The sequence below is a fragment of the Cupressus sempervirens genome, chromosome 5 (genome assembly GCF_028749045.1).
Source record: "Cupressus sempervirens isolate cs-2001-9-10 chromosome 5, ASM2874904v1, whole genome shotgun sequence".
Lineage (NCBI taxonomy): Eukaryota > Viridiplantae > Streptophyta > Pinopsida > Cupressales > Cupressaceae > Cupressus > Cupressus sempervirens.
In genome coordinates, this window is record NC_143122.1 from 828,000,403 (window position 1) to 828,144,581 (window position 144,179).

Consider the following 144,179-nt stretch of genomic DNA (forward strand, 5'->3'; position numbering starts at 1 on the left):
CCTAAATCTAACTTTACAATAAATGGACTTTAACCCTAACTCTAACCCTAACTTTAATCCTGACTCAAACCCTAACCCTGACTTTAACCTTAACCCTAACTCAAACCCTAACTCTGGCCTTACTGTAACACTAACCCTAACCATAACCATAACTCTAACCCTAACGTTAACCATGCCCATAACTCTAACCCTAACCTTAACCATAAACATAACTCTAATCCAAACCTTAACCATAACTCTAACAATAACCATAACCATAACTCTAGCCCTAAAAATAACCACAACTCAAACCCTAACCCTAACTCCAACCCTAACCCTAAGGCTAACTGTAACCCTTATTCTATCACTAAGGTTAACATTAACTGTAATGGTAACTTTGTCCCTAGCCATATATCTATGTTTGACTATAACATTTTACATTACAATATGCCAAAAATAAAATTACTTTTTTTAAATCTAAATTAAACTTCATAAATTAAATTTAAAAAAATGTTTTCAACCAGAATTTTATAGTAACTTTACACAACTCTAATTAAAATTAATTAAGAATTTTATAATAACCTTATCAAAATATAAATAAAAAGTAAATGTTTTTCGTATTCCACCGCGACTGCCACTAGCTTATATATATATAATGTCGAGAGTAATCGTTCTCGAGGCACCTATTTTTATTTTCATCAATCCCAATTGTGATTAAAATAACTTTGGAATTAAATAAAAATAGGCGCCTCAAGAACTATTTCTCTCGGCGTAATATATATATAGGTATATATAAGCTAGTCATATTCTATTGAAAAAAATCAAATAAAAACTTTTTAAAAAAATCATACCAATAAAATAAAGAATGGTAATAAAAAATGAAAAATGAAAAATGTTTACATTGAAGATTGCTACCATTGTAAAAAGCCTCTCAGCTTAATTAGGACATAATTATAAATACATGACAACTGATTTAAAGTATCTACTATCTTAGCATATTTCGAAATTGTTTCAATTCATGGAAAAAAAACTAATAGCTAAGAAAAAACAGTTTTATTTATTTTAAACATAAATTTGAAATATAATAAATTGTATATTAATTTTATAAGTACAATAATATATTACAATAGTTTGATAAATAGAATAATGCTCCAATTTGACATTACATAAACCTACTTTGGTATAACTTTATAGTATTTATTTATATTGATAATATTTTATATAAATTTATATTATTTATTTATATTTCTTTATTTTTATTTTAAGGAATCAGCGTTTTTAACAGAGCCAGCTGACAGAGCCACTCTGCAGTCTACAACTGTGTTCCTCCACCCCGTAAATAGAAATATAACTCTCTCAGAATTAGGGTGGGAACGACAAAAGGAAATTTAGTAGTGTCACGTGTCCGCAGACTTGAAAGTATGGTAATTTGCATGTTCGACACGAGTGAGCCGAGACTTGGTGTCTGCTCTGAAACCATTTTGCATGTACATTTACTAATACTCAATGTATTGAAAACAACAGTTTTCACCATTGTGTAAGTTTAGATACTGATTTAGAACAACCAGTCTGCTTTTGTAATAAGGTACCCACTGATAGGAGATGCAGGAAAAATCTTCCATGGACAAGTATTTTGTTTATTGGAGTAATATAGATGAAGTAGAAAAACATGTAGAACGTATTGAACGTCTACATTCCTCTCTCAAATCTGCATTTGATGATTTTCAGAAGCAGTATCAGAATACAGAAATCGATCTGGTTATTAAAAAGGCAGAAAATAAAGAATTGTCTCTAAGAAACACGAAGTTAGAAGAGGAGTTGATTAGGGTAAAAGCAGAAAATGAAGATTTGTCTCAAAAAAGCAAGAAGCTCGAAGGTGAAATCGTTACAGAAAAAGCAGAAAATGGAAGATTCTCTCAAAGAAACAAGAAGCTAGAAGGGGAACTCATTACAGCAAAAGCCAAAAATGAAGAATTGTCTCAAAGAAACAAGAAGTTAGAAGAGGCAACAGCAGTAAATGAAGAATTGTCTGAAAGAAATAACAAGCTAGAATTCAGGAATCATAAATTAAAAGAGGAGCTTCAGAAGGCTGAAGTGCAGATACAATCCAGTAAAAGTAATGTTGAAAAAACAAGAAACAAGCTGAAAGAGTCACGTACAACATTGGCTGCAGCCAAGGAAGAGTGCGATCAAGTATGCGAGGAAGAAGAGGAGATGGGAGGAGCCGCACCAAAACCATCTAAAAAGAGGAAATATGTTCTTAAGTTTTATGAGGTCAATGACTGTGAATTGTCCAATTTGCCTAGAAGTCTGTACGCAATCTGGAGAACATTGTGTCTGGTATGTTATACGCGCAAATGAGTCTCAAATTGGTATGTTACACATGCAAGTTTGTCCGAAAATGAATTTTGATATTAATGTATTCGCAACTGTGCAACTGCAGTTCTCTTTCTTGTGGCCACTTTTTTGGCCGGTCATGCATTACACAATGGATTAAGAAAGGTGGACGTCTTCGTTCCTCTAAGGTAAGTTAAATTTCATTCATAATTTCTTGAATCTTGTAATGTAATTTTACAGATTGTAAAGCTTTTTCAATCAAATTTAACTTTTATTTGATTGGCCACAGGCCCCCCAATGCCCCCTATGTTCCACTAAGACAACATTGAAAGAAATAAGAAGTCATTATGTGTCTCAATTGTATAGTGGGAAGGATCAAAATTAAAAGGTACATTACTCATCCTAGTAATCTTATGCTGGGGAGGAGCAAATTTAAAAGATCTATTGAAATAGTAAATATGATTACGATATATGATTGGATTAAATGCTTACTGACGCCCTTCTTGACTTACTGACGCCCTTCTTGATTTGCTAACAGTGGGACGAAGATGGTGAAGGGAGGTTTATGCTCTACATTTGAATACATTTTGTTCCAATTTTTTAACTACCTGAAGCTTCAATCGTATGCTCCACTACTGGAGGATAAAATGTGAATTATTAAGGAAAGTTGTTTTTGTTTCAATTTTTAAACTTCAATTATTAAGGAAACTTCAGTCATATGCGAGATGGTGTTTCAAGTGGGTAATCGAGGACCTTTGGACTTTGGAGGATAGATTTTGAAATATTAAGGAAAATTGTTTTTGCTTCAATTTTTAAACTACCAAAAACTTCAATCATATGCGAGATTGACCTTTAAGTGGGCAATCGGGGACTTCTGGACAATGGAATTTGAGTTATTTAAGGAGAGTTGTTTTAATTTACACAGTAAGATTGACACATTTTATCTGTTCTAAAATCTGATTTACACATGACAAAACTGTGCATATGACTGCTTGTCAAATTCGCAGCTATAGCTGCATAGATTAAAAGGAAAAAGAAGACAATCGTTGCAGAAGATACAGAAAAAAACAGAGCATTCATAAAATCAAGAAATTAACAGTCATAAATTAGTATTACAATATTTTGCACCGTCTGAAGACATCAATTATGGTGAAGACTGAACTTACAACCTTAGTTTAGGCAAAAGAAAATGGATCCTAATACGGTGATATGCTATGCAAACTCGAATAAACTACAGATCTTTAGATGGGCTTAGTGCATGAAGGCATTCATCCTCCGTTAATGAAAATAACCGGCCCAATCATCCATAGATTACGGAGAGGATTGAAACTAACGCTAACACCTCTCTAAGTAAGAAAAAAAAATAAGGAAAGAAAAAAATCCAGTGGGAAGAGAACCCCCTCAAAAAATAAATGCTAAAACGATAAGAAAACTTATGTCTTACTAAAAGGATAAGAAAACTTATGTGTTACACTGTTTTCACCCCAAGAACCAAGAACAACCAAGAAGATTTAGGAGAAAGTGAAACTTATGATTGGCGAATGTGTTCCTGAAGATATCAGCAACCTAGTGAGATGAGGGACAATTCTGCAAATCAATGACAACATCATGGATCAAAAGAAATGAAATGCATGTGGATCTTTATGAGCTGTGCTTTCTCCGTTGGATCTCCAAAACTTTAATGTACTTTGATTGTCACACTAAATGATGGTTGGGTGATAAAAATGGATACCCAACTCGGTGAGGAAATTTTGCAACCAAATAGCTTGAATGGTAGCACTGATGACACCTCTATATTCAGGCCCTGCATGACAGAGAATGAAAGATTGCATCTTACTTGATCAAGAGAATGTATGATTGCATGTTACTTGATCAACAAATGGGACCAAATCCAAAATTGAGAACATATTCTAAAGTGGCCTTGCAATTAAGCTTATCACCAGCTCAATCAGAACAAGTATAGCCAATGAAATCCAAAGTGCATCTAGCTGAATAAAGAATCACATAGCTAATAGCTCCCTAAAGTGAAATATACACTTGGAAGCTTTCCAATGTAGCTCTTGAGGCTCCTACATGTATTTACATGTATCTGAAAACAACACCCACTGCATAGTGATAGATTTCGACAAGCGTGAGTGAGAACAACACCCACTATATAATGATAGATCTGGATGGACAAGCGTGAGTGAGAACAACACCCACTATATAATGATAGATCTGGACAAGAGTGAGACAAAGATGACTTCCCACAAGCTGAGGACTTCCCACAAGTTGATGACTTCCCACAAGTTGACGGCTGACGGCTGTATAATGAGAGGACTTCTCACAAGTTGATGGCTCTATAATGTGGACAAGAGTGAGACAAAGATGACTTCCCACAAGCTGAGGATTTCCCACAAGTTGACAGTAGAGTGTCCAAATCAACCAGTGGTATATCCTTTTCCATCCTCAAGATTTACCCCTAATAGGAAAGATTTACCCCTAATAGGAAAGGGGAGACTATTGTCTTAGTCACATGTGTGAAATCAAACCAAGAGATCAAATCAAACCAAGAGATCTCTTGCATACTTGGATTGAGCAACTTTGATACCTGCATTCTAGCTTATTTCAAGACTCAGATAAAAGGTTGAGGAGACCCACGTCTGTCATGACAAATCTATCATGCTAAGTTTCTTTGGTTGCAACAATGGTTATGGCTGATTATCAATAGATCCTCTATATAGAGTACTATGAGAAAGGAGGAGTCGGATGTTCTCAATAAATATCTGGATCCGATTTGCATCTCATGAAATTTTGAGACAGAAGATAAGAATCCATTTTAGCATACCAATGTTCGCTTGAAGCCATAGAATGACTTCTTGAGTTTGCATACCAATGAGAAATTTTGAACATACCCTGGTGGCTGCCCCATGTAGATCTCTTCAAGATCAGTGCGAAGAAATGCATTCTTCACATCTATGTGATGAATCTCCCACCTTCTTGCTGCTGCAATTGTAAGAACCAATAGAATAGAGTCCATTTCTGCCACATGAGCAAAAGGCTCATCATAATCAATGCCATGTACTGCTGAAAACCTTTGGCTACCAATCTTGTTTTGTATGTGCTGACTTGAACATCTACTGATTTTTTTGTTTTATAGATCATGCACCTTACAAGCTTGTGATTGGATGGAAGTGGAACCAAGTCCCAAGTTTGATTTGCAATGAGAGAATTGTACTCATTCATGGTTGCTTCCTGATGAGGATTCCTTGTAGCTTCTAGATAAGTTTGAGAATCAAATGCTTGAATCGCAAAGGCATGCATAAGCATAATGATGGGATTGATAGCTGAAACCTGTGGGGCATATAAATATCAACCAAGCTCCTTTCTCATAGGGGATACTGAATTATTACTAGAAGCCCAATTAGGATTTGGATTTGAATCTGCACATGCATGTTCATGGTCATCTGGTTTGGATTCAAATGAATCTAAAATCAGATCTATGTTATATGCATCATCCTTGACATGTGCAAGAGAAGTGAAAAAGTGATGGCATGTTGCACTTGAGATGCTTGTATGGGACTTTCATCAAAATAGACAATGAAGAGTGTCTTTGTATAAAGATCTGGCAATCTTTAGCCCTTCAAACCATTTGGATATCCATGAAATATGCATCCTTCCTTTGAGGCTCCAAAGCCTTTCTTTTATTCGTAAGAATGTGAGCCCATACACGGGACTAAAAAATACAAAATTGTGTGACTTTTGGTTGCATTCCAGTCCATGCTTCAAAAGGAATGTTCCTATAACAAATTTGTGACGAGAACTTTTGTGTGAATGAGGCACAATAAATTGCTTCAGCTCACAAAATTTGAGGCAATGGACCTAGCATGCAACATGCAATTATCCATCTCTTTCAAAGATCGGTTGTTCCTCTCAGGTACCCCAATTTGTTGTTGAGTGTAAGGAACTATTTTCTGCAACTCTGTTCCCACTTCATGACAAAGATGTTAGACATCATTGTTGACACACTCCCCCTATCCCACATTATCTGTATGGAGAATCCTGATAATTTTCCCATATTGCTTTTCTATATGAGCTTTGAGAACCTTGAGATTTTCAAACACTTCAGATTTGAATTTTAGAAAATTGAATTTTAGAAAATATACCCATGTGTATCTTGTATAATCATACATGACATGAATGTTAGAAAATATCTAGCTTTGCTCATAGAAGGTTCGAGACATGGACCCATTAGATCACTATGAACAAGCTCTAGAGGAGAGGAGGCTCTCCCTAGCATGCCCTTTGGAAACTTTTCTTGTGGATGCTTTCCAAGAGCACAACCTTCACAAACTCCACCAAGAAATTACATGGTAGCAAATCATTTCACCATCCCCTTTTTTGCCAAGTTGATGCATGCATCTAGAATTAAGATGTCCAAATTTTCATGCCAAATTCTACTTTCATCATTTGCATGTGTTAGTGGTAACGCTTAATCTAATTTGGCAGAAGTCAAAGAAAGTGTACAAATGAGATTGATGATTCACCTACCAATAGCAGATATGGAGTTGTCTCGCAAGTCATAGATGCTCATTGATTCTACTGTAGATTCAATTCTCTTACTAGTTTTGGTGTGTATCATTTGATACACAAAGAAAATTAATAGAAAGCTTTAGAAGATGTAAGAAATTCTCAAAACTTTCTATTCCAAACTTGATGGAGGCCCACACCACCCTTAGCAACTCATAACCAAGAATGCAACAATATGGAGACAAAGAGACACAAAATGCTTCCCAAGCAATTTTATTATGCTTGAAAATCCTTACAACATCCACAAGATGATATCATAGATATGACTTCTTCAAAAAGAAGTTTACGAATTCTTCAACATAAGAGAACTCCCAAATAAGAATTTCCACAAGAAGAGTCTTCACACCAAGAGCTTCACCAAGAAGAACTTCCCAACTAAGAGCCTTCACCTCCAAAGCTACCACCCAAGAACTTCTACTTGAAGAGCTACACCTTAAGAGCTTTCACATCTTGAAGCTTGACCTTCCAAAGCTTTCACTCCTTGAAGCTTCCAAAGCTTTCACTCCTTGAAGCTTCCAAAGCTTTACCTTCCCAAGCTTGATTAGAAATGCTCATATGCCTTGCTTAAATAGGCACTTACCACCCAATGCATGATTTATCCACAACCTTCTAGAATTCCACCTACACAATATCCACAACCTTCTAGAATTCCACCTACACACCTCGATAAATGGAATGACAACCATTTTAATTTTATTTTTCTATTATGCCACCTATGCACCTCAAAAATAGAAATTCTTTTTTTAATTCTTCTTTTCTCCTTTTTCCCTTATTTTATTTTTAAAATATTTTTCCTTCTATTTTTGTCACTTTCTCTCTCTTCCACAATTTTTTTTTTTTTTTAAATTTTAAATTTCCTATGCAAGATGCTCCTGCATTAGACTTCCCCGGTAGATAGAAAAGTGTGTCCCACACTTTGACACCAAAAAAAAGATATACAACCATCTTCATCTTCACCAAAGGTTTCCACCTCAATAGAGACATCACGCTATTAAACACCGGAATCTCAACCATCCAATCAACATGCTCACTCCCAGAAACAAACTGAACATAATGCTTCATCACTAAACCCTCATCTACATCAGCAACTAGTGCCAATACAAGATGCTTCTGCATCAAAACTGTACCCTCCCTATTCTAGATGCCTCAACAAGGGAACCATTTTCCATGAGAATAGGAGAAATAGAATATGGTTTCAAATAAGAAAGAGCATCTCTTGTGGCCATCATGTGGTTTGAAGCTCCAAAGTCTATGATCCATGCATCTGAAGAAGAATGAATAGCAATCAATGCATGAGCATTGTTTCTAGCTTTTGGTGTTTTTTTCTTCTTGCTTCTTGGCACTCTATGGGATAAGGCTACAAAGATTATGATGTTGAAATGTTCGCGCCATGAGACCAATGGTCTTGTCATGCAAAATGTTTCCGGATGGTACCCATAATTGCAATAGGTACGCTTTGATTTGCCTTTTCTTTTGAGCCTGTAGATCTATCTGAAGGTTTTGGATTACTTTTCTTTCTTGGATCCGAATCCCTCTTCCCTTTGCCTTTGGATTGGTGATTGGATTTAGAACGACTCTTCTCGCTTGCATGCACAACAAATGTATGAGCTTTGGAATTCTTCAATGTACCCTATCTTAATGAGTTTATCCTTCTCATACATCACAGACTCAATGGAAGTATTCAATGTGGGCATCTTCCAAGATGATCTAGTTGTAAGTCTAACTGTGTGAAAACCAGAGATAAATATTACATATTCTGGACCCAAATTTAATAGAATAGCAAGGATCAATTTACTTTCTTCTATGGATTTGTAATACTACAAGCTTTCAGCTGAAGCAATAAAGCCTTGGACCTTCTGAAGAAATCTCAAATACTATCAAAATACCTTGGATCGAATGAATTGAGCTCATTTTCAAGAATATGGCCCCTTGTCTCATCTTGCTTTCCAAAAAGAGTCTCAAGTGCATTCTAAAGTTGGTTTGGAGTTTAACATGGCTCAACATTAAACGACAATAAGCATAAGTGACGGTTGAAATGTTTAGACTTTTCAACAGCTGAATTGCATTCAACTTCTGAATTCATAACTATCTAATCGAGACCTCTGCTTCTGAGCATGGTATGAGAATAATAGAAATTAGAAATTCCATTTTCAGCTCTGATTTTCTGTACTTCAACAGAAAAATTGAACATTGAACTTCTCCTTTCTGACACCTATACTCTGATACCATGTAAAATTTGCTGCTATAACTGAAAGAAGAAGAAGACAAATCTTTGCAGATGATACAGCAAGAAAAATAAAACAGCTAATAACGAATACAGAACATTCAAAAGCACATGATATTAACAGTCAAAAATTAATATTACAATATTTTCCTTATTAAAACAGAGCACCGTCTGAAGACATCAACGCCGATGAAGACTGAAAGCACAGCCTTAATTTGGGAGAAGAAAATGGATCCTAACACGGTGATATGCTACGGAAACTGGAATAAACTATTGATTTCTAGTTAGGCTTTTAGTGCATAAAGGCATTTATCCTCTCGTCAATAAAATAAACAGCCCAATCATCCATAGATGACGGAGATGACTGAAATTAACGCCAACACTGTTTGAGTTTCTATATTTTGAGGCTGCCAATGCAGAGTTTTACTTCTTGTTTTTGCTTGTAGTTTGTTGATTCTTGTAATGGGCATCCCTGGATGTCCCAAAAAACTAAACCAAATTGCTGAAAGGAATTATGTCAAACAGTTTGCATGCAACCTCTTAAAACCCCTTATAACTCTGGAAATCAAACGTTTATTTGTTTGTTGTGTTTCGTGCATGGAATTGGTATCATACAACATAAACAAGAGAGAAACTACAACAATATGCAAAGCGGAAATGAACTGCTGCTAATAAAATATTATTTTCAGAATTCATAAAACCATATACATGACAGATTTATCAACTCACTAATTACTTCAGCAATATTGTCATAATACTCCAGCCCATGCTTACGAACTTGCTGCTACAATACTTTGTCCTCCAATCAGTCCACTACCTTCATAATACCATTCCCTCCAAGCGGCATAAGCGTCGGACAAGTAGTGAAGAAGATATGAGCAAAATATCAAATCTGCCTGTAGCCGGAAATGCAACTAAACTGCCTGATACTAAAGCCAATAAGAAAGAATTCCAAAGGCCAAACCCCAAAGGAATGACGTCTAGAATGTTACAAGAGAGGATAGACGTCCTCAAATGCCAAGAACAAAGCTGCAACTGACACACCAATTTCTTCTCATATTCAACCTGTCTAATGAAGCCACAAATGCTTCCTTTTATTCTATTCCCACGGGTCCCCTCAACTCATATGGGCAATGTGGGATAAAAGATGTGTAATATAAAACATATATTAAAATACCCCTTATGTCTCCCTTGGGTACACATCACCATAAAATATATATTAAAGTAACACTTTAATATTTTACAATTAAATTAGACGTTACTTTAATAAAACTTCAGGCATTAAAATGTATTAGCAATCGGACTCCGAATAATGCGAGTGATAGCTCATCGGAAAGCTCTCACCGAGGAGTATCGAGTCCAATCACCAAAATTGACCTGCACTGTGTCCTGCCGACTTACTAAAAATAGTAAGTATGCCTGAAACTAAGTAAATCAACTTCGTTTTGGCCCAAACTGGAAATGACTAGGCCAAAACACTCCAAGATCCCATTAAACCCTTCGTTAGCCCTCGGGACCATGTAGAACAAGGCTAACGCGCACACACTTGGTCAACTGCTAAAATGGGGACATTACAGTCCGCCCCCTTTGAAATTGCTTGTCCTCAAGCAACCTCAGTCCAGCCTGCTGAATAACCTGCTCACTCTCCCATGTAGAATCTTCCTCCGGCAGGTCTTTCCATTTGACCAAATACTCCTTCACTATCCTGTTTCTAAGCTTCCTCTCTCTAGTATCCACAATAGCCTCAGGTACTAACACAAGCTTCCCCTCCTCATCCAAAGGGGGTAAATCTGCAGAAGGCACTACACTCTGACCAATGGCTTTCTTAAGCCTAGACACATGAAACACATTGTGCACTCGATTGCCCTCTGGAAGCTCAAGCTCATAGGCGACTTTGCCCACTTTGCGAATCACCCTGTAGGGACCATAAAATCTAGGTTTCAACTTTTCAGCTCCGCTCTTCTTGAGCGATGACTGTCTATATGGTTGTAGCCTCAAGTAAACCATATCCCCTACCTCGAAGCTACGCTCTATTCGGTGCTGATCAGCATACAATTTCTGTTGATTCTGGACCTGTTGTATATTCTCTTTGAGCACTTTCAGGATGTCCTGACTATCCTGCAATAAGTTTTTGGCTTTGGGCACTCTACTGTCCCCCAAAACTAAATCCATGAAGCTAGGTGCTTCATAACCATAGAGTGCCATGAAAGGAGTCATCTTGATGGACATATGATAAGTGGTGTTATAACAATACTCTCCCATATGCAACCATCTGATCCAAGCCTTTTGTTGTGTAGTTACATAGTTCCTCAAATATCCTTCCGCCCATTTATTCACAATCTCTGTTTGCCCATCTATTTGCAGATGATAACTAGTGCTAGGTGTAAGATCTGTACCACACAACCTAAACAACTCTTGCCAAAAAACACTCATAAACTTACTATCCCGGTCGCTGACAATGAATCTGGGCAGCCCATGTAACCTGAATATCTCTTTAAAGAAAAGATCTGCCACCTGTGCTGCTGTGTAAGTGGACGGAATAGCAAAGAAGTGAGCAAACTTCGTCAAGCGGTCCACCACCACATAGATGCAATCCCTTCCCTGCACTCTTGGTAAACCAGTGATGAAGTCCATCGAAATACTTTCCCATTTCCTATCAGGAATGGGCAAGGGCTGTAATAAACCTGCAGGAAATGTGTGTTCTCCCTTATTCTGTTGACAAACCATACACTCCCTGACATACCTCTGAACATCATCCTTGAGCCCTTTCTATGAAAACTGCTCTCGGATCTGCCTGTAGGTCTTGAAGACCCCCGGATGTCCTGCTGTGGGTGCATCATGAAATGCCTTCAATATCGCCTCTCTCAAATGTGATGACAGAATCAAATAAACCCTGTCCTGAACTCTGATCAATCCATCTATCACCTCATAGCGATCATCCTGTATGGTACCTGAAATCAATCCAGAAGCCCAAGCATCTCCGACATACTCTGCTATAATCCGATCTCTCCAATCTCCTGAAATCTCTGCCAGAGCACATAAGTGAGGTCTCCGAGATAAGGCATCAGCCACCACATTTTTCTTACCTTTGACAAACTCTATGTCAAAGTCATAAGCCTGCAATTTAGTCACCCATTTTTGTTGCCGATCATTAAGATCACGCTGGCTCATGAAGTATTTAATACTGTTGTGATCAGTCTTGATCACAAAACGTCCACCTACCAAATATGATCGAAATTTGGCCAATGCATGCATTATGGCCAACATCTCCCGATCATAGACAGAATAACTTTTCTCAACTCCTCGGAGCTTCCTACTTTCGAATGCAATGGGATGCTTCTCTTGCATCAATACTGCTCCAATCCCATAACCTGATGCATCACAATGAAGCACAAAAGGCTTTGTGAAATCCGGTAGAGCTAGAACTGGACATGAAGACATTACCTGCTTGAAATGCTCAAAACACCTCTGTGCTGCCCCTGTCCACACGAAGGCTCCTTTCCTGGTAAGATCTGTCAAGGGTGTAGCAATCTGTGAGAATCCCTTAACAAACCTTCTATAAAAACCACATAAACCAAAGAATCCCTTAAGCTGTGTAAGGTTTGTGGGAGTAGGCCACTCTACAATAGCTCTAATCTTTTCGGGATCAACCCGAACACCATCTGCACTAATGATATGCCCCAGGTAAAGGAGCTCAGTCATGCCAAACTCACATTTAGATTCCTTGGCATACAATGACTCTCTCTCCAGAATAGATAACACCTCCTCCAGATGATGTAAGTGCTCCTCCCAGGTCTTACTGAAGACCAAGATGTCATCAAAGAAGATCAAGACAAATCTCCTCAGCTGCTTCCTGAATACCTGGTTCATACAACTTTGAAATGTAGCAGGTGCATTGGTTAGACCAAATGGCATAACCATGAACTCAAAGTGGCCATAGTGACATCGGAAGGCTGTTTTCTCAATGTCCTTTGCTCTCATCCTGATCTGATGGTATCCGGATCGCAAATCAATTTTGGTGAAGAAGCATGCCCCATGCAACTCATCAATCAGCTCATCAATCCTAGGAATGGGATACCTGTTTTTAATTGTTTTCTTATTCAGTGCCCTGTAATCAATGCACATGCGCATTGTCCCATCCTTCTTCTTTACCAATACTACTGCTGAAGCAAAAGGGCTCTTACTGGGCCTGATATGCCCCATCTCCAACAAATCCTTAATCGCCTTCTCTATCTCATCCTTGTGTTTCTTAGGATGACGATAGGGAGTAATCATAACTGGTTTGGCTCCCTCCTCGAGCTCAATAACATGTTCCATCCCTCTGTCAGGAGGAACCCCATGAGGAATATCGCTAAATACTTTAGCGTGTCTATCAAGTATCTTCTGGACATCTAGTGGATGACTCTTTTCTTGTGGCTCTGGTGAAGTTGGCATAATGTGGCACTCTGCCGCCCACTCTATGTCATCATGACGAAAAAGTCTCTGCATTCTCCTCAAGGACACTATTCTGCAACCTCCATCTGAAAGCCCTCTAAGTACCACAGTTCTCCCCTCATGCTGGAATCTCATCTCCAATTTCGCTAGATTGAGTGTGAACTCAACTAGTGAAGCCATCCATGTCATGCCGAGGATGACATCATAATCTCCCATGTCCACAACATAGAACTCATCTTCCAACTCGTAGCCATCTCCAAACCTGATGCGAAGATTAGATATCTTCCGAGTGCATAATAACTTATCACCGTTAGCCACCATGACTCTAAACCCATCATGCTCCTCTGTCTGTAACCCTCTCCTGGCTACCAACTGTGCATCTATGAAGTTATGTGTAGCCCCAGTGTCAATAAGAGATATCACTTTCTGCCCTTGGATAGTACCCCTGACCTTAAATGTGATTGCCTTTTGGGCCCCTGTCAAGCGTGCCAACGATCTATCATCCTTAGGAATGTTGCTCTCCTCTATAGTGTTACCCTCATCTGAATCGGAGTGCTGATCCTCCCCTTCTGACTCTGACTCTTCTGCTGAAAAATACTCCATTTGATTTGCCTTAGCCTTGAGAGAACATTTATGAGATAAGTCCCAAGGCTCTCTACAATGGAAGCACGGCTTCTTCTTTCGAAGTTCATTCAAGGTTTCATTGTCTAGTCCTTTTGATCCTTCTTTGGGTTTGCTATACTCTTTCTGAAATGATTTTTTGTCTTTGTCCTTGCGGTAGGAAGAATCTGTTGAATGGTTTTATCCTTTGTATACCGAAGGGGCTAAATCTCGTGCCTTTTTAGTTGCTTCAGCTAACGTGAGTGGATCATGTCCCTTCACCCAACCTCGTAATGGATCAGCAAGACCATCACAAAATAACACCACCAATCTCCTAGGAGAGATATCAGTAACAAGTACAGACAAGCGCTGAAACTCGGCAATGTAAGCATCCACAGAACCTGACTGTTTTAACTGTGCTAGCTCCTTGAAATGTAACTCGGGATCCTTAGTGTCAAATCTCCCAATCAATGTTTTGGTGAATTCCTCATAAGATGTAATCTGATTATGCCCCAAAGTCACCATGCCATGATGCCACCATTCATGTGCAACGCCATCCAAGTGCATAGCCGCATACTTGATAGCCTCCTCCTCAGGCATGTGTCTCATCCTCAAGTCCATATAATCTCTAAGAGAAATATCCGCCTGAAACTCTGGTCCACTAACCTCCCAGTCCCTCCTGAACTGATCCTGTAACTCGGTAATCTGCGGTTCGTTTACTGGATGAACTGGATCTCTGGGTGGAAAAGTGGGTAGAAGAGGTCTCGAGCTCACAGTCCGTGTTGGGCGTGCAACGTGTCTAAAGTTATCAGCCTCATTCCCATTGTTGCCGTGTCCATTATTACCATTAATGTTATTCTCAGGACCATTGTTGTTGCCTTGGCCTTCATGGTTATTGTTTCCCCCGTTGTTATTGTTTCCCTCGTTGTTATTGTTTCTGTTGTTGGCATCACCTGGATTAATATTGACACCCATCTGTCTAGCCATGAGCTGCAACATCATGTCCATTCGCCTATTCTGCTCCTGCTGCATACGCTGCCCCTGCTCTAATGTATCCAGTAACTGTCGGAACAGTACCTCCCCTTGATCTGGACCAGCATTTTTGCCTCCGCCTAATCCTGTATTCCTATCATCTCGATCACCCATATTATTGTCCTGATCACAGAATATCTCCTCTGTGTCTGTATGGTTGAATTCAATGTCCCCCTGCACGGATGTACTAGACTGTTTGCTTTGCAAGTCTGAAATCCTATTTTGTCTTGCTCTGGTATCGCGGAAATTATAAGACCCCTGTCGCATGCTCAAACATAAATGCTTAGCCTGTGTTTTTTTTACTTACTTTTTCCCTCTATCCAGCTGTTCCAAATTCCCTATAAGACCTCCACAGGATGGCAGGACTTATAGCTCTGATACCACTGTAATGGGCACCCCTGGATGTCCCAAAAAACTAAACCAAATTGCTGAAAGGAATTATGTCAAACAATTTGCATGCAACCTCTTAAAACCCCTTATAACTCTGGAAATCAAACGTTTATTTGTTTGTTGTGTTTCGTGCATGGAATTGGTATCATACAACATAAACAAGAGAGAAACTACAACAATATGCAAAGTGGAAATGAACTGCTGCTAATAAAATGTTATTTTCAGAATTCATAAAACCAAATACATGGCAGATTTATCAACTCACTAATTACTTCAGCAATATTGTCATAATACTCCAGCCCATGCTTACGAACTTGCTGCTACAATACTTTGTCCTCCAATCAGTCCACTACCTTCATAATACCATTCCCTCCAAGCGGCATAAGCGTCGGACAAGTAGTGAAGAAGATATGAGCAAAATATCAAATCTGCCTGTAGCCGGAAATGCAACTAAACTGCCTGATACTAAAGCCAATAAGAAAGAATTCCAAAGGCCAAACCCCAAGGGAATGACGTCTAGAATGTTACAAGAGAGGATAGACGTCCTCAAATGCCAAGAACAAAGCTGCAACTGACACACCAATTTCTTCTCATATTCAACCTGTCTAATGAAGCCACAAATGCTTCCTTTTATTCTATTCCCACGGGTCCCCTCAACTCATATGGGCAATGTGGGATAAAAGATGTGTAATATAAAACATATATTAAAATACCCCTTATGTCTCCCTTGGGTACACATCACCATAAAATATATATTAAAGTAACACTTTAATATTTTACAATTAAATTAGACATTACTTTAATAAAACTTCAGGCATTAAAATGTATTAGCAATCGGACTCTGAATAATGCGAGTGATAGCTCATCGGAAAGCTCTCCCCGAGGAGTATCGAGTCCAATCACCAAAATTGACCTGCACTGTGTCCTGCCGACTTACTAAAAATAGTAAATATGCCTGAAACTAAGTAAATCAACTTCCTTTTGGCCCAAACTGGAAATGACTAGGCCAAAACACTCCAAGATCCCATTAAACCCTTCGTTAGCCCTCGGGACCATGTAGAACAAGGCTAACGCGCACACACTTGGTCAACTGCTAAAATGGGGACATTACAATTCTTTTCTCCCTTCTTTGATTTTTAACAGCCATATCATCGTCTGGGTAAACAAATCATTCTTTCAATGTTAACTGTTACATATGTCTGGGATTCAAAGATTTGAACTTGGCAGTTATTAATATACAAGGAAATACTCAATTAAAAAGAGGATAAATACGTTTATTTCTTAAAAAAATATTTCTTCTTTGTATTACAATATTCTAATATATTTTTGATGAATAGTCCCTTCTTTATTAATTAAATATTAATGTTACATATTCATAAAAGAAGGGTAAAGATGCAAGATCATCCCGTGAGAGTACACATAGTAGTAGTGCCAATGGAGGGAGGAGGATCCTGGCAATCATCAGAACCCCATCTATCAGTGGGGTTAACGGGTTGGTCAGGCAAATACCACCCATCAATATTATCATCTTTTTATTTTTATTTTTCCTCCTCATTCTTGAAGGCAAAATAGCCAAGGCCAGGCAGGGAGAGGACCGTTTAGAAGAAGCGGCCTCTGGCCCCACATAACCACCACCTAGGGTGGGCCTACTAGTAGCAACAAAAGCAGGGCCTGGTGTAGTCAGAGCCATGCCTTGACAGGGAAGCCGAGCGGCTACACCAGTCATCATTCCCACTGCTAGGAAAGCAGCGAGAAGCCTGTGACCGAGGTGTCTAGCCAAGGTATCTGGCAGTGGGGGGTGGACGAACTACAACCCCGACAGCAGCAATGGAGCAGAGTGCGATCAACAAAACTAGAATCTGGCTCTAGCCACCATACAAGAGACATTCCCCCAATGGTTGAGCAGCTCCTACTGGTGGGCCACCTTATTTGTTTGTACTTGTATCTACATCATTACATTGTTACATATACAAGCTTTAGTATATATAGAAACATTTATATCTAGAAAGTTGTGAGTGAAAAACAACATTCCTATCCTTCCAAAGAGTGAACAAAATCTCTATTCTAAAAGCATGCCAAATCTGGGTATACTTGAAGGGAATTCTGAGCGAATCTCCTAGCAAGATAATATGCCAAGAAAATGGCTCCGGCTTAAAAGGCTTGAAAAAATCATGAATCTAGAGCCAATATTGTTGGGCTTTGAGATAGAACCCAAAAAATATGTAGGAAGGACTTAGGTTGCCCACAAAAGGGACACTGAGGTCAAGAACTCCCAAATGCTTGAATTGAGGACCCAGAGGCAATCTCTAAAACAAAATGCACCAAGCAAAGTGCACAATCTTCAACTTAGTGATGGCATTCTAAATAGTGTTAAACCTATAAATCCAAGTATGCTGCAAAGACTGGAGGTGCCACTATTGGTTGAGAGTATCAACCAAAGGCAAGTGTGCCACTAGCCAAAGGTATCCCATTTTAGGCTTGTACTTAACAAGAGTACACAGATACCAATTCCAATCCTTCCACCATGAATTGCCTAGCTAAATACCAAACTTGTGGAGGATTTTGAGGAGGTAAAGCAAAGACCAGTAGGTCAAAAGTTTGGTGATCTAGACGGGTCAGACGAAATTGAACCTACATGTCTTCCCATGTTTTGAGGCTCGTAGTAGCTCTAGAATAGAGATCTTTAGATGTCTTGATGCCATGTTTGAAAAAATGCAATGCACTAGTACCTTGCACTTTAGCAAGTGGAACCCCTTGCACTACAAAAAGGGGAGACCGCCAAATATTATGCTAGTTCATAGAGAAACCATCCCTGAAACCATCACCAGCTCAATGAAGCCATAGCTTGATGGCTTCCCAAGCTCTCCAAATGCTTTTGACAACAAAAGTGCCCTAGATTGGCACTAGTTTAGGCATGATGAGAAGGGTTTGAAAACCAATCCCCTTCCAAGAAGGTCTATTCATTGGGAATCCAAAAGAAATGCAATGCTTGAGAAGAATTTTTTAGGCTTCATCTCTAGTGAGAGCATGAATGACCCATTTGGCACATAGTGCAATGCCCTACTTTTGAGTCGAAATAAGGTCAAGGCCGCCAGACTCCTTGGGCAAGAAACAATAATCCTAGGCCACTCTGTGAAATCCATGGTGATTTGACCCCGAAGCCCAAACAAAATCCTTAAGGAGCTTCTCTAGTTTCAAATAAGAGGCCTTGGAAGGAGCCCAACAAGAGGAATAATAGATATGGGTAGCAGCCAAAACCTTAGAGCAAATCTAGAATTTGTCAGCTAAAGAAAGAGGAATGGTGAGCCAATAATTAAGCCTCTTCACAATCTTGGCAAGAACAACATTCCAAAGATCCACAACTGAAGCTTGGAAGGCAAAGGGTATACCCATAAAATAGAAGATCTCTCTATGTTGAATCCATTTCCAATTGTACTAAGCAAACCGAGGTGGAGTAGGAAGGAAGGACTGCTTGTAGCGCAAGGTTTTGGGCTGTTGTATATTGGACCCAGAAGCCAAACAAAAAGTGTCAAGGCATTGCAAAACATTGGAAACACTTTCCTTGTCCTCAATGAGAGTGAGGAAGGAGTCATCAATAAAGTGCCCATTAACAAGTTGGGTAGGTGACTTAGGCAGGGAAATGCCTCTAATACGGCTAGAAGAAATGGTATTGGCAAGTAGATACCAAAACCCTTCAGCAACAAGAACATTCAAAGCCAAGGCAAGAGGACATCCCTGGCAGATGGACTTGAAGAGACCAAAGGCATCAAATTGCTTGCCATTTATGGTGATGCAAGCAAAAGCATCCCCCCAAGAGCATTTGGACTGATTGGATAAACACTAAACCAAATCCAATAGCATGAAGCATGGCAAGAATGAAAGGCCATTCGATGTGGTCATAAGCCTTGGCAAAATCAATTTTGAGAAGAAAAGCTTGCTGCTTAGACTTGGGAGCCCATTCCATGCCTTCCCAAAGAGCAATGATATTTTCAAGAATGTATCTAAATTTGATGAAACCAGTCTGCTTTGGGCGCATAATAAGAGGCAAAATATGGTGAGTTTTGAGAGCCAAGGCCTTAGCTATGGTTTTATAGGAGACATTCAACAAAGTAATAGGTCCCTAATTATAGATATCCTTGGGGTCTCCAGCTTTAGGTTTGAATTTAATGTTTCCTTTGTTGATAATGTTGCCTAAGGGTTTAATATTTTAATATGTTTTCAAAAAAAAGTAAAAGGAATTTTAATTTAGATGGGATTGAAAAGCAGATGCACTTATATTTAATCAAAAGGTTCATTAGATGAATAAAACATATGTGAAACGAATTATACAACATAGCAGATTTTATTTTAGAATCTTAAATTCATGTTGAATAGCTATTTTTTATAAAGGAAAAATAAAAACATGAGAAAATTTTCAGAACATTTTAATTCAAGATTCTTTTTGGTTTATGTTATCTGGGTATAAATTTCAAGACTACATTTTAATGAAGTTAGAGGTCTTTTAAAATTAGTCCTCATTTTCAATTAGCAAACAAAATTTATAATGTCAAAGAGCAATCATTTTTACAAGACCTTGAAGGGCAAACAGATTTCATAGATACTGTAGGAAGTTGAGGCTTGATCAATTGGAATTGAAAATGAAAATGTCTTTGGAAATCAAGATAGTACAGGTAGGAAGCAAAAGCTAGGTCAAACTTTTGATACTAAAGAAGAGAAGTTCAAGTTTACTTGTAGTGTGGTTTGTCAATGGTGAAGATTTCAAAGTTCAAGTTTAACAAATATTCTTAAGATTGGACATAAATAGGCCTATAGAGTGTATTTTAATCTCTTGAAAGTTCAAAATTAAACTTTATTCTCAAGATTGCTTCATTTCTGACAATTGATCCCATTACTGTAGTGAATAGATAGTAGTAATAATATATAAATTTCACTTTGTGTATCTTTATAATTGAACACCCTCACATGACAAATATATTTAAAAACTAGCCAGCTTTAACCTTACATTTTTTCTCTGTTCAGCTAATTGATTTCAAAATTGGTAATAGACCATGAGGATTTATATTGTTACTTTATTTTCATGAAATTGAGAGAAAAAGTTCCATGTAAACCTTATTCATTTTATAAATAAAAATATTTTATGATCAAATTGATAATATTATCCCTGTTTGTCTGATGGCAGAAAGAATGTGCAAACAAATTTGGATGTTTGAAGTAAGAAAATTTTGTATTTGTATTATTAATGATAGAAACTGCATCGCAAGATGGACATCAGCTTCGTTCAATTCTTGTTATGTTACTCTTTGCTAGGATTCGTATTTCATAAGATCTTGAAGGCTTTGTTTTTATATGGCTTAGGCTATCGATCCAATCCTTTCAGGCACTACCATCTTGGTTGTATTAAAGGTAGAAATTGCAATGTAAGATGGATAGCAGCTTCGTTAAATTCTTGCCATACTACTCTTCGGTTAAGGTTTCTATTTCATAATATCCTATAGGCTTTGTTTCTTATGGTTCAGGTTGTCAATCCAATTCCTTGAGGCGCTAACATCTTGGTTCTGATGTGGGATCTCCAATTTTTGTACCCCTTAGTACACCATTGGTGTATATTGCAGATTTCCTATTGTTATTTGTGGCCATAGCTAGAGTGGGTATTGTTTTGGGCTTGGGTTGCAGTTCTCTTCATGAAAGAACCATGCTAATCTCCCCTTGTGATTTGTAAATGTGATAGGTAAAAATGAAGATTTTAGCTTTCCCATGGTGTGGTCTACGAAGTCAACTCTATGTAGCCTTCTATTATACAATTGTATTTTGACATCTTGGAAGCCTCTAATTGATGATAAGATCAAGCTATTTCCCTGTGTTAGGGGCTTCTTCATATCAACTATCTCTTATTCATAGGAAGAGACTTGGTGCCTGACAAGAAATTATGACTGGGGAAGGCAATCCCTTGATCAAGACTTAGTGTACACCTCTAAACCTCTCTCCATATCAGACAAGCTTGTGTTAGACTACTAAATCTTCTTCCTCCTAGAAGGAAGACACTATTAGCAATGGGATCCATCACTTCTTGAAGATTGACTCTAGTACTTCATGGGTCACACTATGTATGCTCATATTCTGGTGAAGAAAGATATCTCCAAGGTTTTTCATGGGGATATTGATTTATCGGTGGGGGATAGGCTTTGTACTGAACCGCTTGACTAAAACGGTCTGACAATGTTTTTCCATTGGTCACCAAGCTTTAGATTGCCTAATCTCTGGTTGAAAGGATGTGGCTACTCGTAGAGGAATGCTCACAATGACCACTTAATTGTTAATGCATTTGACGCTCTAGTTGATGGTTCTTCTCAAGAAAACAAGTCTTTCGAGGTATTGGATCTTCTTCAATTGCTTCTTCTGCGCCGAGTCTCACCTTTGAGGGATTTCTCATGTAGCTGTTGTGGCTCAAGAGAGTCCTACTTCTGTAAATCTATTGGCGAGTGTCACCTTACTCTTTGCAGAGATTCACTCTTGAGGTGTCTCTCATGTGGCAGGTGCACTGTTAAAGAAAGTCCTACTTATATAATACCTATTAGCGAGTACCACCTGGCTCTTATTTTGATTTCTGAACTTCCCGTGTCCATAATTTAGCCTACGCTTGGTTCTGATGTAGCACTCATTTTCTCTTGAGATGGAGGACTGTTAGTTGGCATCTCTTGTTATGTTCATTAGAATAAAATTCACAAAGACATACATCATCAGAATGTTGCATAAATTAAAACAGCATATTAAGTAGTGCGAAATGCTTTATTTCATTGGCAATAGTATACTTCAACAGTTACCTGAAAATGCTTCTGCTTCTAAATCATCGTAAAAACAAAGAAACACCTGGTGTTCTCAGTCTGAAACTGAGTTTGAGTTACAAAGTTAGCTCGTTACTTGAAAGACCTGAGCTATTTCAGTTACAATCAGGAGTCTTCAGCAACAAGAGCTGAAAAAAGAGAGCCTCCGTAGCCATACTATCTCTTCAATTTCAACAAATATGAGAGAAAGAAGAGCATTTTTAGGGTCAGTAATGACTTCAATCTGACCTAGTTGTCTTCCATCTTGGTGCCGAAAGAAATCTCCTTTGTATTTCTTGGAATATTCTTAGGTGCCGTTTGATGAGGGCAGTGTTGACTTATTCTCAGCTTGTAAATTCTTTGGAATCCCAAGATGCCTAGCATATATGCCTCCTAGCTGTTTTCGTTGTTCAAATTGCTCGAACTGCCTCGTAATTGTCTTTCAACTCCTTCAACCTGCTGTGAGCCTCAGTTGCATCTTTTACTGGCATGTTATTAGTAATGTTGAAAGAAAGGAAAACCCTTGGTGAGCGTACGAGACCACCTGTAGTAAGGATTCTGCCACATGTCATAAACACTATACCGTCCTTGCTATTTCCTTGGCTTAGATATTCTTCATGAACCATCTTCTATAATGTGAGATCTGTCCCTTGTCAGCTTTATTATTGTATTATCTTCTTTCATGGCATGAATGCACTTTTGACTAATAGCAGTCATGTCTGGCTGCTGTCATGAAGATTTCCCAACGCTATTGTCTTTTATCTTTCATGACTTCTCAGCAGACCTTAGTGGGAATGAATTAACTATCTTTTTACTTCACTAGCTGCTTTTTTCTTGTCTAAAACTGTCATTTCTTACAATCTTTAAGAAAGCAAATTACCATTTTGACTGTCATAACTTTTAGTGTTAACATGCTATTCATACCTAATAACAAACCCTTTTTGTATTGGTACACCCTCCTTGTTTCTTCTCCTGAACAGTCTTTCATCCACTTATCAGATTTTGTTATCTAGTATTCTCTAGAATTAGTGGCTCATATTTATTGTCGACTGCTAAAAGGTATTTCGATTGTCATTTCACGTTTTCATTACTCACATGAGGACTGTTGCTTTGAAAAACTATCACTTGTATTGACTGCCCTACAACCTTGCCCATTCTACTTTTGTTCCTATCATACATGATTATGTGCTACATCTAGTCCATTATTATGCTTTTAGTACATGACTGTCCTTTTTCTCTTTGCTTTTCATTGTGTATTTTACCAACAAGCACAATGCTCCGTCTTGCCTACCCTTTACACCTGACAGAGCATTATGTCAATCTTGTCAAAACAATGAAACTGCCTCTGTATGATGTTCTTATTGTCACATAAGAGTCGACACTCTTCTTGACTGGTTTGCTACTACACACTCTATTATTTTCAGAAAGTATTTAGCATTCATACTTGTGAACTGTTATAGTGACCATGCCTCCCTGATGACTGTCACTTACATTCATGACAACTGTAGTTGTGTTAGTGTTCTCTATGACGAATTATCTTCTCACAAACACCATCATACTTACATTTCTCTCATCTAAGCATTGCAAGTTGTATAACTCCACTTTCTTTGTATAACATCTTTTTAATCCATGCTTAAGTACCACTATCCTTTGTACTCAACCATCACTTACCTCATTTAGCATCCGTCATTAGCCCTTTGTGCACTAATTTGTCTTAACATACTACAATTCAACACCTATCCTTCTTGAATTGTATTAATTCATTTCAAAATCATAATTTAAAGCATGTACAGTTCTCCCTTGTATTTTGGGGTCCTTCAAAAATAATTTCCTGTCTGTCTGACCCACATATCATCCTCCTTCCTCTCATGCTATCATCGTCTCCAATTCTCCTAATCCACCTAGTTGTCAGCTTTGATTGCCTTCTTTTCTTAAAACCACTGTGGCCTTTTTTTTTTACCAATTGATCAGCCACTAGGTCGACCTCCTTATAAATGTGTCAGATGACGAAGCTTTCAAATTTCCCGCCAAATCTCAAATTGGTTGTAACCATTTAATTTGGGGTTGACTTTGAGTCCAATTAGAAATCCATGGATATATGCCTCAATGAGTGTTTACATTAAAGGAATCACCATGATTTTAGACTTTTTCGAGAAGGAACAAGATTTTTATTACTTTATCCTTACGCAAAAGATAAAATTCTTTTATCAAACTAGGATGTTGAAACCTTATTATTCTTATGAATTCTAAATTCAAAAATAAAATTTATAAATTTGGGATTTTCTTTAAATATTGAAAATGGTATCTTTATATACCATTTCATAAAGCTATTACTACTTCTTTCTACATTTATTTATGTGGCATACTTTAAAATATAGATCATTAAATTGTCATCCTCTTTAATGATATTGTAGGTTTCAAACTATTTGATTGACTATTCTAGACATGAGGCTAACTCATTTTTTCTAATGTATTGTGTTTCGAGAGCTACTAATAGATTTTAGAATAACTTAAATTAAGGTAAAGGAATTACAATGCTCTCTTGTGATTGAACAAAAAAAGCTTAGGTTATGTGTGTCTCTCTATTGCCATATGGTTTTTACTAGGGTTTTGGCTTGAAATTCCCTTTAAATATAATAAGAGTTGACATCCATTAAGAGTATCATTTTTTTAATATATAGATGGATAAGAATTATTTCCTTTTTTTTTTGTTCGAATCTACTTATACATATCTATGTGCAAGCTTACAAAGTTGCACTTGAGGTAGCACATCTTCAATTTATTTTCAATCATAGAGGTAATGCATTGTTAAATGTTACTAAACTCTCTTTAAATGTTGTCTTTATTCAAGGTTGTCCTTAGCCTTATAATCATGATTGATGACACAATCATACTACTCATGGGAACCATGATTCACATTCTCATACTTCACAATGTCTTGCATGAAGATTCAAGGGTTGTATGCATTTAAGATGTTATCAACCCCCAGTGACACTTTGCCTCTTACCAAGCTCATACCCATGAGTTTAGTTGTTGGCCTAATACTAACAAATTATCTCAATCTTATTTGACTACTATCTTATCTATCAAGGACAAACAACCTTTTGATGAAAGCAAATTAATGAAAATATTCTTAGCTCATATTCAGAGGCTTCCATTATCACTTTGCATCCACGATGTATGAGATATAAGTCCCTCTTCCTTTGACCAATGCATATCTATTGCCTCGCCTATTTTTAATTATTTATTTTAATTTTCTGCTTATTTAAACCATAAAAATATGTTTGTTTTCCTCTCATCTTTTTTTAAAAAAACATTTCTAATAATATTCTATAAATAATAGACACTAATATGATTTATTTTATCTGAATTACAAATAAGACCTTAATATAAAAATAGAAAACTCAAAATACTACATTTATATATAAAATATATATATCTTCTCTTTTAGAAATAACATTTTTTCATCCTTTTTATACTCCATTAATTACTATTATATTATAATATATTATAGTTTATTTCTTACCATTAGAAAATCTATTTGTTTCATATGTTATCTTCTGCCTCCTCTTATTTATTTGTGTATGTTTTCTATCACCTCCTCTTATTTATTTGTGCAACAGCATACACAATTTTTCGCATGTTTTGGCCAAAAAGGCTGAATATTTCGGAACAACAGATGAAATAATTACAAATCTGAAAGACACTAGTTCAACATGTCAGCATGCACTAACAAGCAAAAGTAATGAAAATGACAAATTTTCACTTGGAGATGGTCCGGTTTTAAGTCGATGTCATATTCCTCTACTTAAAAGCTATAGAGAAAATGATTTGAATCAAATTCTACAAGGCGCATTTCATGAGCGGAGGAAAACATTGATGCCTTCCGAAATACCCAGCCCAAAAGAAATCTTGTTAAACTGATGTTTACACTAAAGGAAATTTGAACTAAACATCATCACAAACAAGTTTCGAATGAATTTCAAAAGCTCTTCCAGTGCCTATACCGTGGAATCCTCGAAATTATATCAACCTCAACAACAAACGAACGAATTGACTCCATTCTTAAAAATAGAAATAATAGATATATCCAAAACTCTGTTCCTCCATACCATAAGTAGAAATATAAACTATAATCAATGGAAAGAGTACACAATGTGTGCACGTTCAAGCGACTAGGAGAAAACGGATACTTGCATAGGTTAAAAAACATTCATCACCTTGACCTAATTAGTACCTTACCAATGCCAATATTGCGAGAAGAATGATCATTGAATGTCATTATTGTTAATGAAATTCAAATGCGAAGCACCCTTTATAGTAATCAGTGCAACAGACAATAATGTTTAGAGCTTACATTTTTATTTTGCACAACCTCAAAAAGTAAAGTTAAGTTGTGTCACTTGTCTGCAAGACTTCGAAGTTCGATAATTGGCATGTTCGACACGATCAAACTGGTTCTAATGTCTAGAAGCCCACATATGTTGTCTGGGATAAAACCACTTTACAACTATATTATTCAATACTCAATCCACTGTGCCCAGAATTGCAAACAGCATATCGTTTTTTTCTTTTATAAGCATGAAGTATAGTTCTGAGTGATAAGAAACGAAAGAGAAATCTTCGATGGATGAGTATTTTGTTTATTGGAATGATCTAGATGAAGAGGGCATTGTGAAAAATCAAACTATTGCAGTCACTGATTATTAATCTCCTATCACAAATGATTATTAAACTGCTGAAAAAAAATTCTCAGCTAATATCGAAAAATAACACAACTGCAACTTCACTTAAAATACGGAAAGAAATGCGCAACAGAATCAACACAATATTTTCGGACAAATTGTCCCTGGAAAAACCCCTAACGGAAAACCAGTTCTACAGATGAGAAATTATATTAAACTTCAGCAAATCAAGAGATACAAAATTCCTTGCCTCACACTGGCAGAACTCCGACAACCTCCTAATTTTTCCCGCTGATATTTCTCACTGCTATCCCTGCGCTAACACTGCGCCCTTGTTAACACTGCAAGACTGTTTGCTAACACTGCAAACTGCTTCACAAAAGCTTCTCTCTTGTGCCCTTGCTAACACTGCAAGACTGTTTGCTAACACTGCAAACTGCTTCACGAAAGCTTCTCCCTTGCTAACACTGCAAGACTGTTTGCTAACACTGCAAACTGCTTCTCCAAAAGCTTCCTGCCTTCTCTCCAAATGCCCCCTAGACCCCTTTTTATACTACTCTCGTTGGTAAACCAACGATCGAGATTAAATCAAACCAACGGCTAAGATTAAGACAACTCAACAGCCAATAATAGAATTGGTTGCAAGGTGTCCAAAAGGGAATCTCTAAAATTAGTAAATAATAACCATTTACTAATTTTTGGCAAGTGGACAAACAGCTATCCAAACCACCCATAAATACAACCGCTATTCATAGATAAGGACGAACAACTGTCCAAGCTACCCATAAATAGTGCTGCTATTTTCGGGTCAGAAATAACAGCTGTCCAACTAACAATAATTAACACTCCCTCTTAGTGAGGAAGCTGTTCTGCATGACACCCATCTTATCTCTGAAGAAGATAAATTTGGCCTTTCCCAAAGCCTTCGTCAGAATGTCTGCTACCTGCTCATCTGTAGGTATGTATTGTAGTCGAACAACTCCCCTTTGTACACAATCTCTGATGAAGTGATATCTGATATCTATATGTTTAGACCTATCATGAAACACTGGATTTTCAGACAACTTGATGCAACTCTGATTGTCACAATGTATCACAGTAGTCTCAACCTTCTGACCAAACAAGGCTACTAACAACTTCCGAAGCCATATAGCTTCACATGTCGCCATGCTAGCTGCTATGTATTCTGCTTCTGCTGAACTTAGAGCCACAGACTTCTGCTTCCTGCTGAACCAAGATACAACTCCTGATCCCAAGCTGAAACAACACCCTGAAGTGCTCCTTTTGTCTGTTGTACTTCCTGCCCAATCTGCGTCAGTATAGCCTATCAACCTGATACCTTCACCTCGAACATATCTGATCCCATACTCGACTGTACCACACAAGTAACGTAGCACATGCTTAGCCGCTATCCAATGCATTCTCTTTGGTTCAACCACGAACTGACTAAGAGAGTTTATTACAAATGCTATATCTGGTCTAGTGTTGACCAAATACATAAGCGAACCAATCAACTGTCTATATAAAGTGGGATCTACATCTTTCTCCTTAGATGTATCGTCATGCTCTGTGCTCACATCCGGAACACCTGTCACTGTCTCACGAAGCAATCTAAGTGCTCCATGATGAATATGGCCCAACCTCCTATGCCATAGCTCTCCAAGATCTCTACGATTATTGTTGCTCATAAGTGCCTTAGGAGTATCAAACTGCAATCTATAAAGGCGACCACTCCTAACTCCAATAGTTATGGGTGATTTCCAATCCTTGTGCTTAATCAACACATGTGTCCCTCTAAAGAGTACATTATACCCCCTATCCTGAAGAACAGATATAGAAATCAAATTCATACCTAAGCCCGGCACATATAACACATCATGAAGAGGAATTATCTTTCCATTCTCCCTCTGAAACTGAACAGTCCCTTTCCCAACAGGGTTGAGTTTGGACAAGTTTCCCATAGAAATCTGGATGTTGGTGTCCTCCTCCTTGTAACTGGAGAAGTACTCTCTAACTCCTGTCATATGAAATGACGCCCCACTATCTATATACCAAACACACTGTGAGGTTGAGCTAACCATACAAGCTATGAGTGCAAACTCATCTTCCATTCTGCTGGAGAGTTCTTCTGCACTTGCTGAAGCTGCCACCTGCTTCTTACCCTTTTTCCTCTCTGGAAAATCACTGACATAGTGGCCAAACTCGTGACATCCAAAGCACTTAACCTTAGAAAGGTCCTTCTTCTTCTTTTCACTTTGTGAATTTGATCCTTTGCTAGATCCCTTCTTTGCTTTCCCTTTACCCGCTAGGGCAGCGTTCTCTTGTTCCACCTCATTTTTCTGACTCTTGTTGGCCCCATTGACAAGACTTAGTCTAAACTCCTCCTGAGTGAAATCAGTCCATAGTCGATCCCAACTCGGTAAAGTATCTCGTCCACTAACAACTTGAACAAAGACACTCCATTGTTTAGTAAACCCATTTAGGGCTATTCTCACTAGCTCATCATCACTAGGGCTATCTCCAACAGCTGCTAACTCATCCTTGACAAGTTTGAGCCTGGTGAGGTAACTTGTGACGTCTTCTCCCTGATTCATCCGGGTATTCTTTAGCTTCTCTTTGAGAATCAACTTCCTGTTAGTGGTAGCATTCTAGTACAGATTTAGAATGGCGTCCCACATCTTCTTTGCTGTATCTAGCTCCGAGATATGTGGAACAATATGATCCTTCACACCATCAAGGATAATCCTCCTCGCTTTGGCATCGTCCTTCCTATATGCTGCAAGCTGTGTTGCATCCGTTGGTATAGGTACACCACTGGTAGCATAATCCTTGATACCATTCTCTTCCAACAATAAAGAAATTCTGGCCTTCCAGACACCAAAATTTGAGGCACCATCCAATCTATCCTGATCTCTCAAACCAGCTGAAGCCATCTCAAGGGTTTAAAGCAATAATAAATCTAAAGAGATCAAAATTTCTTTCCTAGGGCAAAACTCTTCTACCCTTAACAATGCTCTGATACCATGTGAAAAATCAAACTATTGCAGTCACTGATTATTAATCTCCTATCACAAATGATTATTAAACTGCTGAAAAAAAATTCTCAGCTAATATCGAAAAATAACACAACTGCAACTTCACTTAAAATACGGAAAGAAATGCGCAACAGAATCAACACAATATTTTCGGACAAATTGTCCCTGGAAAAACCCCTAAGGGAAAACCAGTTCTACAGATGAGAAATTATATTAAACTTCAGCAAATCAAGAGATACAAAATTCCTTGCCTCACACTGGCAGAACTCCGACAACCTCCGAATTTCTCCCGCTGATATTTCTCACTGCTATCCCTGCGCTAACACTGCGCCCTTGTTAACACTGCAAGACTGTTTGCTAACACTGCAAACTGCTTCACAAAAGCTTCTCTCTTGTGCCCTTGCTAACACTGCAAGACTGTTTGCTAACACTGCAAACTGCTTCACGAAAGCTTCTCCCTTGCTAACACTGCAAGACTGTTTGCTAACACTGCAAACTGCTTCTCCAAAAGCTTCCTGCCTTCTCTCCAAATGCCCCCTAGACCCCTTTTTATACTACTCTCGTTGGTAAACCAACGACCGAGATTAAATCAAACCAATGGCTAAGATTAAGACAACTCAACAGCCAATAATAGAATTGGTTGCAAGGTGTCCAAAAGGGAATCTCTAAAATTAGTAAATAATAACCATTTACTAATTTTTGGCAAGTGGACAAACAGCTATCCAAACCACCCATAAATACAACCGCTATTCATAGATAAGGACGAACAGCTGTCCAAGCTACCCATAAATAGTGCTGCTATTTTCGGGTCAGAAATAACAGCTGTCCAACTAACAATAATTAACAGGCATGCCTGTAGAACGGGTGGAAATTCCTATTTCTCTAGACGATGAAGACGATGTACGTTTTATTGGTAGTAGAAATTCAGCTGAAAAAGATCCCAAAGAACGAATTCAAACTCTACAATCCTCTCTCAAATCTGCCGTTGATGATTATTGCAAGCAGTATCAAGATATGGAAACCAATCTGGTTACAGTAAAAACAGAAAATGAAGAATTGGCTGTAAGAAACAAGAAGCTAGAAGATGAGCTGGCTAGAGCAAAAGCAGAAAATGAGGAATTGTCTGATAGAAACAACAAGCTAGAAGCAAAGCTTCACAAGGCTAAAGCGCAACTAGAAGCTAAGAACAACAAATTAGAAGAGGAGCTTCAGAAGGCTGAAGTGCAGTTAGAATCCAGTAAAAGAAATCTGGAAAGAACAAGAAACAAGCTGGAAGAGCTGTATACAACATTTACTGAAGTCAAGGAAGAATGTGATCAAGTATGCCAAGAACAAGAGGAGATAGGAGGAGCCGCTCCAGAGCCTTCTAAAAAGAGGAAATATGTTCAGATTTATGAGGTCAATGAATGTGTGAATTGTCCAATTTGCTTTGAAGCCTGGACACCTGGAGAACATAATGTCTGGTGTGTTATACATGATCTCAAACTGGTATGTTATAGATGCAAGTGGGGTCTGAAAAAGAATTTTTATATTGCTTATGTGGAAAATTTTGAAATTGCAGTTCCCTTTCTTGTGGCCATTTTTTCGGCCGATCATGCATCACACAATGGATTAAAAAAGGTGGAACTCGTGGTGCCTCTAAGGTTAGTTGAACTTAATTCAGAATATTTTTTAATCTTGTTATGTGAGTTGTTAACAGTTGATGATAATCAAAATTAACTTTAATATGACTGTTACAGTGCCCCCTATGTTTGACTAAGGCCACATTGAAAGAAATAAGAAATCATTATGTGTCACAATCGTATGCAGGGGAAGAGCAACTATAAAAGGTAAGATTACTGCAAATTTAAAAGGTTTTTTGAGATTGTGAAAATAATTACATGGTGTTTATTGAGGTATCAGCTCACGGACATCGTTCTTGGTTGACAGCGAGGAAGAAGATTGTGAAGGGAGGCTCATGCTGCGTATCTGACTACATTTTGTTAAACTACCTGAAACTTACTACATTTTGTTATTAGGGACTTTACGAGAACAGAATTTGAATTGTGAAACAAATTTGCGTAGTTCGCATGATAAGTTTTATCTGTTTTTTGAACTCTGACTTACACTTGCCAAAATGGTGCATATGGCGGTATATTGAAACTGTAATGGTGCTAATCAGGGTATATTGCTGTTTCTTTGGCTTTTTCTTCATGAAACTGTCGTCTATAATGTGAGATGTGACCCTTGTCATCTTTTTTATTCTGTTATCTTCTTTCATGCCATGAATGCACTTTTGACTAATTAAAGTCATGTCTAGCTAATGTCATGAGGATTTCTCAATGCTTTTGTTTTTGAACATTCATGACCTCATAAGACACAGCTAAGTGGGAATGAATAAACTATCGTTTCACCTCACTATATTGTCAACTTATAGCTGTTCTTTTTATCAAAAACTAGCATTTCTTACACTCTTTCTGACAGCAGATTACCATTTTGACTGTCATCGCTTTCTTTGTCTAACATGCTCTTGATGCCTAGTGAAAAACCCCTTTTCTATTGGCACGTCCTTTATTGTTCATTCTCATGAACAATCTTTATCCATTTATCTAACTCTGTTAGCTAGTATCCTTTAGATTTATTATATTTTTTTGTTAATTTTCCTTCTCATTCTCCACAGTGACTGTCTTCTTGATTCGGTCCCATAGACATTCTCCATCAAACTCACAATCATTTGACTGCTGCTCCATTTAACAGTCCCACTTCCTCCTCTCAGTCTTGGAACTGTTATCTTATCTAATGAAGCACTTGAAGAATTTGGCTCTCTGACTGTATAATCACTGCTCGTTAGATTCACTGCCTTGTCTTCCTTTAATACCTCTGTAGACTGCTCTTTCGGTGCTTTCTAGTGATATTCGTGAAGTGCAAATTCTTGAACAACTTTTACCGTTTATCTTCATTGCTTGACTATCCCAAATGATTGTTCTCTCTTTATTGAGACTATTCTCAACTTCATTCCTCAAATCCTAACTGTATATCTAGATCTCTAAATGACTCCTATTTCATTGCCTCGGCATGCTATCCTCATCTTTGGACTGGTAGTTTAATACTCACAAATAAAATATAATATTGAAGTGGAAGTCATTAAGACTCAAGTAAAGCTAAGAATATGCATAGCACAAACAATAATACAGCTCACTTTCAAAGGAAAACGTTTCTTTTTGGTTGATCCTTGAATTAAGACTCTGCCCTGTGCCACAATCCTGGTATAGCTCTTAGTAAGGAAGATTCCACCACAATCTGAAAGGCCAATAGTCAGCATTAATTCTCTTTGGGAGAGTGAGAAACTCAAATCCCTGATAAGTAAAGTGTTCCTTTAAGTTGGGAATTGTCAGATATAGTCCCTTGGAAATAAAATCACATCACACATCACTAGTGGGAACCCTCACAATTAGAGTTTTACTCAGCCTTGTGAAATATTAAATCACAACTTTAATAAATTTTCACTCACCACTAACTATTGCCCCTTGGAAATAAAATCACATCACACATCACTAGTGGGAACCCTCACAATTAGAGTTTTACTCACCTTGTGAAATATTAAATCACAACTTTAATAATTTTTCACTCACCACTAACTATTGCCCCTTGGAAATAAAATCACATCACACATCACTAGTGGGACTTTACTCAGCCTTGTGAAATATTAAATCACAACTTTAATAATTTTTCACTCACCACTAACTATTGCCCCTTGGAAATAAAATCACATCACACATCACTAGTGGGAACCCTCACAATTAGTCACAATTAGAGTTTTACTCAGCCTTGTGAAATATTAAATCACAACTTCAATAATTTTTCACTCACCACTAACTATTGCCGAGTGTCAGTCTTGCTTGGCACCTTAAGGAGCCGAGTGACAGGAGTGTGTCGAGTGAGCTCGGCAGGTGAAGGTCAACTCGGCACCAATAGATGCCGAGTGAGCTCGGTCATCACTAAAGGGTGGTGCTCAGAAAAAGTAGATGCCGAGTGAGCTCGGCAATAACTTTAGAGTCAGAACACAAACAAAGACTAAACCAAGTGACAGACTTCCAACGTGAATGTTACCACCACTAAAATCAAAGATCTATAACTTGAAACATTCAACAATAATCTTCTTAAATGCAACAAATAAGATAAGAGCAATGGATTAAAGTATTCTTGCTTGCTTTCTATTCAACTTTGATTAAAAACCTTTCAAAATCTGGGAGCATTCGGCTACAACCAAAAAACCCTAAAATAACCCTAAAAACTTCAAACTTGTAACTTGTAAGTCTAATGGCTGCATACAATAACACCTGGAGCAATCACTACTTCACAGGTTGAATCCAATAAACCACGAACTTACAGAATGACACGAAGAAGCACGTGGAATTGCAGGCATGGAATGAACTTCTTTTTGTCTCTGCACTCGACTTGATCTACTGATCAACTTTATTTCCTTCTTCCTTCTCTGCTCTGTAAAATCTCTACTCTCTTTAATCGGCTGAACTCAACAAATGAGACTATTTTATTCCTTTTGTCTCTTGCCACAAAAAAATTTCCCCTCTTTTCCAAAATTTGAAAACTTACCTACCGCATTAAATTTTCTAACTGTCGTGTAGGTTGTCAGAGGTGGTAGGTGGGCATTTGGCTCCAGGGACAAACGACTATAGCATTTAATATTCCAACACTCCCCCTTTGTCCCAAGCCAAACAAACAAGGACCATTGCTGATCCAAATCAACTACACCAAGACTCTCTTTTAGGTGTACAAATGTTCCCATCCCTAATGGCTTGGTAAAAATGTCTGCTAGTTGTTGCTCAGACTTACAAAATTCTATTTTGATATCTCCATTTTTCACCAACTCTCTGATTAAGTGATATCTGATCTCTATACGCTTGCTTCTCCCATGGCAAACTGGATTCTTGGACAGTGCAATTGAGAAAATGTTGTCACAATAAATTGTGGTTCCATCCTCTTGCCTTTCATTCAAATCTATCAAGATCTTTCTTAACCAAATAGCTTGACATGCTGCTACATTTACTGCTATTTATTCAGCCTCTGCTTTAGATTGAGCAACAATAGGTTGCTTCTTGGATGCCCATGAAATTGCACCCAATCCCATATGAAATACATATCTAGAAGTGCTATTCCTATCATCTATACTTCTAGCCCAATCACTATCTGTATAACCTACCAACTTGAAATCACTATTTGTAGTATACAATATTCCAAATCCCTTGGTACCATTCACATACCTTAGGATCCTCTTTCCCACTTGCCAATGAAAATCTTTTGGTGTTTTCATAAATCTGAAAATCAAAATTACTACATGCATCAAGTCTGGCCGAGTTGTAGTCAAATACATTAAACGTCCAACCATACTCTTGTATAGTGTTGGATCCACTCTCTTACTAGAGTCTTCCTTGCTCAACTTCAGACCTATTGCTATTGGTATGGGGGCTGGCTTACTGTTCTGCATTTTGAATCTCTCCAAGATCTGCCCTACATATTTTTCTTGAGAGATGAAGATGCCATCGTACATTTGTTTTATTTCTATGCTTAGAAAGTACTTTAAGAGACCAAGGTCTATCATCTCAAATTTATTTTTCATGGCCTCTTTGAACTCACCAATTAGAGCCTTTTCATTACCAGTAAAAATTAAATCATCTACATATAAGACAACAATCAACTCATTTTCATTTTCTACCTTGATGTAGAGAGTAGGCTCACCATTGCTTTTGCTAAAGCCATTTCTTATCAAATATGAGTCAATCCTACTATACCATGCCCTTGAAGCTTGCTTGGGTCCATAAAGAGCTCTTTTCAATCTATATACTTTGTATTCTTCACCTGCAACTTCATAACCAGGTGACTGCTCCACATAGACTTCTTCCTTCAATACACCATTCGAGAAAGCGGATTTCACATCCATTTGAAATACCTTCCATTTGTGCTGAGCTGCAATTGCTATGACAGCAAACACGGTTTCCATTATTGCAATCGAGGCATATGTCTCATCATAATCTTTGCCATATTGTTGTTTGTAGCCTTTGACTACCAACCTAGCCTTATGCCTATCAATCTTTCCTTCAGCATTGCATTTGGTCTTGTAGACCCATTTCACTCCAATCACTTGCTTTTTGGGAGGCAATTCAATCAGCCCCTATGTGTCATTCCTTTCTATAGCATCTATCTCGTCATCCATGGCCTTACACCATTTCTTCTCCTTAATAGCTTCTTCAAAATATATTGAATCACTATGAGGAAATAATACAAAATTAACACTCTCATCATAATCTTCATACCTTTCATCTTGGTATATCTCCTTAAGACTCTTAGTCTTTCTTGGTAACAAGGAGGAGAGTGGGGGATTAGAATTTTCACTGTTGCTGCTTTGCTGACTAGCTCAATCTTCATTGTTACTTGGCACTAACACTCGGTCATGCCTAAAGGAGCTTGGCAATGACTAAGGTTGCTTACCTTTTCTTCTGTCTGCTCCTTGTTGTTCATCAACATCCTCTTTACTCATAATTGGCACTTTACTTGAGGTGCTTCATGATTCATTATTCAATCCATGCCACATGACTAATTTTTAAGAAATTTCACATCTCTTGAGAGAATCATCTTATTGTTCAATGGGTCATACAATCTGTATGCCTTTGATTCTAAGCCGTACCCTATGAAGATGCACTTCACACCTTTGTCATCCAATTTCTACATTTTCTCCTTAGGCATATGTGCATATGCAACACATCCAAACACCCTTAGGTGTTCAACTATCCATCTTCCTCGTGACCATGCTTCCATTGGAATTCTATCACAGACTGCCTTTGTAGGAATCCTATTAATTAGGTAAACTGTTATTTCCATAGTCTCTCCCCAAAATTCAATTGGGAGACCTTTCTCTTTCATCATGCTCTTTGCCATTTCAACAATGGTCCTATTTTTTCTTTCAACCACTCCATTCTGCTGTGGTGTATAGTTGGCTATGAGCTCTTTCTTTATGCCATATTTCCTACAAAAATTTACAAAAAAATTGGAGGTATACTCTCCTCCTCTATTTAATTTTAGGACCTTGATATAGTGTCCACATTCTCTTTCAGCCTGGGCTTTGAACTTAAAAAACTTATCAAATGCTTCAGATTTAGATTTCAAAAAATAAACCCATGTCCTACAACTGAAATCATCAATAAATGTCATGAAACAAGTACTCCCCCCAATGGAAGGAACATGCATAGGACCAACTAGGTCAGTATGCACTAACTCTAATGGATATCTAGCCCTCTTAAAATTTTCAGAATTAAAGGGAAGCCTATGTTGCTTACCCAAAATACAAGCCTCACACTTGTCACATGAATTTCCTATTCGTGGCAAACCTTCTACCATTCTTTTATTTAACAACAAATTTAAGCCAACATAGCAAAGATGACCATACCTGAGGTGCAACAGCCGTGAGGGGTCTTCAATCACACTCCTTAGAGCTGATTGTGTGGGAGGTGCATCATGAACTTGAGATGAGAAACATGTCTCTATCCTCAAGGGAAACCATCTGTTCTTTTTCATTTGAACTACTACAAGTAAGTTCTTGCTCCCATTCTTTTTACGAATGACACACCTATCATTCTCTATCAGCACTTTGTATCCATTTTGAAAGAGCCAACCAATGCTCATTAGATTGTGCTTCATACCACGGGAAAAATGCACATTTTGTATTTTCTTCTTCTCACCTTGCTAGGTGCGGACCATAATAGATCCTTTTCCCACTAGTGGTAGGGTTCCATTATTACCCATTTTAATCTTAGATTTGAAACTCTTGTCAATAAATGAAAACAAGGTTTCATTACCACTCATGTGGTTACTACATCCACTATCGAGCTACCAAACTTCAGGGCTTCCTTCTTCTCCAACATTACACATGATGAAGGCAGTGGCATTGTTTCCACTTCCCATGTTCACATCAGCCACATTTGCTTGTCCTGACTAATCATTTTGCTTCTTCTAGTATTCACTTACATAATGCCCATATTTATGATAGTAGTAGCATTCTACATTATTCTTATTTGAGTTGTAATTTTTCTTACCTCCTCTTGAAGTGTTTTGAGAAGTTCTTGCTCCCTCTGCTCTTCCTAAGCTTTCTATTGCAGTATTTCTTTATCCTCCATTACATCGGCCTCTACCTCTGTAGTTTCTGCCTAATCCATTTCTTCCTCTCCCCCTTCCTCTTGGATTTGATTGAGCCTTGAATGCTTGCTCTTGGGAAGAAGAAGATGCAGATCTGTTGATCTTATGCTCATGGGTTTGAAGAATACACATCAACTCATCCATTGTCAAAATAGTGAGGTCTTTTGCCTCTTCTATGGTCATGACCAAATTGTCATATTTATGAGGTGAAATCCTCAATATCTTTTCCACTATCCTCTACTTTTGATGGTCTTCTCCATTTGACTTTAGTTGGTTAATTACATTGGAGGTCCTTGAACTGAATTCTGCATCTGATTCATTTTCTTTTATCTGAAGGTTCTCAAACTCCCTCCTTATATTTTATAGCTTTACTGTACGAACTTTGTCAGTCTCCTTGAAGTTTTTCTCAAGGATATCCCATGCTTCCTTTGCATAATTTGCTGCTACAATTTTTGAAAAAATTGTCTCTGTCAGTGCTGCCTCAATCAAACTTAATGCCTTAGCATCCTTTCTCCTTGACTCTTTCAGTTAAGTCTTCTATGCATTTATGAGAATAACATACTGAGTTGGGTCTTTCATATCATTGAACCCATTAATCACAAACTCTCATAAATCATTTGCAACCATTATGGTCTTCATCTTCTTTGCCCATGCATCATAATTTTGTCCATTGAAGGGTGGTGGCTACTGCCATATCTTTCTTGCATCTCCTGCAATGTTAAATATCCCAGAAGAATTTTCCTAACTCACTGTGGATGTGGGGCCTCATAGCTCTGATACCATGTGAAATATTAAATCACAACTTTATTATTTTTTCACTTGACACTAACTATTGCCGAGTGCCAGTCTTGCTCGACACCTTAAGGAGCTGAGTGGCAGGAGTGGCACATGAAGGGCAATTCAGTACCAATAGATGTCAAGTGAGCTCAGTCACCACTAAAGGGTGGTGCTCGGCAAAAGTAGATGTTGAGTGAGCTCGGCAATAACTGTAGAGTTAAAACACAAAAAAAGACCAAATCGAGTGACAGACTTCCAACATGAATGTTACCACCACTAAACCAAAGATCCAAAACTTGAAACATTCAACAATAATCTTCTTAAATGCAACAAATAAGAGAAGAGAAATGGATTCAAGTATACTTGCTTGCTTTCTATTCAACTTTGATTAAAAATATTTCAAAACCTGGAAGCATTCAGCTACAACTAGAAAACTCTAAAATAACCCTAAAAACTTCAAACTTGTAACTTGTAACTCCAATGGCTGCATACAATAACACCTGGAGCAATCACTACTTCACAGGTCGAATCTAATAAACCACGAACTTACAGAATGATATGAAGAAGCACGTGCAACTACATGCATGAAATGAACTTCCTTCTGTATCTACACTTGACTAGATCTGCTGATCAACTTTCTTTCCTTCTTCCTTCTATGATCTCCAAAATCTCTGCTCTCTCTAATCTGTTGAAATCAACAAATGAGATTATTTTATTCCTTTTGTCTCTTTCCACAAAAAATTTCCCCCTCTTTTCCAATTTTTGAAAACTTACCTATCGCATTCAATTTTCTAACTATTGTGCAGGTCGTCAGAGGTGGTAGGTGGGCATTTGGCTCTAGGAACAAATGACTATAGCATTTAATATTCCAACAAGCCTTGCCTTAATCTAGAAGACTCCAATAGTATCTATGTTTCTTTTAGTAGTATTATGTTTATGTTTCTTTCTTCAGTAGTATTATGTTTATCAAGGTGATTATCTAGACCTTTATGAAATGCATCTAATCACTCTACTTGTGCTGCAAGACTACTCAAACTTAATCTCTCCTCTATAGAAACTCGGGGAAATTATTAAGCATGGATGACTAATCACTAAAATTATAAACATTTCTCAAGAGGGCATGTTGCCTCTTGCAAACTATAAGCTCTCTTGCATTTTAGAAAGGAAGAAATATGTTTACCATATGAACTAACAAAAGAATATCTTAAATCATAATGCTAATAAATTTCTATGTTCACGATTATCTTTATTGAATAGAGCTATGGACAAAATGACATACATAGCTGGCGCTGGGAACAACAAACCCACACAATACCTGCAATGTGGAAAGTGCATCATCTTTCTTCCTATTTCAATGTGCCCTATCTTTCTCATTTGATGTGAACGGGTGTGAACGTGTGTTAAACCACTGAGTCTGTGTCTTCCACACATCGTGGCATATTTTTTTTCTATTTAGTAATGTGTGTTTGTTGAAATGTATCTTTTTTTCTATTTAGTAACATGTGTTTGTTAAAATGTATCTTTTTTTTTCTATTTAGTAACGTGTGTTGGTGAAAAGTTGAATGATTCACAAATAGTCCACTGGGGATCAAGTCTTGCTAAGTGCAAGGCTCGAAGACATCATAAGGGATGGGGTCGGGATCATGCCCCAAGCGAATTTGGCAGGGTGGATGCTCCTTAGTCCTTGGCTCTTAGACAAAGATGTTTCAGGCACACATGGGCTCATATTGGGTACTTAAAACTTGTTTGTGAATGACCTCCATCAAAATAAAATAAAAAGATGCCCCCATGTCATGTGATGGCTCCATAGTTTGTGTAGAGGTGTGATGTTGTTTATGATAGTGACAAGTTTTTAAAATTTTGAACTTATCAAAAATGCTTTCTTTATTAGCCGATAGGCTTTATCCTTGAGGTTGCTCGCAACCGGAAATTGTCTCACATCTTAAAACAACTATCTGAATACCATTTACCAACTCAAAACAACAGTCAGAAAACCATTTGCTGATTATATATCAACATTAGCTCTTCTTTCCAATGACGTGCCACCAATCAAATTAAACAATTTTCTATTGTCCCAGCAACATCTCAAATTATGTCCATTATTTACTGCAGTCAACATGCATACTTCCACAAAGTTGGGGAATGCATTTAATACAAAAAAAGCATCCGCTTCAATTGGTACCAGCTCTTAGTGCAGGGCTGCCCAATCTCAATTTTGATTGTCCCTCCCACCTGACCCGATGTCATCCGCTGCCTTGTGAGAAGGGGGAGATGGTCATGATGTTATATCAAACCACCTATTTGTTTGTTCATGAAATCATGTATAAGCTATACCAATGTTTGCCAAGGATTTGGTACCACATGTCCTCCATTCTTAGTGGCGTAATGAACCAAGAGCTGGCGGATCGGGAGGCATCCAATAAAGAAATATCTTCCCTACTATTGCGTGGGTTGTTACATGCCAATTTACCCTCTTTTGACAATGTCAAGTCTTTTAACCACCTTCCCGAATAGTTGGACCCAAGAAAATTGACGTATTTATGCAGCGGCCTACATTTAAGTCATTTGCAATTATGATAACTATGTAATTTCTGCCTTACATTTCCCACCGTCAGAGATGTTTTTGTTGACTTCTCCCTTTTCATTATCAATTGCTCTTGCATAATTAAACTTGTCTTCTTTAATGCAGTGCGGTTGGGTTCAACTTTAACTCTGTTATCTGAGGTGTACATTTACACTACAGATGTAATGACAATAGTAGTTTGCATTCAAATATCAAGGGATGTATGACATGTTGACAGTGGAAGTCTGCAGAGCTGCAGAATAAAAAACCCTATCTTACTATGATATAGACGCAACATTTTGTTGATCACACTATCTAGATCAGAAGCTATTCATTGTATTTTCCCAAGTCATTTACATCCCCAAGTTCAATTAATTCTATTTTAACTTATTTTTCTTGTAACTTCTACTTTCAGATTAATATTTTCCATTGGCTTCACACTTTATTTCTTTCAGACTTTATGTATGTCTTACGAATGTTTTTACTATGCAATATGTATCAAACTCATGGAGAGGAGATACGTGTGAGAAAGTTGCAATTTCTGAAGTAAACAAAGGGAGATTTCAGTGGTTGAGCGAAGCAGAAAGGTATGTTGCCCCTATATGCATCTTTTTTTTAACTTATTGTTTTATATTTTACTGTGAAGGTAACTTTTACTACATGTTTTACACTTTTACTTGTTACAAATAAAAAATGAGATTAATTAGAAGTCTACCATGTTAAATGAAAGTCTCAGCATTAAACAGTAGAGTTCCATACACTTTGCTTTGCACCCTGTTCAATTGCTTCATTCCCTTAAATGCACTATGGAGTGCTATGATCAAACTATCACTCGTCTTGCACATTAAGATCCATTGGCAGATAATGCTACTCATGGCCAGTAGTTACTGAAATAATAAAGAAAGTTCTATGTATTAATTACGAAGGGACAAGGCTAAGCATTGAACTATTTTTCTAGCGGACAACTGTACGGAATTCCATGCCATTTCAAGTCTGGCCATAAGTTCTGAGTGATTGATAATTTGATACAACTAATTATGGTCTTGAACACGAGTCATCCTACAAGGATTCTGTAGCATTTTAGCTATAGAGTAGGGTATCAAATGGTTCTTTAAAATGGTTGTTACAATCTCTACTAGAATACAATCATCTTTAGGCGCTCATACTATTCGAATCCTTTCTGATAGAGGGTTAACTTTGCATAAGTTTGATGCATAGATGCATATATAAAACTTGTCATGAAGAATGTCTAATTTCACAAGAAACCAACATATGTTAAGATCTCTATTTAGGACAGCCAAGGATATGACAAGGTAATTGATCATTGGATGTGAAGTCTCTAACATAAAGCTTACCTGTTGTGACCTTGGTTGCGTCTACCCAGTCCACACGATTGACCTCTTAATGATTTTATAATTAATTAAAGATTTCATTTAACACGTTTTCCTCTTGTTTCATTTAAGTTTAAAAAATGAAATATAATCATCCATGTGGCTATTTCCTACTAACTTAGAAGACTTGTCAATCAGTTCAATATTACTTTACATAGAAATCAGTTTTCTTGGTGGTAAATTGAAGAACTAGTCTTGATTTTAATGGAGAATAAGTGAGTTATTTAGGAAGGCACATTATGATATGCAATTATGGAGGATTCTATTCTCTGGTGAGGACTGTGTTCTCTCAAACCTAGAGTTCATTGATGTTGTGGTATGGAAAAGTTAGGAGTGTTTTCCATACTTCAGTGTATTTGATATAATGAACTGAGGCTATTGGACCTATCTGTTAGATGACTAGATAAAGGTTTGCTTCCACAAAGATTATCACTCTAAGAATGTGCCATATGATAATTGATAGCATTTGAAACAGTTAATGATATTTAGGCTTTATGGTGGATTCCAGTTGCAAGAGACGAGCGATGTTTGCATGTTCCTTGTTACAAAGGCTTTGTGCTTGAAGCTTCACACTGATAATCAGAGTCTAGATATATTATTTGAGTTCTACAAAGGCCCTTTTCAGTTCTGATGTGCTTGACGAATCTATTTTTGTTGTAACCATGCAGTGCTTTAATTTTATTTTAAATGGACTCTTGCATCAACATCTTCTTGCAAGCTCAAGGAAGAAATCAATGTTGGATCTGCATCAATATTAGGTGTCAAATCTGTCAAATCCATTTACTAATGCTTGATCATGAAATTATTTAGATGTATGGTGGATGGTCGTCTATTTACCTTGAGACAAGAAGCCAACTTACCTTATTCTGCACTCTGCTTGCCACGTTAATGTCAGAGCATCAAGGTTAATAGGGTTCCATCTCAGGATAGATTCCTACAGGAATTATCTTTCCACATTGGCCATCCCAATTGGAGCATAGTGTATCTGCTCTGACTTGATATTGAAACTAGGAAGTAAACAATCTGATCACTTTACGTGGCTACAACACTATGGTTTGGAGCTCTAATTAAAATCATTGCTTAGTTGTTTTATCTACCATTGACATACATTAGTTCATCAAAATATTGTGAATAAAATATTATATCAATATATTTACATACAACCTTCTTTTCTACTTATCATAATTGGAAAGCCAACACTTTATTTGATACATTTCATAAACATATTTCTTCGTACTAACTTTGCAAAACATAGATATTAATGAAATAATACTATTTTGTTCATTTAATTTTTTATTATCTTAATTCAGTTTTGACTTACAACTTTAAATTTTCAATAGTTATATCATTTTTATTTTACTCAATAATCATTATTTAGTCCTTTCGATTTCTATATATATATATATATATATATATATATATATATATATATATATCATAATACTTGTAATCAATTTTCTTAATCTTTCTTGTTTTTAAGTGCACCTTTTATTTTTTAAATAAAGTTTATTATCTTGATGCTCTTATTTAATTTTCCTAATCCTTCTTGTCTCTTAAGTTCACATGACTACTAAAATTAAAAATGATCCTTAAGAGAACAAATTATATAATAATAAAACTTATATTAGAATATTGGCATATATTTTAAATAAAAATCTATATACTAGTATATTACTATTTAACTGCAAATATAACTATGATAAAAATTTAGATATTATTAATTCTTCAATTTAATATTTTTCAAAATTCCTTTTTCAATATTGTTAAATTTATAATTATAATAATAATAATTGCATTTACTAAAAAAGTTAACTATATTTATTTATGATCATTCAATAAAAAAAAAATTTCATCTTTTTTTTCTTTATAACTTTATTTTGTGTAACTATAAGAAATTTTTTCCTTTATAACTTTAATTTTGTAAGTATAAGAAAGATTAGGGTCTATATGATGGTTAGTATCATGATAGAGTTATGGTTTTGATTGGGGTTACATTTTGGGTTAGGACTAGGAGGATGATTAATTGTACGAGTACAGTTGTGATGAAGTTTCCCTATTTGTTGTCATGGTTAGAGTTCAGTTTATTTGAGAGTTTTGGAATATGATATTGTTTAGAATTTTCAGATTTAGGCTTTTTATCATTATTATCATTATGGTTATGGTTATGTTTGTGATTAATATTAATATTTAGGGTTAATGTTTGGAAAGTATCAACATTTTTTGTGACTTATTTATTCAAATCATATCACCTAATTATGTTATTTTATCAACTTACATGTGTTTTCTACTTATTCAAATGATATTACCCACTTATGTGTACATTTGTTTTAATTTGCAAAGTTTGAGCTTCAATTTACATTCACTTTTATTGACAAACACAAATGAAAATAATATCTAAACAAATATGACAATATCATTATGTTACTTTCTATATTTTTTTATGCTTCTTGAATTACACAAACTCTAACTTTTAAACTATCCAATTATGAATACTACTTCTTATATATTATCATCATTTACATTTTATGTATAAGTGTTTGTTGGCTAGGTGCACCACAAATAGCATTCGAATTTTTATTTTAGTAATTATACATCTCAATCCAACATTTCATTTTACTGTGCATTCATGCATTTAAACTTATATTTCTTTATAAAAAAAAAAATCATGCAATTTAGTTATAATGTATGGATCAAATTATTGACCATTTAATAATTTAATCAAGTTGCTATTGATTATCTTTTTCAGCTATACCATTTGTTTCAGTTTTCACGATCATGGCAAATCGTCTCCAACCTCATCATGTAATAGACATATCGAGCAACACATCAGATGTCAATAGTCCACAATCATCTATGGGATCTAATGCATCTGTCAATTGGAATGGATATCCCCAAACTGAAATACAAAATCTTGCAAATTGTGCTTCTCTAAATTGTGCTGAACTATATGCACAAATGAAAGTGGAAAGCATGCATACATGTGATGTTCAAGATTATGAGATCATTAGAGTTGAGGATTTTACAAGAAATCTATCGACAACAAGTCAACTTTTATAGTTATAGCACTTATCTGAGGGAGATTTATGCGGACAAGTATTACCAACAAGGGAATGTACCCATTATTCGTCATGCATTTCAATGCTATCTTAATCGTCCATAGAAAAAACTTCACTTGTGTTGTCATCTATTTCTATTTATTTGTGTTCCTCTAACATAACTCTTTTAAAATGAGGGTTTTGAAATTTATTCTATTACTGGTTTTTATGTTTCCATCTTATCTTCCTCCTCTATTATATCATATGTTGATTGAAGTTTAAGTTGTACAAACTTGGATATACTTTGAATACAACTATACCTTTCATATATCTCCAACCGTTATTCACTTTTCTTCTTTCTTTACCTTTTCATATTTTAGATTTATCAAAGAGATCCCAACTTGTTCAATTACATTAAGTAAGCTATAATGTCTAATAGACAACTCATATACATTTAACTACAATGATTTTTTTCCATCGTACAATGTTATATACCAAATTATGTTTACCATATCTTTCTCCATCTTTCCTATTTTTATGTTTGTCGTTATTATTTTTTGCAAAAACATCAATTTTTACCCTAACTCTGAAAGGATATTATTTGTTGTTGCATTCAACACATAGATGACACCTCCCTTAATACAATGATGTATATATATCTAAGTTTCTCTAACTATGCTTCCTTTCACTATGAAGTCATACTAATGTTACCTTCTATTTTTTTGGTCTTATCTTTGTAGTAAGACACCACTATAGGTACAATTTACTTTCCCTCCGACACTTCACCATAGATGTGTTTATAACCATGTCAAACAGATGTACAACTACTCTTTTTCTTCTTTGACACTACGTACCTCTGCAAAGTGATACCATTGTGTATTACTTAGATCCACCCCTAATAATGCAATGTGGGCTATTAAGATATTGACAAACACATATTCTTGTAAATTTACCTTCTTATTATTTTGCTACGATGCATGTAATTCTAGACAAGATAGTGATATCCCTGTCTCAATTTATAGGGAAAATACGGTCACTCCAAGTTATGTCTCAAACACTAACGGAAGATGCAATCAGACTTATCAACAATGACAACCTACAAATGCAACCACATCTCCAAATATTTGGCATTGCAACATTTGGACAAGGAACTCAAGCAAAAAATAGGTACAATTTAGAACTCTTCGATGGACTTCATCTACAAAAAGCAACCTTGCCAAGGAAGTTTAATGACTTGATAACTTTAGATAAGATCCAAAGAGGTTCTATAATACATGTTACGCACTATTAAATTCCAACCATTTGTGAGTCAAAGTAAGTGAACTTCTACTATGATTTTTTAAGTGAAACCCTACCAGTTTTATGATGCAATTATGTAACTTTATTAATATTATTTCTTTACCTACTTTTTTAGGTGGATTGTAATCTCCAACTTAGAGGTTCTATGCACAGAACATGATATCATTGGTGTTCCCACCTTCTTATTCAAGGAACTAGAGAAAATAGTAAAATAGTTTTATGTTAGTTCATTGGATTTCCTTGCTTTTTATTTGGATAGTGGTAATAGAAATACATTGTTCTCATTATTGTACAATTCAAGAAATGGCTCCTACTGCTCCTGATTCAGAAGAACAACCTATCCATACTAACAGTGTTGCCATGCAATCACGAAAGAGAAGTTGCACGACATAGAGAAGAAATTAGAGCACGTCGTTGCATTCAATGCTACCAACTTTTATAGTCAACACCAACCCAATCATTCCCCCACTACCGCCAAAGTTCACCAACTTCACTTACTCCACAACCTTTTATTAATATAGCACTTAATCTTGTTGAGCATAATGCTCATTGTCAACAAACAACAACCCACATGGATTTCCACTTATCATCTACATATATAGATGCATCACACAAATTTAGAACTAGGATAGATGCCCTCTCAAAACTGCAAACATGCACTATCTGTAAGGAGTGCTACCCTAGTATGAATGTATGTACATTGAATGGACTTGTAACTTGTAAGAGATGTTTTTCTGAGAGGGGTATACATCACTTCTCAGAAGCCAACAACATGGACCCCTCTGAACAACCAATTGTGTTGAAGGTTCTGACCCAAGTAGAAGAGGTGCTTATTGCATGTGTTACTCCCATCTTGCAAGTAACACATGCTCATGGTGGGAAATACAAATATAGTGACCACACAATTACTTTCCCCTAGGATATACAAACAATTACAAAATATTTACCACGTACAATTGACCAACTAGATGTGTTAGTTGTTCGAAGACTTAATTCAATTAGCAAGCATTATAATTGCTATGTTAGTAGAAGTCATGTTCACAATGCACTCTTGTATAAGATAAAATTTGACCCTTATTACAAAGATGTACAAATTGACAATTTGGCATTATCAATGCTCCCTTATTGCAACACAGATATTTCACCAATGCTACATATGATTGATGATTGTAGTGAACCTTTATATTCTGTAGATGCACCAATAGAAAATGTACAATGTGATACAGAAGGTGACTCCCAATATTCAACATCATTTACGATGAGCCTACCAAACAAACGTCGTCAACTCAAAATCATTAAAGATTCTTTACAAATAGAAAAAGATACAGATGACATGGCAGTTTGGCCACCCATAAATTCAACCCCTATTAATGAGTACAATACAGAGGGGTTTTTTGACATGGCCTTTCCCACACTTTTCCCAAATGGTACTGCACTACCCATGCAACCTCAAGCTAGAGAATTGGAAATGCATGAATATGCAGTGCATCTTATCCATTACCATGATAATATGTTTGGCCAACATCCACGCTTTACATACTTCCTATTGAATCTTATGATGCGTCATCATAGTCAATCTACTACATCTATTTTTATTAAACTTAAAGTTGAAGACAATACACCAACCACAATTGAAGACCTTTGCTCTCACTTGACTAATTTTCCTAACAATCAATTGGCAGAAGAACTGATGCACTTTGGTTCTACCTTATGAGGGACAAGAGCATTTTGGAATGCACGTTGCATAGAGTTTTCAAGTTTAATTACCCAAATAGGTTCCCCAACATTTTTCTTTATGTTGAGTGTAGCAGACACTAAATAGCCTGATTTGCATAGTGTTATTTCCCCAAATATTCCATCTTCATTTCTTACCAACAAACAACGCATTGATAATGTGATTAATAACCCTCATACAACATCATTATATCTACACCAACACTTCACAATTTTTCGTGAAGAGATAATCAAGAAGCTCATGGACGCAACTAATTATTGGTATCGCTCAGAATGGCAGGGTAGAGGGTCTGCGCACGTACACGGTGTCATTTGGGTAAAAAATGCTCCAAATATGGACACACTTGATTGGGAAGATCCCGATGCAGTAGAACAAGCCAAAAAAAAATTCGAAAAATATGTAACTGCTATGAACCCTCGCTCAAAATATGAAATAGACAACATGCAAAATAGAGCTCCAACAGATGATCCATGCCTTTTAATTACAACTCAATTAACTTCTGTTGATCCATTCATTGGTTACGAAGAACTGGTTAATCGTGTTCAAAGGCACACTCGATGTGCTGAGAGAACGTGTTTACGTAAGAAAGGTAAAGACATGCAATGTAGATATAAAGCTCCATGGAAAGAATGTGAACAATCATCATTACAACTTAATGAATCAGGACACGTATGCTTTGAACCAACTAGAAATGATGAGAGGTTGAACATTCATAGCCCAAAAATGTTATCAATATGGAGAGGGAATATAGATTGTCAACCTATTACATCCTGAGCATTAGTTCTAAGATACATTGCAAAGTATGCATCAAAAGCTGAAAAAAAATCTAAAAACTGTGTTTAGATGTTGGACAGAATTTGTTCAGATTCAAATCTTACCGACAATGCTGGCAAAGCATATCAGAAGTTTTTGGTTGAAATTGTTGCTAAAAGAGACATTAGTGCACAAGAAACATGTCACATGCTTCAAAAATTACCTCTTGTAAATTGCAATCGCAAATTTATGACTTTGAATGTGGGGAGAAAAGTGTTGCACCATCTAAAACAAACAAATGATGGTAGCAAAATAGAATCTAGCTACATACAAGCCTACATGAAATGTCCAATTGACCTTGAACAACTTACACTAATTGAATCAGCCAGATCATATTCATATGCACCTTCTCGAAAAGGAAGCAAATGGAGAATAAGAAAGGAAAAAGCAATAGTGCAAGTTTTTCCTAATTTTTTTTCTATTCCAATTGAAGACTCTGAACATTTTGAAACATTTTGTTGGAGTGAATTTATTTTGTACAAACACTTTCATGAGATACATGTAGATATAGGTTTGGACAAAGATGACATTATTGGAAATTGGAATCTATTACACACAAAAACGTATAAAGTTTGGCATGTCGATCGTACTAGTCTGGTTGAAGATGTCATGAAAGAGGATAATGAATCAGATTGCGATGTAGATATACATGCTTCATTACAAATGAATGCGTGGGAATTTTTGTCCCAATTGGGCCTTGCCAATAGTTCTAACTGAAATGACCTGGACATGTTGGGAAAACGTGACTTTGACAACAACCATCCATGGGAAAACCATAATGTTCCCTTGAATTTTCATGATCATGCCATTCAATTTATACATAGAAACAAGATGGCTGGTTTACTTCCCAACTCATCCACCTCTACCACTACCAATAGTTGCAATTTATCACGTCAACAACAACTTGCACTTTCAATCATTATAGACCACTCCACATCGAATCTCTCCATGCAACCTTTATACATGGTCATACAAGGAACTGTTGGAACTAGAAAATCATACCTTATTAGTTGCATAAGAAATGCACTACACAATTCAATGTTCAATGCAATAAACCCACTTCTTGTTCTTGCACCAACAGGTATTGCAGCTTTCAATATCCATGCATCAACCATACACACAGCCCTCAAAATTCCAATTCGAGAAATGAAATCACTGCAAGGACAAGCATTGAAAAAATACCAAGAAGAGATGAAAAATATTTGTTACATTTTAATAGATGAGATGAGCTTCATAGGCCCCAAACTACTACTAAAAATTGATTCCAGACTACGTGAAGCTATACCCCAAAAACAACACCTTTGCTTCAGTGGCATGTCCATGATTCTTGTAGGAGACCTAGCCCAACTTCCACCTGTTATGGACAAACCAATCTATGCATCTCACACTAATGCAAAAAACTTGTGGCACAATTTTAATATAGTTGTAACATTTAAAACAATATTTAGACAACAAGGTGATGATCCACTTCAAATATGATTTCATCAAGCACTACAAAATATGCGCAATGCAGAACCAAATTTACATGATTGGGAGTTGTTAATGACTCGCACAAATAAAATCCTCACTCTAACTGAATGTATTGACTTTGGCCAAGCAACACATTTGTTTGCTACCAATGAACAAGTTTTGCTCCACAAAAAAAAGATGTTAAAAGAACTAAATGTCCCTATTGCACTTTGCACTGCAATAAATGCACATCGTAGGCTTGAGGAATTTGCAGATGATGACCAACTACCTAGAGAAGTTTTACTATGTAAATTTCAATGTGTTATGCTTACAAGCAATCTTTGGATCGATGCTAGTCTTGTTAATGGATCTCTTGGAGAGGTCAAGGATATAGTGTATCCAATAGGCTCTAAAGCCCCTCTGTTGCCTTCATATGTTACTGTAGAGTTCAGTAGCTATACTGGTCCACCTTGGGATCCTAAAAACCCAAAAATTATTTCAATACAACCAATTTACCGAGGCAGTCGCACCCAAATACCCCTCACCACAGGTTGGTCTATAACTATACATAAATCACAAGGTCTTACCATAGGTATGACTACAATTGACATAGGTAAAACTGAAAGACAAGGCCTCACCTTCACAGCAATCTCTAGAGTCAAATCCATCCATGGCCTTCATGTAGAGCCTTCCTTCTCTTTTGAGCACTTTTTTAAGATGCAAAAAAATGCATACAATATCATTAGAAAGAAAGAAGAAGCGTGTTTGCACACAATGTCGCATATAAACCACTTCTATGAAGCAACTTCTACATTGAATGGTAATGTTTGGCATTCTAAATCTTTTTGTTTTAATTTTATTAGTTTCTTTTTCTAACTTCCTAAGAAATCCATTACACTTTGTATAGGTTAACATTTGTTGGATTCTAACAAGGAGTTCACACATGTCAAATACTCAAGAAAATTTCAAGTTTGTCATGTAATGCCTGCCCTTGGTTCGCATTTTTTTATCGTTGCTGAACTCTTTTAGAGCTAGTTTTATGTTGATGGTTAGCAACATTGTTTTGAGATTATCAGATATTGTGCTATGGATTCAGTTTATTATGTGATGAGATTACTTAGATTTTACATTTCATGTATGTATGATGATTATTTTTAGTATTCGCAATTATTGATGATGATTATTACATTGCTTTCAGTTATTAATGATGATTAGTAAGATGATTTATTATCATATGTGTTTTCTTATGGATACTTACCCCATACTTGCATGTGTATGGTGTGTGTGTTTGCTTTTGTATGGTGTGTCTGATGTGGTTAAGAGAGGGAGTCGTAGTCACCTGCTAGTTTGGATCTACACGATGCACCACTTCCTGCCATTGCTTGTTTAGTTTAGTATATAATGTGCTTGTACATGCATGGTTTTTATGCAGGTTGCAGGTACCGAGTATCGACTTCTCTGAATTGCCAGCATGAGCCTACCCTATCACACTATCTCAATGATAAGAGAGGGGAGATAAATTCTCAAATCCAAATCCCAACCCTTTAAGCCATTTGTTCTAATTGGAAAATTGGGACAAGTATCTGAGTTGAGTATCCTCCGAATATGTCGGATGACATAATTCGTGATATTAACCTTTGGTTTGATTTTTTATGTATTTTGGCTATGATGGATTTTCATATTTTACCTTTGTGAGTCTTTGGAGTATTTTCTATTAATTAAGCCTAATTAAAAGATTTAATTAATGGTTTAATTAAATGGAAAATTAATATGGTATTTTAATATTTATTTTATTTAATTAATTGGAAAATTAATTAAATAAAATAATTAAATTTGAAAATAAAAGTTAAAAGTTTAAATTTGGAATGTCACAATATTTATTTTAATAATAATATATTTGGAGCTCATTTTTAAATAAATGACTAAATAATATTATTATTAAAGCTAATAAATATTTTAGCAATAAAGTTTTGGAAAATGAAATTTAAAAGTGGAAAATATATTTTAAATTATTAAAAGATTCTAAATTTCATGTGATTAAAATATAAATATATTAAGATTGAAAAGTGGAATTATAAAAGTTAGTGCATGAGATTTAATAAATAAATAAATAAAATTAGAAAGAGTAAATTAAATATTATATTAATATTTGCTCACATAGGAGTTGGCAAATTCTCAGGAGTTGTCATGTAGACAACACTAGAGTTTGCACTCTAAGAATGCACAAGTTCTCTACACTTAGAAGTTAGCATTTTATTTGAGCACATGGTGTCTACAACCTTAAGACTTATCTAGAAGGTTGGTGTAGACTCATACTTAGTTGTTATGCTTATCTCCTAGTTGTTTCTAGAGACACTCTAGATGCATCTTAGAGGCTTTTAAATAGAGGCTCTCCTAGTGTGTTTGGGCAAGCTTAAAATGAAAGCTTAATGGAAGCTACAAACCTCAAGCTAAAATGGAAGCTTCAAAGCTTACTTGCATTGGAGAAGATTCATATGCTCATATATCTTCTACTTGCTTCTAAGCTCCTTCTAGCACTTCTAGTCACTTGGAGGATTCGGTTGGTTTGGATCTTGGAGGAATTGTGAATGATGGAGAAGGAAGAGATTTTCTATGGACTTCTGAGGCATGACGGATTAGCATGAATGTCCAGGTGCACTCGTGATATTCGCATATTCTCTTTGCACTATTTTTCTTCTTGTCTTCATCATGTCTATGTGTCTGAATACTCTTGTGATTGAATCTATAATTGAAATTGGTATCTAGATATTTTATTTGGTTTAGAAGAAAACATTAGAAAACCCTAGATCCAATTAAGGAGAAATTAGATCTAAACGGGTTTGGGTTCGAATTAGAATCAAATTGAGAATGATGATTTAAAATTTATAGTTAAACCTATTGGATAGATTAATGGATATGTTTAGAAAAACAATGACTTAAAAGGAAAAAATAAATTCTTGTTTAGAAAAAGTCTTTAAATCTAAGTATATATTCTCTTTTGAAAATCTACATTTATATATATAAATGTATATTTTAATATAGTCATAAATGATAACAAATTTTGTATATATATACATATATATATATATATATACATATATTATATATATATACATATATAAATACATACATATACATATACATATACATATATATATATATATATATATGTATATATATATATATAAATACATACATATACATATATACATATATGTATATATTTGTGTATATTAAAGTGAGAAATTATTTAGTAAATTCGAAATCGCATTTAAAATGCGAATCACGGAAAATTATTTAAAAAAAAAGTTATTTGAACCATTTTATGGATAAAATTATGTATATATTATTGGGGAGGGCGGATTACCCCCCCCCCCCCCCCGACCCATTCTCTCAGCGGCGAAGTACCTGCGCAGGTCGTAGAGTACCCGCGAGTATGCAGGGTACTTGCGACCTGCGGGCTGCACGGCTCGTATATTTGATGCAGCGATTAAATCGCTTAGCCTCCCATGTGTTTTTTTCCCCCTTTTAATATGATTCGTTTGTGTGTTGAAAGATGGAATTGTTAAAAGATTTTATACTTATGGGTTTATATAATGATTGGTTATAATGATATTTCGAATTTGAAATAATCATTATATTGAAACATTTTTATATTGAAAGTTTATCAATATAAATACACACACACACACACACACACACACACACACACACACACACACACACACACACATATATATATAAAAGTGTTAAATATATTGAATATATGATTTAATTTTATATAAATATATATATATATATATATCTCCAGAGTTAAACTCTAACATTGTTATTTTATAAGTGTATATGTTGATAATTGTTATATATGAGATGTCGATTTGATTAACTTGTTAATCAGCAAGAGATATTGAACTATTAATTTGAATATTCAGGGATTAGAAATGGTTGACTTTTAATTTAATGTATTATTAAATAATTAAGAAAGGATAATCTATATTATGTTGATTTGAATTAAGAGGCTTTAATGATATTGGATTAGAGTGTACTTGACAAGGAGTCATTGTTACATTATAACACTATTATAACATTGCTATGTTTTGAATTGTTATGTTATTGTTAATACTTTTGAATTATTAGATAACTTATTGTTACACTTTAATCATGCTAAGAATCAGTTAAATATTAACTAATGAAGTTTGTAAGGTTTCTTTAAGATCAATTAATAATAGTTTTGATGAGTTTATTATTTATTAATGTTTGTTCCAGGTCTAACAAACTATTAATAAATAATGGTGTAAATAGTTCGATTGGATTTAATCCAGTGAAGATTATTTAATGATTAAAGTTTTGTAAAGATATTAGTGTGATGATTGTGGTCATTATGGATAAGATTTCATTATTACTATTAGTATTATTGAAATATTAATGTTTTTATTGAAGTTGACTCTTTACGTACAAACTATTGTAGGTCAACTGATATTCTTTAGGTTGATGGTATGGTTGTGCAACTATTAATTAAATCAATTAACTAGAGTTGATTGGATTTAATTAATAATCATGTAATAGAGATTTAGTTGATATAATTCTTTTAATGAGATTGTAAAAATCTTGATATCAAAGTTGATAGGTCTTATTCTGATGACTTGAATAACGAACTTAGATGTTTTAATGGTGAGACTTAGTACTATTGAATTGGAAACTATTAGATGTTAATAGTTCATGGATGGTGTACCTATGTTAATTGATTGATTTAATTGATCATTTTAATAAAGTTATAATCTTCTTATTCGAAGATTGATAATTGGTTCTTTTATAAATGAATAATGATCATTTGATTATCTCGAAAAGTTGTAGTAACATTAAAGGAGAGTTAATTAATTAGAATATAGATCTTAGTTAAATAAAGAGAAGAATTTAATTAAAGGCCAATGATGATCAGTTTAGTGAATATTTATCTTTAAGTTATTCTTAGAATGTAATTCTTAATAATGGAAGGATAATGCTATCGGGGAACAATTGGGTTGACTTGTAGGTCAAATGATGAAACTTAGACATTTGAAGTATACTTGAAACTAAAACTGGAAAAACCCCTACACATTATTCAACTATGTGAATTTAATAAATCAAAACATGTGTTTGCATTGTGTATTCTATATGCTTCTTGTTTTGGGTTTTGGGTTAACTAGTGATGACCGGTCCTAAGTTGTTACCAGAGGCTCAGGGGTTATGAGATATGATGACATGTTGATCTTATTTGGTTTCGATCTTTATAAGCCCAACCATGGTAATGTGATCGTATGCTCTATAAAATGTTTGTATTTACTGATTATTATTGTTCATCAGTCTTCATGTGTGAAGTTGAGATGTATATGTATGAGACACTTAAGCTAATCATTTTTGAGTCATCGATCAATTATCCTTGAATTAGTTTCTAGTTGCCATGATGGGACTAAAATGTTGATTTATTTTTTGATGATGTCATGTTGTGACATGTTTGACTCAACCATTTTGGAGTCTTCGATCAGTATGATTTTGAGATATTTTTTGTTTCTTGTTGAGAACCAATGGATATTGTGATTTATTTTGAGATATATTTTGGTTATTGAGAACCAATGACTATTATGATTATCAGTGATGCCTTCAGTTGCCAATAGAGAACTGTTGTGGTCATGATTTTTTATGGATACTTTTTCAGATGCTCATGGAGGTTTGATGATTCTTATCTTGGTGATTTGATGATTCTTATTATGGATATTTGATGCTTATATTGTGGATATTTGATGATTCTTTTTATGGATTATCTTTTGGATTTTCTTTATAGTTGCTTGTACAGGACTATGGTGATTTATGATTCCATGAGCTTAGGGTAGGTAATCTACTTGCAGTGTCAGGAAGTGGCTTGCAATGGGGGTCGGGGCCCTAAGTGGCTACCAAGGTAACTCATTGTAAGTTTGGTTAATAAGTGATAACATTTACACACTAAATGGGGATTAAATGAACTTAAAAAGATAATTGTTTTGGTTCTCGCCAATGCCTTGAGTGCTTGTATAGGCTAGGATGGGAGTAGCGAGAACGCATGGTTGCGACCTTGCATTCCGTAGTATGCCTCATCAGTATGAGAGGATACTAGTGGACGCATGAGATCAGTATGGACCCGTGGAGTTTAGCTAACTGCCAGGGTAACTTGTACGTAATAAATGCGATGACACTTTGCTGCTTGCAGAGTAGGTTTCCTACATGTCATTGTGTGCCTCTGGGAAGTAGATGTCAATTTTGTGTGATGAAACCTTTGAGTTAGTATACTTTTAGGATTCCTGGACTATAGAGATTTATGCTTTCTGATTTGGATGGCCTATTTGAGACTTGAGATTATCTCCTCAGCACGGTGGGAGTGGACCAGTTAGGTTCCACATAGTCAGGTGGTAGTGTTTTTCCACTCTTATCATTTGAGATCAGTCAGAGACACCATGGCTGGAGTATTCTTGGTTGGTATTTATCTTCATTTTGTTCTTGGAGCATTATGATAGATGGCATACTTTATGATGGATGTATTTACTGGTATGTTTCTTATATGGGTGTTTTGCATATGTTAGTTGATGATATATTATGCTTTCCTTTGCATGTTAGTAGGATGTTTTTAGGAGTGACATTCCTACTATGATAATACTGATGATCTCTTCGGTGCTTTGGAATGTTACGCATGGAGGGATGGCTAGGATGATCCACAATGTTCTAATGATGCTATTTACGGTTTGGAGGAACCGTGCACTTAGTTAGTTATGTTGTGATATATGATTATATTTTATTTAGTTAGTTAGTTTAAGAACATTGGATGTGTCATGGTTATTTCATAAGGATGTGATGTTAGATGAATGGTTAAGATTAGATGTGATTCAACGTTAAGGGATCTTTAAAGAATGTAACTTGTTATGTATGTTATGTTTATTTGAATTGTTTCTATTGCTTCCGCGAATGTTATGAATGGTTTATATTTCATGATTTAAAAAAAAAAAAATTGTTTGGCAAACTTAGTGAAATTATTTGGATTCTTTGTACTCATATGTACTTTTCTTATTTATTAATTCCATTTTCCTTTTATGTACAAGTCTTTCCCGCCTTGTCAAAAATAGAACTCCATTTTCTTCTATATTTAGAATTGAAAAGATATTTCAACAAATGTACATTACAATGGTATATTCTATGTGAACCCTCTAAAGATGTTACTCATGTATATATGCCTATGTTCTATATAAATTTACTCATATGTACTTTTCTTATTTATTAATTCCATTTTCCTTTTATGTATAGGTCTTTCCTGCCCCGTCACAAATAGGACTCCAATTTCTTCTATATTTAGAATTGAAAAGATATTTCAACAAATGTACATTACAATTTTATATTCTATGTGAACCATCTAAAGATGTTACTCATGTATATATGCCTCTATTTTATATAAAATATCAATACTTTGCCTTCAGTTTGAAATCTTTTCTTAATTAAAAATTTGTTCAATTTTTCTTTTCTACTAAAACCTATCGGTGTACCCCTTGCACCTCTTTTGGTGCAAGTGCTAGTTTATATATGAAGTGAAAGTTACAATTTTATTAAATAGTTTATTTAATATATATTTATTTTAAATTTTCATTGTTTATGAATTTAAATTGATTTTATTAAATAGTTAATTTAATATATTTTTATTTAAAGTTTTTATTGTTTATGAAGTTAAATTGATTTTATTAAATAGTTTATTTAATATATTTCTATTTAAAGTTTGTATTGTTTATGAAATTGCGCTAAGGGAATAGGATTGATTATAGGAAGGTCAGGACATTATGAGATTTTTGAAGGAGAATCTTTAGTAGACATAAAATCTAAAAAAGATGTATGTTGATAGGAATCAAACTAAGAGAAGCTTTGACATGGATGCCTTGGTATATCTCCAACTATTGTCACACCCATAGTCATCTTTGAAGGTCGGTGACAAAGAAGAGTTAAGGTCACATTTTCAAGGTCTATATCATATGACGTAAAGTATAGGGGAAGTTTCCTATAACATAGGGTTTCTAGATGGAAGTCATGTTCACAATGTCTTTGGTGTATCATGTATAAAAAAGAATTGTTGAAGTTGATGAAAGATCAACCCCACAGCTCGCAAGCATCACCCTCATGAAAACACCTATCATCGAAATAGAGAAGCAAAAGTTATGGAGGCTGGAATTCCAAGATCCATAGATGATACATTCTTGATGAGCAAAAAGATAGATTGCTATTACCAAAAGTTAATGAATAAATTACAAAGAGGTCAATCCTTATAAAAGGAGATCAAAACCCTAATAGGAATCTAACCTAAGTTATGTGATAATAATTAATAAAAGAAATAATTATTATATGCCTAAAGTTTAGCTTAAGTAAACTAGAGATAATAAGTGACTTAATAATTAAATCAATATAATTTAATTAATAAGAAAATACTTTATTACTCTAACAAGAATTTGGACAAAACATTACCATATCAATATACCTACCTACACATAATGAGAAAGGGAAATTGGTATTAAAACTTGTCAAGATTCTTGATGTCCAGGAGGGGAAGCTAAGGAATTGAACCATCAAGGATTTTTTGGTACATTGAAAACATCTACCACTCAATGACACCACTTGGGAAGGCGAACAGATCTTGGAGCAGCCATGGCTACAATTGCTTGAGGACAAGTACTTTTGGGATTAGAAGATTGTAATATCCTCATTATAAAATAATTATATAAGATATTAAAATTTTGTGTGTAGGACTAATTGATTTAGTATATCTTCAGGTCCATTTTGATTTTTATTAATGTCTAGGTGTTTTCCGCTATCATGTGTGAGCATGTTATCTCTCCCTTAGGAGTTTTCCTTCTTTGATAGGGTATATATGTTTTTTAGGTTGGATGTTACATAGGTATGGAACTTGGTTTATTTTATTTGTAATATAAATTCCATTGGGAGCTAATTTTGTCATTATCCATTTGAAAAGTGAAAGATATTTCATATTTGGCTTGTGTACTTTCATTGGTTTTAGTCCTACCCTACTCTGCTTATTGGTATACTTTGTTTAGATCCAACACATCTAGAACATAATTTTTGTTTGCATTTGTAACTTTTTTTCAAGAAACAAATTGATAATTCTCTCTTGAGGAAAATCTCCATATGCTTGGTGTTTAATGTTCATTTATTTGATATATGGTTTGGAAATATCATTTACACACTACCTCATTATTCTGATAGATACTCCTTCCTCCCCATACAAAAGCCTTTCATCATCCCTCTATCATTGTTTAGATACCATCCCCATATGACATTCACATACTTGTTTGTTAGCACACCAATGTATGACACCATTAGGTCACATTGTACAACCTTAACCTATTCCATATTGTATGGTGGTATCCTTACCCACCGTATGTGACATCTCCCTTTCCCTGCAAGTTCATTACCATCACCACCGATCCACTTTCAACCTTATACATTGTAGTTGTTGTATAGTCTCCTCTCTATCATTGTTTAGATACCATCCCCATATGACATTCACACACTTGTAACTTGTCAACACACCAATGTATGACACCATTAGGTCACATTGTACAACCTTAACCAATTCCATATCGTATGGTGGTATCCTTACCCATTGTATGTGACATCTCTGTTCCCCCACAAGTTCATTACCATCACCACCGATCCGCTTTCAACCTTGTACATTGTAGTTGTTGTACAGTCTCCTCTAGACATCATATGACTCCTCTCTACCTCAACATATGACCTCTCCTCTCTTCCCTTGTTGTACATTGTCTCTATTTCACACAAGCACGCCTAAGGTATATCTTCATTACGATTTTTCCATTGGGCTATAACCAAGTTTATTGAGTGGGGATAAATCCTTATCCGTGACCACACATGAACATCATAGCCTTATATGTTATACATGCATAATATATAATGTCTAGTGTGTTAGGGTTTGAAAATAAAATTTATACTATCTATATGGGAAAAATATTAATATTAGTGATTGTGGAACTGTAGTTCACTTTCTTAAGGTTACTTTTTTTTTTTTTGTTGATTATGCATTACACAAGGGATTAAACACAAAGTAGGAAATCAAGATGATATAAAGGATGAGACACTAATGCAGACTAATTCTATATGTTGTATTATGCGAGTGATTATTTTTGTTATGACTATGTTATCATTGTTATAGACGAGTGTTTGGAGAGTCTAGTATTAGTTAAGTTTTTTATTACCATATTGGTAAATTTTGGTCAGCATAGTTTGGACATTATGTAACTAATAACCACCTTGGTCATAGATTTTTTTAAGGTCAAACTTGTATTTTAAGATCAATTTGTATTTTGGATTCCCTATTGGTAATTGACGATCAATTTTAAAAGAAAAAAACATATATAGTATAAATTGAGTTCATTTTAAATTGGATCTTATACTCCCTTAGTAAAATCATTGAAATATGATATCATTGTGGTTTTTTTGGTTAGAAGTGGTAATAGCGAGGATAAGTTGAATCAGATTATAAAAAATATACAATATATAAAAACTATTGTTGTTACTACAATTCTAATAGTTAATCGTATCAAGTATATCTTATGTATAGAGAAAATTTAAATGGTGTAGATAATTGGATGATTATAATGAAGTTATATTTTACATAATTCTTTCATGCACATAAAATTTTCCTTGTATCAAGGGTTGAATTGCGCATATGGAAAATATAGAAATATTAAATGCTTCAATTAAAATTACCAATTTTATTAGAATTATACACAGTTCATCATAAATGTTAGTATAAACCTAAATATTAGGAGTGTTCTAGGAATGGAAATTTTGTCTCTGAGGGAGAATCGTCTCATTTTTCCATTACAGCTTGTTTCCATATTTCTCTCCATTACTTCATGAAAATATCTTCCAAAATTGAAGATGTCATTCGAAAAACTATCCACCAGAATGTGGTTTCAGATGAACAAATTGTGGTCGCTTTGCAGAACTATGACCTGTGTTTGGGCCTGGCACCATTTGTGGGCATTTTTACCAAGGACCTGCTCAGAGACAAAGGAGATTTTATCAAATTAGGGCTTCACTCCGGTTAGGCCACATTCACCCTTTTAAATGTGTAGCGCATAGGCTTGGTGACAAGATTAATGCATCTATTATCAGAAAAAAAATTCAGTAAAGTCCATGTTATTAATAGCTTCTTCCAGTTGGCAAGACGCCCATATTCTCCTTTACCAATGTGCTCTCCATAGGTGCTGAGCAGCAGTCTTGTCGATGGGTCTAGCAGCAGTCTTTCTGGTGAGTGGAGCTTCTTCTTGTATCCGCAAGAAGAGATAATGACATCATCGGCAATGGACGGCAGGTCGCTTTTGTTCTCACGGTGGTTGCATATGTAGCATTGGGCCTTGTTATTATTATTATTATTTTATAAGGTGTTGAAAGTATATTGTGGCTTCTTGCACTTATATGATGTTTATGTTTTTTAATAGCTTAGTGCCATGTTGATTATATGATTATATGTGAAATAACCCCATCAGGATTATTGACTATTTAAGCACCAAAAACTTGAACTTCATTGATTAGGCATTTCGTCAAACAGTTAGCACCCAAACTGGTTACAAAACTTCAATGTTCAGGGAGAAATTTACAATCAAATGTTTCATGGTTTAATAATGGGCCTAGACCGTAGCATCATTGTACCTTGCTCCTGAATTTGGCAATGGTTGACATTCCTCCAGCTGCGTTGTCAACTTATTCAATCACTTCTACCGATTTCTCGAGACTTTGAATCACATTGAGCTCCAGCTGATGAATTGCTTGGGCATCCTTATAAGCCAGCATCTCCTAGGGATCTTTAATGTGGGCATCAACTAAGCTAGCACCAAACCCTTCAACTTCCGCGAACTTAATGCCCTTCAAAATGGTGTCCCTGTAATCTTGTGAAGAGAGATTGACCCGTTGCAGAGAGAGAGATGTCCTGACGAAAGCACAATATTCATGTTGACAGCACAATTGTAGAGGAAGTCACGCTCCAATCTCATGTATCTATAGTCGTGCATTCACTCAATTTATTTGAGTAAAACTTGACTGTTTAGAGAAATCGCACTTCCCCGCATGTTGTCCGTCGCTAATGGAAAACGGATGGTAGGACGGCCTGGGATCTGCCCGCGATCTGTTCCTGTCTGCTCGCTCTGCGTCTTTGAAACTATATTATTGACAAACTTGCTGTTAATTGTAATAATCATCACACCTCTGTCAGGAGATCCTCGCGTAGCTTACTGTTAAAGAGATATACTGCTCAATTTATATCGGATATACACTGCTCAATACACATACAAAATACTGTTCTACCACAGAATAACGACACATGATGCCAACAATGAATGTCTGCCGAGAACCATGAGTGGTCGATTACTATCTTTAAACCAGAATAATACACGCGACCCCTGTTATAACTATGAAGCGAATGTCCTTAAGTGCTTCACCATTAATACGAATCAATATTACTTGCAATCTGTAGGATATTGTGGGTGAGTTAATATGATCCGTCTAATATTAAACCCTGTGCCCTGAGTCGTGAGTAACTATGGAGTGAAGTTGAGATATGCTTCCCAATCCGTTAATGGCGATCTCTGTTTGGAAAATTCATAAGCTATCCCTCGATATTCTTCAAACTCAGCTGCTTCCTTAACTCCATCATCGCCTAGCTTCCATCTTGGTCTTCAATCTGTTTATTTGAACATTCAGAACCGATGGATCTGAATCAAATCCTTCAATGAACAAAACTACAAATTGGCCTTAAGCCGCAATTAATCGCCTTGATGAAATGACTGTATCGTCACCTCCAATTTGCAATAATTCAGATGATATTTCACACCCTCAAAATTGCGTACCGATTGAGAGTTATCGTTCTCAATGGCCAACTATGACACTTGCGAAAACCCTAGGTTCCACAATGCACCTGTGAATGAATCACAATCTGAAAAACAAAGAGAGATAAACAACTGCCTGATTTGAATGGAGCCCCAAGGTGCCTATTTATTCTTTTCCAGAGACTTCTAGAACCTTTTTGATCTTATCCCTCAAGTGACTTTATTAAATATTTTCCAAGTCACTTTATTAAATATAAAGTTATCTTTTAATAACTATTTATTTAATTAAGATAATTAATTAGTCGTCCTTGGACAACCATTAATTAAATTAATTAAATCGAACTGTCACCTAAAAATTGGGGACATGACAATATGTTTATATCTTAATGTGTCATTACTTGATCTTGGTTCCCCACTCTTCTTCTTTCTTCTTCTTCTTTTTTGTCGTGGTCAAGTTATAGCAGTATTTAATGTTCACGGGATACAAAACATTTTAATGTAAATCTTCTCTCTTTTCTATCTCTTAATATTATTTTTTGTATAGGGCTTCTTGTTGTGTTCTTGTCTTTATGAGCCCTTGAACCAGCTTTTATTAATGTGTGTGTGACTTGCCACTTTTATCAATAAAAAAAAACTTTTATTTTTCCATCTTTATGTTATACACATTTATTTCTAATTTCATCATTTTGATAGAATAAGAGTAGCTTAGAGTAGATGTAGATATATTTGTTACATGTTCTAATATCCTTTAACGATAGTAATTATGTATAATGTAGAATCAAAGACATTTCATCATATGTATGGAAAAATTGTGGGAGATTTATATAGAGTACTTAATATTTGGCTATTTTAGAAAGCACAATTCAATCTCACATTCACTATTGGCCCCTTCTAAGATAGTTATATGTTAAGCTTCCCAATCCATCTAAGAATTCCTAAAACTTGGTAATCTAGTAATTTGTGGAAACTCATTTCTCTCTAGATTTCTTAAAGTCCTCTTTTTAGAGGATATTAGGTTTTCATCTTCTAATGTTGGTGAGCACTTTGTATGGCTAGTAGGATGGTACAAGAAAGCATATTTGTTGTTGAGCTCTTTGTATGGTATAGCTATTAGGCTGGTATTAGAAGGCATATTTGTTAGTGAACACTATAGTTCTAGTAGGATGGTTGTGGCAAAATTTTGGGGGAGTTAGGTAGACTATTTAGTTATTCTAGAGAGAATTATTTAGTCTCACATTCACTATTGGCCCCTTATTAAATCAAAATATGAGTTAAATTAAATTAAATTATGATTATGATGTTAAAGACTAAAATAAGTTAAATTACACTTATACATAAATTTATTTTTAAGTAAATTCACATTAAATTATAATTAATTGGAATATGTTTAGTTACTATAAATGATATTTTGTTCAATATATCTAAAAAATAAGTTAGATTTATACTTAAAATTATATAGATTATTTCAATTGTATTTTTTTAGTTTTAATTTTTCTAATATATATAAAGTATTATTTCGAGAAAAAAAAAAAATGTATTAATAAGAAAACATTTTAAAATAGATAGAAATGTAAAGATATAAGTTTAGAAGAATGATTTATACAATAAATTTAAATATATATTTTTATTAATTTTTATATTTTATAGGTATTAATATCAATATTAAATATATATTTGATTTTGGAGCTATTATCAATATATATATTTACAATAATTTGAGGTTTACACTTTATATAGATTAAATTAGTCATATAGACAATTATTTAAATACAATTTTATATTATTTTATACAATATAAAACTATTTTAGGATCATTATGTTAAAAAAAACTAGAATTATGGATTAGGAAGAGTTATGTTAAGCGATGGTTTAGTGAGCGCAAACATATTTTTATTTTTATTTTACTTTTCAATTAAATTTTGTAGAATGGGTTTGGATTTATGGATTAGAAATTAATTTTTGGTGGCATTTATTTATTTAATTCATATATATATATATGTGTGTGTGTGTGTGTGTGATAAAAAAAATTATAAATTCAAATTTTATTTTATATAAGATGTGAATTTAATTCAACATATAAAATTAATTAATAGACGAGTTAAACTTTTCTATCATCAATTTATTCTCTATAATTTCTTAAGCATGGGATCATAGAATTAATTTATATTTTCAACTTATTTATAATTAAAATAATTAATTTTTAAATTTATTGATTTCAAAATATATAAAAAAATTCACAATTATATATACATATGTTTATTGACAAACAAAAAAAAAAATATTCTCTTAAAAAATTAAATTATTAAATAAATTATATCAATCAAATGTTAGCTAGAATTAATTAGTTGAACATAGAATGGCATACCAAGGTAAGTATTAAAAAGAATTAGTATAGGTAAAAATGTTGAAATAAGAAAAAGACTAATGTGACATAGGGGCATTGAGCCACGCTACATGGACTGCGGGGCCATGGTTGCCATGGCATGGCATGTATGAGGAATGGGCATCCAGACACAACCAAATTTGTGCCTACATAGCTCTTGTCATTGGTGAGAGCATGGATGGGGAACGGGCATCCAGGCACAACCAAAATCGTGCCTAGATAGCTCTTGCTATTGGTGAGCACTTTGTATGGCTTTTAGGATGGTACTATTAAGGTATATTTCTTGAAACTATGTCATCCAACCTATTAATTAATATTTGTAACCTATCCTTAATTGCAAATATTCTTGATTGAAAAATAGTTCTTTAACCATTAATATTAATAAAGAATCCAAATATTCTTCTTCTATTACACTTCAAAAAATCCATTACAAATTATTAAAAAAATCTAAATATTATTTTTTAACACTTTAAAAGAAGCTCTTCTTTATACATTAACCATTGTTTCAAATGATTACAAAGATAGACCAATATGATTGAACTTACATAATATTAGCTTACCTTGATTTCACCAAAGAGATTATAATTTAACTACTTGAAATTTATGATTCACAATTCACAATCTTATTTGAAGAAGCTAAAATTTGTTTAAGATGTCCTATCTTATTATTACTTCATAATAAATCATAATTAATGTACTGATTATATAAAAAAAGGTATGCAAATCAAAAGTTGATAAATTATAGAAAACTTTAAGGAATTGTCTACGAGATACATTATAGAAACTAGATATCACACCAATAAGAAGTTATACACTTTGATCTTAGACAAATTCTATCACCAAGCCGATAATTTTTTTCTTGGAAAATATACCCAAAACCATGTTCATCTCCACCGTAAGTAGGAATATTAATTATTACCAATACGAAGAGTACGCAATTGTGTCAGTTCTCGATATTTGGAGATGCGAATAATCAAAGAACGAAAATATTTTTGTTTACGCCACGTCAAAAGTAAGTAATGGCAAGCGGAACAGAAATACGTATTCTGAAATACATTTTATATGATTGGTCACAGGGCCCCCAATGCCCCCTGTGTTCGACGAAGACCATGCCGAAAGAAATAAGAAAGAATTATGTGTTACAATCGTATGCTGGAAAGGAACAAATTTGAAAGGTACAGTACTCGTCCTAGTAATCGTATGCTAAGGAGAAGCAAATTTAAAAAGTCTATTAAATTTGTAAATATGATTACGATATAGTTATTTGTATATAAAATTAATGACACCATTCTTGGTTTGTAAAAAGCTAGGATGAAAATTGTGAAAGGATGATCATCCTATACATTTGAAAATATTTTGTTTCAATTCTTAAATTACCTGAAAAAGTGGGTAATCAGGGAATTTAGGAGGATAGAATTTGAATCATTGTTTTTGTTTCAAATTTTAGACTACCTGAAACTTCAATTATGAAGTGGGTTATCCATGACTTTTGGACGATAAAATTTGAAATATTTAGGAAAAATGTGTTTGATTGAATTTTTAAACTATTGGAAACTTCAATCATATGCGAGATTGTTGTGCTCTATTGGGGACTCTCGGGCGATAGAAATTGAATTACTATGGAAAGCTATTTTGTTTTACATAGTACGAATGACAAATTATATCTAATCTTAAATTTGACTTACACATGTTCTAATTTTTTAGCCAATGCAGAGTTTTAATTATGCTGAGAGGCGTTCTATACAATCACAGCACAAATCTCCAGCACAGGACTATGCCAAAATAGATTTTCTGTCAATAAAAAAGAAATGGGAGCAGTTACACACTAATTTAATAAAAAATGATTTTATAAATGCATTTTCAATTTGCCTTTCCGTTTCGTTTCAATATTTCTTCTTCATTTTTCTTTTTCCAACCGATGAAATGCAAATTGGTTGCAATCTTGTAATAGCAGGAAGCCGTAAAGTCATTCCAAAACTTTAAATATGTTGGCCTTGTCATATTCGAACATACACAGAGATATCTGACTTCTACTTTGTTTTACAATTTCTCTTGACTCCCTTCCTCGGATACAACATCCTTAACACCCGAAACTATACATATTTGAATGCCATAATCCACTGCTTCCCGTGGAGAAAGAGAGAAGAAAATGTGATCAATGACATTCTTTAGATCACCAAATGCGTGGGCGCCTTAAAGATTGATCAATCTGTCACACATCACGCTCAGATGATTTTCAAAGAAGCATCGAACAAAGGAGCTCTAAGGAAAGGAAATATGTGCGCTCTTCATCTTAATTGCATTTACATCGCCACCAAACAACTCCACAAGATGAAGACAATGGAGGAATTAGTAGCATCTGTTTCAGAATCTCACACTGTGCGCAAAAGTGAGATCTTTAGGGAAATGAAATTCATTCAATAGAATTCACCTGCGGCAACATTTTCTATGGATTTATCAATCGGATCTTCTTCTTCTTCAGTTGTTGAGGAGAAAGAAATCGATAAATTTGCCAGCAGCGAGTTGGTTAGGGCTCATCTGGATCACCTTTCGCAGCTTCTGAAATCTTTGAACTCGACAGACTGCGAGATGGTTGAATGTACAAAGAAAATGGCAGCCAAAGCGATTCCAAATTTAGGGGTTCATAATTTGAGAGCCCCGCAGCGCACTCAGGCGATGACTTTGCCATGGATTTGCTCGCATTTTGTTGAGAATAAACAAGTGGCAGATATGAATCTGGTGGCTCATTACTCCGTCGAAAAATACATGATCCGTAGCGCTTTCAATGAATTGGCTCCGTATTTGCACTCTCTGTTCTTGGAGTATTTCATTTCTGGAGATCATTTGGAAAAGATATATGATTCTTCCCGTGGATCTCGCCATTAGCAAGCTTGAAATGGAGAAAAATATGTTTATTTGGAGCAAAATTTGATTTATGGAGATCTTTTGGAGAAGCTTCATGGTTCTGATGGGTGGATCCCGCCATTAATGAAGCTTAAATCATTTTTTTTTGTATTTCTTTGAGGGTTTTTAAATGTTATTATAATTTTGATTTTTTTTGGTGTATCTTTGGTTAATTCTTTGTTTAGGTTTGAATTCTTAAAGAGTATAATGGTAGAAATATTTTCATCATGGATAATACTAAATTAAAATGCTTTCATAGTTGGACCAAGACGTGCCTTGACTTAAGTTTTAATTCGTTTCTTGGAGATTTAAGTCTCTACACGGCTAGCTATTAGAAACTATAAATTTGATAAAAAAAAATGTTAAAAAAAATAAAATTTAATTATATTTATTATATTTGATAAAAAGTCATTTCATGCACAAGATGTCAACTTCCACATGAACAAAAGTTTCTAGAAAAATTACAGTCAAATAAATCTTTAGGAAAGAGAAAATAGTGGTCAATGGAGGATAAGACTCAACATAAGAAAATAGCTGCCTAAAAAAGAGAGAGTCTACATAAGAAAATAGTTGTCAATAAAAGATAAGAGTCTACATAAGTTAAGAGGATCACAAATAATTTTTAAAAAAAAGAAATTAAATGCATAGGAAAGGTAGAAATTATACATACCATAGAAGGGAAAATATCAGCCAACCCATACACTTAATAGCAGTCAGTGGCTAACTAGCTGACTGGATTAATTATATTTAAAATAAATAAATAAATAAAAGAAAGGAAAAGAATGGTAATGAAATTTTTAAATTCATTAAAAAATAATTAAAGCGGTGAATCTAGTTGGCTAGATAGACGCTGCCCTTTATAGCATAGTTATTTGTCACGTATCTACTTGCCCTAGGAAATATTATTGCATTCACTTGCAACAACTAATGAACTATTTGCACCAATCAAAATGCTTTTTTAATTTTCTCAATAATAAAATTATTTATTTGACATATGATTGAATGATACAAATTTGTGTTTTATAGATAATTTATTTTCGTATGAATAATTCATATTGAGGCTTCTCTCTAACTCATATTTTAAACCTAAAACTAACCCTAACCCTTTCTTTACGGCTATCTCTAACTCTAACCCTAACTCCAATCCTAACCTTAAACATAACTCTAATTGTAACAATAACCCTATTCCTAAGCCTAATCCTAACCATAATCCTACCCCTAATTCTAAACCTAAATATAACTCTAACTGTATATCTAACTCTACCATAATTAGAATCTAATCCTAACCCTAATCCTTAGTTTAACCTTCACTAAAACTATAACCTAACCCTAACTCTAACCATAACCCTGACTCAAAACTCTAACCCTAACCTTAACCCTAACCTAAACCTAACCTGCTAGATATAACTTTAAACACAACATTAATCATAACTCTAACCACAGTCCTGCTTTATCCCCTAACCCTAACCCTAACCATAATTCTAATGCTTTGTCTACCCCTCACTCAAACAATAACCCTAATTGTAACTTAAATTCTAACCTAACTTATATTCTAACACTAAACCTAACCCTAACCCTTACCCTAACCCTAACCCAAACCCTAATCCTAACCCTTTATTTACCCCTATCTCTAACCATAACCTTAAGCCTAACCCTAACTCTAATCCTAACCTAACAGTAACTGTAATCCTAACACTAACCCTAACCTTAACCCTACCCCTACCCTTAACTCTAACCCTAAATATAACTCTAACTCTAAAGAAGAATATTCATTTTTTACCCATTTAAAGTGTAATCATTACCTCAATAACATTTACTAGCCCTTCATTGTACACTATTCACGCTAAGCATAATTAACATTAACCAATGGTCTATTTATAAACCTAACTGATATAATTATCAAACTACTTAAGGAACATTGTGATCCTTATATTACTCCATTATGCTAAGAGGCCTGTCTAATGAGAACAAGATTCCCTCCTAAATGTAACTCTACACGTAACACTAACCATAACTCTAACCACAGTCCTACTTTATCCCCTAACCCTAACCCTAACCCTAACCATAATTCTAATGCTTTTTCTACTCCTAACTCAAACTATAACCCTAATTATAACTTACACTATAACCCTAACTTATATTCTAATACTAAACCTAACCCTGACCATGTCCCTAACCCTAACCCTAACCCTAACCCTTTCTCTACCCCTATCTCTAACCCTAACTATGATCCTAATCTTAACCCTAAATCTAACCCTAATCCTAACCATAGTTCCTATTCTTTGTCTACCCTTAACTCAAACTATAACCCTAACTAGGCTAACTCATATTTTAACCCTAAACCTAACCCTGACCCTTTCTCTATTGCTATCTCTAACCCTAACCCTAACTCAAATCCTAACACTAACCCTAATCCTAACCATAATCCTAATCCTAACCCTAAATCTAACCCTAACCCCAACTCCAACTTTAACTCTAACTTGATCCCTAACTCTACCTCTAATTCTAACCCTAACACTAATTCTAAAACTAACACTAATTATAATCCTAACCCTAATGCTAACCCTAACTCTAACCATAACCCTTGTGCTAACCCTAAACCTAGCCCTAATTCTAACCCTAAGTCTAACTCTAACTTTTGTTCTAATTCTAATTTTAACTCTAACTCTAACTCAAATCCTACCTCTAATTCGAACCCTAACCCTAATTCTTACCCTACCTTATCCCTAACTCTAACTCAATTTGTAACCCTAATTATGTTTGTAACCCTAATTCTAACCCTAACCCTAATCCTAACTCTAACTCTAATCGTAACTCTAATTCTACCCCTAATCCTAACCCTAACCTATATAACCCTAACTATAACCCTAATTCTAACCCTAACCCTAATTCTAGCTCTAACCCTAACCTAATTCTAATCCTAACTATAAATCTGATCCTAACTCTAACCCTAACTATAACTCTAACTCTAATTCTAACCCTAACCCTAATTCTAACCCTAACTCTAACTCTAATTCTAATTTTAATCCTAACCTTGATTCTTACCCTAAATCTAACTCTAACTCTAACTCTATCTCTAATTCTAACCCTACCCTTAATTCCAACCCTAACTATAACTCTAACTCTAACTCTTTTTGTAACCCTAACCCTAACATTAACCCTAACCCTAACTTTGACTATAAACTAATCACTAATCCTAACCCTAACACTATATATATAACTCTAACTCTAACCCTAACCCTAATTCTAATCCTAATACCAACCCTAACTCTTACCCTAACCCTAAATCTAATCAGGTAACTTTAACCCTAACCCTAATCTAACCCTAAGCCCAACTCTATCTCTAACTTTAACTCTAACATGAACCCTAACTCTAACTCTAATTCTAATGATAACCCTAACCCTAATTCTATCCCAATTCTAACACTAACTCTAACTCTAATTCTAACTCTAACTCTTATACTAACACTAACACTAACACTACCTCTAATTTTAACTCTAACTCTAATTGTAACCCTAACCCAAATGCAAACCCTAACCATAATCCTAACACTAATTCTAATTCTAACTTTAATTCTAACCCTAAATATAACCCTAACTCTAACTCTAACTCTAACTCCGACCCTTATTCTAACTCTAATTCTTACTCTAACTCTAACCCTAACCCTCACTCTTATTCTGACCCTAACACTAACTCTAACTATATTTGTAACCCTACTTCTAACCCTCACCCTAATTCTTACGCTTACCCTAACCCTAACTCTAACTCTAATCCTAAATATATTTGTAACCCTAATTCTAACCATAACCCTAATCCCAACTCTAACTCTAATTCTAAACCTAACCCTAACCCTAACCCTAACCCTAACTCTAACCCTAACTATAACTCTAACCCTAATGCTAACTCTAGCTCTAATTGTAAACCTAACCCTAACAAGAATGCTAACTCTAATTCAAACCCTATCCCTCACCCTAATTTTCATCCTATTGCTAACCCTAACTCTAACTCTAACCATAACCCTAACCTTAACACTAACCTTAACCATAAACATTAATTTGTCCCTAACTCTAACCCTAAATCTAACTCTACCATAATTGGACTCTAACCATAAACTTAACCCTAACTTTAATCCTGGCTCAAAACCTAACCCTAACCATAACTCTAGAATCTTAACCCTTACTTAAACCCTAACACTAACCCTAACCCTAGCCCTACTATAACCCTAACCCTAACCATAACCATAACTCTAAGCCTAACCTTAACCATGAGTATAACTCTAACCCTAAACTTAACCATAAACATAACTCTATCCCTAACTCTAACCCTAAATCTAACTCTACCATAATTAGACTCTAACCCTAACCCTAACCCTAACTTTAATCCTAACTAAAACCCTAACCCTAATCCTAACTCTAACCTTAATCCTTACTCAAACCCTAACCCTATCCCTATAATTACTCTAACTTGAGCCCTATAATAACCCTAACCCTAACCCTCACCATAACTCTAACCCTAACCTTAACTATGAGCATAACTCTAATCCTAAATCTAACTCTACCATAAATGGACTTTAACCCTAACTCTAACCCTAACTTTAATCCTGACTCAAACCCTAACCCTGACTTTAACCTTAATCCTAACTCAAACCCTAACCCTGGGCTTACTATAACACTAACCCTAACCATAACCATAACTCTAACCCTAACATTAACCATGACCATAACTCTAACCCTAACCTTAACCATAAACATAACTCTAATCCGAACCTTAACCATAACTCTAACAATAACTATAACAATAACTCTAGCCCCAACATTAACCACAACTCAAACCCTAACCCTAACTCCAACCCTAACCCTAAGGCTAACTGTAACCCTTATTCTATCCCTAAGGTTAACATTAACTGTAATGGTAACTTTGTCCCTAGCCATATATCTATGTTTGACTATAACATTTTACATTACAATATGCCAAAAATAAAATTACTTTTTTTAAATCTAAATTAAACTCCATAAATTAAATTTTAAGAAAAGTTTTCAACCATAATTTTATAGTAAGTTTACACAACTCTAATTAAAATTAATTAAGAATTTTATAATAACCTTATCAAAATATAAATAAAAAGTAAATGTTTTTCCTATATATATATATTATGTCGAGAGTAATCGTTCTCGAGGCACCTATTTTTATTTTCATCAATCCCAATTGTGATTAAAATAACCTTGGAATTAAATAAAAATAGGCGCCTCGAGAACTATTTCTCTCGACGTAAAATATATATAGGTATATATAAGCTAGTCATACTCTATTGAAAAAAATCAAATAAAAAATGAAATAAAAAATTATAGCAATAAAATAAAGAATGGTAATAAATTTTTTGATTTATTAACTATTAACATTCTGATAGGTAAATCCGTCAATTTTTTAAAAAAAATGAAAAATGTTTACATTGAAGATTGCTACCATTGTAAAAAGCCTCTCAGCTTAATTAGGACATAATTATAAATACGTGACAACTGATTTAAAGTATCTACTATCTTAGCATATTTAGAAACTGTTTCAATTCATGAAAAAAAATCTAATACCTAAGAAAAAACAATTTTATTTATTTTAAACATAAATTTGAAATATAATAAATACCAAAGAAAAAACAATTTTATTTATTTTAAACATAAATTTGAAATATAATAAATTGTATATTAATTTTATAAGTACAATAATATATTACAATAGTTTGATAAATAGAATAATGCTCCAATTTGACATTACATAAACCTACTTTGGTATAACTTTATAGTATTTATTTATATTGATAATATTTTATATAAATTTATATTATTTATTTATATTTCTTTATTTTTATTTTAAGGAATCAGCGTTTTTAACAGAGCCACTCTGCAGTCTACAACTGTGTTCGTCCACCCCGTAAATAGAAATATAACTCTCTCAGAATTAGGATGTGAACGACAAAAGTATTTGTATTGCGCCACGTCAAAAGTGAGTTTAGACTTGAAAGTAACATAATTTGCATGTTCGACATGAGTGAGCCGAGACTTGGTGTCTGCTCTGAAACCATTTTGCAAGTACATTTACTAATACTCAATGTATTGAAAACAACAGTTTTCACCATTGTGTAAGTTTAGATACTAATTTAGAACAACCAGTCTGCTTTTGTAATAAGGTACCCACTAATAGGAGATGCAGGAAAAATTTTCCATGGACAAGTATTTTGTTTATTGGAGTAATATAGATGAAGTAGAAAAACATGTAGAACGTATTGAACTTCTACATTCCTCTCTCAAATCTGCATTTGATGATTTTCAGAAGCAGTATCAGAATACAGAAATCGATCTGGTTATTAAAAAGGCAGAAAATAAAGAATTGTCTCTAAGAAACACGAAGTTAGAAGATGAGTTGATTAGGGTAAAAGTAGAAAATGAAGATTTGTCTCAAAAAAGCAAGAAGCTCGAAGGTGAAATCGTTGCAGAAGAAGCAAAAAATGAAAGATTCTCTCAAAGAAACAAGAAGCTAGAAGGGGAACTCATTACAGCAAAAGCCAAAAATGAAGAATTGTCTCAAAGAAACAAGAAGTTAGAAGGGAACTCATTACAGAAGTAAATGAAGAATTGTCTGAAAGAAATAACAAGCTAGAATTCAGGAATCATAAATTAAAAGAGGAGCTTCAGAAGGATGAAGTGCAGATACAATCCAGTAAAAGTAATGTTGAAAAAATAAGAAACAAGCTGAAAGAGTTACGTACAACATTGGCTATAGCCAAGGAAGAGTGCAATCAAGTATGCGAGGAAGAAGAGGAGATGGGAGGAGCCGCACCAGAACCTTCTAAAAAAAGGAAATATGTTCTTGTTAAAAATAATGTTTATTATAATAGCTAGGCATTTAATGCACAGTCCAGAACTTTCTACTTGCTTCTTGGAGCCTCTCTCTTTGTGCAAAATGTGAATTTAAAATTATGTAGAAATCTCTAGAGTGCTTCCTTTCTTGAAGCTTCTCAAGAACCCTCTACAAATATGTATGAGCTCTATAAATAGAGCATTCCTCTCAGCTGTAATAATAAGAAGAAACTTTATAGCTCTTTGATATATTTGAGTTTTGTTGCTCTGTTTTTCATTCTTTGTGCTGCTGTTTTAATTCAACATGGTATCAGAGCATTTTCAGTTCTTTGGGCTATGAATATATGATGCTTTTGGAATGAATATATATGTGTTTTCCTTGTGTGAATCTTTACATTTGCAGGCTGTAACTAAGGAGTGAACAACAGTTTGGTTTGGGACAAAAAAAATACATCAAAGGAAGGATATTGCAGCAAAAGAAAAGGTTTTTCTTCAACAAATTGGTGAGATTTTTTCAGTTTCAAGCTTGGGTGTTCAAGTTTTTAAATATTTTTCATTCTCATCCAAAAAAAGGGAGAGAATTTATCAATGGAATCACTTGGTGTGACTTTGCCTACAGTTAAATTAAATGGAAAAAATTATTATGATTGGGTATCTCATGTTGAAATCACTCTAACCCTTCAAAATTGTTATGATATTGTGACTGGTAGTGAACAAAGGCCTATGAATCTAGGAAATGATCAAGATAATTGGGATAAAAGGGACAAGAGGGCAGTAGCACTAATCAAGCTTACACTTTCGGAAGAAGTTTTTTCAGAAGTTCGTAATGAGAGGAGTGGAGTCAAAGTTTGGGAGATTTTGAAAGATTTATATCAAAATTTAGGTGATGTATGGATCTTATCTCTCACAACTGAATTATACAATTTGAAATTATCAAGCTCACAAGAGATAGTCCCACATTTAAGTAAGTTAAAGGAAAAGAAAAATGAGCTTGCTTCTCTTGGAAAAGATATAGATGATAAAGATTTTGTGCACATTATATTACAAAGTCTTCCAGGATCTTATCAATCATTTATAAGGGGTTTAGATACTGCAGATAAATTAAAAAGTATTAAATCAGAAGAATTGTGTGCTAAGTTGGTTCAAGAAGAGAAAAGACAAGTTAAAGAAAAAGAATCATTTGATGGTGAATCTCAAGCATTTGTAATGAAAGGAAAACAATATTATAAGAAGTCACAAGAAAATGAATCTAAAAAAAGAAATTGGAAGAATGAAAATAAGAGTATTTCATATATAGATCATAATACAAGTAAATGGAAATGTCATTATTGTGGTAAAATGGGTCATAAGGCAAATGAATGTTTCAAGAAGAAAAGAGATGTAGAAAAGAAAGTAAATAATTATCCATAATTAGGAGATTCTAAAAGAAATGCATTTTGTGTTGCACTTAAAGAAAATAATACTTTCAAAGAAGATTGGGTTATTGATTCTGGTGCTACACAACACATGTCTCATAATGAGAATCAATTTGAATCAATAAGTGAAAATAATATAGAGAAAATATATTTGGGGAATAATAGTGCTTTAGAATTTAAAGGGACTGGTAATGTCAAAATTGATAATGGTTTGTTCAAAAATGTGAAATTAGTCCCTGAATTAAAAACAAATATGCTTTCAGTATCTCAAATTGCAAGTCAAGGACATAAAATAGAATTCTACAATAATAAGTGCTTAATCAAGGATGTCAATGATAATTATAGAGTCATTGCAATTGGTAAAATGGAGAATGGATTATATAAATTTCAAGAATTTACTTCTAAATGTGGAGATAAACATATGTGTGCTATTGCCCAATATGATGATATGAGCAGGATATGGCATGAGCGTTTGGGGCACATCAATTTTCAAAGTCTCAAGCTTATGGAGAAATTAAAAATGGTGCATGGGCTACCAAAGATATCATTAAGCCCTAAGGTGTGTGAAGGATGTGCAATGGGAAAACATGTGGAAAGTTTCCCTCAAGGTAAATCATGGAGAGCAAAAACTCCTCTACATTTAGTCCATAGTGATGTAATGGGTCCTTTCAAAACATCATCAATTGGAGGATCAAGGTATGCCCTCACTTTTATAGATGATTATAGTAGAAGAATTTGGGTGTATTTTCTACAAAAGAAAGATGAAGTGTTTCAAAAGTTTAAAGAGTTTAAAGCTTTGACTGAAAAACAAAGTGGAAAGTACTTAAAGATACTAAGAACTGATCAAGGGACTGAATACATGAATAAAGCTCTTTTAGATTTTTGTAAAGAACATGGCATTAAAAAGGAATCAACTGTCTCTTATTCACCCCAACAAAATGGTGTTGCTGAAAGGAAAAATAGAACTATAATAGAAATGGCTAGGTGCATGATTCATTCTAGAAATCTAGAAGCTAAATTTTGGGCTGAAGCAGTTCATACTGCCGTATATATCTTGAATAGAATACCTACTAAGGCAGTTTTGAACATAACACCAGAAGAGGCATGGAGTGGAAGAAAGCCTACAGTATCTCATTTTAGAATTTTTGGTTGTAAAGCATATGCTCACATTCCTGATGAAAGGAGGAGCAAACTTGAAAGGAAAAGCGAGAAGTGCATAATGGTTGGATATAGTGAGGAATCGAAAGGATATAGGTTATACAATCCTAGAACTAATGAAATCTATATTAAAAGAAATGTATGGTTTGATGAAGATGTTAAGAATGATAATTCTCCAACATTATCTTTCTTTCCAATTCTGATTGATGAAGAAAATTCTACTTCTACCAATAGTCAAAGTCAAGGTGTGCAAACCACTACATGGGATGAGACTCAAGAAAGTGATAATGAAAATCCAAAGAAATTTAGAAGCATCAAAGAAATTTATCAAGAAGGTCCTCGATATATATTTGCTAACTATGCTCTTATGACTAAGGTGATGCAGGTTGACACTCCAAACACATATGAAGAAGCAAAAGGAAAAGAAGAATGGGAAGCAGCTATGCAAGAAGAATACAATTCTTTGATGAAGAATGGAACATGGGAACTAACAACACTTCCAGAAGGAAAACATGTGGTTGGTTGCAAGTGGACCTATAGAACCAAATTCACATCAGATGGAGCTACTGAAAAGTACAAAGCAAGGTTAGTGGCTAAAGGTTTCTCACAAGAAGAAGGTATAGACTATACTAAAACCTTTGCTCCAGTAGCTAAGATGACTTCCATTCATACAATAGTTGCTTTAGCTGCAAAGTTTAGTTGGAAAATTTTTCAAATGGATTTAAAAAGTGCATTTTTGCATGGTGACTTAAAAGAAGAAATTTATATGCAAGAACCACCAGGATTTATTAAGTATGGAGAAGAGAATTTGGTGTGTAGATTAAGAAAATCACTCTATGGTCTCAAACAAGCACCAAGGGAATGGTACTCAAAAATTAATAATTACTTCCTAGATGTTGGATTTAAAAGAAGTAATGTTGATCCAGATGTGTATGTAAAATATTGTGATAATAAGGTTGTTATCATTGTATTGTATGTGGATGACTTGATTATTACAGGAGATCACACACATGATATTGAGATAACTAAAAATCAACTCAAACAAGCTTTCGAAATAACTGATTTAGGACTAATGCACTATTTTTTGGGTATGCAAGTATGGCAAGAAGAAGGAAGAATCATGCTCTCTCAAACTAAATATGCTCTTGATGTACTTAAAAAATTAAATATGAGTGATTGTAAACCATGTAATACACCATGTGAAATAGGAGTAAAGTTAGGTGCTAACTCTACTCAAAAGAAAGTGGATGGAAAATTATATAGGCAGCTTGTTGGAAATCTTTTGTATCTTACTATAACTAGACCAGATATTGCATATGCAGTTGGTATTGTATCGAGATACATGGCAGATCCACACATTGAACATTGGAAAGCGGCTAAAAGAATATTAAGATATATTAAGGGTACTTACCAGCTTGGCATTGAATACAAATATGGAGGAGAACCTACTTTAGTTGGATATACGGATTCTGATTATGCAGGTGACATTGATGATAGAAAGTCAACTTGAGGATATATCTTCCATCTTGGATCAGGACCGATTTCGTGGAGTAGCAAGAAGCAATCAATAGTGTCACTCTCATCTACAAAAGCTGAATATATTGGTTTATCAAAGGCATCTCAAGAAGCATTATGGCTTAGGAGGTTACTTGAAGAATTGCATCATCCACAAGACTCTCCAACAACAATATTTTGTGATAATCAAAGTACTATCAAGCTAGCAAAAAATCCAGTATATCATGCAAGGTCCAAGCATATAGAAGTGCATCATCATTTTGTTCGAGATCTAATTGAAAGACAAGAGGTGGAGGTTCAATTTTGCGGAACAGAAGATCAACTTGCTAATATATTTACAAAAGCATTGTCTATTGTAAAATCTACGAAATTTAGAGATCTATTGTAGCTCAAAGATGTTCCTACTCTCTCCAAATAAACATTATGGGGGGGTGTTAAAAATAATGTTTATTATAATAGCTAGGCATTTAATGCACAGTCCAGAACTTTCTACTTGCTTCTTGGAGCCTCTCTCTTTGTGCAAAATGTGAATTTAAAATTATGTAGAAATCTCTAGAGTGCTTCCTTTCTTGAAGCTTCTCAAGAACCCTCGAGAAATATGTATGAGCTCTATAAATAGAGCATTCCTCTCAGCTATAATAATAAGAAGAAACTTTATAGCTCTTTGATATATTTGAGTTTTGCTGCTCTGTTTTTCATTCTTTGTGCTGCTGTTTTAATTCATCAGTTCTTAAGTTTTATGACGTCAATGACTCTGTGAATTGTCCAATTTCCCTAGAAGTCTGTACGCAATCTGGAGAACATTGTTTCTGGTATGTTATACGCGCAAATGAGTCTCAAATTGGTATGTTACACATGCAAGTTTGTTCGAAAATGAATTTTGATATTAATGTATTTGCAACTGTGCAACTGCAGTTCTCTTTCTTGTGGCCACTTTTTTGGCCGGTCATGCATTACACAATGGATTAAGAAAGGTGGACGTCTTGGTTCCTCTAAGGTAAATTAAATTTCATTCATAATTTCTTTAATCTTGTAATGTAATTTTACAGATTGTAAATTTTTTTCAATCAAATTTAACTTTTATTTGATTCGCCACAGACCCCCCAATGCCCCCTATGTTCCACTAAGACAACATTGAAAGAAATAAGAAATCATTATGTGTCTCAATTGTATAGTGGGAAGGATCAAAAGTAAAAGGTACATTACTCATCCTAGTAATCTTATGCTGGGGAGGAGCAAATTTAAAAGATCTATTGAAATAGTAAATATGATTATGATATATGATTGGATTAAATGCTTACTGACGCCCTTCTTGATTTGCTAACAGCTGGGACGAAGATGGTGAAGGGAGGTTTATGCTCTACATTTGAATATATTTTGTTCCAATTTTTAACAACCTGAAGCTTCAATCATATGCTCCACTACTGGAGGATAAAATGTGAATTATTAAGGAAATTTGTTTTTGTTTCAATTTTTAAACTACCTGAAACTTCAGTCATATGCGAGATGGTGTTTCAAGTGGGTAATCGAGGACCTTTGGACTTTGGAGGATAGATTTTGAAATATTAAGGAAAATTGTTTTTGCTTCAATTTTTAAACTACCAAAAACTTCAATCATATCCGAGATTGACCTTTAAGTGGGCAATCGGGGACTTTTGGACAATGGAATTTGAGTTATTTAAGGAGAGTTGTTTTAATTTACACAGTAAGATTGACACATTTTATCTGTTCTAAAATCTGATTTACACATGACAAAACTGTGCATATGGCTGCTTGTGAAATTCACAGCTATAGCTGCATAGATTAAAAGGAAAAAGAAGACAATCGTTGCAGAAGATACAATAAAAAACAGAGCATTCATAAACTCAAGAAATTAACAGTCATAAATTAGTATTACAATATTTTGCACCGTCTAAAGACATCAATTATGGTGAAAATTGAATTGACAACCTTAGTTTAGGCAAAAGAAAATGGATCCTAATGTTAGAATCTGAAAAGATTAATAACCCAGAAAACTAGTGCAAAGAGTAAATATCTAAACTATGAATGCAAATGATACAAAATCAAAATAGCATCATAGAGTTAGTCTCCAAGAGAGTAATGCAAATGTTGGAAGCAAAATAGCATTAAGAGGATGCAAAAATAAGAGATGCAAATACAAGCCAAGTAGCATGCTTATATAGGCTAGGAAGAGGGAGGAGGTGGCAACATCAACCAATGAGGAGCAACCATCTATCAGACTAAAGATAGAAAAGTATCTTCCCAAGATAGCTAATGGATGCTCACATGTAGGAAGGTGACACCTCACAACCATTCACCTAATAAGACATGCTTTATTAACCTAAGTGAGATTATTAAAAGTGTAGGAAAAACCTAGCAAAATAGGAAAAATAAAAAACTACACTAACACCCCCCATAAGCGAAGCTTAGGTGGATGTAGAAATGGGTCCCAGCAAGTCAAGCCTGATGAGGTACCCATGTACATAAAATTCCCCCAAAAGAGAGAGAAAAGAGACTCCCCAAAGAAAATTAGGACTCCAAGTGAGAGGAAGAGGACCCCCCAAAAGATGAAGCATCCCACACCCCCAGCAAGAAGAGATAATGACATCATCGGCAATGGATGGCAGGTCGCTTTTGTTCTCACGATGGTTGCATATGTAGCATTGCGCCTTGTTATTATTATTATTATTTTATAAGGTGTTGAAAGTATATTGTGGCTTCTTGCACTTATACATGATGTTTATGTTTTCTAATAGCTTAGTGCCATTTTGATTATATGACTATATCTTAATGTGCCATTACTTAATCTTCGTTCCCCACTCTTGTTCTTTTTTCTTCTTCTTTTTTGTTGTGGTCAAGTTATAGCAGTATTTAACGCTCAGGGGATACAAAACATTTCTATCTCTTAATATTATTTTTTGTATAGGGCTTCTTGTTATGTTCTTGTCTTTATGAGCCCCTGAACTAGCTTTTATTAATGTGTGTGTGACTTTCCACTTTTATCAAGAAATTTTTTTTTAAATTTTTCCATCTTTATGTTATACACATTTATTTATAATTTCATCATTTTGATAGAATAAGAGTAGCTTAGAGTAGATGTAGATATATTTGTTACATGTTCTAATATTCTTTAATGATAGTAATTATGTATAATGTAGAATCAAAGACATTTCATCATATGTATGGAAAAATTGTGGGAGATTTATATAGAGTGCTTAATATTTTGCTATTTTAGGAAGCACAATTCAATCTCACATTCACTATTGGCCCCTTCTAAGATAGTCAGATCTTAAGCTTCCCAATCCATCTAAGCATTCCTAAAACTTGGTAATCTAGTAATTTGTGGAAACTCATTTCTCTCTAGATTTCTTAAAGTCCTCTTTTTAGAGGATATCAGGTTTTCATCTTCTAATGTTGGTGAGCACTTTGTATGGCTAGTAGGATGGTACAAGAAAGCATATTTTTTTTTGAGCTCTTTGTATGGTATGGCTATTAGGCTGGTATTAGAAGGCATATTTGTTAGTGAACACTTTATATTGCTAGTAGGATGGTTGTGGCAAAATTTTGGGGAAGTTACGTAGACTATTTAGTTATTCTAGAGAGAATTATTTAATCTCACATTCACTATTGGCCCCTTATTAAATAAAAATATGAGTTAAATTAAATTAAATTATGATTATGATGTTAAAGACTAAAATTAGTTAAATTAGACTTATACATAAATTTAGTTTTAAGTAAATTCACATTAAATTATAATTAATTGGATTATGTTTAGTTACCATAAATAATATTTTGTTCAATATATCTAAAAAATAAGTTAGATTTATACTTAAAATTATATAGATTATTTTAATTGTATTTTTTTAAGTTTTAATTTTTCTAATATATATAAAGTATTATTTCGAGAAAAAAATAAAAATTTATTAACAAGAAAACATTTTAAAATAGATAGAAATCTAAAGATACAAGTTTAGAAGAATGATTTATAAAATAAATTTAAATATATATTTTTAATAATTATTATATTTTATAGGTATTAATATCACTATTAAATATATATTTTATTTTGGAGCTATTATCAATTTATATATTTAAAATAATCTCAGGTTTACACTTTATATAGATTAAATTAGTCATATAGACAATTATTTAAATAGAAAATAGTGGTCAATGAAGGATAAGACTCAACATAAGAAAATAGCTGCCTAAAAAAGAGAGAGTCTACATAAGAAAATAGTTGTCAATAAAAGAGAAGAGTCTACATAAGTTAAGAGGATCACAAATAATTTTAAAAAAAAAGGAAATTAAATGCATAGGAAAGGTAGAAATTATACATACCATAGAAGGGAAAATATCAGCCAACCCATACACTTAATAGCAGTCAGTGGCTAACTAGCTGACTGGATTAATTATATTTAAAATAAATAAATAAATAAAAGAAAGGAAAAGCATGGTAATGCAATTTTTAAATTCATTAAAAAATAATTAAAGCGGTGAATCTAGTTGGCTAGATAGACGCTGCCCTTTATAGCATAGCTATTTGTCACGTATCTACTTGCCCTAGGCAATATTATTGCATTCACTTGCAACAACTAATGAACTATTTGGACCAATCAAAGCACTTTTTTAATTTTCTCAATAATAAAATTATTTATTTGACATATGATTGAATGATACAAATTTGTGTTTTATAGATAATTTATTTTCGTATGAATAATTCATATTGAGGCTTCTCTCTAACTCATATTTTAACCCTAAAACTAACCCTAACCCTTTCTCTATGGATATCTCTAACTCTAACCCTAACTCCAATCCTAACCTTAAACATAACTCTAATTGTAACAATAACCCTATTCCTAAGCATAATCCTAACCATAATCCTACCCCTAACTCTAAACCTAAATATAACTCTAACTGTAAATCTAACTCTACCATAATTAGACTCTAATCCTATCCCTAATCCTTAGTTTAACCTTCACTAAAACTATAACCTAAACCTAACTCTAACCATAACCCTAACTCAAAACTCTAACCCTAACCTTAACCCTAACCTAACCCTAACTCTAACCCTAACCTCCTAGATATAACTGTAAACACAACATTAATCATAACTCTAACCACAGTTATGCTTTATCCCCTAACCCTAACCCTAACCATAATTCTAATGCTTTGTCTACCCCTAACTCAAACGATAACCCTAATTGTAACTTAAATTCTAACCTAACTTATATTCTAACACTAAACCTAACCCTAACTCTAATCCTAACCTAACAGTAACTGTAATCCTAACACTAACCCTAACCTTAACCCTACCCCTACCCTTAACTCTAACCCTAAATATAACTCTAACTCTAAAGAAGAATATTCATTTTTTACCCATTTTAAGTGTAATCATTACCTCAATAACATTTACTAGCCCTTCATTGTACACTATTCACGCTAAGAATAATTAACATTAACCAATGGTCTATTTATAAACCTAATTGATATAATTATCAAACTACTTAAGGAACATTGTAATCCTTATATTACTCCATTATGCTAAGAGGCCTGTCTAACGAGAACAAGATTCCCTCCTAAATGTAACTCTACACATAACACTAACCATAACTCTAACCACAGTCCTACTTTATCCCCTAACCCTAACCATAATTCTAATGCTTTTTCTACTCCTAACTCAAACTATAACCCTAATTATAACTTACACTATAACCCTAACTTCTATTCTAATACTAAACCTAACCCTGACCATGACCCTGACCCTAACCCTAACCCTAACCCTTTCTCTACCCCTATCTCTAACCCTAACTATGATCCTAATCTTAACCCTAAATCTAACCCTAATCCTGACCATAATTCCTATGCTTTGTCTACCCTTAACTCAAACTATAACCCTAACCAGGCTAACTCATATTTTAACCCTAAACCTAACCCTGACCCTTTCTCTATTGTTATCTCTAACCCTAACGCTAACTCAAATCCTAACACTAACCCTAATCCTAACCATAATCCTAACCCTAACCCTAAATCTAACCCTAACCCCAACTCCAACTTTAACTCTAACTTGATCCCTAACTCTACCTCTAATTCTAACCCTAACACTAATACTAAAACTAACACTAATTATAATCCTAACCCTAATGCTAACCCTAACTCTAACCATAACCCTTATGCTAACCCTAAACCTAGCCAGTAATTCTAACCCTAAGTCTAACTCTAACTCTTGTTCTAATTCTAATTTTAACTCTAACTCTAGCTCAAATCCTACGTCTAATTCTAACCCAACGCTAAATCTAACCCTAACTATATTTGTAACCCTAATTCTAGCCCTAACCCTAATTCTTACCCTACCTTATCCCTAACTCTAACTCAATTTGTAACCCTAATTCTAACCCTAACCCTAATCCTATCTCTAAGTCTAATTGTAACTCTAATTCTACCCCTAATTCTAACCCTAACCTATATAACCCTAACTATAACCCTAATTCTAACCCTAAGCCTAATTCTAGCTCTAACCCTAACCTAATTCTAATCCTAACTATAAATCTGATCCTAACTCTAACCCTAACTATAACTCTAACTCTAATTCTAACCCTAACCCTAATTCTAACCCTAACTCTAACTCTAATTCTAATTCTAATCCTAACCTTGATTCTTACCCTAAATCTAACTCTAACTCTAACTCTATCTCTAATTCTAACCCTACCCCTAATTCTAACCTTGACTATAACTCTAACTCTAACTCTTTTTGTAACCCTAACCCTAACAATAACCCTAACCCTAACTTTGACTATAAACTAATCACTTATCCTAACCCTAACACTATATATATAACTCTAACTCTAACCCTAACCCTAATTCTAATTCTAATACCAACCCTAACACTTACCCTAACCTTAAATCTAATCAGGTAACTTTAACCCTAACCCTAATCTAACCCTAAGCCCAACTCTATCTCTAACTTTAACTCTAACATGAACCCTAACTCTAACTCTAATTCTAATGATAACCCTAACCCTAATTCTATCCCCAATTCTAACACTAACTCTAACTCTAATTCTAACTCTAACTCTTATACTAACACTAACACTAACACTACCTCTAATTTTAACTCTAACTCTAATTGCAACCCTAACCCAAATGCTAACCCTAACCATAATCCTAACACTAATTCTAATTCTAACATTAATTCTAACCCTAAATATAACCCTAACTCTAACTCTAACTCTAACTCCAACCCTTAATCTAACTCTAATTCTAACTCTAACTCTAACCCTAACCCTAACTCTTATTCTAACCCTAACACTAACTCTAACTGTATTTGTAACCCTACTTCTAAGCCTCACCCTAATTCTTACACTTACCCTAACCCTAACTCTAATTCTAATCCTAAATATATTTGTAACCCTTATTCTAAGCATAACCCTAATCCCAACTCTAACTCTAATTCTAAACCTAACCCTAACCCTAACCCTAACCCTAACCCTAACTCTAACCCTAACTATAACTCTAACCCTAACACTAACTCTAGCTCTAATTGTAAGCCTAACCCTAACAAGAATGCTAACTCTAATTCAAACCCTATCCCTCACCCTAATTTTCATCCTATTGCTAACCCTAACTCTAACTCTAACCATAACCCTAATGTTAACACTAACCTTAACCATAAACATTAATTTGTCCCTAACTCTAACCCTAAATCTAACTCTACCATAATTGGACTCTAACCATAACCTTAACCCTAATTTTAATCCTGGATCAAAACCTAACCCTAACCATAACTCTAGAACCTTAACCCTTACTTAAACCCTAACACCAACCCTAACCCTAGCCCTACTATAACCCTAACCCTAACCATAACCATAACTCTAAGCCTAACCTTAACCATGAGTATAACTCTAACCCTAAACTTAACCATAAATATAACTCTATCCCTAACTCTAACCCTAAATCTAACTCTACCATAATTAGACTCTAACCCTAACCCTAACCCTAACTTTAATCCTAACTAAAACCCTAACCCTAATCCTAACTCTAACCTCAATCTTGACTCAAACCCTAACCCTATACCTATAATTACTCTAACCTGAGCCCTATAATAACCCTAACCCTAACCCTCACCATAACTCTAACCCTAACCTTAACTATGAGCATAACTCTAATCCTAAATCTAACTCTACCATAAATGGACTTTAACCCTAACTCTAACCCTAACTTTAATCCTGACTCAAACCCTAACCCTGACTTTAACCTTAATCCTAACTCAAACCCTAACCCTGGCCTTACTATAACACTAACCCTAACCATAACCATAACTCTAACCCTAACATTAACCATGACCATAACTCTAACCCTAACCTTAACCATAAACATAACTCTAATCTGAACCTTAACCATAACTCTAACTATAACTATAACCATAACTCTAGCCCTAACCTTAACAACAACTCAAACCCTAACCCTAACTCCAACACTAACCCTAAGGCTAACCGTAACACTTATTCTATCCCTAAGGTTAACATTAACTGTAATGGTAACTTTGTCCCTAGCCATATATCTATGTTTGACTATAACGTTTTACATTACAATATGCCAAAAATAAAATTACATTTTTTAAATCTAAATTAAACTCCATAAATTAATTTTAAAAAAAAGTTTTCAACCATAATTTTATAGTAACTTTACACAACTCTAATTAAAATTAATTAAGAATTTTATAATAACCTTATGAAAATATAAAGAAAAAGTAAATGTTTTTCCTATTGCACCACGACTGGCACTAGCTTATATATATATATATATATATATAATGTCGAGAGTAATCGTTCTCGAGGCACCTATTTTTATTTCGATCAATCCCAATTGTGATTAAAATAACCTTGGAATTAAATAAAAATAGGCGCCTCGAGAACTATTTCTCTCTGCGTAAAATATATATCGGTATATATAAGCTAGTCATACTCTATTGAAAAAAATCAAATAAAAAATGAAATAAAAATCATAGAATTAAAATAAAGAATGGTAATAAATGTGTTGATTTATTAACTATTAACATTCTAACAGGTACATCCGTCAATTTTTAAAAAAAAATGAAAAATGTTTACGTTGAAGATTGCTACCATTGTAAAAAGCCTCTCAGCTTAATTAGGACATAATTATAAATACATGACAACTGATTTAAAGTAAGAGTAGAATTGTCTCTAAGAAACACGAAGTTAGGAGAGGAGTTGATTAGGGTAAGAGTAGAAAATGAAGATTTGTCTCAAAAAGGCAAGAAGCTTGAAGGTGAAATAGTTGCAGAAAAAGTAGAAAATGAAAGATTCTCTCAAAGAAACAAGAAGCTAGAAGGGGAACTCACTACAGCAAAAGCCAAAAATGAAGAATTGTCTCAAAGAAACAAGAACTTAGAAGGGAACTCATTAAAGCAGTAAATGAAGAATTGTCTGAAAGAAATAACAAGCTAGAATTCAAGAATCATAAATTAAAAGAGGAGCTTCAGAAGGCTGAAGTGCAGATACAATCCAGTAAAAGTAATATTGAAAAAACAAGAAACAAGCTGAAAGAGTTACGTACAACATTGGCTGCAGCCAAGGAAGAGTGCGATCAAGTATGCAAGGAAGAAGAGGAGATGGGAGGAGCCGCACCAGAACCTTCTCAAAAGAGGAAATATGTTCTTAAGTTTTATGACGTCAATGACTCTGTGAATTGTCCAATTTGCTTAGAAGTCTGTACGCAATCTAGAGAACATTGTGTCTGGTATGTTATACGCGCAAATGAGTCTCAAATTGGTATGTTACACATGCAAGTATGTCCAAAAATGAATTTTGATATTAATGTATTCGCAACTGTGCAACTGCAGTTCTCTTTCTTGTGGCCACTTTTTTGGCCGGTCATGCATTACACAATGGATTAAGAAAGGTGGACATCTTGGTTCCTCTAAGGTAAGTTAAATTTCATTCATAATTTCTTTAATCTTGTAATGTAATTTTACAGATTGTAAAGCTTTTTCAATCAAATTTAACTTTTATTTAATTGGCCACAGGACCCCCAATGCCCCCTATGTTCCACTAACACAACATTGAAAGAAATAAGAAATCATTATGTGTCTGAATTGTATAGTGGGAAGGATCAAAATTAAAAGGTACATTACTCATCCTAGTAATCTTATGCTGGGGAGGAGCAAATTTAAAAGATCTATTGAAATAGTAAATATGATTACGATATATGATTGGATTAAATGCTTACTGATGCCCTTCTTGATTTTCTAACAGCTGGGACGAAGATGGTGAAGGGAGGTTTATGCTCTACATTTGAATACATTTTGTTCCAATTTTTAACTACCTGAAGCTTCAATCGTATGCTCCACTACTGGATGATAAAATGTGAATTATTAAGGAAAGTTGTTTTTGTTTCAATTTTTAAACTACTTGAAACTTTAGTCATATGCGAGATGGTGTTTCAAGTGGGTAATCGAGGACCTTTGGACTTTGGAGGATAGATTTTGAAATATTAAGGAAAATTTTTTTTGCTTCAACTTTTAAACTACCAAAATTTTCAATCATATGCGAGATTGACCTTTAAGTAACCGTAACCTTAAGCCTAACCTTAACTCTAGTCCTAACCTAACAGTAACTATAATCCTAACACTAACCCTAACCTTAACCCTACCCCTACCCTTAACTCTAATCCTAAATATAACTCTAACTCTAAAGAAGAATATTCATTTTTTACCCATTTTAAGTGTAATCATTACGTCAATAACATTTACTAGCCCTTCATTGTACACTATTCACGCTAAGCATAATTAACATTAACCAATGGTCTATTTATAAACCTAACTAATATAATTATCAAACTACTTAAGCAACATTGTAATCCTTATATTACTCCATTATGCTAAGAGGCCTGTCTAACGAGAACAAGATTCCCTCCTAAATGTAACTCTGCACGTAACACTAACCATAACTCTAACAACAATCCTACTTTATCCCCTAACCCTAACCCTAACCCCAACCATAATTCTAATTCTTTTTCTACTCCTAACTCAAACTATAACCCTAATTATAACTTACACTATAACTCTAACTTATATTCTAATACTAAACCTAACCTTGACCATGACCCTGACCCTGACCCTAACCCTAACCCTAACCCTTTCTCTACCCCAATCCCTAACCCTAACTATGATCCTAAGCTTAACCCTAAATCTAACCCTAATCTTAACCATAATTCCTATGCTTTGTCTACCCTTAACTCAAACTATAACCCTAACCAGGTTAACTCATATTTTAACCCTAAACCTAACCTTGACCCTTTCTCTATTGCTATCTCTAACCCTAACCCTAACTCAAATCCTAACACTAACCCTAATCCTAACCATAATCCTAACCCTAACCCTAAATCTAACCCTAACCCCAACTCCAACTTTAACTCTAACTTGATCCCTAACTCTACCTCTAATTCTAACCCTAACACTAATACTAAAACTAACACTAATTATAATCCTAACCCTAATGCTAACCCTAACTCTAACCATAACCCTTGTGCTAACCCTAAACCTAGCCCTAATTCTAACCCTAAGTCTAACTCTAAATCTTGTTCTAATTCTAATTTTAACTCTAACTCTAGCTCAAATCCTACCTCTAATTCTAACCCTAACTCTAAATCTAACCCTAACTATATTTGTAACCCTGATTCTAGCGCTAACCCTAATTCTTACCCTACCTTATCCCTAACTCTAACTCAATTTGTAACACTAATTCTAACCCTAACCCTAATCCTAACTCTAACTCTAATTGTAACTCTAATTCTACCCCTAATCCTAACCCTAACCTATATAACCCTAACTATAACCCTAATTCTAACCCTAACCCTAATTCTGGCTCTAACCCTAACCTAATTCTAATCCTAACTATAACTCTGATCCTAACTCTAACCCTAACTATAACTCTAACTCTAATTCTAACCCTCACCCTAATTCTAACCCTAACTCTAACTCTAATTCTAATTCTAATCATAACCTTGATTCTTACCCTAAATCTAACTCTAACTCTAACTCTATCTCTAATTCTAACCCTACCCCTAATTCTAACCCTAACTATAACTCTAACTCTAACTCTTTTTGTAACCCTAACCCTAACATTAACCCTAACCCTAACTTTGACTATAAACTAATCACTAATCCTAACCCTAACACTATATATATAACTCTAACTCTAACCCTAACCCTAATTCTAATCCTAATACCAACCCTAACCCTAACTTTGACTTTAAAAAAACACCCTAAATATAACCCTAAATATAACCCTATCTCTAACTCTAACTCTAGCTCTAACTCCAACCCTTATTCTAACTCTTATTCCAACTCTAACTCTAACCCTAACCCTAACTCTTATTCTAACCCTAACACTAACTCTAACTGTATTTGTAACCCTAGTTCAAACCCTCACCCTAATTCCTACGCTTACCCTAACCCTAACTCTAACTCTAATCCTAAATATATTTGTAACCCTAATTCTAACCCTAACCCTAATCACAACTCTAACTCTAATTCTAAACCTAACCCTAACCCTAACCCTAACCCTAACTCTAACCCTAACTATAACTCTAACCCTAACGCTAACTCTAGCTCTAATTGTAAACCTAACCCTAACAAGAATGCTAACTGTAATTCAAACCCTATCTCTCACCTAATTTTCATCCTATTGCTAACCCTAACTCTAACTCTAACCATAACCCTAACCTTAACACTAACCTTAACCATAAACATTAATTTGTCCCTAACTCTAACCCTAAATCTAACTCTACCATAATTGGACTCTAAACATAACCTTAACCCTAACTTTAATCCTGGCTCAAAACCTAACCCTAACCATAACTCTAGAACCTTAACCCTTACTTAAACCCTAACACTAACCCTAACCCTAGCCCTACTATAACCCTAACCCTAACCATAACCATAACTCTAAGCCTAACCTTAACCATGAGTATAACTTTAACCCTAAACTTAACCATAAACATAACTCTATCCCTAACTCTAACCCTAAATCTAACTCTACCATAATTAGACTCTAACCCCAACCCTAACCCTAACTTTAATCCTAACTAAAACCCTAACCCTAATCCTAACTCTAACCTTAATCCTGACTCAAACCCTAACCCTATCCCTATAATTACTCTAACCTGAGCCTTATAATAACCCTAACCCTAACCCTCACCATAACTCTAACCCTAACCTTAACTATGAGCATAACTCTAATCCTAAATCTAACTCTACCATAAATGTACTTTAACCCTAACTCTAACCCTAACTTTAATCCTGACTCAAACCCTAACCCTGACTTTAACATTAATCCTAACTCAAACCCTAACCCTGGCCCTACTATAACACTAACCCTAACCATAACCATAACTCTAACCCTAACTATAACCATGACCATAACTCTAACCCTAACCTTAACCATAAACATAACTCTAATCCGAACCTTAACCATAACTCTAACAATAACTATAACAATAACTCTAGCCCTAACCTTAACCACAACTCAAACCCTAACCCTAACTCCAACCCTAACCCTAAGGCTAACCGTAACCCTTATTCTATCCCTAAGGTTAACATTAACTGTAATGGTAACTTTGTCCCTAGCCATATATCTATGTTTGACTATAACATTTTACATTACAATATGCCAAAAATAAAATTACTTTTTTTAAATCTAAATTAAACTCGATAAATTAAATTTTAAAAAAAGTTTTCAACCATTATTTTATAGTAACTTTACACAACTCTAATTAAAATTAATTAAGAATTTTATAATAACTTTATCAAAATATAAATAAAAAGTAAATGTTTTTCCTATTGCACCACGACTGCCACTAGTATATATATATATATATATTATGTCGAGAGTAATCGTTCTCGAGGCACCTATTTTTATTTTCATCAATCCCAATTGTGATTAAAATAACCTTGGAATTAAATAAAAATAGGCGCCTCGAGAACTATTTCTCTCGGCATAAAATATATATAGGTATATATAAGCTAGTCATACTCTATTGAAAAAAATCAAATAAAAAATGAAATAAAAAATCATAGCAATAAAATAAAGAATGGTAATAAATGTGTTGATTTATTAACTATTAACATTCTGACAGGTAAATCCGTCAATTTTTTAAAAAAAATGAAAAATGTTTACATTGAAGATTGCTACCATTGTAAAAAGCCTCTCAGCTTAATTAGGACATAATTATAAATACATGACAACTAATTTAAAGTATCTACTATCTTAGCATATTTAGAAACTGTTTCAATTTATGAAAAAAAAACTAATACCTAAGAAAAAACAATTTTATTTATTTTAAACATAAATTTGAAATATAATAAATTGTATATTAATTTTATAAGTACAATAATAAATTACAATAGTTTGATAAATAGAATATTGCTCCAATTTGACATTACATAAACCTACTTTGGTATCACTTTATAGTATTTATTTAAATTGATAATATTTTATATAAATTTATATTATTTATTTATAGTTCTTTATTTTTATTTTAATGAATCAACATTTTTAACAGAGCCAGCTGACAGAGCCACTCTGCAGTCTACAACTGTGTTCCTCCACCACGTAAATAGAAACATAACTCTATCAGAATTAGGATGTGAATGACAAAAGCATTTGTATTGCGCCACGTCAAAAGTGAGTTTAGACATGAAAGTAACGTAATTTGCATGTTCGACACGAGTGAGCCGAGACTTGGTGTCTGCTCTGAAACCATTTTGCAAGTACATTTACTAATACTCAACATATTGAAAACAACAGTTTTCACCATTGTGTAAGTTTAGATACTGATTTAGAACAACCAGTCTGCTTTTGTAATAAGGTACCCACTGATAGGAGATGCAGGAAAAATTTTCCATGGACAAGTATTTTGTTTATGGAGTAATATAGATGAAGTAGAAAAACATGTAGAACGTATTGAACGTCTACATTCCTCTCTCAAATCTGCATTTGATGATTTTCAGAAGTAGTATCAGAATACAGAAATTGATCTCGTTATTAAAAAGTTAGAAAATAAAGAATTGTCTCTAAAAAACACAAAGTTAGAAGAGGAGTTGATTAGGGGAAAAGACGAAAATGAAGATTTGTCTCAAAAAAGCAATAAGCTCGAAGGTGAAATCGTTGCAGAAAAAGCAGAAAATGAAAGATTCTCTGAAAGAAACAAGAAGCTAGAAGGGGAACTCATTACAGCAAAAGCCAAAAATGAAGAATTGTCTCAAAGAAACAAGAAGTTAGAAGGGAACTCATTACAGCAGTAAATGAAGAATTGTCTAAAAGAAATAACAAGCTAGAATTCAGGAATCATAAATTAAAAGAAGAGCTTCAGAAGGCTGAAGTGCAGATACAATCCAGTAAAATTAATGTTGAAAAAATAAGAAACAAGCTGAAAGAGCTACGTACAACATTGGCTGCAGCCAATGAAGAGTGCGATCGAGTATGGGAGGAAGAAGAGGAGATGGGAGGAGCCGCACCAGAACCTTCTAAAAAGAGGAAATATGTTCTTAAGTTTTATGACGTCAATGACTCTCTGAATTGTCCAATTTGCCTAGAAGTCTGTACGCAATCTGGAGAACATTGTGTCTGGTATGTTATACGCGCAAATGAGTCTCAAATTGGTATGTCACACATGGAAGTTTGTCCGAAAATGAATTTTGATATTAATGTATTCGCAATAGTGCAACTGCAGTTCTCTTTCTTGTGGCCACTTTTTTGGCCGGTCATGCATTACACAATGGATTAAGAAAGGTGGACGTCTTGGTTCCTCTAAGGTAAGTTAAATTTCATTCATAATTTCTTTAATCTTGTAATGTAATTTTACAGATTGTAAAGCTTTTTCAATCAAATTTAACTTTTATTTGATTGGCCACAGGCCCACCAATGCCCCCTATGTTCCACTAAGACAACATTGAAAGAAATAAGAAATCATTATGTGTCTCAATTGTATAGTGGGAAGGATCAAAATTAAAAGGTACATCACTCATCCTAGTAATCTTATGCTGGGGAGGAGCAAATTTAAAAGATCTATTGAAATAGTAAATATGATTGCGATATATGATTGGATTAAATGCTTACTGACGCCCTTCTTGATTTGCTAATAGCTGGGACGAAGATGGTGAAGGGAGGTTTATGCTCTACATTTGAAAACATTTTGTTCCAATTTTTAACTACCTGAAGCTTCAATCGTATGCTCCACTATTGGATGATAAAATGTGAATTATTAAGGAAAGTTATTTTTGTTTCAATTTTTAAACTACCTGAAACTTCAGTCATATGCGAGATGGTGTTTCAAGTGGGTAATTGAGGACCTTTGGACTTTGGAGGATAGATTTTGAAATATAAAGGAAAATTGTTTTTGCTTCAATTTTTAAACTACCAAAAACTTCAATCATATGCGAGATTGACCTTTAATTGGGCAATAGGGGACTTCTGGACAATGGAATTTGAGTTATTTAAGGAGAGTTGTTTTAATTTACACAGTAAGATTGACACATTTTATCTGTTCTAAAATCTGATTTACACATGACAAAACTGTGCATATGGTTGCTTGTGAAATTCGCAGCTATAGCTGCATAGATTAAAAGGAAAAAGAAGACAATCGTTGTAGAAGATAAAATAAAAAATAGAGCATTCATAAACTCAAGAAATTAGCAGTCATAAATTAGTATTACAATATTTTGCACCGTCTGAAGACATCAATTATGGTGAAGACTGAATTGACAACCTTGGTTTAGGCAAAAGAAAATGCATCCTAATGTTAGAATCTGAAAAGATTAATAACCCAGAAAACTAGTGCAAAGAGTAAATATCTAAACTATGAATGCAAATGATACAAAATCAAAATAACATCATAGAGTTAGTCTCCAAGAGAGTAATGCAAATGCTGGAAGCAAAATAGCATTAAGAGGATGCAAAAATAAGAGATGCAAATACAAGCTAGGTAGCATGCTTATATAGGCTAGGAAGAGGGAGGAGGTGGCAACAGCAACCAACGAGGAGCAACTATCTATCGGACTAAAGATAGCAAAGTATCTTCCCAAGATAGCTAATGGATGCTCACATGTAGGAAGGTGACACCTCACAACCATTCACCTAATAAGACATGCTTTATTAACCTAAGCGAGATTATTAAAAGTGTAGGAAAAACCTAGCAAAATAGGAAAAATAAAAAACTACACTAACACCCCCCCAATAGCGAAGCTTAGGTGGATGTAGAAATGGGTCCCGGCAAGTCAAGCCTGATGAGGTACCCATGTACATAAAATTCCCCCAAAAGAGAGAGAAAAGAGACTCCCCAAAGAAAATTAGGACTCCAAGTGAGAGGAAGAGGCCCCCCCAAAAGATGAAGCATCCCACACCCCCAGCAAGAAGAGATAATGACATCATCGGCAATGGATGGCAGGTCGCTTTTGTTCTCACGATGGTTGCATATGTAGCATTGGGCCTTGTTATTATTATTATTATTTTATAAGGTGTTGAAAGTATATTGTGGCTTCTTGCACTTATACATGATGTTTATGTTTTCTAATAGCTTAGTGCCATTTTGATTATATGATTATATCTTAATGTGCCATTACTTGATCTTGGTTCCCCACTCTTTTTCTTTTTTCTTCTTCTTTTTTGTCGTGGTCAAGTTATAGCAGTATTTAATGCTCAGGGGATACAAAACATTTCTATCTCTTAATATTATTTTTTGTATAGGGCTTCTTGTTGTGTTCTTGTCTTTATGAGCCCTTGAACTAGCTTTTATTAATGTGTGTGTGACTTGCCACTTTTATCAAGAAAAAAAAACTTTTATTTTTCCATCTTTATGTTATACACATTTATTTCTAATTTCATCATTTTTATAGAATAAGAGTAGCTTAGAGTAGATGTAGATATATTTGTTACATGTTCTAATATCCTTTAACGATAGTAATTATGTATAATGTAGAATCAAAGACATTTCATCATATGTATGGAAAAATTGTGGGAGATCTATATAGAGTACTTAATATTTAGCTATTTTAGGAAGCACAATTCAATCTTACATTCACTATTGGCCCCTTCTAAGATAGTTAGATGTTAAGCTTCCCAATCCATCTAAGCATTCCTAAAACTTGGTAATCTAGTAATTTGTGGAAACTCTTTTCTCTCTAGATTTCTTAAAGTCCTCTTTTTAGAGGATATTAGGTTTTCATCTTCTAATGTTGGTGAGCACTTTGTATGGCTAGTAGGATGGTACAAGAAAGCATATTTGTTGCTGAGCTCTTTGTATGGTATGGCTATTAGGTTGGTATTAGAAGGCATATTTGTTAGTGAACACTTTATATTGCTAGTAGGATGGTTGTGGCAAAATTTTGGGGGAGTTACGTAGAATATTTAGTTATTCTAGAGAGCATTATTTAGTCTCACATTCACTATTGGCCCCTTATTAAATCAAAATAGGAGTTAAATTAAACTAAATTATGATTATGATGTTAAAGACAAAAATAAGTTAAATTAGACAAATACATAAATTTATTTTTAAGTAAATTCACATTAAATTATAATTAATTGGAATATGTTTAGTTACTATAAATATTATTTTGTTCAATATATATAAAAAATAAGTTAGATTTATACTTAAAATTATATAGATTATTTTAATTGTATTTTTTTTAGTTTTAATTTTTCTAATATATATAAAGTATTATTTCGAGAAAAAAATAAAAATTTACTAACAAGAAAACATTTAAAAATAGATAGAAATCTAAAGATACAAGTTTAGAAGAATGATTTATACAATAAATTTAAATATATATTTTTATTAATTATTATATTTTATAGGTATTAATATAATTATTAAATATATATTTGATTTTGGAGCTATTATCAATTTATATATTTTAAATAATCTCAGGTTTACACTTTATATAGATTAAATTAGTCATATAGAAAATTATTTAAATACAATTTTTATATTATTTTATACAATATAAAACTATTTTAGGATCATTATGTTAAAAAAAACTAGGATTATGGATTAGGAAGAGTTATGTTTAGTGATGGTTTAGTGAGCGCAAACATATTTTAATTTTAATTTTACTTTTCAATTAAATTTTGTAGAATGGGTTTGGATTTACGGATTAGAAATTAATTTTTGGTGGCATTTATTTATTTAATTCATATATATATACATATATATATATATATATACACACAAACACTAAATTATATGTGAAAAAAAAATTATAAATTCAAATTTTATTTTATATAAGATGTGAATTTAATTCAACATATAAAATTAATTAATAGATGAGTTAAACTTTTCTATCATCAATTTATTCTCTATAATTTCTTAAGCATGGGATCATAGAATTAATTTATATTTTCAACTGTTATTTATAATTAAAATAATTAATTTTTAAATTTATTGATTTCAAAATATATAAAAAATTCACAATTATATGTACATATGTTTATTGACAACCAAAAAAAAATATATTCTCTTAAAAAATTAAATTATTAAATAAATTATATCAATCAAATGTTAGCTAGAATTAATTAGTTGAACATAGAATGGCATACCAAGGTAAGTATTAAAAAGAATTAGTATAAGTAAAAATGTTGAAATAAAAAAAAGACTAATGTGACATAGGGGCATCGAGCCACGCTACACAGACTGCGGGGCCATGGTTGCCATGGCATGGCATGTATGAGGAATGGGCATCCAGACACAACCAAATTTGTGCCTACATAGCTCTTGTCGTTGGTGAGAGCATGGATGGGGAACGGGCATCTAGGCACGGCCAAAATCGTGCCTAGATAGCTCTTGCTATTGGTGAGCACTTTGTATGGCTTTTAGGATGGTACTATTAAGGTATATTTCTTGAAACTATGTCATCCAACCCATTAATTAATACTTGTAACCTATCCTTAATTGCAAATATTCTTGATTGAAAAATAGTTCTTAAACCATTAAGATTAATAAAGAATCCAAATATTCTTCTTCTATTACACTTCAAAAAATCCATTACAAATTATTAAAAAAACCTAAATATTATTTTTTAACACTTTAAAAGAAGCTCTTCTTTATACATTAACCATTGTTTCAAATGATTACGAAGATAGACCAATATGATTGAACTTACATAATATTAGCTTACCTTGATTTCACCAAAAGAGATTATAATTTAACTACTTGAAATTTATGATTCACAGTTCACAATCTTATTTGAAGAAGCTAAAATTTGTTTAAGATATCCTACCTTATTATTACTTCATAATAGATCATAATTAATGTACTGATTATATAAAAAAAGGTATGCAAATCAAAAGTTGATAAATTATAGAAAACTTTAAGGAATTGTCTAGGAGATACATTATAGAAAGTAGATATCACACCGATAAGAACTTATACACTTTGATCTTAGACAAATTCTATCACCAAGCCGATAATTTTTTTCTTGGAAAATATACCCAAAACCATGTTCATCTCCACCGTAAGTAGGAATATTAATTATTATCAATACGAAGAGTACGCAATTGTGTCAGCTCTCGATAGTAGGAGATGTGAATAATCAAAGAACGGAAATATTTTGGTTTACGCCACGTCAAAAGTAAGTAATGGCAAGCAGAACAGAAATACTTATTCTGAAATACATTTTTAAAAAATTTTGAATCTCTTGTTTGGATGCACTAAAATGGAATTGGAATACAAAGTAAAATAGAAATACGTATTTCAATTTTGGCTCAAAAAAGGGGTTTTGTAATTTCACTCAAATAGGTGTTATTGAAATACGTATTCCTATTACACTTTTTTTTAATTTTAGAAAACATAAATTTTGAGATCTAAGAATTCCTATCAAATATTGGCTGAACTAAACGGAGAACAGGAATACGTAGCACCATTTTCTATTCCAAAATACGTATCCCTATTCTGCTAGCCAAACGGCCCGTAGTGTCAAAAGTGAGTGAAGTAGTGTAACGTGTCAGGAAGAGTCCCAAATCTAGTGCAATGATTTGCATGTCGGACACGATTAACCCGGATTCACGTCCCTAAGATCTAAAAGCCCAGACTGTTGTGTGGGGATGAAAACCTTTTGCAAGTAGAACCCGTAAACAAATGGAATCTCTGATGGATGATTATTGGAGTGATGTAGATGAAGAAGCTGTAGACCGTATTGAATGTCTACAATCCTCTCTCAAATCTGCCGTGGATGATGTTCGCAGGGAGTGCATAAATACGGGAAACAAACTGGTTAGAGCAAAAAGAGAAAATTAAACATTGTCTCAAACAAACAAGAAGATAGAAGAGGAGTTGTTTGGAACGAAGGCAGAAAATGAAGAATTGTCTCAAAGAAACAAGAAGCTAGAACACAGGAATAATGCATTAGCAGGGGAGCTGTTTAAAAGAATGGTAGAAAATCAAGCATTGTCTCAAAGAAACAAGAAGCTAGAAGGGGAGCTGTCTATAACAAAAGCAGAGAATGAAAATTTATTAAATAAATTTGAAACGCTAAAAGCGAAGCTCGTTATAAAAGCAGTAAATGACGAGGAGCTGGTTACTGTAAAAGAAGTAAATATGCGATTGTCTCAAAGAAACAAGAAGCTAGAAGAGGAGCTGATTTGGGGAAAAGCATTAAACGAAGGATTGTCCGAAAGAAACAAGAAGGTAGAACTCAAGAACAATAAATTAGAAGAGGAGCTTAAGAAGGCTCAAGTGCAGTTAGAATCCAGTAAAAGAAATCTTGAAAGAACAAGAAACAAGCTTGAAGAGTTACGTACAAAACTCACTGCATTCGTGGAAGAGTGCGATCAAGTATGCGAGGAAGAAGAGGAGATGAGAGGATCCACTCCAAAACCTTCTAAAAAGAGGAAATATGTTCTTAAGTTTTATGAGGTGAATGACTGTGTGAATTGTCCACTTTGCTTAGAAGTCTGCCCACAAATTGGAGAACATAATGTTTGGTATGTTATACACGCAAATGGGTTTCAAATTGGTATGTTGTATGTGAAAGTTTGTCTGAAAAGGAATTTTGATATTAATGTGGAAGAACTCAGAATGTTTTTAACTGTGCAACTGTAGTTCCCTTTCTTGTGGCCACTTTTTTGGCCGATCAAAACCCTAACCCAAACCCTATTTCTGGAGATCATTTGGAAAAGATATATGATTCTTCCCGTGGATCTCGCCATTAGCAAGCCTGAAATGGAGGAAAATATGTTTATTTGGAGCAAAATTTGATTTATGGAGATCTTTTGGAGAAGCTTCATGGTTCTGACGGGCGAATCCCGCCATTAATGAAGCTTAAATAAATTTTTTTTGTATTTCTTTGAGGATTTTTAAATGTTATTATAATTTTGATTTTTTTTTGTGTATCTTTGCTTAATTCTCTGTTTAGGTTTGAATTCTTAAAGCGTATAATGGTTTGAATTCTTAAAGGTTTGAATTTTTAAAAAAAAAGAAATTAAATGCATAGGAAAGGTAGAAATTATACATACCATAGAAGGGAAAATATCAGCCAACCCATACACTTAATAGCAGTCAGTGGCTAACTAGCTGACTGGATTAATTATATTTAAAATAAATAAATAAATAAAAGAAAGGAAAAGCATGGTAATGCAATTTTTAAATTCATTAAAAAATAATTTAAGCGATGAATCTAGTTGGCTAGATAGAAGCTGCCCTTTATAGCATAGTTATTTGTCACGTATCTACTTGCCCTAGGCAATATTATTGCATTCACTTGCAACAACTAATGAACTATTTGCACCAATCAAAACACTTTTTTAATTTTCTCAATAATAAAATTATTTATTTGACATTTGATTGAATGAAACAAATTTGTGTTTTATAGATAATTTATTTTAGTATGAATAATTCATATTGAGGCTTCTCGCTAACTCATATTTTAACCCTAAAACTAACCGTAACCCTTTCTCTACGGCTATCTCTGACTCTAACCCTAACTCCAATCCTAACCTTAAACATAACTCTAATTGTAACAATAACCCTATTCCTAAGCCTAATCCTAACCATAATCCTACCCCTAACTCTAAACCTAAACAAACTCTAACTGTAAATCTAACTCTACCATAATTAGACTCTAATCCTAACACTAATCCTTAGTTTAACCTTCACTAAAACTATTACCTAACCCTAACTCTAACCATAACCCTGACTCAAAACTCTAACCCTAACCTTAACCCTAACCTAACCCTAACTCTAACCCTAACCTCCTAGATATAATTGTAAACACAACATTAATCATAACTCTAACCACAGTCCTGCTTTATTCCCTAACCCTAACCCTAACCATAATTCTAATGCTTTGTCTACACCTAACTCAAACGATAACCCTAATTGTAACTTACATTCTAACCTAACTTATATTCTAACACTAAACCTAACCCTAACCATTACCCTAACCCTAACCAAAACCCTAATCCTAACTCTTTATTTACCCCTATCTCTAACCCTAACCTTAAGCCAAACCCTAACTTTAATCCTAACCTAACAATAATTGTAATCCTAACACTAACCCTAACCTTAACACTACCCCTACCCTTAACTCTAACCCTAAATATAACTCTAACTCTAAAGAAGAATATTCACTTTTTACCCATTTTAAGTGTAATCATTACCTCAATAACATTTACTAGCCCTTCATTGTACACTATTCACGCTAAGCATAATTAACATCAACCAATGGTCTATTTATAAACCTAACTGATATAATTATCAAACTACTTAAGGAACATTGTAATCCTTATATTACTCCATTATGCTAAGAGGCCTGTCTAACGAGAACAAGATTCCCTCCTAAATGTAACTCTACACGTAATACTAACCATAACTCTAACCACAGTCCTACTTTATCCCCTAACCCTAACGCTAACCCTAACCATAATTCTAATGCTTTTTCTACTCCTAACTCAAACTATAACCCTAATTATAACTTACACTATAACCCTAACTTATATTCTAATACTAAACCTAACCCTGACCATGACCCTGACCCTAACCCTAACCCTAACCCTTTCTCTACCCCTATCTCTAGCCCTAACTATGATCCTAATCTTCACCCTAAATCTAACCCTAATCCTAACCATAATTCTTATGCTTTGTCTGCCCTTAACACAAACTATAATCCTAACCAGGCTAACTCATATTGTAACCCTAAACCTAACCCTGACCCTTTCTCTATTGCTATCTCTAACCCTAACCCAGACTCAAATCCTAACACTAACCCTAATCCTAACCATAATCCTAACCCTAACCCTAAATCTAACCCTAACCCCAACTCCAACTTTAACTCTAACTTGATCCCTAACTCTACCTCTAATTCTAACCCTTACAATAATACTAAAACTAACACTAATTATAATCCTAACCCTAATGCTAACCCTAACTCTAACCATAACCCTTGTGCTAACCCTAAACCTAGCCCTAATTCTAACCCTAAGTCTAACTCTAACTCTTGTTCTAATTCTAATTTTAACTCTAACTCTAGCTCAAATCCTACCTCTAATTCTAACCCTAACCCTAAATCTAACCCTAACTATATTTGTAACCCTAATTCTAGCCCTAACCCTAATTCATACCCTACCTTATCCCTAACTATAACTCAATTTGTAACCCTAATTATAGTTGTAACCCTAATTCTAACCCTAACCCTAATCCTAACTCTAACTCTAATTATAACTCTAATTCTACCCCTAATCCTAACCCTAACCTATATAACCCTAACTATAACCCTAATTCTAACCCTAACCCTAATTCTAGCTCTAACCCTAACCTAATTCTAATCCTAACTATAACTCTGATCCTAACTCTAACCCTAACTATAACTCTAACTCTAATTCTAACCCTCACCCTAATTCTAACCCTAACTCTAACTCTAATTCTAATTCTAATCCTAACCCCTATTCTTACCCTAAATCTAACTCTAACTCTAACTCTATCTCTAATTCTAACCCTACCCCTAATTCTAACCCTAACTATAACTCTATCTCTCACTCTTTTTGTAACCCTAACCCTAACATTAACCCTAACCCTAACTTTGACTATAAACTAATCACTAATCCTAACCCTAACACTATATATATAACTCTAACTCTAACCCTAACCCTAATTCTAATCCTAATACCAACCCTAACTCTTACGCTAACCCTAAATCTAATCAGGTAACTTTAACCCTAACCCTAAGCCCAACTCTATCTCTAACTTTAACTCTAACATGAACCCTAACTCTAACTCTAATTCTAATGATAACCCTAACCCTAATTCTATCCCCAATTCTAACACTAACTCTAACTCTAACTCTAACTCTAACTCTTATACTAACACTAACACTAACACTACCTCTAATTTTAACTCTAACTCTAATTGTAACCCTAACCCAAATGCTAACCCTAACCATAATCCTAACACTAATTCTAATTCTAACATTAATTCTAACCCTAAATATAACCCTAACTCTAACTCTAACTCTAACTCCAACCCTTATTCTAACTCTAATTCCAACTCTAACTCTAACCCTAACCCTAACTCTTATTCTAACCCTAACACTAACTCTAACTGTATTTTTAACCCTACTTCAAAACCTCACCCTAACTCCTACGCTTACCCTAACCCTAACTCTAACTCTAATCCTAAATATATTTGTAACCCTAATTCTATCCCTAACCCTAATCCCAACTCTAACTCTAATTCTAAACCTAACCCTAACCCTAACCCTAACCCTAACTATAACCCTAACTATAACTCTAACCCTAATGCTAAATCTAGCTCTAATTATAAACCTAACCCTAACAAGAATGCTAACTATAATTCAAACCCTATCCCTCACCTAATTTTCATCCTATTGCTAACCCTAACTCTAACTCTAACCATAACCCTAACCTTAACACTAACCTTAACCATAAACATTAATTTGTCCCTAACTCTAACCCTAAATCTAACTCTACCATAATTGGACTCTAACCATAACCTTAACCCTAACTTTAATCCTGGCTCAAAACCTAACCCTAACCATAACTCTAGAACCTTAACCCTTACTTAAACCCTAACACTAACCCTAACCCTAGCCCTACTATAACCCTAACCCTAACCATAACCATAACTCTAAGCCTAACCTTAACCATGAGTATAACTCTAACCCTAAACTTAACCATAAACATAACTCTATCCCTAACTCTAACCCTAAATCTAACTCTACCATAATTAGACTCTAACCCCAACCCTAACCCTAACTTTAATCCTAACTAAAACCCTAACCCTAATTCTAACTCTAACCTTAATCCTGACTCAAACCCTAACCCTATCCCTATAATTACTCTAACCTGAGCCTTATAATAACCCTAACCCTAACCCTCACCATAACTATAACCCTAACCTTAACTATGAGAATAACTCTAATCCTAAATCTAACTCTACCATAAATGGACTTTAACCCTAACTCTAACCCTAACTTTAATCCTGACTCAAACCCTAACCCTGACTTTAACCTTAAGCCTAACTCAAACCCTAACCCTGGCCTTACTATAACACTAACCCTAACCATAACCATAACTCTAACCCTAACATTAACCATGTCCATAACTCTAACCCTAACCTTAACCATAAACATAACTCTAATCCGAACCTTAACCATAACTCTAACAATAACTATAACAATAACTCTAGCCCTAACCTTAACCACAACTCAAACCCTAACCCTAACTCCAACCCTAACCCTAAGGCTAACCGTAACCCTTATTCTATCCCTAAGGTTAACATTAACTGTAATGGTAACTTTGTCCCTAGCCATATATCTATGTTTAACTATAACATTTTACATTACAATATGCCAAAAATAAAATTACTTTTTTTAAATCTAAATTAAACTCCATAAATTAAATTTAAAAAAAGTTTTCAACCATTATTTTATAGTAACTTTACACAACTCTAATTAAAATTAATTAAGAATTTTATAATAACTTTATCAAAATATAAATAAAAAGTAAATGTTTTTCCTATTGCACCACGACTGCCACTAGTATATATATATATATATATATATTATGTCGAGAGTAATCGTTCTTGAGGCACCTATTTTTATTTTCATCAATCCCAATTGTGCTTAAAATAACCTTGGAATTAAATAAAAATAGGCGCCTCGAGAACTATTTCTCTCGGCGTAAAATATATATAGGTATATATAAGCTAGTCATACTCTATTGAAAAAAATCAAATTAAAAATGAAATTAAAAATCATAGCAATAAAATAAAGAATGGTAATAAATGTGTTGATTTATTAACTATTAACATTCTGACAGGTAAATTCGTCAATTTTTTAAAAAATATGAAAAATGTTTACATTGAAGATTGCTACCATTGTAAAAAGCCTCTCAGCTTAATTAGGACATAATTATAAATACATGACAACTGATTTAAAGTATCTACTATCTTAGCATATTTAGAAACTGTTTCAATTCATGAAAAAAAAACTAATACCTAAGAAAAAACAATTTTATTTATTTTAAACATAAATTTGAAATATAATAAATTGTATATTAATTTTATAAGTACAATAATATATTACAATAGTTTGATAAATAGAATAATGCTCCAATTTGACATTACATAAACCTACTTTGGTATAACTTTATAGTATTTATTTAAATTGATAATATTTTATATAAATTTATATTATTTATTTATAGTTCTTTATTGTTATTTTAATGAATCAGCGTTTTTAACAGAGCCAGCTGACAGAGCCACTCTGCAGTCTACAACTCTGTTCCTCCACCACGTAAATAGAAACATAATTCTATCAGAATTAGGATGTGAATGACAAAAGTATTTGTATTGCGCCATGTCAAAAGTGAGTTTAGACTTGAAAGTAATGTAATTTGCATGTTTGACACGAGTGAGCCGAGACTTGGTGTCTGCTTTGAAACCATTTTGCAAGTACATTTACTAATACTCAATGTATTGAAAACAACAGTTTTCACCATTGTGTAAGTTTAGATACTGATTTAGAACAACCAGTCTGCTTTTGTAATAAGGTACCCACTGATAGGAGATGCAGGAAAAATTTTCCATGGACAAGTATTTTGTTTATTGGAGTAATATAGATGAAGTAGAAAAACATGTAGAACGTATTGAACGTCTACATTCCTCTCTCAAATCTGCATTTGATGATTTTCAGAAGTAGTATCAGAATACAGAAATCGATCTGGTTATTAAAAAGGTAGAAAATAAAGAATTGTCTCTAAAAAACACAAAGTTAGAAGAGGAGTTGATTAGGGTAAAAGCAGAAAATGAAGATTTGTCTCAAAAAAGCAAGAAGCTCGAAGGTGAAATCGTTGCAGAAAAAGCAGAAAATGAAAGATTCTCTCAAAGAAACAAGAAGCTAGAAGGGGAACTCATTACAGAAAAAGCCAAAAATGAAGAATTGTCTCAAAGAAACAAGAAGTTAGAAGGGAACTCATTACAGCAGTAAATGAAGAATTGTCTGAAAGAAATAACAAGCTAGAATTCAGGAATCATAAATTAAAAGAGGACCTTCAGAAGGCTGAAGTGCAGATACAATCCAGTAAAATTAATGTTGAAAAAATAAGAAACAAGCTGAAAGAGCTACGTACAACATTGGCTGCAGCCAAGGAAGAGTGCAATCAAGTATGGGAGGAAGAAGATGAGATGGGAGGAGCCACACCAGAACCTTCTAAAAAGAGGAAATATGTTATTAAGTTTTATGACGTCAATGACTCTGTGAATTGTCCAATTTGCCTAGAAGTCTGTACGCAATCTGGAGAACATTGTGTCTGGTATGTTATACGCGCAAATGAGTCTCAAATTGGTATGTCACACATGGAAGTTTGTCCGAAAATGAATTTTGATATTAATGTATTCGCAACAGTGCAACTGCAGTTCTCTTTCTTGTGGCCACTTTTTTGGCCGGTCATGCATTACACAATGGATTAAGAAAGTTGGACGTCTTGGTTCCTCTAAGGTAAGTTAAATTTAATTCATAATTTCTTTAATCTTGTAATGTAATTTTACAGATTGTAAAGCTTTTTCAATCAAATTTAACTTTTATTTGATTGGCCACAGGCCCTCCAATGCCCCCTATGTTCCACTAAGACAACATTGAAAGAAATAAGAAATCATTATGTGTCTCAATTATATAGTGGGAAGGATGAAAATTAAAAGGTACATCACTCATCCTAATAATCTTATGCTGGGGAGGAGCAAATTTAAAAGATCTATTGAAATAGTAAATATGATTGCGATATATGATTGGATTAAATGCTTACTGACGCCCTTCTTGATTTGCTAACAGCTGGGACGAAGATGGTGAAGGGAGGCTTATGCTCTACATTTGAATACATTTTGTTCCAATTTTTAACTACCTGAAGCTTCAATCGTATGCTCCACTACTGGATGATAAAATGTGAATTATTAAGGAAAGTTGTTTTTGTTTCAATTTTTAAACTACCTAAAACTTCAGTCATATGCGAGATGGTGTTTCAAGTGGGTAATCGAGGACCTTTGGACTTTGGAGGATAGATTTTGAAATATAAAGGAAAATTGTTTTTGCTTCAATTTTTAAACTACCAAAAACTTCAATCATATGCGAGATTGACCTTTAATTGGGCAATCGGGGACTTCTGGACAATGGAATTTGAGTTATTTAAGGAGAGTTGTTTTAATTTACACAGTAAGATTGACACATTTTATCTGTTCTAAAATCTGATTTACACATGACAAAACTGTGCATATGGCTGCTTGTGAAATTCGCAGCTATAGCTGCATAGATTAAAAGGAAAAAGAATACAATCGTTGCAGAAGATAATATAAAAAATAGAGCATTCATAAACTCAAGAAATTAACAGTCATAAATTAGTATTACAATATTTTGCACCGTCTGAAGACATCAATTATGGTGAAGACTGAATTGACAACCTTAGTTTAGGCAAAAGAAAATGCATCCTAATGTTAGAATCTGAAAAGATTAATAACCCAGAAAACTAGTGCAAAGAGTAAATATCTAAACTATGAATGCAAATGATACAAAATCAAAATAGCATCATAGAGTTAGTCTCCAAGAGAGTAATGCAAATGCTAGAAGCAAAATAGCATTAAGAGGATGCAAAAATAAGAGATGCAAATACAAGCCAGGTAGCATGCTTATATAGGCTAGGAAGAAGGAGGAGGTGGCAAAACCAACCAATGAGGAGCAACCATCTATCGGACTAAAAATAGCAAAGTATCTTCCCAAGATAGCTAATGGATGCTCACATGTAGGAAGGTGACACCTCACAACCATTCACCTAATAAGACATGCTTTATTAACCTAAGCGAGATTATTAAAAGTGTAGGAAAAACCTAGCAAAATAGGAAAAATAAAAAACTACACTAACACCCCCCCATAAGCGAAGCTTAGGTGGATGTAGAAATGGGTCCCGGCAAGTCAAGCCTGATGAGGTACCCATGTACATAAAATTCCCCGAAAAGAGAGAGAAAATAGACTCCCCAAAGAAAATTAGGACTCCAAGTGAGAGGAAGAGGCCCCCCCAAAAGATGAAGCATCCCACACCCCCAGCAAGAAGAGATAATGACATCATCGGCAATGGATGGCAGGTCGCTTTTGTTCTCACGATGGTTGCATATGTAGCATTGGGCCTTGTTATTATTATTATTATTTTATAAGGTGTTGAAAGTATATTGTGGCTTCTTGCACTTATACATGATGCTTATGTTTTCTAATAGCTTAGTGCCATTTTGATTATATGATTATAGCTTAATGTGCCATTACTTGATCTTGGTTCCCCACTCTTGTTCTTTTTTCTTCTTCTTTTTTGTCGTGGTCAAGTTATAGCAGTATTTAATGCTCAGGGGATACAAAAAATTTCTATCTCTTAATATTATTTTTTGTATAGGGCTTCTTGTTGTGTTCTTGTCTTTACGAGCCCTTGAACTAGCTTTTATTAATGTGTGTGTGACTTGCCACTTTTATCAAGAAAAAAAATCTTTTATTTTTCCATCTTTATGTTATACACATTTATTTCTAATTTCATCATTTTGATAGAATAAGAGTAGCTTAGAGTAGATGTAGATATATTTGTTACATGTTCTAATATCCTTTAACGATAGTAATTATGTATAATGTAGAATCAAAGACATTTCGTCATATGTATGGAAAAATTGTGGGAGATCTATATAGAGTACTTAATATTTAGTTATTTTAGGAAGCACAATTCAATCTCACATTCACTATTGTCCCCTTTTAAGATAGTTAGATGTTAAGCTTCCCAATCCATCTAAGCATTCCTAAAACTTGGTAATCTAGTAATTTGTGGAAACTCATTTCTCTCTAGATTTCTTAAAGTCCTCTTTTTAGAGGATATTAGGTTTTCATCTTCTAATGTTGGTGAGCACTTTGTATGGCTGGTAGGATGGTACAAGAAAGCATATTTGTTGTTGAGTTCTTTGTATGGTATGGCTATTAGGCTTGTATTAGAAGGCATATTTGTTAGTGAACACTTTATATTGCTAGTAGGATGGTTGTGGCAAAATTTTGGGGGAGTTACGTAGACTATTTAGTTATTCTAGAGAGCATTATTTAGTCTCACATTCACTATTGGCCCCTTATTAGATCAAAATATGAGTTAAATTAAATTAAATTATGATTATGATGTTAAAGACTAAAATAAGTTAAATTAGACTTATACATAAATTTATTTTTAAGTAAATTCACATTAAATTATAATTAATTGGAATATGTTTAGTTACTATAAATAATATTTTCTTTAATATATCTAAAAAATAAGTTAGATTTATACTTAAAATTATATAGATTATTTTAATTGTATTTTTTTAGTTTTAATTTTTCTAATATATATAAAGTATTATTTCGAGAAAAAAATAAAAATTTACTAACAAGAAAACATTTTAAAATAGATAGAAATCTAAAGATACAAGTTTAGAAGAATGATTTATACAATAAATTTAAATATATATTTTTATTAATTATTATATTTTATAGGTATTAATATCAATATTAAATATATATTTGATTTTGGAGCTATTATTAATTTATATATTTAAAATAATCTCAGGTTTACACTTTATATAGATTAAATTAGTCATATAGACAATTATTTAAATACAATTTTTATATTATTTTATACAATATAAAACTATTTTAGGATCATTATGTTAAAAAAAACTAGGATTATGGATCAGGAAGAGTTATGTTTAGTGATGGTTTAGTGAGCGCAAACATATTTTAATTTTAATTTTACTTTTCAATTAAATTTTGAAGAATGGGTTTGGATTTATGGATTAGAAATTAATTTTTGGTGGCATTTATTTATTTAATTCATATATATATACACACACACTAAATTATATGTGATAAAAAAAATTATAAATTCAAATTTTATTTTATATAAGATGTGAATTTAATTCAACATATAAAATTAATTAATAGATGAGTTAAACTTTTCTATCATCAATTTATTCTCTATAATTTCTTAAGCATGGGATCATAGAATTAATTTATATTTTCAACTGTTATTTATAATTAAAATAATTAATTTTTAAATTTATTGATTTCAAAATATATAAAAAATTCACAATTATATGTACATATGTTTATTGACAAACCAAAAAAAAAATATTCTCTTAAAAAATTAAATTATTAAATAAATTATATCAATCAAATGTTAGCTAGAATTAATTAGTTAAACATAGAATGGCATAGGTAAGTATTAAAAAGAATTAGTATAAGTAAAAATGTTGAAATAAAAAAAAGACTAATGTGACATAGGGGCATCGAGCCACGCTACAGAGACTGCGGGGCCATGGTTGCCATGGCATGGCATGTATGAGGAATGGGCATCCCGACACAACCAAATTTGTGCCTACATAGCTCTTGTCGTTGGTGAGAGCATGGATGGGGAACGGGCATCTAGGCACAGCCAAAATCGTGCCTAGATAGCTCTTGCTATTGGTGAGCACTTTGTATGGCTTTTAGGATGGTACTATTAAGGTATATTTCTTGAAACTATATCATCCAACCCATTAATTAATACTTGTAACCTATCCTTAATTGCAAATATTCTTGATTGAAAAATAGTTCTTAAAACATTAAGATTAATAAAGAATCCAAATATTCTTCTTCTATTACACTTCAAAAAATCCATTACAAATTATTAAAAAAACCTAAATATTATTTTTTAACACTTTAAAAGAAGCTCTTCTTTATACATTAACCATTGTTTCAAATGATTACGAAGATAGACCAATATGATTGAACTCACATAATATTAGCTTACCTTGATTTCACCAAAAGAGATTATAATTTAACTACTTGAAATTTATGATTCACAGTTCACAATCTTATTTGAAGAAGCTAAAATTTGTTTAAGATGTCCTACCTTATTATTACTTCATAATAGATCATAATTAATGTACTGATTATATAAAAAAAGGTATGCAAATCAAAAGTTGATAAATTATAGAAAACTTTAAGGAATTGTCTAGGAGATACATTATAGAAAGTAGATATCACACCGATAAGAACTTATACACTTTGATCTTAGACAAATTCTATCACCAAGCCGATAATTTTTTTCTTGGAAAATATACCCAAAACCATGTTCGTCTCCACCGTAAGTAGGAATATTAATTATTATCAATACGAAGAGTACGCAATTGTGTCAGTTCTCGATATTAGATGTGAATAATCAAAGAACGGAAATATTTTTGTTTATGCCACGTCAAAAGTAAGTAATGGCAAGCGGAACAGAAATACTTATTCTGAAATACATTTTTCAAAAATTTTGAATCTCTTGTTTGGATGCACTAAAATGGAATTGGAATACGAAGTAAAATAGAAATATGTATTTCAATTTTGGCTCGAAAAAGGGGTTTTGCAATTTCACTCAAATAGGTGTTATTGAAATACGTATTCCTATTACACTTTTTTTAATTTTAGAAAACATAAATTTTGAGATCTGCGAATTCCTATCAAATATTGGCTGAACCAAATGGAGAACAAGAATACGTAGCCCCATTTTCTATTCCAAAATACGTATTCCTATTCTGCTCGCCAAACGGCCGTAGTGTCAAAAGTGAGTGAAGTAGTGTAACGTGTCAGGAAGAGTCCCAAATCTAGTGCAATGATTTGCATGTCGGACACGATTAACCCGGATTCACGTCCCTAAGATCTAAAAGCCTAGACTGTTGTGTGGGGATGAAAACCTTTTGCAAGTAGAACCCGTAAACAAATGGAATCTCTGATGGATGATTATTGGAGTGATGTAGATGAAGAAGCTGTAGACCGTATTGAATGTCTACAATCCTCTCTCAAATCTGCCGTGGATGATGTTCGCAGGGAGTGCAAAAATACGGGAAACAAATTGGTTAGAGCAAAAACAGAAATTTAAACATTGTCTCAAACAAACAAGAAGATAGAAGAGGAGTTGTTTGGAACGAAGGCAGAAAATGAAGAATTGTCTCAAAGAAACAAGAAGCTAGAACACAGGAATAATGCATTAGCAGGGGAGCTGTTTAAAAGAATGGTAGAAAATCAAGCATTGTCTCAAAGAAACAAGAAGCTAGAAGGGGAGCTGTCTATAACAAAAGCAGAGATTGAAAATTTATTAAATAAATTCGAAACGCTAAAAGCGAAGCTCGTTATAAAAGCAGTAAATGACGAGGAGCTGTTTACTGTAAAAGAAGTAAATATGCGATTGTCTCAAAGAAACAAGAAGCTAGAAGAGGAGCTGATTTGGGGAAAAGCATTAAACGAAGGATTGTCCGAAAGAAACAAGAAGGTAGAACTCAAGAACAATAAATTAGAAGAGGAGCTTAAGAAGGCTCAAGTGCAGTTAGAATCCAGTAAAAGAAATCTTGAAAGGACAAGAAACAAGCTTGAAGAGTTACGTACAAAACTCACTGCATTCGTGGAAGAGTGCGATCAAGTATGCGAGGAAGAAGAGGAGATGAGAGGATCCGCTCCAAAACCTTCTAAAAAGAGGAAATATGTTCTTAAGTTTTATGAGGTGAATGACTGTGTGAATTGTCCACTTTGCTTAGAAGTCTGCCCACAAATTGGAGAACATAATGTTTGGTATGTTATACACGCAAATGGGTTTCAAATTGGTATGCTGTACGTGCAAGTTTGTCTGAAAAGGAATTTTGATATTAATGTGGAAGAACTCAGAATGTTTTTAACTGTGCAATTGTAGTTCCCTTTCTTCTGGCCACTTTTTTGGCCGATCATGCATTACACAATGGATTAAGAAAAGCGGGACTCGTGGTTCAGGATCTAAGGTAAGCTGTATTTCATTCAAATCTTTTGTTTTTCAATCTATTTATTTGACTTTGCAGATTGTAAAGTTTTTTCAGCTAATTTCAAATTTTATGTGACTGGAAGAATCAATCTTGTTACGCGATTTTCATCAGTTCGTGGCAATCAAATTTAACATATTATATGATTGGTCACAGGGCCCCCAATGCCCCCTGTGTTCGACGAAGACCACGCCGAAAGAAATAAGAAAGAATTATGTGTTACAATCGTATGCTGGAAAGGAACAAATTTGAAAGGTACAGTACTCGTCCTAGTAATCGTATGCTGAGAAGAAGCAAATTTAAAAGTCTATTGAATTTGTAAATATGATTACGATATAGTTATTTGTATATAAAATTAATGACACCATTCTTGGTTTGTAAACAGCTAGGATGAAAATTGTGAAAGGATGATCATCCTATACATTTGAAAATATTTTGTTTCAATTCTTAAATTACCTGAAAAAGTGGGTAATCAGGGAATTTAGGAGGATAGAATTTGAATCATTGTTTTTGTTTCAAATTTTAGACTACCTGAAACTTCAATTATGAAGTGGGTTATCCATGACTTTTGGACGATAAAATTTGAAATATTTAGGAAAAATGTTTTTGATTGAATTTTTAAACTATTGGAAACTTCAATCATATGCGAGATTGTTGTGCTCTATTGGCGACTCTCAGGCGATAGAAATTGAATTACTATGGAAAGCTATTTTGTTTTACACAGTACGAATGAAAAATTATATCTGATCTGAAATCTGACTTACACATGTTCTAATTTTTTAGCCAATGCAGAGTTTTAATTATGCCGAGAGGCGTTCTATACAGCCACAACACAAATCTCCAGCACAGGAATATGTCAAAATAGATTTTCCGTCAATAAAAAAGAAATGGGAGCGGTTACACACTAATTTAATAAAAAATGATTTTATAAATACATTTTCAATTTGCGTTTCCTTTTCGTTTCAATATTTCTTCTTCATTTTTCTTTTTCCAACCGATGAAATGCAAATCGATTGGCAATCTTGTAACAGCAGGAAGCCGTAAAGTCATTCCAAAACTTTAAATATGTTGGCCTTGTCGTATTCGAACATACACAGAGATATCCGACTTCTACTTTGTTTTACAATTTCTCTTGACTCCCTTCCTCGGATACAACATCCTCAACACCCGAAACTATACATATTTGAATGCCATAATCCACTGCTTCCCGTCGAGAAAGAGAGAAGAAATTGTGATCGATCACATTCTTCAGATCACCAAATGCGTGGGCGCTTTAAAGCTTGATCAATCTATCACACATCGCGCTCAGATGATTTTAAAAGAAGCATCGAACAAAGGAGCTCTAAGGAAAGTAAATATGTGCGCTCTTCATCTTGCTTGCATTTACATCGCCACCAAACAACTCCACAAGATGAAGACAATGGAGGAATTAGTAGCATCTGTTTCAGAATCTCACACTGTGCGCAAAAGGGAGATCTTGAGGGCAATGAAATTCGTTCAATAGAATTCACCTGCGGCGGCATTTTCTACGGATTTATCAATCAGATCTTCTTCTTCTTCAGCTGTTGAGGAGAAAGAAATCGATAAATTTGCCGGCAACGAGTCAGTTAGGGCTCATCTGGATCACCTTTCGCAGCTTCTAAAATCTTTGAACTCGACAGACTACGAGATGGTTGAATGTATAGAGAAAATGGCAGCCAAAGCGATTCAAAATTTAGGGGTTTGTAATTTGAGAGCCCCGCAGCGCACTCAGGCGATGACTTTGCTATGGATTTGCTCACATTTTGTTGAGAATAAACAAGTGGCATATATCAATCTGGTGGCTCATTACTCCGTCGAAAAATACATGATCCGTAGCGCTTTCAATGAATTGGCTCCGTATTTGCGCTCTCTGTTCCCGTAGTATTTCATTTCTGGAGATCATTTGGAAAAGATATATGATTCTTCCTATGGATCTCGCTATTAGCAAGCCTGAAATGGAGAAAAATATGTTTATTTGGAGCAAAATTTGATTTATGGAGATCTTTTGGAGAAGCTTCATGGTTCTGACAGGCGGATCCCTTCATTAATGAAGCTTAAATCAATTTTTTTTGTATTTCTTTGAGGTATTTTAAATGTTATTTTAATTTCAATTTTTTTTTGTGTATCTTTGCTTAATTCTTTGTTTAGGTTTGAATTCTTAAAGAGTATAATGGTAGAAATATTTTCATCATGGATAATACTAAATTAAAATGCTTTCATAGTTGGACCAAGACGTGCCTTGACTTAACTTTTAATTCATTTCTTGGAGATTTAAGTCTCTATGCGGCTAGCTATTAGAAACTATAAATTTGATCCAAAAAAAGTTTTAAAAAAATAAAATTTAATTATATTTATTATATTTGATAAAAAGTCATTTCGTGCACAAGATGTCAACTTCCACATGAACAAAAGTTTCTAGGAAAATTACAGTCAAATAAATCTTTAGGAAAGAGAAAATAGTGGTCAATGGAGGATAAGACTCAACATAAGAAAATAGCTGCCTAAAGAAGAGAGAGTCTACATAAGAAAATAGTTGTCAATAAAAGATAAGAATCTACATAAGTTAAGAGGATCACAAATAATTTTTAAAAAAAAGAAATTAAATGCATAGGAAACGTAGAAATTATACATACCATAGAAGGGAAAATATCAGCCAACCCATACACTTAATAGCAGTCAGTGGCTAACTAGCTGACTGGATTAATTATATTTAAAATAAATAAATAAATAAAAGAAAGGAAAATCATGGTAATGCAATTTTTAAATTCATTAAAAAATAATTAAAGCGGTGAATCTAGTTGGCTAGATAGATGCTGCCCTTTATAGCGTAGTTATTTGTCACGTATCTACTTGCCCTAGGCAATATTATTGCATTCACTTGCAACAACTAATGAACTATTTGCACCAATCAAAACACTTTTTTACTTTTCTCAATAATAAAATTATTTATTTGACATATGATTGAATGAAAAAAATTTGTGTTTTATAGATAATTTATTTTAGTATGAATAATTCATATTGAGGCTTCTCTCTAACTCATATTTTAATCCTAAAACTAACCCTAACCCTTTCTCTACGGCTATCTCTAACTCTAACCCTAACTCAAATCCTAACCTTAAACATAACTCTAATTGTAACAATAACCCTATTCCTAAGCCTAATCCTAACCATAATCCTACCCCTAACTCTAAACCTAAATATAACTCTAACTGTAAATCTAACTCTACCATAATTAGACTCTAATCCTAACCCTAATCCTTAGTTTAACCTTCACTAAAACTATAACCTAACCCTAACTCTAACCATAACCCTGACTCAAAACTCTAACCCTAACCTTAACCCTAACTCTAACCCTAACCTCCTAGATATAACTGTAAACACAACATTAATCATAACTCTAACCACAGTCCTGCTTTATCCCCTAACCCTAACCCTAACCATAATTCTAATGCTTTGTCTACCCCTAACTCAAACGATAACCCTAATTGTAACTTAAATTCTAACCTAACTTATATTCTAACACTAAACCTAACCCTAACCCAAACCCTAATCCTAACCCTTTATTTACCCCTATCTCTAACTGTAACCTTAAGCCTAACCCTAACTCTAGTCCTAACCTGACAGTAACTGTAATCCTACACTAACCCTACCCTTAACTCTACCCCTACCCTTAACTCTAACCCTAAATATAACTCTAACTCTAAAGAAGAATATTCATTTTTTACCCATTTTAAGTGTAATCATTACCTCAATAACATTTACTAGCCCTTCATTGTACACTATTCATGCTAAGCATAATTAACATTAACCAATGGTCTATTTATAAACCTAACTGATATAATTATCAAACTACTTAAGGAACATTGTAATCCTTATATTACTCCATTATGCTAAGAGGCCTGTCTAACGAGAACAAGATTCCCTCCTAAATGTAACTCTACACGTAACACTAACCATAACTCTAACCACAGTCCTACTTTATCCCCTAACCCTAACCCTAATTATAACTTACACTATAACCCTAACTTATATTCTAATACTAAACCTAACCCTGACCATGACCCTGACCCTGACCCTAACCCTAACCCTAACCCTTTCTCTACCCCTATCTCTAACCCTAACTATGATCCTAAGCTTAACCCTAAATCTAACCCTAATCCTAACCATAATTCCTATGCTTTGTCTACCCTTAACTCAAACTATAACCCTAACCAGGTTAACTCATATTTTAACCCTAAACCTAACCCTGACCCTTTCTCTATTGCTATCTCTAACCCTAACCCTAACTCAAATCCTAACACTAACCCTAATCCTAACCATAATCCTAACCCTAACCCTAAATCTAACCCTAACCCCAACTCCAACTTTAACTCTAACTTGATCCCTAACTCTACCTCTAATTCTAACCCTAACACTAATACTAAAACTAACACTAATTATAATCCTAACCCTAATGCTAACCCTAACTCTAACCATAACCCTTGTGCTAACCCTAAACCTAGCCCTAATTCTAACCCTAAGTCTAACTCTAACTCTTGTTCTAATTCTAATTTTAACTCTAACTCTAGCTCAAATCCTGCCTCTAATTCTAACCCTAACCCTAAATCTAACCCTAACTATATTTGTAACCCTGATTCTAGCCCTAACCCTAATTCTTACCCTACCTTATCCCTAACTCTAACTCAATTTGTAACCATAATTATATTTGTAACCCTAATTCTAACCCTAACCCTAATCCTAACTCTAACTCTAATTGTAACTCTAATTCTACCCCTAATCCTAACCCTAACCTATATAACCCTAACTATAACCCTAATTCTAACCCTAACCCTAATTCTAGCTCTAACCCTAACCTAATTCTAATCCTAACTATAACTCTGATCCTAACTCTAACCCTAACTATAACTCTAACTCTAATTCTAACCCTCACCCTAATTCTAACCCTAACTCTAACTCTAATTCTAATTCTAATCCTAACCTTGATTCTTACCCTAAATCTAACTCTAACTCTAACTCTATCTCTAATTCTAACCCTACCCCTAATTCTAACCCTAACTATAACTCTAACTCTCACTCTTTTTGTAACCCTAACCCTAACTTTGACTATAAACTAATCACTAATCCTAACCCTAACACTATATATATAACTCTAACTCTAACCCTAACCCTAATTCTAATCCTAATACCAACCCTAACTCTTACCCTAACCCTAAATCTAATCAGGTAACTTTAACCCTAACCCTAAGCCCAACTCTATCTCTAACTTTAACTCTAACATGAACCCTAACTCTAACTCTAATTCTAATGATAATCCTAACCCTAATTCTATCCCCAATTCTAACACTAACTCTAACTCTAATTCTAACTCTAACTCTTATACTAACACTAACACTAACACTACCTCTAATTTTAACTCTAACTCTAATTGTAACCCTAACCCAAATGCTAACCCTAACCATAATCCTAACACTAATTCTAATTCTAACATTAATTCTAACCCTAAATATAACCCTAACTCTAACTCTAACTCTAACTCCAACCCTTATTCTAACTCTAATTCCAACTCTAACTCTAACCCTAACCCTAACTCTTATTCTAATCCTAACACTAACTCTAACTGTATTTGTAACCCTACTTCAAACCCTCACCCTAATTCCTACGCTTATCCTAACCCTAACTCTAACTCTAATCCTAAATATATTTGTAACCCTAATTCTAACCCTAACCCTAATCCCAACTCTAACTCTAATTCTAAACCTAACCCTAACCCTAACCCTAACCCTAACCCTAACTCTAACCCTAACTATAACTCTAACCCTAACGCTAACTCTAGCTCTAATTGTAAACCTAACCCTAACAAGAATGCTAACTGTAATTCAAACCCTATCCCTCACCTAATTTTCATCCTATTGCTAACCCTAACTCTAACTCTAACCATAACCCTAACCTTAACACTAACCTTAACCATAAACATTAATTTGTCCCTAACTCTAACCCTAAATCTAACTCTACCATAATTGGACTCTAACCATAACCTTAACCCTAACTTTAATCCTGGCTCAAAACCTAACCCTAACCATAACTCTAGAACCTTAACCCTTACTTAAACCCTAACACTAACCCTAACCCTAGCCCTACTATAACCCTAACCCTAACCATAACCATAACTCTAAGCCTAACCTTAACCATGAGTATAACTCTAACCCTAAACTTAACCATAAACATAACTCTATCCCTAACTCTAACCCTAAATCTAACTCTACCATAATTAGACTCTAACCCCAACCCTAACCCTAAATTTAATCCTAACTAAAACCCTAACCCTAATCCTAACTCTAACCTTAATCCTGACTCAAACCCTAACCCTATCCCTATAATTACTCTAACCTAAGCCTTATAATAACCCTAACCCTAACCCTCACCATAACTCTAACCCTAACCTTAACTATGAGCATAACTCTAATCCTAAATCTAACTCTACCATAAATGGACTTTAACCCTAACTCTAACCCTAACTTTAATCCTGACTCAAACCCTAACCCTGACTTTAACCTTAATCCTAACTCAAACCCTAACCCTGGGCTTACTATAACACTAACCCTAACCATAACCATAACTCTAACCCTAACATTAACCATGACCATAACTCTAACCCTAACCTTAACCATAAACATAACTCTAATCCGAACATTAACCATAACTCTAACAATAACTATAACAATAACTCTAGCCCTAACCTTAACCACAACTCAAACCCTAACCCTAACTCCAACCCTAACCCTAAGGCTAACCGTAACCCTTATTCTATCCCTAAGGTTAACATTAACTGTAATGGTAACTTTGTCCCTAGCCATATATCTATGTTTGACTATAACATTTTACATTACTTTTTTTAAATCTAAATTAAACTCCATAAATTAAATTTTAAAAAAAGTTTTCAACCATTATTTTATAGTAACTTTACACAAGTCTAATTAAAATTAATTAAGAATTTTATAATAACTTTATCAAAATATAAATAAAAAGTAAATGTTTTTCCTATTGCACCACAACTGCCACTAGTGTATATATATATATATATATATATATATATATATATATATAATGTCGAGAGTAATCGTTCTTGAGGCACCTATTTTTATTTTCATCAATCCCAATTGTGCTTAAAATAATTTTGGAATTAAATAAAAATAGGCGCCTCGAGAACTATTTCTCTCGGCGTAAAATATATATAGGTATATATAAGCTAGTCATACTCTATTGAAAAAAATCAAATAAAAAATGAAATAAAAAATCATAGCAATAAAATAAAGAATGGTAATAAATGTGTTGATTTATTAACTATTAACATTCTGACAGGTAAATCCGTCAATTTTTTTTAAAAAATGAAAAATGTTTACATTGAAGATTGCTACCATTGTAAAAAGCCTCTCAGCTTAATTAGGACATAATTATAAATACATGACAACTGATTTAAAGTATCTACTATCTTAGCATATTTAGAAACTGTTTCAATTAATGAGAAAAAAACTAATACCTAAGAAAAAACAATTTTATTTATTTAAAACATAAATTTGAAATATAATAAATTGTATATTAGTTTTATAAGTACAATAATATATTACAATAGTTTGATAAATAGAATAATGCTCCAATTTGACATTACATAAACCTACTTTGGTATAACTTTATAGTATTTATTTATATTGATAATATTTTATATAAATTTATATTATTTATTTATATTTCTTTATTTTTATTTTAAGGAATCAGCGTTTTTAACAGAGCCAGCTGACAGAGCCACTCTGCAGTCTACAACTTTGTTCCTCCACCCCGTAAATAGAAATATAACTCTCTCAGAATTAGGATGTGAACGACAAAAGTATTTGTATTGCGCCACGTCAAAAGTGAGTTTAGACTTGAAAGTAACGTAATTTGCATGTTCGACACGAGTGAGCCGAGACTTGGTGTCTGCTCTGAAACCATTTTGCAAGTACATTTACTAATACTCAATGTATTGAAAACAACAGTTTTCACCATTGTGTAAGTTTAGATACTAATTTAGAACAACCAGTCTGCTTTTGTAATAAGGTACCCACTGATAGGAGATGGAGGAAAAATTTTCCATGGACAAGTATTTTGTTTATTGGAGTAATATAGATGAAGTAGAAAAACATGTAGAACGTATTGAACGTCTACATTCCTCTCTCAAATCTGCATTTGATGATTTTCAAAAGCAGTATCAGAATACAGAAATCGATCTGGTTATTAAAAAGGTAGAAAATAAAGAATTGTCTCTAAGAAACACGAAGTTAGAAGAGGAGTTGATTAGGGTAAAAGCAGAAAATGAAGATTTGTCTCAAAAAAGCAAGAAGCTCGAAGGTGAAATCGTTGCAGAAAAAGCAGAAAATGAAAGATTCTCTGAAAGAAACAAGAAGCTAGAAGGGGAACTCATTACAGCAAAAGCCAAAAATGAAGAATTGTCTCAAAGAAACAAGAAGTTAGAAGGGAACTCATTACAGCAGTAAATGAAGAATTGTCTGAAAGAAATAACAAGCTAGAATTCAGGAATCATAAATTAAAAGAGGAGCTTCAGAAGGTTGAAGTGCAGATACAATCCAGTAAAAGTAATGTTGAAAAAACAAGAAACAAGCTGAAAGAGTTACGTACAATATTGGCTGCAGCCAAGGAAGAGTGCGATCAAGTATGCGAGGAAGAAGAGGAGATGGGAGGAGCCGCACCAGAGCCTTCTAAAAAGAGGAAATATGTTCTTAAGTTTTATGACGTCAATGACTCTGTGAATTGTCCAATTTGCCTAGAAGTCTGTATGCAATTTGGAGAACATTGTGTCAAGTATGTTATACGCGCAAATGAGTCTCAAATTGGTATGTCACACATGCAAGTTTGTCCGAAAATGAATTTTGATATTAATGTATTCGCAACAGTGCAACTGCAGTTCTCTTTCTTGTGGCCACTTTTTTGGCCGGTCATGCATTACACAATGGATTAAGAAAGGTGGACGTCTTGGTTCCTCTAAGGTAAGTTAAATTTCATTCATAATTTATTTAATCTTGTAATGTAATTGTACAAATTGTAAATATTTTTCAATCAAATTTAACTTTTATTTGATTGGCCACAGGCCCCCCAGTGCCCCCTATGTTCCACTAAGACAACATTGAAAGAAATAAGAAATCATTATGTGTCTCAATTGTATAGTGGGAAGGATCAAAATTAAAAGGTAGATTACTCATCCTAGTAATCTTATGCTGGGGAGGAGCAAATTTAAAATATCTATTGAACTAGTAAATATGATTACGATATATGATTGGATTAAATGCTTACTGACGACCTTCTTGATTTGCTAACAGCTGGGACGAAGATGGTGAAGGGAGGTTTATGCTCTACATTTGAATACATTTTGTTCCAATTTTTAACTACCTGAAGCTTCAATCATATGCTCCACTACTGGAGGATAAAATGTGAATTATTAAGGAAAGTTGTTTTTGTTTCAGTTTTTAAACTACTTGAAACTTCAGTCATATGCGAGATGGTGTTACAAGTGGGTAATCGAGGACCTTTGGACTTTGGAGGATAGATTTTGAAATATTAAGGAAAAATGTTTTTGCTTCAATTTTTAAGCTACCAAAAACTTCAATCATATGCGAGATTGACCTTTAAGTGGGCAATCGGGGACTTCTGGACAATGGAATTTGAGTTATTAAGGAGAGTTGTTTTAATTTACACAGTAAGAATGACACATTTTATCTGTTCTAAAATCTGATTTACACATGACAAAACTGTGCATATGGCTGCTTGTGAAATTCGCAGCTATAACTGCATAGATTAAAAGGAAAAAGAAGACAATCGTTGCAGAAGATACAGAAAAAAACAGAGCATTCAAAAACTCATGAAATTAACAGTCATAAATTAGTATTACAATATTTTGCACCGTCTGAAGACATCAATTACGGTGAAGACTGAATTGACAACCTTAGTTTAGGCAGAAGAAAATGGATCCTAATACGATGATATGCTATGCAAACTGGAATAAACTACAGATCTTTAGATGGGCTTAGTGCATGAAGGCATCCATCCTCCGTTAATGAAAATAACCAGCCCAATCATCCATAGATTACGGAGAGGATTGAATTCAACGCTAAAACCTCTCTAAGTAAGAAAAAAGAAATAAGGAAAGAGGAAAATCCAGTGGGAAGAGAACCCCCTCAAAAAATAATGCTAAAAAGATGAGAAAACTTATGTGTTACTAAAAAGATAAGAAAACTTAATGTGTTACAGTGTTTTCACCCCAAGAACCAAGAACAACCAAGAAGATTTAGGAGAAAGTGAAACTTATAATTGGTGAATGTGTTCCTGAAGATATCAGCAATCTAGCGAGATGAGGGACAATTCTGCAAATCAATGACACCATCATGGATCAGATGAAATGCATGTGGATCTTTATGTGCTGTGCTTTCTCCGTTGGATCTCCAAAACTTCAATATACTTTGATTGTCACACTAAATGATGGTTGGGTGATGAAAATGGATACCCAACTCGGCGAGGAAATTTTTCAACCAAATAGCTTGAATGGTAGCATTGATGACACCTCTATATTCAGCCCCTGCAGATGACAGAGAATGGAAGATTGCATCTTACTTGATCAACAAATGGGACCAAATCTCAAATTGAGAACATATTCTGAAGTGAGCATTGATGACACCTCTATATTCAGCCCCTGTAGATGACAGAGAATGGAAGATTGCATCTTACTTGATCAACAAATGGGACCAAATCCCAAATTGAGAACATATTCTGAAGTGGCCTTGCAATTAGGGTTATCAACAGCTCAATCAGAACCAGTATAGCCAATGAAATCCAAAGTGCATCTAGCTGAATATGAATCACATAGCTAATAGCTCCCTAAACATGGTGAAATATACACTTGGCAGCCTTCCAATGTAGCTCATGAGGCTCCTACATGTATCTGAAAACAACCCACTGCATAGTGACAGATTTGGACAAGCGTGAGTAAGATTGATAGATGTAGACAAGTGTGAGTGAGAACAACACCCACTGTATAATGATAGATCTGGACAAGATCTGGACAAGAGTGAGACAAAGATGACTTCCCACAGGCTGAGGACTTCCCACAAGGTGATGGCTGTATAATGTGAGGACTTTCCACAAGTTGACAGTTGTATAACGATGGATCTGGACATGTGTGAGACAAAGATGACTTCCCACAAGCTGAGGGCTTCCAACAAGTTGACGGTAGAGTATCCAATCAACCAGTGGTGTATCCTTTTCCATCCTCAAGATTTACATCCTTTTCCATCCTCAAGATTTACCCCTAATAGGAAAGGGGTGACTATCGTCTTACAATCACATGTGTGAAATCAAACCAAGAGACCTCTTGCATACTTGGATTGAGACCAAGAGATCTCTTGCATACTTAGATTGAGCAACTTTGATACCTGATTTATTCTAGCTCATTTCAAGACTGAGATAAAAGGTGAGGAGACCCACGTCTTGTTGGAAGCATGAATATTGATGATACTTCTATGGGGGAGTATTGTAGAAACATGATTAGATCATTATCATGATGATATGTTACATTCATGACTGTGTTTGTCATTGATGTGAACGTTGCGATTTTCTATGGTATTTGACAGAAGAACAGTGGTGAAGATCAAATTGGTGCGGACAAATCCTTGAGTATTTTCACTAGCGAGGTTAATGGGAGATACTACTAAGTGTCTAGTATATGCAGCTAACCTCGGGTTATACAAGTGTTGGTGAAGACTATTTTGAGATAGAGTTTACAGAACCATGTTCTGGTAAACTTATTATATCTCTTAGCAAAGTTGTTATTCTGAGAAGCAAGGTTAAAGGCGTGTAGAAGACATGTTGGTGATGATGTGGCTAAGCTCGCTCGTCATAATATTATACGTATGGAAAGTTATTCAAGTTACAAGGTGACTAATTGATGTTATCGCTGAGTATAATGTGTTCTTAATTAGGTCCTATAATAATTAATTGAGAAGGTGTAATAGTCGACTCAGGGAATTGTTTTATGGATTTGGTATAAAGGAAGGACATTTTCTTTTGTTATGTATGAATGATTGCATGAAGCACGAAGAGTGGAATAGAAGAGAAAGAAGTTGATATGCGAGGATAAGCAAAGAAGAGCGAAGGTAAAGAGAACTTCATTGTCGAGGTTTTATTCTGAGATCCAAGGTTCGTGACCTAGTCTACAAGGTCTGACAGTGATTGGTCTGGTTGACATGACAGAGGAAAGAGGTTAAAGCACAATACAAACAATTATTCTGCAAGGAATATCTGAGAGATCAATTGGACAATGAAGTTCAGTGTTCTTGCCCAAAAGCTGCTTGGACAGTGGGTCCTTCTACCTTCTACAACTCCTAACAAGGCTGAAATCTCCTAACATGTATTCAAATTCTCCTAACAGGGATTCTTATGTACTGAATGTGTTTATAGAGTCCTAACAGGGTCCATTCTCTTACAAGGAATATATATATCAATATATCTTTGTGGGCATCATTCCCTTTGGGGTTTTCCCTTTGATCAAGGGTTTCCCTAGTTAACAAATCTAGTGTAATTGTGTATGTGCATCTTGTTATGGTTGTTGTTTACTTTGATTGAATGGTTAAGATTAATTAAGGTTGATAAATATTTTAATTGGATAATTGATTCACCCACCCCCCCCACAAAGTTATCTTGGTGGACTATTATTTCTAACACATCTAGATTATCAATAGATCCTCTATATAGAGTACCATGAGAAACGAGGAGTCGGATGTTCTCATCATATATTTGGATCCGATTTGCATCTCATGAAATTTTCAGACAGAAGATAAGAATCCATTTCAGCATACCAATATTTGCTTGAAGCCATAGAATGACTTCTTGAGTCTGCATACCAATGAGAAATTTTGAACATACCCTGGTGGCTACCCCATGTAAATCTCTTCAAGATCAATGTGAAGAAATGAATTCTTCACATCTATGTGATGAATCTCCCACCTTCTTGCTGCTGCAACTGTGAGAACCAATAGAATAGAGTCCATTTCTGCCACATTTGCAAAAGGTTCATCATGATCAATGCCATGAACTACTGAAAACCTCTGGCTACCAATCTTGTTTTGTATCTGCTGACTTGAACATCTACTGATTTTTTTGTTCTATAGATCATACACCTTATGAGCTTGTGATTGGATGGAAGTGGAATCAAGTTCCAAGTTTGATTCACAATGAGAGAATTGTACTCATTCATGGTTGCTTCCTGATGAGGATTCCCTGTAGCTTCTAGATAAGTTTGAGAATCAAATGCTTGAATTGCAAAGGCATGCATAGGTATAATGATGGGATTGATAGCTGAAATGTGAGGGGCATATAAATATCAACCAAGCTCCTTTGTCACAGGGAATACTGAATTATTACTAGAAGCCTAATTAGGATTTGGATTTGAATCTGCACATGCATGTTCATGGTCATTTGATTAGGATTCAGATGAATCTAAAATCAGATCTATGTTATATGCATCATCCTCAACAGTGTAAGAGAAGTGCAGGAGTGGTGGCATGTTGCACTTAAGATGCTTGTATGGGACTTTCATCAAAATAGACAATGAAGAGTATCTTTGTAGAAAGATCTAGCGATCTTTAGCCCTTCAAACCATTTGGATATCCACCAAATATACATCCTTTTCTTTGAGGCTCCAAAGCCTTCCTTTTATCCATAAGAATGCGAGCCCAGTGATCTTTAGCCCTTCAAACCATTTGGATATCCACCAAATATACATCCTTTTCTTTGAGGCTCCAAAGCCTTCCTTTTATCCGTAAGAATGCGAGCCCATACACGGGACTCAAAAATACAAAATTGCGTGACTTTTGGTTGCATTCTAGTCCATGCTTCAAAAGGAATGTTCCTATAACAAATTTGTGATGAGATCTTCTGTGTGTATATGAAGCATAATTAACTTCTTCAGCTCACAAAATTTGAGGCAATGGACCTAGCATGCAACATACAACTGTCCATCTCTTTCAAAGATCGGTTGTTCCTCTTAGCTACCCCAATTTGTTGTGGAGTGTAAGGAACTATTTTCTGCAACTCTATTCCGGCTTCATCACAAAGATGTTAGACATCATTGTTGACACACTCCCCCCACCCCATATTATCTGTATGGAGAATCTTGATCATTTTTCTAGATTGCTTTTCTACATGAGCTTTGAGAACCTTGAGATTCTCAAACACTTAAGATTTGAATTTAAGAAAATACACCCATGTGTATCTTGTATAATCATACATGACATGAATGTTAGAAAATATCTAGCTTTTCTCATAGAAGGTTTGAGACATGGACCCATAAGATCACTATGAACAAGCTCTAGAGGAGAGGAGGCTCTCCCCACAATGCCCTTTGGAAACTTTTCTTGTGGATGCTTCCCAAGAGCACAACCTTCACAAACTCCACCAGAAAATTCCATGGTAGGCAAGCATTTCACCATCCCCTTGTTTGTGAAGTTGATTCATGCATCTAGAATTAAGATCTCCAAATCTTTCATGCCAAATTCTACTTTCATCATTTGCATGTGTTAGTGGTAACGCTTAATCTAATTTGGCACAAAGTCAGAGAAAGTGTACAAATGAGATTGATGATTCACCTTACCAATAGCAGATTTGGAGTTGTCTTGCTAGTCATAGATGCTCATTGATTCTGGTGTAGATTCAACTCTCCTAGTAGTTTTGGTGTGTATCATTTGATACACAAAGAAAATTAACAGAAAGCTTTAGAAGATGTAAGACATTCTCAAAACTTTCTATTCCAAAAACTCTTCCCTCCCTATTCTAGATGCCTCAACAAGGGAACCATTTCCCATGAGAATAGGAGAACTACAATTTGGTTTCACATAAGAAAGAGTGTCTCTTGTGGCTATCACGTGGTGTGAAGCTCCAAAGTCTATGATCCTTGCATCTGAAGAAGAATGAATAGCAATCAATGCATGAACATTGTCTCTAGCTTTTGGTGTTTTTTTATTCTTGTTTCTTGGCACTCTCTAGGATAAGGCTACCAAGATTATGATGTTGAAATGTTCACGCCATGAGACCAATGCTCTTGTCATGCAAGATGTTTCTGGATGGTACCCATAATTGCAATAGGTGCACTTTGATTTGCCTTTTCTTTTGAGCCTGTAAATCTATTTGAAGGTTTTGGATTACTTTTCTTTCTTGGATCTGAATCCTTCTTCCGTTTGCCTTTGGATTCCTGATTGGATTTAGAATGACTCTTCTTGCTTGCATGGACAACAAATATATGAGCTTTGACATTCTTTAGTGTGCCCTATCTTAATGAGTTTATCCTACTCATACATCACAGACTCAATGGAAGTATTCAATGTGGGCATCTTCCAAGTTGATCTAGTTGTAAGTCTAACTGTGTGAAAATCAGATAGAAATATTACATATTCTGGACCCAAATTTAATAGAATAGCAAGGATCAATTTACTTTCTCCTATGGATTCCTTTCAGCTGAAGCAATAAAGCCTTGGACCTTGTGAAGAAATCTCAAATACTATCAAAATTCCTTGGATTGAATGAGTTGAGCTCATTTTCAAGAATACGGCCCCTCGTCTCATCTTGCTTTCCAAAAAGAGTCTCAAGTGCATTCTAAAGTTGGTTTGGAGTTTAACATGGCTCAACATGAAACAACAATTCTAGAGATATGGATAAGAATAAGTGACGGTTCAAATATTTAGACTTTTCAACAGCTGAACTGGGTTCAACTTCTGAAATCATAAGTATCTAATCGAGACCTCCGTTTCTGAGCATGGCATGAGAATAATAGAGATTAGAAATTCCATTTTCAGCTTTGATTTTCTATACTTCAACAGAAAAATTGAACTTCCCCTTTCTGACGCCTATAGTCTGATACCATGTGAAATTTGCTGCTATAACTGAAAGAAGAAGACAAATCTTTGCAGATGATACAGCAAGAAAAATAGAACAGCTAATAACGAAAACAGAGCATTAAAAAACACATGATATTAACAGTCAAAAATTAATATTATAATATTTTCCTTATTAAGACAGAGCACCGTCTGAAGACATCAACGCCGATGAAGACTGAAAGCACAGCCTTAATTTGGGAAGAAGAAAATGGATCCTAACACGGTGATATGCTACGAAAACTGGAATAAACTATTGATTTCTAGTTAGGCTTTTAGTGTATAAAGGCATTTATCCTCTCGTCAATAAAAATAAACAGCCCGATCATCCATAGATGACGAAGATGACTGAAATTAACGCCAACACTGTTTGAGTTCCTATATTTTGAGGCTGCCAATGCAGAGTTTTACTTCTTGTTTTTGCTTGTAGCTTGTTGATTCTTTTCTCCCTCCTTGATTTTTAACTGCCATATCATAGTCTGGGTAAACAAATCATTCTTTCAATTTAACTGTTACATATGTCTAGGATTCAAATTTTTGAACTTGGGAATATACAAGGAAATACTCAATTATAAAAAGGATAAATATAATTATTTAAAAAATATATATATTTGTTTCTTTGTATTACAATATTCTAATATATTTTAATATATTTTTGATGAATAGTCGCTTCTTTATTAATTAAATATTAAAGTTACATATTCGTAAGAAAAGGGTCGGGGGATGCAAGATCACCTTGCCAGAGTACACACAGTAGTAGTGCCAACCGAGCGAGGACGATCCTGGCAATCATCAGAACCCCACATATTAGCAGGGTTAATGGATTGGTCAAGCAAAGACCACCCATCAATATTATCATCTTTTTATTTTTATTTTTCCTCCTCATTCTTGGGAGGCAAAATAGCCAAGGCCAGATGGGGAAAGGACCGTTTAGAAGAAGTGACCTCGGGCCCCATAGAACCACCATCTAGGGGGGGCCTACCAATAGCAGCTGGAGCAAGGCCTGGATTAGTCGAAGCCACACTGAGACAGGGAAGCTTAGCAGCTACATCAGCTATCATTCCCACCAATGATCTTTGTATTACAATATTCTAATATATTTTAATATTTTTTATGAATAGTTACTTCTTTATTAATTAAATATTAAAGTTACATATTCATAAAAGAAGGGTCGGGGGATACAAGATCCCCGCATGAGAGTACACACAGTAGTAGTGCCAATCAAGGGAGGAGAATACTGGCAATCATCAGAACCCCATACATCAGTAAGGTTAACGGGTTGATCAGGCAAAGACCACACATCAATATTATCTTTTTATTTTTAATTTTCCTCCTCATTCTTAGGAGGCAAAATAGCCAGGGCCAGGTAGGGAAAGGACCGTTTAGAAGAAGTGGCATCTAGGCCCACAGAACCACCACCAGGGGTGGGCCTACCAATAGCAGCAGGAGCAAGGCCTAGAGTAGTCGGACCCACGGCATGACGGGGAAGACAAGTGGCTACACCAGTCATCATTCCCACCACCAAGAGACCAGTAGGAAGCCTATGACCAAGGTGTCTAGCCAAGGTATCTAGCAATGGCGAATGGACGACTACTACCCCAACGACAAATAGAGCAGAGTGTGATCAACAGAACCAGAATCTGATAGTATTATGGCCACCATACAAGGCACATTCCCCCAGTGGTTGAGCAGCTCCTACAGGTGGCCTGGACCTTGTTTGTACTTGTATCTACATCATTACATTGTTAAATATACAAGCTTTAGTATACATAGAAACATTTATATCTAGAAAGTTGTGAGTGAAAAGAATAGCATTCCTATCCTTCCAAAGAGTGAACAAAATCTACATTCTAAAGCATGCCAAATCTAGGTATACTTGAAGGGAATTCTAGGCAAATCTCCCAGCAAGATCATATGCCAAGAAAATGGCTCCAGCTTAAAAGGCTTGAAAAAATCATGAATGCAGAGCCAATACTGCTGGGCTCTATGACAAAACCCAAAAATATGCAGGAAGGACTCAAGTTGCCCACAAAAGGGATATTGAGGGTTAGGAACTACCAAATGCTTGAGTCGAGGACCCAGAGCAATCCCTGAAACAAAATGCACCAAGAAAAGTGCACAATCTTTGGCTTAGTGATGGCATTCCAAATAGTGTTAAACCTATAAATCCAATTATGCTGCAAAGATTGGAGGTGCCACTATTGGTTGAGAGTATCAACCAAAGGCAAGTGTGGCACCAGCCAAAGGTATCTCATTTTAGGCTTGTAGTTATCAAGAGTACGTAGATATCAATTCTAGTCCTTCCACCATGAATTGCCTAGCTGAATATCAAGATTGTGGAGCATATGAGGAGGCAAAGCAAAGACCAGTAGGTCAAAACTCTGACAATCTGGATGGGTCAGATGAAACTGAACCTGCATGTCTTCCCATGTTATGAGGGTCATGGTAACTCTAGAAAAGAGGTCTTTAGATGTCTTGATGCCACGTTTGAAAAAACGCAATGCACTGGCACCCTACACTTTACCAAGTGGAACCCCTTGCACTGCAAAAAGGGGAGGCCACCAAATATTATGCTAGTTCATAAAGAAACCATCACTAGCTCAATGAAGCCATGGCTTGATGGCTTCCTAGACTGTCTAGATGCTTTTGACAACAAATGTGCCCTGGTTTGGCACTGGTTTAGGCATGATGAGAAGGTTTCAAAAATCAATCCCCTTCTAACCAAGTCTATTGATTGGAAATATGAAAGAAATGCAATGCTCGAGAAGAATTTTCCAGGCTTCAACTCTAGTAAGAGCACGGGCCACCCATTTGGCACATAGTGCAATGTCTTTCTTTTGAGAGGAAATAAGGCCAAGGCCACTGGACTCCTTGGGCAAGAAGCAATAATCCTAGGCCACTCTGTCAAATCCATGGTGATCTAACCCCAAAGCCCAAAGAAGATCTCTAAGGAGCTTCTCTAGTTTCAAGTAAGAGGCCTTGGAAGGAGCTCCACAAAAGGAATAGTAGACATGGGTAGCAACCAAAACCTTAGAGCAAATCTGGAATTTGTCAGCTAAAGAAAGAGGTGTGGTGAGCCAATAATCAAGCTTCTTTACAATCTTGGCAAGAACAACATTCCAAAGATCCACAACCGGATCTTGGAAGGCAAAGGGGATACCTATAAAATGGAAGATATCTTTGTGTTGTATCCATTTCCAATTGTATTGCACAAGCCAAAGCGGAGAAAGAAGGAAGGAGTAGCTGTAGCACAAGGTTTTGTGTCATTGTATAACAAACCCAGAAGCTAAACAAAATGTGTCAAGGCATTGCAAAATATTGGAAATATTTTTCACGTCCTCAATGAGAGTGAGGAAGGAGTCATCAGCAAAGTGCCCATTAACAAGTTGGGTAGGTGACTTAGGCAGGGAAATGCCTCGTACACAGCTAGAAGAAATGGTATTGGCAAGCAGATACCCAAACCCTTCAGAAGCAAGAACATACAAAGCTAGAGCAAGAGGACATCCCTAGTAGATGGACTTGAAGAGACCAAAGGCATTATATTGCCTACTATTGATTTTGATGCAAGAAAAAGTGTCCCCAAAGAGCATTTGGACTGACTGGATGAACAACAAACCAAATCCAATAGCATGAAGCATGGCAAGAATGAAAGGTCATTCGATGTAGTCATAAGCCTTGGCAAAATCAATTTTAAGAAAAAAAGCTTGCTGCATAGACTTGGGAGCCCATTCCATGCCTTCCTAGACAACAATGATATTGTCAAGAATGTATCTGAATTTGATGAAACCAATCTACTCTGGGCACACAATAAAAGGCAAAAGATGGTGAATCTTGAGAGCCAAGGTCTTAGCTATGGTTTTATAGGAGACATTCAACAAAGTAATAGGTCTCCAATTGCAGATATCCTCGGGGTCTCGAGCTTTAGGTATGAATTTAATGTTTCCTTTATTGATAATGTTTCCTAAGGATTTAAGATTTTAATACGTTTTGAAAAGCTAGTAAAATAAATTTTAATTTATTTCTAAAGCAGATGGGATTGAAAAGCAGATGCACTTATATTTAATCAAAAGGCTCATTAGATGAATAAAACATATGTGAAATGAATTAAACAACTTACTAGATTTTATTTAAAAAAATTTAATTCATGTTGAATAGCTCATTTTTAATCAAGGAAAAATAAAAACATGAGAAGAATTTCAGAACATTTTAATTCAAGATTCTTTTTGGTTTATGTTATTTGGGTACAAATTTCAAGAGTTCTTTTTAAAAATTAGTCCTCATTTTCAATTAGCAAACATTCTTATAAGATTTTTAATTTATAAGGTCAAAGAGCAATCATTTTTATGAGACCTTGAAGGACAAACAGATTTCATAGATACTGTAGGAAGTTGAGGCTTGATCAATTAGAATTTAAAATGAAAATGTCTTTGGAAAACTAGATAGTATAGGTAGGAAGTGAAAGCTAGGTCAAATTTTTGATACTAAAGAAGAGAAATTCAAGTTTACTTGTAGTATGGTTTTTCAATGGTGAAGATTTCGAAGATCAAGTTTAACAAATATTCTTAAGATTGGACATAAATAGGCTTATAGAGTGTATTTTAATATAATGTCCCTGTTTTTGGCAAGTCTACTCAGTTGATGGAGTTAGCTCATCATAGCGACCCTCGTGAGCTAACAAAGTGTTTTGGTGGTCTTAGTTGTGGACTTACTATTTTTAGTAAGTCTATTTTTTACAGTGCAGCAGGTGGCTTCAGCAATTGGTCATCACCTACAGTTAATAAAGTAATAATTGCATGAGCTCTTATTTATTTATTAATCATTGAGTTGCATTATTATAATAATGTCTATATTATTATAATAATGACTTTAAAAGATCTTTCTAAAAAGCGAGTTAGAAAGTTTCTAGCATTGAGTTCTTTTGAAAAACTTTCACAATTTCTTGGGTGGAGTTTTAAGGAAACTTTGGTCAACAAAAGCTTAGATGAGAGCTTATTTCATTGGGAAAGGATGCATGAATTTATATTTTATTTTGTTGCCTTTGTGGCTTTTTCAAGAGTTTTGACTTGTGAGCCCTTGCTGAAGTATAAGAGTCTCGTCTGAGAAGTACTTGGCAATTGTGCTGCAATATACAATTGGCCAACATTCTCCTACTGTTTTCCTATAGCTAAGAAGAATAATTTTAAAAATATATTTCTTATGGATTATCCGGCTGAAGGATTTCTGAGATTTTCTGTGATAAACGCGCTGAAGTAAACAATTATCGAATACTCCTACTATATCTACAGTGGTTGGAGGTTCTGACAGAAAAGTTTGATGTTTATTATTGAGATTTTACATTGGTTATTGCTAGACAGATGTTTACTAGGAAGCTGCAAATTTATCTTATATTGGCAGAGTGGGTTGAAGCAAGGGCAGATTGCTGAAAGTCAGTGGACAACACCATTGTGGAGCCTACTCGGCCTTCATACCTTGCGATTGGAGTCGTGGTAGCTGGGGAAGCTAACACACTATTTGTTGGGCTTGTGATTTAATTCTAACCACATGAATAACCAAATCATAGCTGCGGGTGGGGGCTGGGAATTACATACTGAAGACAGTAGTTGTGTGGGTGTGGTTGAGGACGAAACCATTGCTGTTGAAGGTAATTGAGCTCCTGCAATTCAGCTACAAGTGAACATTAGGAGGGACAACCTTTCAATTCAGGTTCCAACTGCTAATTGGAATTAAATTGAAAGTATATGTAATGCTTATGCATTTTCCCAATTGAATAAATTGGCAAGTGATATTCTAAAAAGTGTAGACTTCTACAATTTATTTCTTGTTAACTCATTTATTTTCCAAAAAATACCAAAAGAATAGAAAACTTGGAAATTTCAAAAAAGAACATTTAGTTGTGCATCAGCATTCAAGCTAGAAGCCACTCAAAGTTTTTACAGTGGTATCAAAGCAGTTTCCTGCCAATCTGCAGGAATGGGGCTCTAAATCAGTTGTTAATGGTCAATATGTGATCCATTATTTTCTATCATGCTTGATGATAGGATATTTGTGTCGGGTATGCACTATACTCGAAGAGGACATAATTCTCCTCCTAGAGAAGGAGAACCTGAGATTCAATTTGGTTCGGATGGTAGTCCAGGAGGTTCTGGTGGCACTGGACTACGACCCATAGATGTTGAGGTCGATAAAAAAATGCCCTACAGGAATTCAGGAATATTGCAGCCAGGAAACAACAAATGACAAATGTACTACAACAATTGTCTAATAATTGCAACAGAGAGCACTACCTCAAGGATGGAGCAGGGAGAGAGCTCGGGTCGAGGATAGAACCCGAGATGGTGTCGGGTATAGAGATGCGGATCGAGTTTGAGTTGAGGATCATGGTGGATTAGCTAATAGAGTTAACATACATACTGGCACTCATGATAGGCTGCGGAGGCCCACGTTTCTGAGACTTGAGGTGGATGCAGTCATTATTGAGCCTGAGGTCGCTCCTTTTGCTAATGATGTAGTAGCACACTTTACAGAGTGGCATGCTTTACCACAAGCTATTAAAGATCATTTGAATTTTGATAGGTTCCTGACTTAGAAATGGAAGCATTCCAGAGCAAGGTCAGGACTTGAGAGACAATGACCTCAACAGACTAAGTTACAACAAGTTGCCAGTTAGATGACCCTGGAGCACTTTGATGGTACTAGGAGAGTTGCAGCTTGAGCTTGGATTCATAAGCTTGACACAAATTTGGCTTTGCATCCTATGTCAAAGGTGGACACTATTAGATTCAGAGGATTGCATCTAGATGGAGCTACCCATGACTGGTCGTACCATGGTTTAGTTTCTTTGTGACATGATCAAATCACTTCCTATCAGGAGTTCATGGATCGCCTAATCAAGAGATTTGATAGGAAGGATTCGGAGGTGTACTTCCACTAGTTGGCTCAGTTGAAGCAGTTTGGTGGATTGGAGAGTTACATTAGTGAGTTCCAGAGGCTTTCAGTCATGGTTTATGATATTTCAGAGTGCAGACAAGTAATGTTATTTATGGAAGGATTGACTGAGCCACTTCGTAGATGGGTGAAGTCATTGGACCCATCTTCTCTACAGGTAGCAATGTGAAAGGCACGAGACTTGGAGTCCTCTTCTCAAAGCAAGTGTAACGCCCCGCTCGGGAACCCAAGAGAATTAAACCTAACATGTTACAATGTCTACTGAACTATTTTTTTTTTTTTTTAAAGATTAAACAACATCAAGATAACATTAATGCGGAAGCAATAAGAACATACATATCAAATACACATTTGCAAATATAGATATAGTTTCAATTCCTCAAGGATTCCTTTACGTTGAGTCACATTTAATAATTTTAAATTAATTAGTTTAAGTTTCAAGTACAATGTCTCATGATCATAAAGAAATAACAGATACATAATCGCATAAGCAAATGCATAAGTATAAACAATACAATGAGAGTACATCCAATAAATAACATCCACTACACATGTCGCAGGGTATGTGAAAATAGATACTGTACAATAGAATACACGATAACATATATACATCATCTGAAAAGAAGTCTGTAAGATAAGAAATAAGAATGATAAAGGTACATCTTCTGCAACGAACATCCAACAGCTGGCAATGAGAAGGGGGACCCAAATGGTAAGAAGACACTACCTCCCGACCGCATGGTTACCTAGTCAGGCTTCCACTCCCACCGTGCAGGGAAGATAATGAACGATCCACATATGGCTATCAAACATAAAACATTCCTAGGCAAGGTACCCCTAATAGCCAAAACTACCTCAAAGGTAACACACACTACTCAAGAAGATAAAATAAACTAGAAAGAAAGAACACTCAATCCAATACTGACATCACATAACCAAACATCATACACAAACCAAGTATAAACCAAATACCAAGATCACAAGATAAAGTCAACAAAAGATAATCCTCCTCAAGTCAAAAGCCACATGTCAAAAGTACAACATAATGAAACACCAATCATCATCAATGAAAGTAAGTAACCACAATAAACACATCCAACAATAGATACACCACCAGAGGTACACAAAATCTATAAAGGAGACTCAGGCTACATACTAGGGAGTGTCATCACATGGTTCCTTAAGTTACCCTGGACTGATCTCTTAAGAGACCTCGGACCCTCAAGCGTTGAGTTACCCTGGATTGGTTACTATGAACCCCGGACCCTCAACATCACACATATGGAAACTAGAAAGCCCTCTCAAGAAGACGAGGCACTCATCTCATTCCCATCCTTAGTCTATACAAGCACTCAAGGCATGGGTAGATCAAAAATCTCTAACTTACCTTTTTAGTGTGTTTCCCCCCCAAAAGTTTTAATTACTAGATTATCACTTATTACATAACTTGCATTAGGTTACCCTGGTACTGACCACTTTGGGTCCCGGACCCCTATGCAAACCACTCCCAAGTAACGTACCTAGACAACCTCTCCTAAGCACATAAAAACACAGTTGTGTCCCATACCACAACACCCATATAGATCAAACTCGGTTCCTTAATAGGCAACCTGATAACAAGATGGTTCTCCTATTCGAGTACACATAAAAGCTCCACAAATAAAACTCATAAATATAATCTCCGATATGAATGTCAAAACACATCATGACATCCAATCACATCAATAGTATAAAATAAATCTCACAAAACCTCTGGTGTACTCCCTAGACTGGTCGACATCTAATCAATGCCAAAATCTCAAAGCATAGGAAGTACAAGTAAAACAATACAGATACCAAGAGTAAGTTTCATGTTTGGTTTAATCGAACTCACGCAGTTAAGTTGAACATAAGGTTTCATTTTCAGTTAAACATATGTTCTAGGTAATCATTCCTTTTTAACTAACCCATTTCTATATTTAAATGATTGTTCAATTACCTTATAACTAAGCTAAGGATAATCATTTATTTATTTATATTATAAAAACAATCCTTAATGATTTTAAATAAAACAAATTCGACTTTATTAAAATCATTAAACCCTCATTAATATCTTCTATTAAATCAATAATCTAATTTTACAATTTTAACAAATAATGCCCATTATTAATTAACTTTAATTAAGCTAATATTAATTAAATTAATCAATAATTTGTTCATTTAAATACTTATATTAAAATCTTCATTGATTATCAATTTATTAATATTTAACTAAAAACTATTAATAATTATGAAAACTACATTAATATATATTAATATTTAAATTATTAAATATTAATAAAAATCATTAATAAAACATTATTAAATCACATTTATTAATTACATTTTAAAATGCATTAAAATTTATTTTAAAAAAGAAAAAAAATATATATATATATATATATATAAATATGTATATATATATTTCGGCGTGTTTAAAGGCCCGCCGGCCAGGGTACATTAAGGATTGTTTTTATAATATAAATAAATAAATGATTATCCTTAGCTTAGTTATAAGGTAATTGAACAATCATTTAAATATAGAAATGGGTTAGTTAAAAAGGAATGATTACCTAGAACATATGTTTAACTGAAAATGAAACCTTATGTTCAACTTAACTACGTGAGTTCGATTAAACCAAACATGAAACTTACTCTTGGTATATGTATTGTTTTACTTGTACTTCCTATGCTTTGAGATTTTGACGTTGATTAGATGTCGACCAGTCTAGGGAGTACACCAGAGGTTTTGTGAGATTTATTTTATACTATTGATGTGATTGGATGTCATGATGTGTTTTGACATTCATATCGGAGATTATATTTATGAGTTTTATTTGTGGAGCTTTTATGTGTACTCGAATAGGAGAACCATCTTGTTATCAGGTTGCCTGTTAAGGAACCGAGTTTGATCTTTATGGGTGTTGTGGTATGGGACACAACTGTGTTTTTATGTGTTTAGGAGAGGTTGTCTAGGTACGTGACTTGGGAGTGGCTTGCATAGGGGTCCGGGACCCAAAGTGGTCAGTACCAGGGTAACCTAATGCAAGTTATGTAATAAGTGATAATCTAGTAATTAAAACTTTTGGGGGCGAAACACACTAAAAAGGTAAGTTAGAGATTTTTGATCTACCCATGCTTTGAGTGCTTGTATAGACTAAGGATGGGAATGAGATGAGTGCCTCGTCTTCTTGAGAGGGTTTTCTAGTTTTCGTATGTGTGATGTTGAGGGTCCGAGGTTCATAGTAACCAGTCCATGGTAACTCAATGCTTGAGGGTCCGGAGTCTCTTAAGAGATCAGTCCAGGGTAACTTAAGCAGCCATGTGATGACACTCCCTAGTATGTAGCTTGAGTCTCCTCTATAGATTTTGTGTACCTCTGGTGGTGTATCTATTGTTGGATGTGTTTATTGTGGTTACTTACTTTCATTGATGATGATTGGTGTTTCATTATGTTGTACTTTTGACATGTGGCTTTTGACTTGAGGAGGATTATCTTTTGTTGACTTTATCTTGTGATCTTGGTATTTGGTTTATACTTGGTTTGTGTATGATGTTTGGTTATGTGATGTCAGTATTGGATTGAGTGTTCTTTCTTTCTGGTTTATTTTATCTTCTTGAGTAGTATGTGTTACCTTTGAGGTAGTTTTGGCTATTAGGGGTACCTTGCCTAGGAATGTTTTATGTTTGATAGCCGTATGTGGATCGTTCATTATCTTCCCTGCACGGTGGGAGTGGAAGCCTGACTAGGTAACCACGCGGTCGGGAGGTAGTGTCTTCTCACTATTTGGGTCCCCCTTCACATTGCCAGCTGTTGGATGTTCGTTGCAGAAGATGTACCTTTATCATTCTTATTTCTTATCTTACAGACTTCTTTTCAAATGATGTATATATGTTATCGTGTATTCTATTGTACAGTATCTATTTTCACATACCCTGCGACATGTGCAGTGGATGTTATTTATTGGATGTACTCTCATTGTATTGTTTATACTTATGCATTTGCTTATGCGATTATGTATCTGTTATTTCTTTATGATCATGAGACATTGTACTTGAAACTTAAACTAATTAATTTAAAATTATTAAATGCGACTCAACGTAAAGGAATCCTTGAAGAATTGAAACTATATCTATATTTGCATATGTGTATTTGATGTGTATGTTCTTATTGCTTCTGCATTAATGTTATCTTGATGTTGTTTAAAAAAAAAAAAAAAAAATTCAGTAAACATTGTAACATGTTAGGTTTATTTCTCTTGGGTTCCTGAGCGGGGCGTTACAGCAAGGTTGCTTCGAAATCTTCTGCTCTTTCGCCTGATGATGAGTCGTCCCCACTAGCTATTGAGGACAAGGGCAAGTCAGTGGGGAGTTTTGATGTCACTTCAAGAGAGGATTCGACGAGGCATCAACTTTTCTTTTGGTGCAAGGGGCCTTTCTCTAAATGTCATACTTGTGCATTGAGACCAAATGGAGTAGTGAATTGTGGTATGTGGGTTTACACCGATGAGATTGAGGATGAGCCATTACAGCAGCATGAGGGTGTCAATGAAGATGGTCATATGAATGATAGAGTTTATATGGTGATGAGCATTTATAGGTTGGTATTTGACTCACATGTTTAGGATTTGCACTGGGTATAGAGTTGGTCTGAGCCTAAGCTGGATGGTCTGTAGGATGATTGGGTAGGCATAATGAAGGAGAGTGTGTTGAGATCTCCTAAGGATTTTTCTGTTAGTGATGTTTTGTCCTTTACATCACCAACACAGGTTCTTTGTGTTGTGTTGCGGGTCATGTTATTGGTTTTGTTGATGGTTTTGGCATTCTATTGGCTCAATGAGGATAGGGACATCACTTGTTTCTTATGGGATCCTGGTGGAGGTTTTTGTATGATGTCAGATTGCTTGAGGACAAGCAATCTTGGGAAGGGAGCACTGTAATGTCCCAATTTTTGGCAGGTTTACTCAGTTGATGGAGTTAGCTCATCATAGCAACCCTTCTGAACTGACAAGGTGTTTTGGGGGTCTCAGTTGTGGACTTGCTATTTTTAGTAAGTCTATTTTTGGTAGCGTAGTGGGTGGCTCCAGCAGTTGGTCATCACCTGCAGTTAATAAAGTAATAATTGCATGAGCTCTTATTTATTTATTAATCATTGAGTTGCATTATTATTAAGAGATATTTCTAAAAAGTGAGTTGGAAAGTTTCTAGCGTTGAGTTCTTTTGAAGCGGAGTTTTAAGGAAACTTTGGCCAACGAAAACTTATAAATGAAAGCTCATTTCATTGGGAAAGGACGCTTGAAATTATATTTGCTTTTGTTGTCTTTGTGGCTTTTTCCAGAGTTCGGACTTGTGAGCCCTTGCCGAAGTATA